At 52.1% G+C, this 118,439-nt stretch overlaps 11 protein-coding genes, 1 long non-coding RNA gene and 1 other non-coding gene across 25 annotated transcripts; 6 read left to right on the top strand and 7 right to left on the bottom strand.

Moving 5' to 3' along the window:
- The first annotated feature begins 2,568 nt into the window (after positions 1–2,568).
- Positions 2,569–14,747, top strand: Fbxl16 (F-box and leucine rich repeat protein 16). 3 transcript variants are annotated; one of them, XM_085832778.1, is made up of 7 exons: positions 2,569–2,884; positions 5,613–5,769; positions 9,910–10,556; positions 11,180–11,688; positions 11,997–12,081; positions 12,397–12,460; positions 12,875–14,747. In XM_085832778.1, exons 3-7 carry the CDS (start codon positions 9,924–9,926, stop codon positions 13,021–13,023), a joined length of 1,440 nt encoding a protein of 479 aa, XP_085688904.1. In that variant the 5' UTR covers positions 2,569–2,884; positions 5,613–5,769; positions 9,910–9,923; the 3' UTR covers positions 13,024–14,747. The 3 variants fall into 3 exon arrangements, with proteins under 3 accessions (XP_085688904.1, XP_021005628.2, XP_085688903.1); XM_021149969.2 differs by lacking the exon at positions 5,613–5,769 and having other exon boundaries at positions 2,569–2,889; XM_085832777.1 differs by lacking the exon at positions 5,613–5,769 and having other exon boundaries at positions 12,875–14,746.
- Positions 14,748–16,967: 2,220 nt separating this feature from the next.
- Wdr24 (WD repeat domain 24) lies at positions 16,968–22,055 on the top strand. Its single transcript, XM_021149444.3, has 9 exons — positions 16,968–18,019; positions 18,983–19,160; positions 19,281–19,953; positions 20,366–20,484; positions 20,566–20,687; positions 20,759–20,863; positions 20,984–21,324; positions 21,485–21,669; positions 21,746–22,055. The coding sequence occupies exons 1-9, from the start codon at positions 17,539–17,541 to the stop codon at positions 21,912–21,914; spliced, it is 2,373 nt and encodes a 790-aa protein (XP_021005103.1). The 5' UTR covers positions 16,968–17,538; the 3' UTR covers positions 21,915–22,055.
- A 98-nt stretch (positions 22,056–22,153) lies between these two features.
- Positions 22,154–25,083, top strand: Jmjd8 (jumonji domain containing 8). Of its 2 annotated transcripts, XM_021186204.3 has the most exons (9): positions 22,162–22,478; positions 22,555–22,653; positions 22,798–22,846; positions 22,920–23,016; positions 23,099–23,167; positions 23,256–23,375; positions 23,452–23,519; positions 23,609–23,743; positions 23,823–25,083. In XM_021186204.3, the coding sequence occupies exons 1-9, from the start codon at positions 22,210–22,212 to the stop codon at positions 23,901–23,903; spliced, it is 987 nt and encodes a 328-aa protein (XP_021041863.1). In that variant the 5' UTR covers positions 22,162–22,209; the 3' UTR covers positions 23,904–25,083. The 2 variants fall into 2 exon arrangements, with proteins under 2 accessions (XP_021041864.2, XP_021041863.1); XM_021186205.3 differs by lacking the exon at positions 22,555–22,653 and having other exon boundaries at positions 22,154–22,478.
- Stub1 (STIP1 homology and U-box containing protein 1) lies at positions 23,947–26,282 on the bottom strand. Its single transcript, XM_021186206.3, has 7 exons — positions 26,007–26,282; positions 25,362–25,560; positions 25,112–25,277; positions 24,860–24,947; positions 24,625–24,681; positions 24,418–24,534; positions 23,947–24,323 (listed from the first exon to the last, which is right to left on the bottom strand). Exons 1-7 carry the CDS (start codon positions 26,166–26,168, stop codon positions 24,198–24,200), a joined length of 915 nt encoding a protein of 304 aa, XP_021041865.1. The 5' UTR covers positions 26,169–26,282; the 3' UTR covers positions 23,947–24,197.
- A 111-nt stretch (positions 26,283–26,393) lies between these two features.
- Positions 26,394–30,636, bottom strand: Rhbdl1 (rhomboid like 1). 4 transcript variants are annotated; one of them, XM_029470937.2, is made up of 8 exons: positions 30,300–30,636; positions 29,711–29,884; positions 29,281–29,505; positions 29,057–29,205; positions 28,782–28,894; positions 28,589–28,665; positions 28,449–28,509; positions 26,394–28,368 (listed from the first exon to the last, which is right to left on the bottom strand). In XM_029470937.2, exons 1-8 carry the CDS (start codon positions 30,504–30,506, stop codon positions 28,097–28,099), a joined length of 1,278 nt encoding a protein of 425 aa, XP_029326797.1. In that variant the 5' UTR covers positions 30,507–30,636; the 3' UTR covers positions 26,394–28,096. The 4 variants fall into 4 exon arrangements, with proteins under 4 accessions (XP_029326797.1, XP_021005061.1, XP_029326796.1 ...); XM_021149402.3 differs by having other exon boundaries at positions 28,589–28,689; positions 29,723–29,884; positions 30,300–30,630; XM_029470936.2 differs by having other exon boundaries at positions 28,589–28,689; positions 30,300–30,541.
- Positions 30,637–32,087: 1,451 nt separating this feature from the next.
- Positions 32,088–37,697, bottom strand: Rhot2 (ras homolog family member T2). Its single transcript, XM_021149404.3, has 19 exons — positions 37,561–37,697; positions 37,416–37,474; positions 37,250–37,331; positions 37,107–37,150; positions 36,317–36,370; positions 35,593–35,645; positions 35,406–35,514; positions 35,213–35,314; positions 34,972–35,070; positions 34,774–34,882; positions 34,577–34,697; positions 34,294–34,378; positions 34,078–34,220; positions 33,895–33,995; positions 33,682–33,812; positions 33,498–33,578; positions 33,228–33,350; positions 32,936–33,138; positions 32,088–32,742 (listed from the first exon to the last, which is right to left on the bottom strand). Exons 1-19 carry the CDS (start codon positions 37,595–37,597, stop codon positions 32,616–32,618), a joined length of 1,863 nt encoding a protein of 620 aa, XP_021005063.1. The 5' UTR covers positions 37,598–37,697; the 3' UTR covers positions 32,088–32,615.
- A 656-nt stretch (positions 37,698–38,353) lies between these two features.
- Positions 38,354–55,375, bottom strand: Wdr90 (WD repeat domain 90). Of its 7 annotated transcripts, XM_021149713.3 has the most exons (41): positions 55,051–55,356; positions 54,773–54,949; positions 54,575–54,683; positions 54,236–54,406; positions 53,884–53,998; positions 53,723–53,790; positions 53,254–53,357; positions 52,966–53,184; positions 52,597–52,665; positions 51,211–51,321; positions 50,985–51,130; positions 50,847–50,904; positions 49,443–49,561; positions 49,192–49,353; positions 48,985–49,115; positions 48,802–48,918; positions 48,215–48,450; positions 47,704–47,843; positions 47,388–47,518; positions 46,514–46,644; positions 46,086–46,247; positions 45,844–45,972; positions 45,520–45,635; positions 45,406–45,446; positions 45,084–45,215; positions 44,432–44,623; positions 44,103–44,200; positions 43,593–43,695; positions 43,290–43,411; positions 42,982–43,141; positions 42,703–42,893; positions 42,256–42,424; positions 42,055–42,166; positions 41,528–41,699; positions 40,088–40,210; positions 39,813–39,987; positions 39,572–39,702; positions 39,344–39,487; positions 39,152–39,271; positions 38,948–39,032; positions 38,354–38,800 (listed from the first exon to the last, which is right to left on the bottom strand). In XM_021149713.3, exons 1-41 carry the CDS (start codon positions 55,315–55,317, stop codon positions 38,631–38,633), a joined length of 5,628 nt encoding a protein of 1,875 aa, XP_021005372.1. In that variant the 5' UTR covers positions 55,318–55,356; the 3' UTR covers positions 38,354–38,630. The 7 variants fall into 7 exon arrangements, with proteins under 7 accessions (XP_021005372.1, XP_029326790.1, XP_085688693.1 ...); XM_029470930.2 differs by having other exon boundaries at positions 52,966–53,357; positions 55,051–55,353; XM_085832567.1 differs by having other exon boundaries at positions 39,152–39,487; positions 55,051–55,353.
- A 2,346-nt stretch (positions 55,376–57,721) lies between these two features.
- Mcrip2 (MAPK regulated corepressor interacting protein 2) lies at positions 57,722–62,720 on the bottom strand. Its single transcript, XM_021149013.2, has 5 exons — positions 62,594–62,720; positions 62,383–62,512; positions 58,604–58,731; positions 58,275–58,376; positions 57,722–58,063 (listed from the first exon to the last, which is right to left on the bottom strand). The coding sequence occupies exons 1-5, from the start codon at positions 62,643–62,645 to the stop codon at positions 57,993–57,995; spliced, it is 483 nt and encodes a 160-aa protein (XP_021004672.1). The 5' UTR covers positions 62,646–62,720; the 3' UTR covers positions 57,722–57,992.
- A 6,039-nt stretch (positions 62,721–68,759) lies between these two features.
- On the top strand, positions 68,760–68,830 carry Trnag-ccc (transfer RNA glycine (anticodon CCC)). The gene has a single exon. It is a non-coding gene; the product is annotated as a tRNA-Gly (tRNA).
- A 74-nt stretch (positions 68,831–68,904) lies between these two features.
- On the top strand, positions 68,905–70,841 carry Mettl26 (methyltransferase like 26). Its single transcript, XM_021186082.3, has 6 exons — positions 68,905–69,421; positions 69,660–69,822; positions 69,920–69,979; positions 70,191–70,258; positions 70,357–70,435; positions 70,631–70,841. The coding sequence occupies exons 1-6, from the start codon at positions 69,225–69,227 to the stop codon at positions 70,676–70,678; spliced, it is 615 nt and encodes a 204-aa protein (XP_021041741.1). The 5' UTR covers positions 68,905–69,224; the 3' UTR covers positions 70,679–70,841.
- Positions 70,842–71,354: 513 nt separating this feature from the next.
- Wfikkn1 (WAP, follistatin/kazal, immunoglobulin, kunitz and netrin domain containing 1) lies at positions 71,355–73,723 on the bottom strand. The gene is made up of 2 exons (XM_021186078.3): positions 73,544–73,723; positions 71,355–72,852 (listed from the first exon to the last, which is right to left on the bottom strand). The coding sequence occupies exons 1-2, from the start codon at positions 73,721–73,723 to the stop codon at positions 71,374–71,376; spliced, it is 1,659 nt and encodes a 552-aa protein (XP_021041737.1). The 3' UTR covers positions 71,355–71,373.
- Positions 73,724–73,777: 54 nt separating this feature from the next.
- On the top strand, positions 73,778–76,860 carry LOC147000466 (uncharacterized). The gene is made up of 2 exons (XR_015045978.1): positions 73,778–76,170; positions 76,762–76,860. It is a non-coding gene; the product is annotated as an uncharacterized LOC147000466 (long non-coding RNA).
- On the bottom strand, positions 75,831–116,273 carry Rab40c (RAB40C, member RAS oncogene family). The gene is made up of 7 exons (XM_021186080.2): positions 116,161–116,273; positions 115,874–116,058; positions 86,815–86,875; positions 86,169–86,229; positions 78,784–78,861; positions 78,292–78,514; positions 75,831–77,626 (listed from the first exon to the last, which is right to left on the bottom strand). The coding sequence occupies exons 1-7, from the start codon at positions 116,271–116,273 to the stop codon at positions 77,346–77,348; spliced, it is 1,002 nt and encodes a 333-aa protein (XP_021041739.2). The 3' UTR covers positions 75,831–77,345.
- Between the last annotated feature and the right edge of the window lie 2,166 nt (positions 116,274–118,439).

Raw genomic sequence — 118,439 nt, 5'->3', positions numbered from 1 at the left:
CAGCTGGAAAGAGCAGCTGCGCACCTCATTCCACCGAAGGGGTAAGTTGTGTGTTTAACTTTTCCTGGATTCCCCAGTGGTTATTTGTGCGTGCAGAGGCTTTTTGTCCTCTGTAATTGCCCAAGGACCCATGCTACCACCGAGGACCAACTGCAAGGGCAATAAGTAGAGAAGGGGGAAGAGCATAGTCTGGTTACTCACATCTGCCCTAGTCCCTGCCCCATGCTGATCCATCATATCTGATCCATATCCAGGCAAGATAGTGACACTCCAGTTCCAGCCACACCCATGCCTGCCCCAGTCCTTGCTATGGCAAGCTAGACTCAAGGCCCTTGCTGTAAAAACAGTGACAGCCAGGGCCTTGGAGAGAGATCAATCTGCAAAGTGTATGTCTTGCAAGCACTAGGTCCTGAGTTCTGTCCTCAAATTGCATTCAAAAAAAAAAAAAAAAGCCAGGCAGTGGTGGCACATGTCTTTAATCCCAGCACTTGGGAGGTAGAGGCAGGTGGATTTCTGAGTTCGAGGCCAGCCTGGTCTATAGAGTGAGTTCCAGGACAGCCAGGGCTACACAGAAAAACCCTGTCTCAAAAAAATTAAGGCTGGATTGTGTGGCCTGTAGCTGTAACCTCAGTATGGGAAGTCAGCACAGGTGACCTCTGGGAGCAGCAGCCAGCCCAGCCCAGCCTACTCGGTCAGTTCCAAACCAGTGAGAGAATGCACACGAGAGGAAAAAGAGAAGAAAGAAAGAAAGAGAAAAAGGAAGTGGCGGGGGGGGGGGGGAGTGGGTGATATAGGCTAAGAGGTAGTTCTGTGGGTAAAGTGCCTGCCTGAGGATTAAGGGGCAGGACATTAGGGTCCTGGGGACCTGTGGGTCAGGCAGTCCAGTATAAATGTCTCAAAAAAGAAAAGAAAAAACAGGATAGTTCTTCAAGCTCTCACCCTTTCTTACTTTACTCTCTAGCCCTTCTTCCATCTCTCTTTCCCCCTCTCTTTATGTGGCCATGGCCGCCCTCTCTCCCTCTTTTTACCTCCTCTCTTTCTCCCTTCCTTTTAACGATAAAGCTCTAAAACCATTTAAAAAAAAAAAGAAAAGAAAAGAAAAGACAAAACAGGGTAAAGAGTGGTAGAAGATGGACTGGCAAGATGGCTCAGTGGTTAAGAGCACTGACTGCTTTTCCAAAGGTCCTGAGTTCAAATCCCAGCAATCACATGGTGGCTCACAACCATCTTAGTGTGATCTGATGCCCTCTTGTGGTGTGTCTGAAGGTAGCCACGGTATACTCACATACATAAAATATATAATTTTTAAAAGAGTGGTAGAAGAGGATTCTAATATCAGTCTCTCTCTCTCCTCTCTCCTCTCTCTCTCTCACACACACACACACACACACTGCCTAAAAGATACCTGAGACTGCCCTCTAACTTCTATTCGCACCTTCACATATATGATCATGCACCACACACACACACACACACACACACACACACACACACACACCAGCTAGGATACAGCTTACTTCCCTTTCTTATTGTCCCTAGGCCTCACATCATTCCCAGGAGACAGACCTCCCATCTCCACATCAGTTGGTCTCATCTGAGGACATTCCACCCTGAAGCTCCTTCTCTTCCAGGAAGCTACTCTGCTGTCCCAACATCTGCTGTTTCTGGTCTCAAGAGAGACCTCAGATTGGGGTCCCTTTAGCCTGCTGAGAGGTCTGGCTCTCCAGCAGCCCTTAATGGGTCCTTTTATACAAACCACCCTCCCTGGTCCATACAGGCTGCCACCACCTGACCTCTACTTCATCTCAGAGCGAACCTGTGGAACTCCTTAAGGCAGGTCGCTTCTCGAACCTTTCCTACCCAGTGCTATGGGGACGGAGGGGGCGTCTCAGATCATTTGTGACATTGTCAGAAGTAACCCCTCCCCACTATCACTCCACTGTCTTGTGTTTTCATTGACGCTTGCTTTAGTCACTTGCTTGCAAGTGTGTGACTATGTCACCCAGAACAGGGATTCTTCTGCCTGACTCGCAACAGGAACAGAAGGGATATGAATCCTAGGGTCCATGAGGAGGGTGTGTGTGTGTGGAGGTGCGACGATGTCGATGTCTCCACTGTGCTTCTCTTTCCTCGCCCTCACAGGTGGCAATCCAAGCAAGGGCACATAGGGCCAGTTGCATCTGCGCAAGATCCGGAACCCCACTGCCAACCGCTCGCGCCAAGGAGCGCAATTCTCCTCAGCTGGCAAGATTCCGGGTCGCCACCACTTCGTGCAGATGGGACACTCGAAGCTGCTCTTCGGCCGCGCGGCCTACGGGGTTTGTTATTGTGCGAACACCGGCCGCTGAGCGGGTGCTGCCGCCTGGCGCGTGCCCGTCGGTACCGCACCGGGAGCGCGCGGAGAGGAGCGGGGCGGGGCTGGGGATTCTCGACACCTCAGCCTGGCTCTAGAACCAGGATTGGTCCGGACGCCGGGAGCGCGCGAGGGCGCGGCTCTTAGGGCCGGGCGGGGGGCACGCGCGGCGCCGGCGGCGGCCGCGGAGGAGCGCGGGGAGGAGCGCGGAGGAGGAGCGCAGGGAGGAGGGCAAGGGGAGGGAGGAGGCGCCCGCCGGGTTCCCTGCAAAGCGGCCTTATTTATCTGGGCACAGCCTCAGCCTCCCCGGTGGGAGGCTCAGGGCGGCAGATCCTCTCCCACCGGGGAGCTCCGCTCGGGACTCTGCCGAGAGGGCCCTGGCGCGGGGCGCCGGGCGCGGGGCGCAGTCGGGCCCTGCTAGCCAGTCCAGCACCTCGGCCGCCTCCGCGCTAGGCGGCTCGGGTGCCGAGCTCCCCATGACGCGAGGTCGCCCGGCGGACAGCGTGGCATGAGCCAGAAGCCCTGGCCGAGGTAAGGTGTGTGTGCGCGCGCGGCCAGGCTGCGGGGAGGGGAGGGTCCAGGTCGAGCCACTGCCTCCGCGAAGGCTACAATGAGGAGGGGGCGGGGTGGGGACTTGGGACTGCGCCGCGGCCGCCGCCGCCTGAGCAGGGCTTACGTAATCGCAGCCCCTTCCCCACCTCACCCTTCGGCCGCTGAGCCAGCGGTTCCGCAGCCCCTAACCCTAGTGGCCGGCCTGATTGCGTCCCGCTCGCTACCGGCAGCGCGGTCAGGCTGTATCTCCGTACCGCGGAACTGCTGAGAGGAAGCACGGTGGCTGCGAGGACGCGGAATTGCAGGCCGTCAGCCCCCACTCCTTCTGGCTTGGCTCTGGGCTCTCGCCACTCCAGCCCTATGAGCCTCCGGCGGACTGGAGGACGTGACAGGTGTTGATACAATTAAAAGGGAGGAGCCATGTGGATATGTGGCCTAGGGGTCCTGGACGCCTTCTGGACATGAGCTGGTATAGAGCTGCCGCCCACAGATCTATACTAGGGAGTGGGCTGGCATGTCTTTGGTTCTAGAAAAAGAAAATGGGCCTTGGCCAAGATTGGAAGGCTTCAAAATGGGGAATGGGCATCCTGAGATTGCTGAGCAGGGCTTCCATGTCCTTCTGGGATGTTAGTCAGTGGGGGATCTTCCCAGGAGAGAAGGCTGCACTGTTGAGGCCTGGATCTGGCCTAGCAGCCCTCCTGCTAGCCCCTCCCAGCCCGAGCCAGCAGCTGACCTCCCAGGAGCAGATGGCAGATGCCACTTCACCTGCTCCCTCCTGGAGGCCCGACTTCCACTGCCATCTTGTCCCAGGGCCCACTGACCAGGGTCTTCTCAGGCCTCCCTGCTGCCTCTTCAGGACACGGGACCCTCTGTTCCAGCCCAACACTTTGATGAAGTGCTGGACAGCAGCCTCATCGCAGCAGAGGGGGTGCGGTGTTGGGACAGGAGCCTGGATGATTAGGGGCTGCCTAGATCAGGTCAGAGGCATGGTGGAGCCTCGATTTCCTGCCTAGACATGGCCTGAGTGCCGGGCTGGGAGCCATTGGGAGAAGAGAGGGAAAGTCAAGGTTGAAAACGTGGGTGATGTTGAGATAGCCCAAGATTCAGCAGCCTCATTTCTTGCCACCCTCACTATTTGCCTCCCCAGTCACCCATACTGTAAGTCCAGGACACATATGTACTCCCAAATACACCTGAACAGGTCCTGTCTCCCACTGATGAAGTTAAAACAAGTGTCTCTAGGTAGCCCTGAGAGATTGGGCTCTCTATTCCAGAGACACTGGAAGGGGCTTCTGGTGGGCATCACTCAACTTTCCTGACCATAAGTCTTCACCTCTGAGAGTCACTGATGAACCTTCAGAGACTGGCACGGGGGCGGGGGGGAGAGGCAGCAAAGCAAGGTCAGGAGGCCAGTGAGCAGCCCCGAACTGTCCCCATGAGTGGTCAGATGGCCAAACTGGATGCAGAGAGTGCAGGTGGGCCTCATTTGGCAGGTGTCTAAAGGAGCCTTGGGTTTTGAAGGTCTCATATTCTGCAGAACAGCGGGGGTGGGGGGGCATGATAAGATGAAGCCTATCGTGACTATTTGCCCTTAGTTTGGTCACAGAGCCTGTATCTTCTGGAGCATTGACCTGGGTTCAACCTGGGTCTATTTACCTCCTGAGCCAAGGGTCTCCCTATCCCCAAGTCCCTGTCACCCCCCCCCCGAGGCAGCTCCAGCAGGGGGTGGGAGAAGAGTGCTGTGGTTGACACATGCAAAGTGGCAGGGATGTGAATGTGCCTGAGTCACAGCACTGTCACAGAACATGTTGCCTGCACTGTGCCCCCAATCTCAGATACCCCGGTCGTCACCCCAGTCCGTGGGGCTGCCACTACAGACTGAACTGGAGATGGGTGTTTTGCTTGTCTTTTTCAAACCTGAGGAGCTGATGATCAGGGCAGGTGCTATGCAGGCCAGGAGCCAGCCTCCAAGGTGTCCTTAATCCTGACCTGTGCACAGACACAGGGAAAGAGTCCCTAGACTGAGAGAGATGACGGGTGAGACATTGGTGAGTGTGTAGTTGGCGGTCTTTAAGACTTCAGGGTAACAGCAGTGACCCTGCTGGAAGACAGCTGTGTGCAGAGGCCACTAGTCAAATCATAGGAAAACACAGGACCCAGTGAGGCAGAAGAAAAAGACACAAGATACAACAGATCTGTTCCTAGTCTGAGTGTTTTGTGGTCTTGGGACAAGTGGCAGTTCTCTGAGGCATCAGAAAGATCCATCCTTCTCTGAGCCTTGTTTTGAACAGTGGTGCTCTAGGAAGTCATGAGGCAGGGATGCTGGAGGGGGGCATCTCCTTGGTGACTCCTGTCTCTTTTTTCTAGGGTCAGGTCAGATTTTGGGGGTCAGCCAGCCAGATTCCTTAGCCATGAAACCCCAGAAGAGGGACTTAGCCAAAAGATCTCCTCTCCCTGAGTATCTGCACCTCAAGATCAGCGGGTCTGGGGAGCTAGGTGCTAACTCCAATCTATTTCTTTTGAACAAATGCTGACCACAAGCATACCTGGAGTTAAATTCTTGTGCTTCTCCTGCCCTGCCAACCAGCCAAGGCTCTCAGCCTCGGGCAGCTGCACCCCTGAACCTGAATGGTTCAGGTGACCATTTCTTGTCCATTCCTTCAGCAGTACCCAGAATTCACACACTCATGGTGCTATTTGTCTTCAGGGAGTTACCAGGCCACGGGGAGAAACAGTGATGACATCTCCAGGTGACACCTGGAGGTGCTTTTTCAGAGTACAGGGGATCCTATCTATGGAGGCAGGCAGCAAGCATCGGCACTGAGAAAGCCTATGGGACAAGCAGAGCACCACCACTTGTTCAGGTGAGGGGGAGGAAGAATGAAGAGCAGGGGTCTGGCTAGGGAAGGAGGAATGGATGGAGATGAGGCCAGGAGACTATTTTGACGACTGGATATACAAAAGAGGCAAGTCCTCGTGGTTCAGCATCAGAGTCTGTGGAATGCCAATCTGGAAATCACCAAGTACTGGAACTTTCCCAGGAGACCCATTGTACCCTCCATGTTCCTTATGTCCACAATGAGTCCTCTAGAGAGGGCAAAGGCTACAGTCAGCTCTCCCGGGGAGCACCTTGATGAGATGGGCTGATGAAGACCAGCAGCTGAGGAAGTTGTCACTGTCCCTTCCTAGCCCAGGATGGGCCTAGGGAGTCCCATCTCAAGCTCCTCTGTAGTCTAGAGATGACCCAGAATTCTACTCCAAACGAAGCACAGGACACACTGGGCCTGGGGCTGAGTGCTGTGCCAGTTCGGACATCATTCCAGAAGGCCTCTCCTCAGTATTAGCTCCTGAGGTGCTTGTCCGTGAAGGGAGAGACAACCTGGGTCACTTGGCCACTGACCTATCCCCCCCTCCTAGGAAGCAAGAGTTGCAGCATCATGAAGGAGCTCTAGCTAGGCATGGCAGTACATATTTGCAATCCCAGAGAGGTAGGATGGCTGTAAATACAAGGCCAGCCTGGGCTATAGAACGACACCTGGGAACAGACCTTATGTCATCATCTGGTGAGATGGCAGGGCCAGGTGGAGTGATCCTTGCCTAGAACCCCTCAATAGCCGCTTGCTCACCTGGCAAGAAAGTTCCAGTCTTCCAGTGTGTGCTTAGCTTTCTCTGAAAGCCTCAGCCCTTGAGTTCAGGTGTAACTATTTCCCTTTTTGGACGCCTGTGGGGTTCTCAGGCTTGGTTAATGTCACAGAGAAAGAATAAGTGAGAACCTCTCTCATCACAAAGCGAGGTTGACTCTGTGGAGATGAGGCTTCCACCAAGAACAGGGGCCTGGACCTGGATGGGGGAATTAGACACTGAATCTGGCCTGGATTCACCTATGTGACCCAAGTCTGGAAGGTGGGAAGGGGGTCGATCGTGTGCTTCTGAAAAATGTGAATCTCCAGAGCCGCAGAGAGGGGCAGAAAGGAGCCCTAAAGATGCCCGGGGCATCCACGTGCATCTCACCCCCAACCCCCAGCAACTCAGGCGCTCCACGTGCACACCCGCGGCTGGGAGCATTTTCAGCCTAAATCGGCACAGCTCTTGGATTATTTCTCCCCTGGCACCGCCTCCGCAGCCTCCTCCAGATCCTAGCCAAGCGGGCGGCTTCTCCCTCTGCCTCTTCCTGTGGAGCTGGGTTTGCCGGAGCCACCGATCATTCCTCCTCCGCTCCACTGTCTCTGGTGCAGAAAGCCGGGCTGACCACATTGAGCGCGGGAGCTGTCCGTGGTGCTGCTTGCGGGGTTCCGAGAGCGCTGATTCTGCGCCTAGTGGCTGAGGCTCCATGCAGTCTAGACGTAGACCAAGACTTAGTATATGGCTGGCACTCAGGCTGGGGCTGTCTCTCCACCCTCAGCACAGTTCCCAGGAATGCGGGTGGTGCTGGATAAGAATTGGGGCACATAAGGAAGAATCTCATCCTTTCCCATCATGGATGCTGCTGTCCCGCAACAGGCCAGCTTCCCTATATTGCTCCAGGGAATTGGGGTAACCACACTTTAGACTTCCCTTACAGTAGCATGCAAACTATAACCCTGCAGAGCCTCAGGTTCCTTATATAAATACTAGAATAACAATAGTGGCTACCCCTACACAGGGATGTCTGCTGTGAAGCTGAAATATGTGATTGAACCAGTGTGCATTTGGCAAGTGTTAGCATTGCTACTTGCTATACTGGATTTTTTTTGTGTGGCTACTATTGCCTGTTCTTGGGCACAAAGAGCAGCCAAGGTCTGAAACCTTTAGGGAATAGCTGGCCTACTCCCCAGGTCTTAAGAGTCATATTGAGAAGGGGAGTAATCAGGAGACAGTACTGAGGGCCTAGGGTGGACTGCCAATGACCATCCTTAGACACAGAACTAGGTTGTTCATCATGAGGACCATGTTCTGGGGAGAGCTTAACCCAGGGCTTTCCCTTCCCAGAGGTGGGAAACTAGCACAAAATGCATGTGCAATATAGGGAACCATAGAGACAGAATTGCAAAGTAAAGGCAAAAGGTAGTTCTTGTCTACTTCTTCTGTGTCAAGCCAGAGTATAAGGAAGAGTAGCCGGTTTCCTTGGCCCTGTAGCTCCAGAAAGGGGTCTCAACCTAAAGGGTAACATGAGTCCTTCTCTTCTGAGGGTTTGTGTATTTCCGTGCCCACCACTTGGGAAGCTTCTTCATGTAGCCCTTGGTATTGCTCCAGGCTCCCTGGCAAGGTTATGAGCCACCAAAGCCAGGTATGAAGGTATGACTGAGGGCTTGGGAGAGGCTTTTGTTGACTCCCTGGAGATTGTAGGGCCAAAACTGACAATTCATGTGTGCATCCTGCTCATCCTGGGACCACCTATACACACACAGAAAGGGAGACCCTGCCTTGCCCTTGGATCAGCTCTGGGACTCAGGATTTACTCTACCATAGACTGTAAATCCCTCCCACAGGCAGGAGTTTGTGGTGTCACCTCCCAGACTTCATGTTGAGGAAATGGAATCATCAGAGGCTAGCCAAGAGCACTCATTGATAGAAGGGGCCATCTGGAGTCCAGAGTATTGCCTTTGGATGTTTTGAGTGTTGCATTGAGCATTTCATCTGCAGGTGAAATCCATGGAAAACTCACATCCTCCTGGATGTTGGGTGGTGGTGGATGTGATGTCTGGAATGCAGAGCAGAGGCCTTGGCATTATGAGAGTCTCACTGCTCTTTCCCTCCATGCTGTCCACTCACAATGTCCTCTGCAACCCAGTCACAGGCCTGGGAGCCTGAGGGGGACAGGGAGGGGGTGATTCAGACATGTTGGTCATGCTGGCCTTCCACATGACCTTCCTCCTCCAGTTCTGGTCCAAATTTTAGCTCTATCACTTAACTATCGGCCATGAGCTTAGTCAGATATTCTCTTGGTCTTGGCCTCTACTTCCTTGGCTGTACAGAGACAGCACAGCACTGTCTGCGTTGACTTGGGTGGGCGATTAGAGCATGTGTCCAGCAGGCTGGAGAAGTGCCTCAGTGCTTGGGTGCCTGCTGCTTTTACGGAAGACCTAGAGGCCTGTAACTCCAGCTCCAGGAGATCTATGTCCTCTTCTGAACTCCACAGATGTGTATGTGGTACACATGCAAGGAAACAACCGTACACAGAAATTTTTAATTTTTTTTTAAATATGAAAAAGCATGTGTCCAAGTATCACTCTGCTGGTACCACAGTCAACTATACAGGGGATGCGACTGAGCCTCAGAGCCTTTTATAGGGATACAGATTTTTTTTTTCTCTTTCAAGATTGGGTTCCTCTGTGCAGTCCTGGCTGTCCTGGAACTCTCTCTGTACAAGGCTGCTCTTGAACTCAGAGATCCCTGCCTCTGCCTCCCAAGCACTGGCATGTGCCACCATTGACTAGGTGCACAGCTTTTGGAGAGCTGGTCTGTGACTCAGGGCTATTCAAGCACCTTTCTTCTCTGGGTTCCCCAATCCTAGTCCTCAAGAAAAACTCCAGGAAGGGGCATCAGAGGTGAAAGGAACAGTTAAGGATTCCATCTCCCACCCGGGCGTGGTGGCGCACGCCTTTAATCCCAGCACTCGGGAGGCAGAGGCAGGCGGATTTCTGAGTTCGAGGCCAGCCTGGTCTACAAAGTGAGTTCCAGGACAGCCAGGGCTACACAGAGAAACCCTGTCTTCTTGAAAAACCAAAAACAAAAACAAAGGATTCCATCTCCCCAAGCCTTGATGGGAATCAGAGCATCAGAAAGCACCTTTGAGCAAGGCAGGCTGAGCCAGTGAATAGGACAGAGGATGTGGACATTTGAGCTAGCTGTGAATATGGCCAGCTTGCCTCTTGTGCAGTCAGAAAAAGGCGCATACTAGGATCTGTTCTGTTAAGTGGTCCTGGAAATGCTTTGGATGAGGAGCCTCGAGGATGAGAAAAGGTTAGCTCTCCAGTTCCTCCAGAGCCTGGCACACTTATTTGTTCCTCCTGTCTCATCCACAGAGCGTGCAAGAAAAATGTCGAGCCCCGGTATCGATGGTGATCCCAAGCCTCCATGCTTGCCTCGAAACGGTCTGGTGAAGCTGCCTGGCCAGCCCAACGGCCTAGGTGCAGCCAGCATCACCAAGGGCACACCTGCTGCCAAGAACCGTCCTTGCCAGCCACCACCCCCACCCACCCTCCCACCTCCAAGCCTGGCTACACCACTATCCCGGGTTGCTCTGGCCGGGGGGCCATGCCCCCCAGCCAGTGGACCAGCCTCGGGTCCAGTGCCTGGACCCCCAGTGGAGCGGCCACCACTGGCCACAGATGAGAAGATCCTTAATGGGCTCTTCTGGTATTTCTCAGCATGTGAGAAGTGCATACTAGCCCAGGTGTGCAAGGCTTGGCGGCGTGTGCTCTACCAGCCCAAGTTCTGGGCGGGTCTCACGCCTGTGCTGCATGCCAAGGAGCTGTACAACGTGCTGCCTGGAGGCGAGAAGGAGTTTGTGAACCTACAGGGCTTTGCTGCTAGAGGTTTTGAGGGCTTCTGCCTAGTTGGTGTCTCTGACTTAGACATCTGCGAGTTCATCGACAACTATTCTCTCTCTAAGAAGGGAGTCAAGGCCATGAGTCTCAAGCGCTCCACCATCACTGACGCTGGTCTAGAGGTGTGTCCCAAAATTGGCTACGACCAGATGGGTCTGGGTCTGGGTGGGGGTGGGGGCGGGGACATGCAGAAGCAACCCTATGGACATGGGAGGTTGAGGGGCCTGGAAGATACTCAGGTGTATACAGGACAAAAAACAGCAAGGATGGTATTTCGGGGCCTAATGCAAAGTGAAAATGTGGGCTTGTTAAAAAGTGATTAAGATGTCAAGATTGGCGCAAGAGAGTAGTCAATTACATGTAGGTGTCTGCTTGCTTGTGAAGCTGCCTTGGTGAATAGGCTGCTGGGCTGGTGTGGGGGGGTTAGCTAAGAGTCTCCTACAAGCACCCTGCCCTGCCTCCCCACACCCCTGGACCTGGATTGTAATTTTAATATTCAAATCATCTGTTCTAAACACCTGCACTGGCCACACCTTGGCTTGTGTCCCCTGTGCCCTGCCTCCCCCTTTGGAATATTGGGGAAGTATAACAAGCAGTTTAAGTGCACTCCTTGGAGTTCAGCCTGATGCATGCTTGCACAAGCCCACGCCTGAGAGACCACCGCTTCCAGAATCCCAGAAGCTTCTTCAGGCAGGCGTGAGTCAGGGGGCTGACTTAGTCTGGTCTGATTTGTGCCTGCCTGTAGGTGATGCTGGAGCAGATGCAGGGAGTGGTGCGCCTGGAGCTGTCAGGCTGTAACGATTTCACCGAGGCTGGCCTGTGGTCCAGCCTCAGTGCCCGTATCACCTCCCTGAGCGTCAGTGACTGCATCAATGTGGCAGATGATGCAATCGCTGCCATCTCACAACTTCTACCCAACCTGGCAGAGCTAAGCCTTCAGGCCTATCACGTGACTGACACGGCCCTGGCCTACTTCACAGCACGCCAGGGCCACAGCACCCACACGCTGCGCCTGCTTTCCTGCTGGGAGATAACCAACCATGGGGTGGTCAATGTGGTGCACAGTCTGCCCAACCTCACCTCACTCAGCCTCTCAGGCTGCTCTAAGGTCACTGATGATGGAGTGGAGCTTGTAGCTGAGAACCTGCGCAAATTGCGCAGCCTTGACCTTTCCTGGTGCCCCCGGATCACCGATATGGCACTGGAGTATGTGGCCTGCGACTTGCACCGACTGGAGGAGCTCGTGCTGGACAGGTGCACACATCCCTACACTCCAGGCGGGTACTGGTGGGATCTCCAGGAACTGGAAGCCTAGAGTGGGTGGTGCCGGTCTACAGGCTTCGGGGATGGGGAAAACCACATAGAATAGAGTGCCCAAAGCTGGAGAAAAAGCCATATTCCAAAAGGAGAGGCCACAGGGTGGGACCAGGGGGAGAATAGGGCATTGGTGTGTGGGGCAGAGACTTGTTCTAGGGACATCTCTGAAAAGGGGGGAGGGACCTAGGTGGGGATGGGGTAAAGTGATTTAAAGGTGGGCAGTCCCCCTTCTGGTGCAACCACAGGTGTGTACGCATCACGGACACTGGTCTCAGCTATTTGTCCACCATGTCGTCTCTCCGCAGCCTCTACCTGCGATGGTGCTGCCAGGTACCTCCATGCCTCCAGGGATCTGGGAACTGTGCTGAGGGTGGCGGGACAGGACAGGGTGGAGGACCAGTACAGATTATCCTTGAACTTCACCGGGCCTCATTCAGAGTCCTCTAGAACCAGCAGCCAAACTAAGCAGAATCATTGGGTTCTAGATTCCCCAAGGCCCTCTTGGTGCTTCCAGTCTCCGGGGGTGTGTGTGGCGGGGGGGACTGAAAAATCTCCATTTTGAACCCCTACCTCCTGCCCCTCTAGTGGCTCCAGGTCCCAAGCAAGTGGAAATAGTTAACACGACCTCCTCTCACTCCCGCCCAGGTGCAGGACTTCGGGTTGAAGCACCTCTTAGCCATGAGAAATTTGCGACTCTTGTCTCTAGCAGGTGAGATACCCCCCACCCCCTCTTGCCTCGTGGGCAACGATGCCAACACACTCTGACCCCCGCCCCCATCAGGTCCTTTGTGCAGATAGATTCATTTCAGGTTTTGGCAAATCGCATCCCAGGTAGCGGGTTAGAGGGTGAATCCAAGCCCTGTCGGTGACGCCCTGCTCAGATCTACCCTGCATCAGGCCAAATCTGAACATATCCTTCCCTGGTGGAGGTCCCGCCCATCCTGTCAGATTCCCACCCCTCCACGCCCGGTACAGGTCCCGCCTCATTCAGCAAGCCCAGTAGAATCCACCCCTAGCAGGTCATTGTCCTCTTCAGCCTTTCCCTCCTGCCCAGCCCAGTCCAGTCCTCCCGCCAGGCGGAGCTGAACTGCTGAGCGGCTGTCCCGATGCCTCATGTTTGCAGGCTGCCCGCTCCTAACCACCACGGGGCTATCTGGCCTCGTGCAACTGCAAGAGCTGGAGGAGCTGGAGCTGACCAACTGCCCTGGAGCCACACCCGAGCTCTTCAAGTACTTCTCGCAGCACCTGCCGCGCTGCCTCGTCATTGAATAGCGCAGGCTTCCCCACCCGGCCGCGGGAACCGGCCACGCCCTGGGCAGTAGCCCTTCTTCCATCCCTGCGGGAGCATCTCTTCTCCGCCCTGCGCTGGAGGCGGGGCAAGCTGAGGGAAACCCCGCCCCGTGCCTCCCTTGCTCCTCTGCTCAACTGCTCCTTCCCTGTCTGGGGCAAGAGGCAGAGGGGCCAGCCCCACGCACGCACGCACACTCGGGGACTTTGTGCATGCCCCTCGTGCCCGCACTGCACGCCCGCCCTCCACCATGCCACAGCCGCCGCCATCACTCGCCCGCCTTCTGGGGGTCTAGGTCCTTTTGGGGATGCTTTGAGTGCATATGCCCTCACTGGCTTCCCCACTTCATTCTGCTCTCTGCCTCCCCTCGCTGTTCCCCCATCCCGGGCAGGGCCCAAGGGGATGGAGGGATTGGTCCCCCAGGACTTAGGGGCCTGGAAGAGCCCCCAAGGGCCTCCCACATCTTCCACTGCACCGCGCCTGGAGCCCTCCAAAGGGTATGAGGCACCACAGGCCACTGCCAAAGCCATGGCCCCCTGAGGAGCCCAACTCCCCCATGCCCACCTGACCTAGTGGCTTCCCTTCTTCCTTGTTGCCATATATAGGTCAGTTCTTGTCCTCTGTATCCTGCGCCCCTACCCCCGTATCTCCTTCTTCCCCCCTGGCCTACAGATCCTTGGGCCCTGGCCAGGTTGGGACAGCTTTAGGAGGACACAGACCTTGGAACAATCAACATTAGCCTAACTGGTGCCCATCCACCCAAGTGCAAGGGTGGAGTAGGCACCTGGCAGACCCCAATCTGGAGCCACCCACAGGGCTATCAGGCCTTGGGATCAGCCCACCCATTTGAGCCCCTACCCCAGCTGAGCTCAGGCCTCTCAGCACTGTGCTTCTCCCTGGATAGGTCTCCTCAGGTGGAATCTGCAGAGGGCCTGGCCATGAGTCAGGGTCAGTACTGACCAGCGATTCTGACCTCCCAGTGGCCAGCACCCCCTTCACACCCCAGGGAAGGAGGGCTCCTTCCCAGTCCTCCTTTAGTTCTCCCAGCTTCCAAAACCTTTGCCTGCCCAAAGGGTTTGTGAGCATGTTCTGTCAGGTCTCAAGACATTTGGAAGTCCTAGGGGATCCTGGCATTTAGGTGACAATACCGAGGAAGGGTCTGGGAGCCTTCCCTCCCAACCTTGAACCCCAGGAGACACAGCGCCCACAACTAATCTTGGGACACCCCTATCTGGTTGGAAGAGAGTAAACTAATTCCCAGAGAGCCAGAGGGAGAGAGAGAGAGAGAGAGAGAGAGAGAGAGAGAGAGAGAGAGAGAGAGAGAGGAGAGATGCTGTTGACGAAAAGTAAAGATTCAACAGCCCAAAGAGTTCCCTGCAGTGTTGGCCAGGGAGGCCCCAGGCTGAAGTGGTCAGGAGCCAGATTCGTCAGCCCCTCTTCCCACAGTCCCCCAACAGGGAGGGGGAAGCTGTCCATTTGCCCAAAGTATTAATGCAACTGAAGCTGTGATATTTCCAGTGACTGTAGGAGGAAAATTGAAGGGGAGAGAGGAACACAAACAAAACCAACCACCCCTAAAAGTCATTTTCTTATTGTACATAACGACCTCATTCTCCTGTATATGCGGAAGATATAACCTTATATTTGGTAAGTGTTTCTTGTGCTATTTTATCACGTGACCTGTTTATAAAAATATATATTAAAAAAAGTTGTAAAAACACAAGTGGGTTATTTTCTTTTTGGTCTCCTGACCAAGTTGTAAGGGTTAACTCTGCCCTGGATGGCCCAGGTCTCTGGGTCCTCCTGCCTCCTAACTCATCAGAGTTACTCCATAAACAGGAGAGGTTGGAGGCTCAGGGCTGGACTGGAACCTTAGCAACTGACCAACAGAAGTTCTCTAATGTCCTGAATGCACAAAAGGGAACAATGTGTTTGATGTCAAAATGTAAGTCTTCAAAGGGATCTAGGATCTTGCTATCCAAGAGCAGAAATGAGCCTTATCTTCTGCACTGGGTCACTAAGTGAGGGATTGTGATGTTCTAAAATAATCCAATGATGCTGAATAGATGGCTCGGTAGTGCAGAGGACCTCCTGTTCCTACAGAAGCCCCAGGGCCAGTTTCCCAGCACCCACATCAGATGCCTTTAAGCTGCCCAGTAACTCTAGCTTTAGTGATATGATGTTCTCTGGCCGCCTAGGGAACCTGAACACACATTGGTACACATAAAAACTCACACAGGCATATGTTTGCATTCGCATGTGCACACACTCAAAGATTAAATAATAAATAATCACAGACTGCTAGAAGATCAAGACTACTGTGTACACCTCAAGAGAAAGGGCAAGTGCTGAAGGGAGGACTGCTACCTAGCTTTGTCCTTCTCTGCAATCTTCTCTGCAATCTCTGTCCTTCTTGCTAAAAAACTTAAGATTATATTCCTAGATCTAGCCACCATGGTCTGTTCCCTTATTTGGCCACTTCTACTCCTGAGGCTGGCGATGAAGGCCCAGCTATCAAAGTATTGAGGTCCAGCAATCAAAAGCCCCCATGGGTTCACTTAATTAACCTGTCTAATCAAAATTAAATACCTCATTCTAACATGGTGTTTCTCCCTCTTACATTTATAAAGTCATAAAGTGTCATTTGTCTATAGGCCATGTCTGTCTCCTTTCTATCCAGAGGCAGTTCTTTGTCCCCTCTGGACAAATATCCCTACTCCCTCTCCTTTGTTCCCTTCCCCTTCTCCCTGGCCCTCTATCTGTCTGTCCCTATTGCCTAGCCTTTGTCCCTTTGGGGCAAACAATCTTTCTTTATGCTGAGAACTTGGTCTTGAGGCTCCTCAGCCAACCCTGATTTCTTACAATGGAGACTAAATCTACTAAGCCACTGACGACTGGTTGTCAGGCTCTGAAAGTACCAAAACAGGTGTAATCACACAAACCACAGAAGACAAAGGAGACATTAGACTGGGGTGGCAAGGATGGCCTAAGATGGTAGGCATTTGAGCTACGTGCCTACCTACATGTAAAGGAGACACCTTCTGCAGGGGTAGAAGCCATAGGTAGAAGACATGGTTTTATAACACAGCTGATGAACTGTGGAAGAAGGAAAATACGCAGAGGGAAGGAAGCTGGGATAGAAGCAAGCTGAGAAAGGAGGAGCCAAGAAAGGTAGAGCTGCAGATGAGCCAGGAAGGTCAGGGTCAGGTCTCTGAGACCTATTCACAGTGAAATAATGACCTAGAGTAGAAAAGGCACCAGGCTGCTTGTGCTTCCGCAGGGGAAGTGGCACTGTGGCAGAGTGGTGGAACTCAAGGTCTACTTAGAAAATTTCTCCTCGCCGGGCAGTGGCGGCACACGCCTTTAATCCCAGTATGGGTTTCTGAGTTTGAGGCCAGCCTGGTCTACAGAGTGAATTCCAGGACAGCCAGGGATGTACAGAGAAACCCTGCCTTTAATCCCAGTACGGATTTCTGAGTTTGGGGCCAGCCTGGTCTACAGAGTGAATTCCAGGACAGCCAGGGATGTACAGAGAAACCCTGTCTCGAAAAACAAAAAACAAAACAACAAAAGCAAACAAAAAAAAAAGGGAAAAGGAAAAGAAAGAAAGAAAGAAAAAAGAAAAAGAAAATTACTTCTCCAAGACCAGAGGAAAGGTTTAAGTACTGGTATTAAGATATTGAGAATAAAATAAACATAGCCTAGTCTCGGGCTCGATTTCCAGAACCATAAAACAAAACAAAACAAAACAGAAACCCTAACCAAACGATCAATAGCGGACATATATAACCAAATTAAAACCAGGGAGACTGCTGAGCCCAATTCTGGTCCGTTTGCTCTGCAGAAGCGCTGCTCGCAGACACGGAACCCTTATGGTGTGAAAGACGAATTGTCACTCACTTCCGGCGAAGTGAGAATAAGAAAGGACTACTTCCGGTAATGGGCGGGCAGTAGGTGAGTCTCTTCCGGTACTCTAGCTGAAGACCACTCTGTGCTTGCGGTAAATGACTGGCGTGCGACGGGGCAGAGGCTTTTCTAGCACCTGGTTCTGGTCCCTCAGTTGCCGCTGCACGGTGCAACTAGACACCTGCACTTATTGCTGTAACCTCTCTTCTGCATTCCAAGGTGTTTGAACTCAGTCCATACCCATCTAGCTTCTCTGCCCTTTCCACTCGATTGTTCCTTCCTCTTGGAAGCCCCACAATCCTCGGAGGTATGGGGCTGTGAAGTCAGGAACCACTCCCCGCCCCCAGGATCTCACTGATGGAGGATTAACCACATAGACTCGGGAGACGTCAGATATGGTGCTGACGAACCTCAGGTTAGCTCTGGAGCCTTCTGGAGAACTCCAATGAATGTGAACCTTCCTAAGATAACGACTGGCTGATGGACCATCTCAGGCCGAAGGTTCGAGAGGACTGAACCTGAACTGTTAAGACACCATGGCTGACCAGGTCAGCACACTTCACTGACCTCCTGCCTCTGACACCTGTGCAGACATGGAAAAGATGTCCCGAGTTAGCACAGCCCTGAGCGGCAGTGCTCTGACGGGCCGAACCATGCACTGCCATCTGGACGCGCCAGCTAATGCCATCAGCGTGTGCCGCGACGCTGCCCAGGTTGTTGTGGCAGGCCGAAGCATCTTCAAGATTTATGCCATTGAGGAGGAGCAGTTCGTAGAGAAGCTGAATTTACGTGTGGGTAGGAAGCCCTCGCTCAACCTGAGCTGTGCTGATGTGGTCTGGCACCAGATGGATGAGAATCTGCTGGCCACAGCAGCCACCAATGGTGTGGTGGTTACATGGAACCTAGGTCGGCCATCCCGCAACAAGCAGGATCAGCTGTTCACAGAACACAAGCGCACCGTGAACAAAGTCTGTTTCCATCCCACCGAGGCCCATGTGCTGCTCAGTGGCTCTCAAGATGGTTTCATGAAGTGCTTTGACCTCCGAAGGAAGGACTCTGTCAGCACCTTCTCTGGTGAGGCCTACAGAGGAAGTTGGGGTACATACGGATCTCTGTAGGTGTTAGACCTGACAGGCAGGCTGAAGTGTGTGTCTATCAGAGGCCCTCTGATGGACCCTCAGAGGTGGAACAGCCCAGAAAGAGTGGTGGAAATGGGAACGGTTGGCTCCCTGAGAAGGATAAGCCCAACACTGCTGGTGGGGGGGTGGGGGGGCGAGGCAGGAGGTCAGACCAGTGGAAATTGAGGCTGGGTGGTAGGTGTTGCTAATAGGGAAGGCAGAGCCTTCAGACACACTATAGTGAGTGGCGGAGCCTTGTGTCTTCAGGACTCAGACTGGGATTCAGAGTGAGGTGGGGAGCACACAGGGCCCCTTTCATGGCAGGCCAAGCTGTCTGCATTCAGCCCTCATCCCCCTCTCTCTGATCTTTAATGAGACCAAATGATGCGCAGGCAGAGCCTTGGGGCCTGGAGAATTTGGGGGTTACAACAGATCTTGGGCTGTCTGTGGCAGGGAAAAGCACTGGACACTGTACCTGCAGGCTCCTTGTTTGGCGATCTTTTAAGGTGGGTATGGTCGCTGAGCTCTTAGGTCCTTCGAGGCTAACTAGGCAGCTGGCAGGGTATTGAGCAGAGAACGAGGAGCCTCCTTCCATTCATTGGGTCTTCCACAAGCCTTGGCCTGGGAGATATAGACAGCCAACTAGGGTCGGCTCCTGTGCCTCCAGCGCTCACACATAGCCTCTGAGGCAGGTCTACAGCTTTGCCTGTGCAGAATCTAGGGAACTGAGGCTGGGAGTCTGCACTGAAACTACCTGGCATACTCTGGCCTAGGCAGATTTTGGTGGTGTTTCTCCAGTCCTGTGTTTCTGGGCTGGGCTACAGGCTGGTGAATGACATGGTTGGAGCCACTCCAAGGGCTCCCCCACCCCCTGGGGGCCAGCCCCCTCACTTATGTCTGTACTGCTGTGTGCCCACAGGCCAGTCTGAGAGCGTGCGGGATGTGCAGTTCAGTATCCGTGACTATTTTACCTTTGCTTCCACCTTTGAGAATGGCAACGTACAGCTCTGGGACATCCGCCGACCCGACCGCTGTGAGAGGATGTTCACAGCCCACAATGGGCCTGTCTTCTGCTGTGATTGGCACCCAGAGGACAGGTGTGGTGTGGGGAGAAGACGGGCCTTAAGGCTGGAGGCTAAAAGATGCCTTTGGGTGTGGCAGGGTCTCCTTTCCCATGGGAGAGGTCACTGACAGCTTGAGTGGGACCTTCTCTACAGGGGCTGGCTGGCCACGGGTGGACGTGACAAGATGGTAAAGGTCTGGGACATGACCACACATCGTGCCAAGGAGATACACTGTGTGCAGACAATCGCTTCAGTGGCCCGAGTCAAATGGCGGCCTGAATGCCGCCACCACCTGGCCACGTGTTCCATGATGGTGGACCACAACATCTATGTATGGGATGTACGCCGTCCCTTCGTGCCAGCTGCTATGTTTGAAGAGCATCGTGATGTCACAACAGGCATCGCCTGGCGTCATCCACATGACCCCTCTTTCCTGCTCTCTGGCTCCAAGGACAGCACGTTATGCCAGCACCTGTTTCGGGATGCCAGTCAGCCTGTTGAGCGTGCCAACCCTGAGGGTCTCTGCTATGGCCTCTTTGGAGACCTGGCCTTTGCTGTTAAGGAAAGCCTGGTGGCTGCTGAATCTGGACGTAAACCCTATGCTGGTGACCGACGCCACCCCATCTTCTTCAAGCGCAAGTTGGACCCTGCAGAACCTTTTTCTGGCCTCGCTTCCAGTGCACTGAGCGTCTTTGAGACGGAGTCTAGTGGTGGCAGCATGAGCTGGTTCGTGGATACAGCTGAACGTTATGCTCTGGCTGGCCGGCCACTAGCCGAGCTCTGTGATCACAATGCAAAAGTGGCTCGGGAGCTTGGCCGCAATCAGGTATGTGAAGCTGGAGACCCAGGGTCAGAGACTGCTGCTGTAGTTGGGACATCATACCCACAACCACCCTGAACTTGGTCACAGTGGCAGCCTTTGTCACAATATTTGACAGTGTAAAGATCATGGGAACCACCAGACTAGCCCAAACTCAGGGTGGAGGCCAAGGGAGTCCCGTGCCTACAGCCCGCTCTTCTGCCTCATTCTTGGTGTTGGAGCTGCCTTCTGCTCTCTCTTCCCCATATCTGTTCTATTGCTAATCTTAGCACCAGACACCTCACAGATGGGCTACTGTAGAGTGGACACTGCTCTTTCCAGGGGCCAGTTTCCTGGGTGGTAATGGATCAGGCCATGGGTTGGTATATGATTCTGCTTAGGAGATGGAGACCCCTGAGTGGTTGGTCCCTCCCCCTAGGTGGCACAGACATGGACCATGTTACGGATTATCTACTGTAGCCCTGGCTTGGTATCCTCTGCCAATCTCAACCATAGCGTCGGCAAAGGCAGCTCCTGCGGCCTACCGCTCATGAACAGGTAGATCCTTGGCTACTTCCTGCCCCCTCCCCAGAGTGGACTGCCAGGGCCTGGCCACCCACAAGCCTTCCCTTCCTATAGCTTCAATCTGAAGGATATGGGCACAGGGCTGGGCAGTGAGACACGGCTGGATCGCAGCAAAGGGGACACACGGAGTGATGCAGCGCTGCTTGATTCTTCAGCCACACTTGTCACCAATGAGGGTAGGCAGGGATGCTGATGGGAAAGGGCTGGGGTGCCACTCCCTGAATGACCTCCCTTCCCTGCTGGGCAGATAACGAGGAAACAGAGGGGAGTGATGTGCCTGCTGACTACCTGCTGGGTGACGTAGAAGGAGAGGACGATGAGCTGTACCCACTGGACACAGAACATGTGCACCGTGAGTAGGGGCTGGGTCGGCTATAGAGGGGTCCAACCCAGAACATGGCTCTGTGAGCAGGAGCTGAGTGGAGCGGGAAGCCTACACTCAGGTCCATCTTTCCTCACCCCTGCCTCCCAGCCGAGGAGCCTGAATATGTGCTGCCACAAGAGGCCTTCCCACTGCGCCATGAAATTGTAGACACACCATCTGGGCCCGAGCATCTGCAGGACAAGGCGGATTCTCCGCACGTGAGCGGCAATGAGGCAGACACAGCTTCATTAGCCCCAGTGGACTCCTCCTCCTCCCTCCTCTCTGTCTCACATGCGCTCTATGACAGCCGCCTGCCACCTGACTTCTTCAGTGTATTGGTACGGGACATGTTGCGCTTCTACGCTGAGCAGGGCGACGTGCAGATGGCTGTGTCTGTTCTCATCGTGCTGGGTGAGAGAGTGCGAAAAGACATCGATGAGCAGACCCAGGTGTGTGATGGATCGGGGCGGGGCAGGGGAGGGTCTCCCCAGACTGGCTGCTGGTTCCCTCATCTGAGCCTGTTTCTTTTCCACTGTACCCCCCCCCCCACACACACACACACCCCAGTGTTCCTGGAAACACTAACCTGAGCCTGTCCCTCCCCACCAGGAGCACTGGTACACATCCTACATAGATCTGCTGCAGCGCTTCTGCCTCTGGAATGTGTCCAATGAGGTGGTGAAGCTGAGCACTAGCAGGGCAGTTAGCTGCCTCAACCAAGCCTCCACCACGCTGCATGTCAACTGTAGTCACTGCAAGCGGCCCATGAGCAGCCGCGGCTGGGTCTGTGACAGGTGCGATGGTGCAGTTGGAGAGGTTGGAAGGGAGGCAGCCCAGAGCCCCCCAGCTGAACAGCCCTCCCATTCCCAGGTGCCACCGCTGTGCCAGCATGTGTGCTGTCTGCCATCATGTGGTTAAAGGCCTGTTCGTGTGGTGTCAGGGTTGCAGTCATGGTGGCCATCTTCAGCACATCATGAAATGGCTGGAAGGCAGCTCCCACTGCCCTGCAGGCTGTGGCCATCTCTGTGAATACTCCTGACCTGGCCTTCCCTAAGGCTGATGCAGCGTCCTCAGCTTGATCCCGATGTCCACCGGACTAGGCTCACAGCCCCTTACCCATCCTGTGTACCAGGATGGAAGGTGGCTGCAACTTTTTAACCCAATAAAAATCCAGAGCTGCTGTTTGGCCACTTGTCACTTTCATTGCGCCTTGGGTGGGAACTTTCTAGCTGGAGGGAACTTCCGGTAGGGGCGCTGTAGCCATGGTAACGCACGGTAGTCAATGGCTGCTCGATACAATTTTCACTCCGCCTTGAGGAAATGATTAAATAGGGATGTTGTGTGGATGTGTGTGTGTACAATGCGCGTGTATGAAGAAGGAGGAGATTCCCAAGGCCGGCTGGCTACTGTTTGCAGGTAGCTACAGCAGTCCGGACGGTAAGCCAATGGCTTGTGGTTACGCAAGTGTCGACGGAATTCCCAGCGTGCTGCGCGCCTGCACCCGTATGTTCATGGCGGCGGCTGGACGGCGCGGTCTGCTTTTGCTCTTTGTATTATGGATGATGGTGACTGTGGTTCTGCCTGCCTCTGGCGAAGGGGGATGGTGAGCCACAGGAAATGGGTGGCGGGAGGGAGCCTGAACTTAAAGCTTCGGCTGGCCTGACCTGTTGTCCCTGCAGGAAACAGAATGGGCTGGGAATTGCAGCAGCAGTAACGGAGGAGGAGCGTTGCACTGTGGAGCGTCGGGCACACATCACGTATTCCGAATTCATGCAGCAGTATGTGTGCCTGCCCCAGTCTCAGCATGATTCTAGGCATACTCCCAAGCATGGTCTTTGGCTGCGGAGGTCTCACTGCCTGGTGTGTAGAAGAGGCCCCTGCAGAGTTTAAACTCAGTGCAACATTCTCCTCTTTTCCCCCAGCTATGCCTTCCTCAAGCCCGTCATCTTGCAAGGACTCACGGACAACTCGGTGAGTATTCGTACCCTGTGGGCAACTGCTTCTGTTTGGCCAAGTGCTCAGTTACCTTATCCTCCATCCCCAGAAGTTCAGGGCCCTGTGTTCCCGGGAAAACCTGCTAGCCTCGTTCGGGGACAACGTTGTTCGCTTGAGTACAGCCAACACCTACTCCTACCAGAAAGGTGAGCTACACACCCTGCAAGGTTTGCCTTCACATCTCAAAGGCAGGACTGACCAGTTCCGACTGGCTCCCCCTTCTTGTAGTGGACCTGCCCTTCCAGGAATATGTGGAACAGCTGCTGCAGCCCCAGGATCCTGCATCCCTAGGCAATGGTGAGCCAGACCCAGGCAGCAGTGGGAGTGGGGTACTTGGGAGCCCACTGTTGCCAGTACTCCTGCCTATCACCCTCTCTGCTGGCAGACACCCTGTACTTTTTTGGAGACAACAACTTCACTGAGTGGGCATCCCTCTTCCAGCACTACTCTCCGCCACCATTCCGTCTCCTGGGAACCACCCCTGCTTACAGCTTTGGAATTGCAGGTAGGTGCACTTCAAAACAAACTTGGGGGAGCCCATATATATTTTGTTCATCAGCTATTCATAACTGACCCCACAGGAGCTGGATCTGGGGTACCCTTCCACTGGCATGGGCCTGGTTTCTCAGAGGTTATCTATGGTCGGAAGGTCAGTACAGTGTGTGTGTGTGTGTGTGTGAATCTGGTGTCTGTAGTCCATTGCACACATAGTGAGTGACCTTACACTCCTGCCTCCAGCGCTGGTTCCTCTACCCTCCTGAGAAGACACCTGAGTTCCACCCTAACAAGACCACATTGGCCTGGCTCCTGGAAATATACCCATCTCTAGCCCTGTCAGCACGGCCTCTAGAATGTACCATCCAGGCTGGTGAAGTCAGTAGCTGGTAGGTGGGGGTTGGGCTAGCTCAAACAGCCATGAATCAAACTTTTTTTTTGTCCTCCTTTCTCCCAGGTACTGTATTTTCCTGATCGGTGGTGGCATGCCACACTCAATCTGGACACCAGTGTCTTCATCTCTACCTTCCTCGGCTAGCCAGACAGGCAACTGGCAAGCCCACTGCACCAGCACATGCCAATGTAGTGCTCACAGACTTTATTACAGGACAGTGGCAGCAGCAGCAACCTCAGCCCACCCTCACCCACTCTCCAGCCCAGAAGGGGGACAAGGGAGGCTCATGGCCCAGCAAGGGGTATGCTGAGAAGGGGAGCAGTTCAGAACCCATCAGCAGGGCCGATGGGGGCAGGCCCAGGGACACAAACTATACAGGGACTGGAGCTTCCGTCTCCAGCTCCTCCTGGGCCAGGGTGCCAGGCAGAACATGGGGCCTCAATAGTCCTCTACCCAGCCGTTCTCAGAGATGAAAGCGTCAATGACTTCCTTCATAGCCAAGTTGGGGATGAGCTGTTCCTGGGTCAGAGGGCTCCGGGTCACAGGGTCAAAGTGGCCCACACGCTGCAACAACAGAGTCGAGTGTTCAATGGCCTGAGTATACCCTGATCCGGGTACCAAGGCTCTCCATGGCCCGGTCTCCATGGGCCCTCCTTACCTGCAGGTGCTCCTCAATGTCCTTGCGGTCATAGGTGATACCACTGGGTGTAATGCAGGGTTCCCGCATCAGCTCAAAGCTAATCTTGCCACACAAGTAGTCGGGGATATCTCGCTTCTATAGCACAAGGGGAAAATGTCTAGAACTGGAGAGGGGTGTGGGGGTCACCATACCAGCAGCAGCCCATGAGCTTCTGGGGGTCCTCACCTTTCTTTTCTCGTCCACCTGAGAGAAGAGCTCATCCATATCTGCCATGTATTTATCCTGCAGAGTTGAGTGCCATGTGTGGGCAACTCCTATCTCCACACAGACACACACACTCTGTCCACCAGGGCACTCATGTCATGCATGGGCCAACAGATCCACCAAAGGCTGGGGCACTTTTCATGCCACACACAAACACACACACAATGACCCACATGTGGACTAGGGGCACCCTCACGTGCTTGGCCTCAATGCAGGCCTGCTGGGCCCGGATGTGGCCATCATCTTCATGACCCTCGTGGTTCCGCTGGCACTCCTCCAGTTCCCTGAGGGTTAACCAGAAGCTAGTTGGTGATGGCCCTGACCAGGAAATCACAGAGCCCACCCCGTCTCAGGCCTCTTTCCTCCTGGGTTTCCCATGTACTGGTTGCTGTCCTTCAATAAAAACACTTGTGCTGGTGACTCAGTGTCTGCTGGGGGAGGGACCCACCTCTCTCGCTCAGCAGCAATGAGCCTGGTGAGATATGAATGCAGCTCACTCTCCTGGTGGATGCGCCGTTCCTCGATACTGTTCCAGCGCTTCTTCTTAGCAATGCGAAGGGCACTAGGAATATCATCCCCAAAGTTGAGTCGCTGCTCCTTGGCCAAACTATAGGCTAGGGGAGTGGACACTTTTGGTTACACTTGTCAACAATCCTGGTCCCCCAAGGTGCCCACAACCTTGCATCTTGTCAGCCCACCTCGCTGCAGATTGGCAATGGCCTCATCATAACTTTCCATCTCCAGCTGGCACTGCCCCAGGAAGAAGTGCGCCTTCACAGACTGCCCGTCCAGCTCCAGGGCTCGCCGGCAGTCAGCAAGTGCCTGTTCAGGCTGTTGCATCTTCAGATAGCACAGGGCCCGGTTGGTGTAGTACACTGCCACAAGTGGGTTCCGAGTCTGGGGACCAAGACCAGGCGACAAGGAGTGTGGGCTCAGTTGATCCCCTCTCTTCTAGCAAGCTGAAAGCCAATGATCTGGACAATGCTCCAGCTTTGGGGGCCCATGGCTGGAATAGAGGAACTGGAGATTTCCGAATTATCAAGAGCTCTGGATTCTGGCCATGCTTTCTTGCCTCCAACTGCTTTTGAGAAAAATCCCACAACCCCTCTACAAGCTTTGGGCTTGGGAGTCTCAAGGGGCAAGGGCTCCTGGTGTCATCCTTAGTCTTACTTAATCAAGCATCCCGCCCGCCAGTTCCCAGTCAAATCAGCCCTCGACTCGGGAACAGCAATCCGGGCACCAGGGGAGCGAGCGAGTCATCGAGTCCGGGCTGCCAGAAATCCTGTCCGGAATCACAAAACTGGGAGGCACATCGGGCCCCGCCCCCGCCCCCCCGCACTCACGATGGCGCGGCCGTAGCAGGCCGCCGCCTCCGGGTACTTGCGGCCCACGAAGAGCCGGTTTCCCTGCTCCTTGAGCTCTTGCGCACTCGGGCTCTTATCAGGGCTGCCGCCGCCACCAGTGCCCAGCCGCGCGCCGCCCTCCTTTTCCTCCTTGCCCTTCATGGCGCCGCGCGGCACGGCTTGGGCTCCGCGCCCGGCCACCTAGATCTCGCAGCCCGCGCAGCGATCAGCTCCGCCCGGTCGGCGATCCGCCACCGGAACTTCCGGTGTGGGGCGGAGCTGGCATGGGGACACGTGAGCAAAGGCGGAGCCTCGTGGATTGAGCCAGTTCCCTTAGCTCTGAGAAGCTTCCGCTGCGCTCTACAGGCCCCGCCCTACAGTAACCGGGACCTACCCTGCTCAGACCAAGGCTCCGCCCATCGGCGCTCAAGCCCCGCCCTCCGGCCCCACGCAGGGCGAACGTGGCTGCGGTCATTGAGAAGTGGCGTTCCGAGGGCCGGTCACTAGGCCCGGGTCCTAGCGCACCACTAGGGCACACACGGGCTCACGCGACAGCCTGGGAACGTCTGGACCGCCGGTAGGATGGCGGAATTGAGGGTAGAAGAGAGGCCCGCAGGTCAGACCGCTCTCGAGGGGCTTCCTCGGGAATCGGGAGGAGCTGCCTGCGGCCATTAATGGCTGAGAAACAAGCACGTGACACGCTGACACCAAAGGACCTTCTGCGGTTGCTGTAGAAGTAGCTGCGGGTGCGCGGCTGGACTCTTGCCCTTCTTGCGGTCATGGGGAGGAGCTTCTTCAAGGGCGGAGCCGGCAGGTTTCCTTGGAGAGCGCCTGCACCAAGACCCTTTGACCCCATGGTCTGTCGTTGAGGCATTTCTAGCCGCTGCTGCATCAGCTGTTGGCCGCTAACACCCCCCACCCCGGACTTGGAGAAGCAGAACTCGGCTTTCTGCTGATCTGGGCGCCGCAGTCAAACTTCGCTGCGTGGTTTCTGCCACTGCCTCGAGTGAGTAGGTAGCATCTTTGCCCAAGTTGGGTGGGGGCTCTAGGAGCTCAAAAAAAGCTATCCCCAGAACCTCCTTGTCACTCTTTGCAGTGGTCCTGGAGGCAGAGGTTTCTGGGGTTGCAGCTTTCATATACGAAGAGGCGGTGGCTACAGTTCCTAGCTTGCTAACCCTCCAGTACACACTCAAGCACTACTTGCTGTTTCTAGCCCAGGTGCAAGAGTTCACTGCCTTGCTGAGCAGGGCTGAGCGGGGCCTGAGAGGTCATCCAGGGCCCATCATGGTTCTGGTGGTTTGTAACTTGACCCCAGAACCTTTGTGGACCTCACTAGTAAATGTCTTAGAGTTGTAGACTCTTCGTCTTGTGCAAACTTGGGCTATGGGCAGATGTATGCCCAGACCTGCTGCCTGACCTTCACCCCGACGGGGCCTCCCACAAGGACCTGCCAAGAATTACAAGCCCCGGGCCAAGTGAACCTAGCTCTGTTGTGGGCTAGCGTTTGGAAGGGAGGCTGAAAGAACAGGAGATTGGAAGCTCTTGTAGCACAATAAACCATTGCTGAACTTGGACTGACCTGGAAGTCCACAGTTTCTTCCCAGGGGCCCCACCTCCTGTGGATTCCGGCCATGGCCAGGAGTAAAGCTACCACCTCAAGTCAGGTGCAGAGCTTGAAGGGGGAGAGGGAGCGCAGAGCCTCCTGGAGGGGAGGTGGCTCATACAGCTTGGGTGAGGGGCAGACAAGCCTGCAGAGCCCCAGGACAGCTACCTGGTGCTGTGTAAAATATTTATTCATTCTCCAAAAAGGCTCAGACTGCAAGTCCTGGGGTCAGTGGGGAGGGAAGGGGTCTCCTCTAGGGCCACACTCAAGGTCCTCCACCCAGCCCTGGCCCAGTAGCACCCCTCCCCCTGGAAAGGCCTGGGGGGGGCAGCAAGGGCTGCAGTAAGACTTGGCTTCAGCTGGGGGTGGGGGATCACAGGGCCCCCCTGCCCCTGTGGGGAAAAGCAGCCAAGAGGTCCATTCATAGAGGGCAGACATGCAGGCCCACCTGGTGCCTGGCTCTAGCCATATGGCCCTAGGGAGCAGGTCAAGGTGGAGGGGGGATATCGGCACCCAGCAGGTCATAGGCAAAGACGTTCCAGAAGATGGCGAAAAGCAGGAAGGTGCCATAGGCAAGTAGCACCACCCACCAGCCGCACTGGTCCCTCAGGCGCTCCTCATAGCTCCGAAGGATGGTAAGGCCCATGCTTACACCTACCACTGCACCAGCCAGGTGTGCCATGAAGCTGGGCTGTGGGCCTGAGGCAGGCAGTGGTGGGGAGAAGCGTAGCCACACAGCCCGGCCCACTTCGGAACTCACTGCAGAGGGAGCAACAGGTGGGAGGGGCCCTGTCTGCAGGTAAAGGGCCTCCCAGCGCCCCACCTGCCCCGCTACTCACTGCACACCAGAGCCAGCACCATCCTCAGCAGCTTGTATGGACACCGCATCCCAGCCCAGTTCTGATGGGGGCAGGCAGACAGGCTGTGAAGCATGTCCAATGGGCCCCTTCCCACCTCCCCAGAAAGGCAGTCCCATTACCATGACAACATTGGCCAGGTGTGCTGAGCACAGGGCATAGACCCCTCCAGAGCCCCCTACCACGGGGGCACGCATATCTGTGATAGAGACAGTCAGGGAGCCTGTGGGCAAAGGGAGAGGTGAGGGCACAGCTGGCCCTCCCCTCAACAGGTGAGGTAGGCAGGGGACCCACCCACCTATGTGCCAGTCTCACCTGCCAGCACTCCCGCCAGGTAGAGCAGGCTGATGCGAAGCACGCCATGTACCATCTCCAGGGGCACACCGATCATCAGCTGCAGGAGGGCATTGAACCCTAGCTGCTCCAGCCTGGCCACAGAGGAGCATGGCAGAGGTGGTCAGATGGGTACCCTGCCTACTCCAGACCACCACAGGCAGTGTAACTTAGCTGGGAGATAAGCCTTTGGAGTCAGTGGGCAGGTGCTGGGGGTAAGAGTGGAGAAGAGGCTCTGGAAGGCAAGGCTCACTTACCCGACATGCATGAACATGTAGGTGAGGAAGCGCCATGCCCGAGCACGGTGTCCTGGGTGATACACCAGAGGGCTCTTCATATATTCAGGGTGGTAGGTCTGGAGCACCCACTTGTTGAGACGTGCCCCGTAGCACAGGAACACGATGATCTGGGGACACTAGTGTTAGGGCTGGTCAAGACTAGGGACTCAGGAGGCCCCAGGGCAATGTGTAGGCAGGCCCACCTGGGCAAGAGTGACCGAGGCCATGAACACAGGGGGTGGGCAGGTGCGGTGCCTGTAGAAGTACCAGCGGCGGTCCACCTCACAGGGCAGGATCTCGTAGGCCACATAGCGCACAAACCGCTTATAGACACTCAGGCCTGGCTCATCTAGCAGTCCGTCTCGGGGCAGTGCCCGCTGTCCGTTAGCAATGGCTCTCTTGAAGCTGCTGGAACGCTTGCTGCTGATCTGAAGGGCAGGAACCTTAGTGTAGGTGACTGTATTGTTCCTGTGGAGCCCTACCTTACTTGGCTGTGTGGCTGCTAATGGTCTGAGGGTCTTCCACACTGCCCAGGTCTGTAAGCCCTACCCAGTAAAAAGCTGTGTGCCCACCCAGCTTTGGTCAGGGTGCTGCGCTTGACCAGGCCTGGGCCCTCCCCTGCTGCCCACACACCATGGCACTGACCAGGTCCACCAGCTCCTGGTAGCAGACCTGGCCCCGCTCGTTGCTCTGAGCCAGAGCCACCAACATGTCCAACTTGGTGGGGTCCAGGGGCAGCTCATGGCTGTGTACCAGACCAGCGAAGGTGTCCGCACCGATGAAGCCTGTGTTCTCAGGATCCAGCTGCTGTGGTGGGGGAGTAGAGGGTGGGCCAACTCCCAGCCACAGGGCTGAGCTAGGCTGGCTAGGAAGGCTGGACCTTTGTGCCAGTCAGTGCCTGTTTGCTAGAACCAGCTTGTTCCCAGGCCCTGGCAGGGCAAGGTGCCTGGTTTGGCTGTTCTACCACCTCATATTCGCTCTACCAGTCCTAGAAAGGGGAAGGACCTAGGTCCAAGGACCACCTCCCTCCATCCCCAGCTTTCCGTGGAAACCCGATGAAGCCAGACCTTTCTTGGGGTCGGGAGTCTCAGAGACCAAGGTCGTGCAGGGAGGGGGATTTGGGAGGCGGCTGCCCGGGCCTTCTGCGAGCATGGTCCCTCCCCCGAACCCCTCACCGGCTGGAAGGGCGCCAAGGCAGTGCCAGCTCCCACCCACCACGCACCTGCTCCTGAATGAGCTGCAGCAGCGAGCTCCTGTCCATAGAGCCGGGCCGAGGGCCGGGGTCGGCCGAGGCCGGGAGGGGCTGCTCTGCGGACCGCTCCGCTCCGCCCCGGCCGGCCCGCTCCGCCTGCTCTGCTCTGCGCTCCCCGAGCTCAGACAGCGTCACCGAGATGCCAGCCCAGCGCGCACACAGCCAGAGTACGCGCATATCCTGCACGCGCACGCGCGGCCCCAACTCGATGCACTGCCTGGGTAGAACCGTCCCCCACCGAACAGCTCGACCCAGAACCACTGCCTGCGTCCAGCTCTTGCACCACGTGCAGCAGAAGCTTCTCCCAGTAGGCCATAGCTGGCAGCCTGCAGCACCCAATACCCTCTTAGGCAGCCTCTCTGTTTTATTACCTTCCCTAGGATGCTTGCTTTCTACTAAAAATAAAGTCTGTGACCCATCCCAGAATGTCAAGGTCCATTTGCTCCCATCACACTTTCTCCTGAGCTGGAGCTGCTTTCAGTAGACACACTTGTCCTTATTTGCACTGTTCCAGCAACGAAGCCCCAGGTTCCCTATTCATGGCCAAGGCTGGGAGCTCTAAACCAAACATCCCTGAATTGGATTTGAGATAGCAGGGCCTCCAGTGCAGAAACACCAGTCAAGAAGGCACAGGGGATAGCCAGGAAGAGCCACAGATAGCCACGTGAAGGTAGAACTGACTGCAGCTTGGATAAGGGAGGGGGTGTGCTCCTGAGGACAGTGAAGGTGACAGACCAATAGGATGTGTAACCATGGCAACCCTTCCAAGTATCATTCAAAACAGAATCTGCTCCTGCAAAGATGGGATGGCAGTTATTCTTGCCCGATGGGCCTCTATAGGGAATACAGCTGCCTACAATAAGCAGCCTGCCTTAGATGCTCAGTGGGACGGCAGGCCAGTAGGCTGGGACTGGAGCAGGAGGCAAAGGCCTCATTTTTCAGGGATCCCCATTCCATGGACATTCTGGGGCAGAGAGAACCCACCTGACCCAACCCAAGTGACTCGTTGAGTGTATGGATTCCTGTTTGGGTGTCTTTGGTGGTAGGAGGTCATGTCCAACAGCCCATCCTTCACTCAGCTTCTGGCCAGGCTGAGATCTATGGCTGTCCCTTGCTTGTCACAGCCAGGCTACACATAAAACCCAGGCTCTCAGCAGAGCCAGGAAGGCTGCCTGGGCTGTGTGCAGTGTGGGGCAATGAAGAACCAACAGCAGAAGCCATGTTCCCAGAGAAGCAGCAGGAGCCCTCTCTCACACACCCCCACGACACTGATGGATGCTGGCATTACTGGACAGCAGACCCCTCAACTGGACCTTCCAGAGCCATTAATCAGCATGACTAGTGAGACCACAGAATGGGAACCAGGGCACGGGGGAGACAGACGGGTCAGGTGGCATTTCCAACTCACACAAAAACAGCAGTCACATTGCGATTGAAAAGCCATTTTTATGGGGCTGGAGAGGGCATGGTGGTTCAGAGCACTGGCTGCCTCTGCAGAGGACCTGGGTTTGTTTCCAACACCCACGGGATGGCTCACAATCATCAGTTAACTCCAGTTCCAGGGAACTCCGACATACTCATTTGGCTTCTGTCGGCACCAGACACACACACGGGGCACTTACATATATGCAGGCAAAACACTCAAACTCATAAAAATAAGCATATTTTTGAAAGAAAGAAAGAAAGAAAGAAAGAAAGAAAGAAAGAAAGAAAGAAAGAAAGAGAGAAAGTTGCATTGAGAGATCAAAATCCAAGAGATGGAAAAGACAAGTGAAATTTAATCAGGAAAGCCAGTTCTGCTCGCTCTGCAGCTGGCACAGTGTGAGTAAGGCTCCACACCTGACAAAAAGGTAGGACCTTTGTGACTATCGGGTCCCTCCCTGATTTGACCACTACCTCTTGCCCTCTACATGTCCACTGGCCATGCACAACCAGGAAGGGGGGGACACACCCTGAGAACTTCGGGTCCTGGTCACTGGCTTCCTTACCCACAGCCCAGCCCCTTACACACAATCCTCCCTCCCTCCAAGGCTAAGGCCTCACACCTGGCATCAGTACTCTCAGGCTCAGCAGGACAGGCCTGGAATAGGGCAACAGACTTTTGGAAGCCAAGATCTAGACACCAAGTCCCTGAGCAGGAACCCACATCAGTCCCAGGGACCCTGTAGCCAGCCACACAGACATTACTCCAACAGGCCGAAAGCCTATACATCTTTGCCGTGTGGGCCCACACAAGGCACCACAGTGTGCTGTGCCTGGGGGCAGGAGAGTTTCATGGGTCCTTTGTCATCGGCTCTTCACTAGGACCCTGTATAGTGAGAAGCTAAGGACAGCAGCCACCGCCGTGCCGACAGCCACCAGCACTCCTCGGAGCCAGAAGGAGGTGGGGTGCAGCTCTGTGTGCACCAGGTGTCTGTGGAAAGAATAATACTCAAGACGTGTGCTTGCGAAAAGCTCACTGCTGAAAACCCATCCCAGGCAGCCAGAGGCCAAGCCAGAGACCATCCAGCATAGCTCTCTGGGCCACAGGCCCCACCCTACAGCTCTGACACCTTTGTACCCAGACAGACTAAGCCCCACCCACACTGAGGCTGCGGTATACTCACGGGAAAGTGGCCATGGTAGCAAGTTGGGTAAAGACATCTGTGCTGAGCTGTGCGGGTCCCAAGCAGGAGAATGAGGCTGGGGCAGGCAGCCGGTGCCTCCGGCAGAACTCAGCTGGTGACAGCCCTGGGGGGACAACACCTTCAGGGAGATCAGCTTTGGAGGCGATAAAGAGGCAGGGGGTCTGCCCATCCATGTAATAACGCTGCCAGGAAAAAAGAATCGAGAGCTGAGCTTGCTGGCTAACTGGGCTATGGCTGGGATCCCCCTACAGGACCTCAAGTCAGGGCTTGCCTTGTATATGGTAGCACAGTGTACAAAGGTCTTGGGATCACTGCTGTCAAACATTAAGCAGGCAACATCACAGGTAGTGTCTAGAGAGGTGTCCAGGAGGCCGTCAGCATTCACTTCACACAGCTGGGACAAACAGTAGCTTTAGTGGCCTCCCCACAGCTGGGTCCCTCAAGGGCCACCCTGAGACAGCTCCATTAGGAGGAAGAATATATGGGTATAGGGGTATCACAGGTATACCCTTCAGGACATGGTGCACAGGCCCTCACTCACAATCAGGTACTTCTCCTGCCCGCTGACCCGCACTGTATTGATGGTATGCAGGGGGAATTTCTCAGGGGGGTCCCTGGCTTCCTGTGTGGACAGCAGGAAGAGTTTTTGGCCCCAGAGTTCTCTGTGGCACCCCTCTTGCCCCCTTGAGTTCCCAGGTAGGGGCTGGGGCCTCCATAATTCTCACCCCAAGGCTGTTGCCAAGGAAGGCTTGCAAGAAGGCTGACTTGCCCACTCCTTGGGCTCCCAGCACCTTACACATGAGAACGCTGCGCTGTGTCTGCCCTTTCTCCTGGTCCAGTTTCTTCTCACGGGTAACTGAAAAGGTGAGCTCACGTGAGGGTGTTGGCCATCAAGAAGGGCTTGGCTGGGCCCAGGGACCAAAAAAGTGTTCACCTACCTGTGATAGCCTGTGCCTGAGAGTCCTGTTCACAGAGGGTAGGGTAACCCAGGTAGCCAAGGTGTGCAAGGCATTGCTGGACATCCAAGTAGGTCATGAGGCTGGGAGTAGAGGAGGGTACAGGGCTAAGGAGAGTAAGATGGGATGGGTAGGGACAGATAGGTAGACAGGGACTGTACTTACGTCCACTGGCAGAGATAGCCATGCAAAGGCAGACAGCCAGCCTGAGTAGGGACTGTGTGTAAGAGTTCAGGGCCCCATGGAGCACCTGAGAACACACTGAAGAGATTCTGTAGTTCCGTGGGCGAGAGGACACCATCATGGTCCTACAGGCAAAGGGGCTATGGTGACAAGTTGCTGTGCGGGGAGGGGTGTCAAGGTGTGAGGTGATGTGCTCACCTGGTCATGCTTCTCGAACATCCGCTGCACAAACTGGTAGCCACGATGGTTGAGCTCTGTGCTGCAGCCAGGGGGGACATGGAGCCTGTGGGGATGCACTTTAACTGTCACAGTTCAAGTGCCTGGGCAGTCAGGCACTCCCAACAGAACCTCTGGTTACACGGTTGGGGCTAAGCAAGGGAGGAGCTAATGAGTGTGTGTTGAGAGACCAAGCTAAAGTCCCCAGGTCACAAGGATCGACCCCAAGAGGATAAGCACCACTGCCCACCAGCCTACAACTCACGGTGGATAGAGGTAGTCGGGCGTTAGCTCCAGTGAGTCACTGTAACCAAAGCGCCGCAGGATGGTCCATGTGGTCTCGTGCCGGCCACGCTGGATGAAGAGTGTGTTCAGGAAGAGGAAGCCTGTGGGAAGGTGGAAGGTTAGTACACCGCCTTGCCACTCCCCACACATCAGGGTATAAGGTGATGTCTGCCTCACCTTCCAGGGTCAGCCGGTCATTCTGCACACCACCTGACACGTTCTTGCACACCACCCTCTTCACATCCTCTAGGGCCTGTGGGGCCAGGGGATGGCCAAAGCAGGACTTCTGCCTCCGGTAAGAGAGTGCTTCAGATCAGTCAGCTATCCTGATGACCCTCTCACAAGGGCAGCTAGGGTGTCAGGGCAGGACCACACCTGGAAGGCATTGAGTTCCTCGTCGCTCAGCCCGTGGTCTCGGTCCTGGTCCGACAGCCTGAAGATGCGTGTGAGCGCCTGGGCGCATGCAGGCCTGAGCTGCAGGGACACAACACCAAGTGGCCCTTTTCCTGGCCACCCTGTCGGTGCGCTCATTTATTTGTACTCCTTATCCAAGGCACATGTGGGCCTTGGGATGGGACTTTGAGAAATAGGTGTGTGGCCCTCATCCACTACTTACCTGTTTGGCCTCAGGGTCATAAAGGGGGGCTGTGGGATGCAGAACAGCCTTCTGGGCATAGTAGAACAGCTCTGAGATATTCCTCAAGTGCTTGGCTGAACACTGGACAAGGGTAAGGAGGGCAGGCTCAGGAGGGACCCATGACAGATCTAGGGAGCTGCTTCAGGGTCTTACCACAGCCCTCCCTGCTCACCTCCACGCAGGTCTCTATCTCAGGAAACTGGCTCATAATGGGCAGCACAGCCTCCATGCTACTTCCCGGCCGCAGGTCAGACTTATTGCCCACCAGGATGATGGGCAACCTGGGAGAGAGGCCATGATCACCAGGGATGGGGAGCAGGTGGGCTCTAGTTCCCCCTAGCTGAGGCCCTGCTAGTCACCTGGGCCCTGTCGCCGTCCTGCCATTCACAAGCGGGATCCACTTGGTTCGGATCTGAAAGACCAAGTCCAAGTGTGAGGCGAGAGCATGCGCATGCTCACCAGCCCATGCTCTTCTTCCTGGGGCTACACAAGCTTTAAGAGTGCAGGAGCAAGCTGGTGGGAGACTGCAGACGACAGACAGGGACTTGTCTGATTCTCCCCCAGCAAGCTGGGGTATGAGGAGAACACTTCCTAGCTCAGAGCTGTGGGGGTTCCTGAAAGGCTCAACAGATGTGAGGCTAGGAGAAAGGGCTGAGCATCAAGAGCCATTGTGTACTGTCCAGGCCAACTGCCAACTAAGCCAGGCACGAGGACAAGGAGGGCTAGAGAGATAGCTCAGTGGTTAAGAGCACTGACTGCTCTGCAAGGGGTCCTGAGTTCAATTCCCAGCAACCACATGGTGGCTCACAACCATCCGAGGACCTCTTCTGGTGTGTCTGAAGACAGCTAAATGTATTCATATAAACAAATAAGGGTTTTGTTTGTTTGTTTGTTTGTTTTTTGAGACAGGGTTTCTCTTGTTAGTCCTGGCTGTCCTGGAACTCAGGCTGGCCTCGAACTCAGAAATCCGCCTGCCTCTGCCTTCCAAGTGCTGGGATTAAAGGCGTGCGCCACCACGCCTGGCTCAAATGAGTCTTAAAACAACAACAACAAAAATGGCCAAGGAGATCCCCTCTTGCTTACCTTCTCAATGGTGGTCTCCTCAGACACATCGTACACCACACACACTACATTTGCCTAAAGGAAAGCAAGGCACAGGGTAAGCATTGCCTGCCTGCTCGCTATGGACAGCATAGGCCACTCCCAGCATGTCCCGGGTGCTCACAGCAGGATGGGTAGGGCTCTGAGGCCAGGAAAGTCCACCTTTGCCAAGCAGGCCTCTCCCTGCCAACACTCCCTAAGAGACACCAGACCCTAGCACCAAGGCGCTAGACAGCACATCCTAGACTTATGACAGACCTATCACACGCAGGGTACAGTCCCAAGGCAGGTCTCTCTCACTTTCTATCTCAGTACAAGCAGCAAGGAGGCTGCAGATGCAAGCAAGGAGACACTGCATCCTGACCAAGTGACCTGAAGGACTGCATTCAGGGACATAGTAACTCTGGCATCAGGGAATGCCTAATTAAGATGGCATCCACTACAGCCTAGGGAGGATTAGTACTGGGGAACGGAAGTATGTTTAAGGAAAAGCAATGAAGAATGTGTGTGTGTGTGTGTGTGTGTGTGTCTGCTCCCCTCTGACCCTGGGAAGGATCAGTAATGGCAGTACTGGCGAGGTCCTAATTCCCAGAAAGCTGTGATCTGGAAAAGCCAACAATACTCAGCCGTGAAGGTCACAGCTGAATTATCAGGGTCAAGCAGAGTCACCTAATCCAGCCGCCAGTAGAGGAAGCCGATTAAGACTAGGTGGCAGCAAATTAGGACCAAGGAATTGGGCTCAGTACCCAAGGGCCTGCAAGATGCACCGCACCTTGTGGATCTCCTCCTGAAGTTCTTCCTCTGTCTGCTCCGCTTCTAAAAGGAAAAAGAATCCTATGTAGAATGGCTGTTGCGCTCGATTCAAACCGGCTGCAGGCTCAATACACACCGGCTGGGAGGCAGCATTGGAGATACCTGAGTAATCCACGATATGAGTGGGCACCTTTTCCGGGGTGACGTCGGCGGGGATGGTTATCTCCTCCGCGCGGGCAGGGACCTGCAACAGGTGGATCAGTATTGAATGCGGAGCGGCTGCCCAAAGCCTGGCATCCACCCTAAGTGCCCAGTCCGCCCCGCGCACCTCCTCGGGAAACTCCTCGCCGACCAGCGACAGGATCAGAGAAGTCTTCCCCACCTGGGCTGCGCGGGGAGAGGGAACAGTAGTCAGGAGCACCGCCGAGGTCACGGCGACCCCATCGGTCTTCCCGCGGCCCCAGCGCACCTACCCTCGCCCAGCAGCAGGATGCGCACATCGCGCCGCATGGCTGCTGCCCGCAGCAGCACCCCAAACCCACCCCTCCCGGCCCGGAACGGACTAAGTAAACCCAATCCCAACCCCAACCCTCTCCTTCAACCCGCTCAGGCCCCCGCACTTCCTGTCTTCAGTACCGCCCTCACCCAAGCTTCCGGTCCCGCCCACACAGCGCCAGCTAGTGGTTGGGCTAAGGCAAGGTGCCCGCGCCCGCCTGCCAGTTGAGTGTTCCTGACTCTGCAGGTGGTGCAAACATCTCAGACCCAACGGGCTCCTCAGGTGGACAGGCCACTGGCAGGTAGAAAGGGTGAGCTCAGGCCAGAAGTGATGCAGAGACACAATTTATGGAACAATAAAACAATGTATCGCTGGGGCCTAGCAAACACATAAGTGGATGCTCACAGGCAGCTATTGGATGGATCACAGGGCCCCCAATGGAGGAGCTAGAGAAAGTACCCAAGGAGCTAAAGGGATCTGCAACCCTATAGGTTTGGAACAACATTATGAAATAAACAGTACCCTGGAGCTCTTGACTCTAGCTGCATATGTATCAAAAGATGGCCTAGTCGGCCATCACTGGAAAGAGAGGCCCATTGGACTTGCAAACTTTATATACCCCAGTACAGGGGAACGCCAGAGCCAAAAAGTGGGAGTGGGTGAGTAGGGGAGTGGGGGGGGGGGAGGGTATGGGGGACTTTTGGGATAGCATTGGAAATGTAAATGAGGAAAATACCTAATAAAAAGCAAAGCAAACAAACAAAAAAGTATCGCTATAATAAATGCCAGTGTTTATTTCCTTAAACTGTACAAAATAAAAACAATAAAACAACCTTCATGTGAAAAACAACCCAGTATGCCAAGTTCTGTGTAGGAGGGAGTGGTTCTGAGGGTTAAATCCACACTTCACAGACTCTAAATCACTGCCACACCCTCAGCCTCCTTAAATCTTTTCAGATTTCACCCAAATTCCAAACAATGCAGTTCTGAAGCCTGTCCCAGCCATCCTGGCTTGGCATACAGCAATCCACAGTCTGGCTTTTCTGCCTATGTTCCTAGCTCAGGGCCGGTGACTTCCCACACCAGGATCTCGTTGTAAGCAGCTGTGAAGAGCAGTCTGCCAGATGGAGTGAACCTACACAGGTGGACCGAGTCATCGTGGCCTTCCAAGTCCTGGGCAGTCCCTGACGCACAGTCTAGGAGCCTCATCATGCACTCTGTGGGTAGATGACAGGGCGCTCTGAGTACTGACACCAGGGGACCTTGCTGAGGGGAGCAGGGCCATGATGTCTACGCCCCCCCAAACCTGATATGGCTGAGGACTGTCAAAGCTGCCCTCTCTCTGTGTGTCGACCAGCACTCACCAGCAAAACCAACCACCATGAGCTGAGCTCCTGGGGACAGGCTCAAGGACATGGCAAAGAATGGCAGAGGTGTCTTCTGTATCACCTGTAGGAAAACAGTATGACACTGAGGTCTCCTGCCAGGGACAAAGCCCAAGCTCCATGGCCTTCTAACCCTATGACACAGCCCTGGATGTCCACCTACAGAGCAGTGATCACACAAACCTGCTTCTCGCGGAGACTGTAGAAGATGACCTCCTCATGTGCACCCAGGCCCACACACACCAGTACCGCTTTATCCCAAGGGCAGAAGGCAGCAAGAGAGGGGGGCAGGAGGCCTGGAGCCTGTGGAAAGCAGTATGTTGTGCTGGGTTGTGCAGACTCCAATCCCCACCCACATGACTGTGGAACTCTTACCTCTGAGACGGCAGGTGCAGGAAAGCTCAACCATTCCAGGAGTTCACAGCGGTCCCGGAGCCAGTCAGAGACCCAGATGCTGACACGTTGGTCCCCACTCGCAGCCAGCCACAGTTCTACACCCTCTACCCCCAGGTCTCCATACTGGGAGAAATGAGGGATGTGAGAATCTGCTGCCTGCCCACAGCACCCCAAACCCCTCGCCACCATCACCTGAGCTTGCCTTACTTCTTTGCTCGTGCTCTGGATAGCAGAAATTGGGGCACCCCGGTGGTCACTGAGCACACGGAAGGTCATTCCTGTGCAGGGGTGGCTTATAGCCACAAGTCCGTCCTTATCTCCAGATAGGATGGTCTGACCTGTGGCAGATGGAGACTATGATGCCATTGTGTGAGCCCAACCCACAACCTGGAAGTGTGGTGCAGGCTAGCTGAGATGGGCACGTGACTCTCTGGCCGCGTCTGCTCACCGTCGGTGGAGAAGGCGATGGCTGTCAGAGCAGTCCGGTGGGGGTGCATCTTGAGTTCCATTGCTGTACGAGAGATACTGAAGACTCGAAGTGTGCCATCACTGTAGCCGGCCGCTACCTGCTGCTGCTCTGGGAGTTCACAGGACGGGGGCGTCCACGCAAGGCAGAGGCAGCTCTAGTGTTGCATGGAGAAGGAGAAATCAACATGGCCCCAGGAAGGGGACAGAGGGAGCAGAGCACATGACCGACCCCCAACCCCAGATCTCCCAACTTACCTGGTTCAGCACCTGAAACTGGATCACCAGCTCCATGCTGGCCAAAGACCACACCCTCACGCTCCCATCCTCACCACAGGTGGCACAGTGAGACTCACTGGGGCTGAAGACCACCTCGTTTACCTGTGGGACCCCAGTAGAGTTAAGGGGATGCCCATCTGGGCCTTTCCCACTCAGATCTCCAAGCCAGGCTGCCCACACAGGAACAACTGTCTTCTGCCCAAGCCCACTTGACCCAACCACCTCCATGTGAGGTACATACTGCTACCTAGACTTAGGGATGAACCCATCGTAGGTGGGATGTGGAAAACCACGGGAAACACTGACAGAACCTAGAGTATATACTGTGACCTGGTGTCTCCAGCAGGCTACAGATTGAAAAAGAAAGCACGAGCCACTTGGATGTCCCCACTGCTCAGAGCTCAAGTGGCTTTGTGGCTTTTTATTCAGACTCTTGAATGTCTTGATGGAGAAAATATGTGCATCTCGTGGGCACCACTGAGAATCAGGATTTTTGGAGGCAGGTGGCACAGATGCCATGAACCAGTAAAATTCCGTGTAAACTGATGCATAATATCTCTTGGAGAAAATCCAAGGTTAGGGTTGCTCAGGGGTCCTGGGTCCCATTGCCATCCTAGGCTCACGAGGTTCATATCACAGCCTATGGGCCTGGAATGCCTGTCCATCCTTAGTGCTGGGAAGCAGTCAGGACTGCCAGCACAGCTAAGGGCTCAAGACCCAAACCTCTGTGGGTGGGAGGGCATACTGGCTATTTGAACAACAGGAAACTGGCCATAGGAAAGACAGAAGAACTGAGACACAGCCTGGATGAACCTAGAAATCTGATGGACAATGAAGGAAGCCCATACAAGGCCATAGGCAAGATCCATCACATGGCAATCAGGCATGAATAAATCCAGATAGTCCTATCAAATGACAGGCCTGCCTAGACCTGACCACATCTGAAATACCCAGGCCAGTTCCAACTGCGTATGAACAGATACATTCAGAACCTGGTGGGACCGCCAGGATTCCACACTAGGATCCTGACAATGTCAGCAGAGCCAGCCTATGGGAAAGGCTAAGCAGGTGATGTGGGTTCTTTAACAAGTTACAAAAAGAAAAGACTACAGCTGGGCGTGGTGGCGCACGCCTTTAATCCCAGCACTCGGGAGGCAGAGGCAGGCGGATTTCTGAGTTCGAGGCCAGCCTGGTCTACAAAGTGAGTGCCAGGACAGCCAGGGCTACACAGAGAAACCCTGTCTCGAAAAAACCAAAAAAAAGAAAAGACTACAGTCTTTTGAGTCTCCGAGTGTTACTCATGAGCTGAAGACACGATGACTGTGGTGGAAGAGATGGAGGCAGTAAATGGGCTTGCTGCCCTAGCCTACCCTACCTGGGCTGGCAATCCTGTCTTCCTTCACAGCCCAGTGAGCTCACCTTGGTCCTGTGGCCACTGATGAGGCGGGTGCTAGTGCCCTCTGTCCAGCTGATGTACCAGATGGTGCCAGCTGTGGTACCCACTACACCCATGTCCATGCCACTGTCAAAACTGGCACTCACAACAGCCCCATCCAGGGTCAGCTCACGCTCCATGAAAACAGAACTGGATCTAAGAGAACAGGGAAAGGAGTCCTGAGGCTGGAGACACAAGCCAGCGGAGTCTGCCAGGTGACAGGGAAACTGGCAGCTATCAGTCTGGTCCTGTGCTCTCATGGGTAAAGGAACCAACTCGCCAGGCCAGAGATTCTAAGCTTCTTTATCCTTGGTCTGCAGTGTGCAAGGCCCATGCTATCTATGCCTGAGTGCACCCATAAAGAGGAGCCCAACTAAGACAGATATGTAGGGTAGCCCTAGACTAAGAGCTGTGCTACACCACTGCTGGCTTGCAGGATCCATCAAGGACTTGAGACTTTATAGCCAAAACCCAGGGGGATGATGCAGGCCAGAGGCCTATGGCAGCTCACCTGGCACTGGAACCTTTGCGCCTTAGCTCTGGCACAACCCCCACAGCCCAAAGGCGCAGCCTTTTTGTGTTGCTCCCACTGATCAGTCTAGAGCCTGAACACAGCAGCACCCCTAGGAGACAAAGTGGGTATAAAATACCCATTTCCCACACTGTGACAGCCAGCTCAGCTGGAGGGTGATAGAGACTGTAGAACACTCACCGATCTCCCCATCGTCAGCCTCCCAGGCCAGGAAGCAGTGGCCAGTGCCAGTGTCCCAGACACAGACCTGGCCAGAGCTGGAGCCACAGTAGAGCAGAGGGCTGGCCCCATAGCAGAGTGAGGTCAACTCGGACGCCCCCAGTTCCTCAGGGACTGGCTCTCGGTGTACCTGACAGAGCACCAGTGTGGCTGTGGGTCAATGAGGTCCTCAGGCAACCGTTTCCCATTCTCTCAAGTTAGTTGCCCATGGAACACCTCGGGGCTGGAGAGATGGCTCAGAGGTTAAGAGCACTGGCTGCTTTTCCAGAGGACCCAGAATCATTTCCCAGCATCCACATGGCAGCTCACAACTGTGTAACTGTTCAAGGGGATTCAGCACCCTCATACAGAGGCACATGCAAGTGAGACACCAATGCTAAAATAACACCTCAGTCAGCAGCCTGGTACCTGGAAGCAGGTGTCTGCCCCATGATGCTGCAGGAGCCAGAAGGTGATGGCATTTGTGCCCACACAGATGAGCTCACTGGCATCCCATGGGTTAAAGGCCACACCATGCACAGGCTCCAGGAGGCGAGTGGATGACAGGAGTTCATAGGTTGCCATGCTCCACAGGGCAAGGTTCCTGTCAGCATAGTCCCCTAGGGACATATAACAGGGATGTCAGGCATAGTCTAGCCACCATGGCTCCTAGAAATCTGCCCTCTCTGCTTACCCAAGCCTACCTACCCAGCGTTACAAGGAACTCATCATCTGGTGAGAAAGCCAGAGCTTGCACAGCTGTGTCATGGTGGGAAAGGAGGTGTCGACAAAGGCCCTTGGGAACATCCCAAATTCGGATCTGGCAACGGGCAGTTGTGTTGCCGCAGCAGGAGGCAGAGGCCAAGATCTGCAGGCCGGAAGGTGGTCAGTAGAGACGCTCCCATGCCTGCCCTTGCTGAATGGTGGGTACTCGGGGACGTATCCTGCATGCTAAACTAGAACCACAGCCACCCTCTACTGTACACTGTGCCCCTGGACGTGGACAAGGGATGCACCTGGCCATCCTGGTTGAGTGCCAGAGTAGAGATCTCCTGAGAATGGCCAAGCCAGTGCCTCTGGGTGCCAGAATGCAGGTCCTCCACTACCACCAGGCGACCACAAGTGTAGGCAAAGAAACCTGTATGTAGGCAAGGGAAATGACAAGATCCCAGCACCGCCACTGCCGGCAGTAAAACCTCATGGGGCTTTGGCATAACAAGGGCATGTGCCAGTGCCCTACACTCTAGAAGCTTCAACTGACATCCAGTTCACTGTGGAGGACCTACCCTAGAGGATGAGACTGGACACTGCAGTCCTACCTGTGTCGGGCCTCCAGACCATGTTGGCCCGCCCATTCCCATTGTAGCCCACAACGGCCTTCAGGCGCAGCCGCTCCCTGCCAATGGGAGGGAAGGAGACACTCTGCAAGGAAGCAGACCCAGAAAGCTGGTGACCAGCATAGCTGTCCCCAGACTACACAAGTCAGCTGGTGACCAGCATAGCTGTCCCCAGACTATACAGGTCAGCGCTAAGAGATATACATAGTGGTCAGGTAAGGGACCTGGGGTATAAATCGGGAGGTGGGATCCATGGGAGCCAGGAACTAGGAACTTGATGCTCCTGGAGTACTGAGGGGCAGAGAAGGGCAGCAGCACCAGTGAGAGACAGAGGTGGTGGGTGGTATCAGCAGAACCAGAAAGCTGAGAATCTACACTACCAGATGGAGGCTGTGTGTGGGCAGGATGGAGTGGAAGCTCCCCAGGGGAAGACTGAGAGGGTCCACGATGAGAGAAGACAATGTTTAAACCCTAGCATGGTGTGCTGCCAACCTTAACCCGTGGTGAGGTCTTATATCGAGCTGTGAAGTGCTTGTAGGAATCTGGGCGGGTTGGGAGCCCAGCCTTCCCGCTCCGCAGGCTCCATTCACCTGACAGAAGAGACCATGGGACACTCAACTGCCTACTATCACCAGAGATTCCTCCCCAGACACAAAGCACCCCCAACCCTGCTAGGCTAAGAGCTGTGTACCACCCACCACAGGTATATCAGGACCCCCAGAGTCCTGGAGGTGACCTCAAGCCATCTTTCAGGAAAGATTACTACAAGCCCCCAAAGTGGCCCGACAGAGGTCTCGGTCTCTGCCCGCAGCCAGGCTTACTCATGTGGCTGTGGGGACTGGGACGCTCAGCTTGTGTCCAGGAGCTCCCTGCAGCCTCCCGAGGGGCATCCCCAGCTCCACTGGCTTCCCTGTCCACGAGCACATGTGGGGTTGGGGCCTGGCCTTGGAGGAGCGCCTCAGAAACATGGTTCTCCTCACAGAGTCCTTCCTCATCAGACGTGGAGAAGGTGCCTAGGGTTAGGACCAGCAAGAGAAAGAGCAAAGTCAGAGTCGGTAGTGCACACCTTTAATCCCAGCATTCAGGAAGCGGAGACAAGGAGATCTCTGGAGTTTGAGGCCAGCCTGGTCTGTATGGTGAGTTTCAGGACAGCCAGAGCTGTCTTGAAAGTGAGACAAATGTATACACATATCTAGTATCTGCTCCAGATACTGCTCCTGCTGCTCCTTGGAGCTCACTGACCGGACCATTACAGTGTGCAGTTATCCAACACAGCCAAACCCCAGCTGCCAGGTACGTGCTGTGGGCAGCAACTGGCTGTGGCTCCCACAGAGGAGAGCACAGATAGAGTGAGAGTCGGTCTTGAAAGAAAAAAGGAAGAAAGGGAACAACAGCTACCTGGCCGGACACCACTGAGAACCAGCACACCATGTGACCATGTACACCCAGACCTGCCGAGGACCCCACCCTCACCAGTACTGCCTTCAAGGAGCCTGTCATGGGTACTCAGTGGAGGCGGTAATGCCTGAAACGGTATGGGCACTTGCTGCCGAGGGAGTCCACTGGCCCCAGATGCCAGGTCATCCAGCTGCCCTGAACTAGAGCCTAGAGATAGAAAGACCATGTCAGGGCTGGGCGTGCCAGATATGTCTCTCAGGGAGGAGGTCTCATCAGGCAGGCACAGGAGAGGAGACGGTGCCACTTGCCCAACATGACCACCAACCAACCCAGTGTCAGCTCCACACCAACTAACACGGTCATGCCCTCCTCTCCCAGCTAAGCCTGAATCACTCACCGGCCTCATGCACTGGGGGTGCTTCATGATCACCTCCATCTCTGAGAACAAGAGAAGGTGTCAGGGGCCAGCCAGCAAAGGCCCATGCAGATATGATGAAGGACAGACACTTGCCTCTCCGGGGTAGCCAGGATGTCCCAGAGGAAGATGGCATCCCCCACACTGATGACCTGCAGCTGATCAGGTGTGAAGGCTACAGCGTGCACAGGCTCTGAGTGGCCAATGTATACCTAGGGGCAGTAAGCACCACATATAGGGACCCAGAGCATGCCTAGGATTCTGTGCTCCCAGTCTCTAGGTATCTCCAGGTAGCATTTGGCCTCAGTAAGCAGAGAGTTCTACACATCACCTTCCATCCTTCCAATCCCTGCCTTCCCTCACTTGCTCCTCCAGGGTCCCCTCAGCCACCCATGGAGAGCCACAGCACACAGCACATACCTGGCAGCTGGGGTTCGCCTGTGTTGAATAATCCCACACTGTAATGGTCCGGTCAGTGGCTGCCAGCAGCAAATGAGCATCCTCACTAAGAGCCAGGGAGCAGCAGGCTCTGGAGCGGACACTAGATAACTAGAATAAAGCATTCTCAAGATGCCCCTTTGTGGTAGAGCAGCTGGCACTGGGGCAAGGCTGCAGGAACAGGGAAGGGTCGGCAGCCCACTGCCGGTAGTGCCCTGACTCACCTCCCGGAGCGTGTGTCCTGACACAGCATCCAGTACCACAACCTTGTTAGAGGATGTGGACACCAGCAAATGGCCTGAGTTCCCGGGGCTGAAGCAGATAGCCACAGCCCAGTCCAGGTGGTTGCTGGCCAGGTTGAGGGTGCTGACATCAACACGGAGTAGCTAGGGGGCAAGTGACCACTAGCCTCCAATCCAGGGTTAGTGGGCACCACCCAGGGCCAGGGAAGTGGCTTCAGGAGCCCCCACCTGGGTGCCCAGAAATAAGCCCCACTTAGGAAGCTGAGCTTCTAGAAAGCATGGCAAGGCCAAGACCTTCAGTATCGGGGATAGGCCCTGGACTGCTCCTGAGCAACTGTAGCCTCTTGCCTATTCCTGTATACTTTATACCTAGACAGGCAGAGCCCTGGCCTAGGGGGCCCCACACTCACCTCATCCAAGGAGGCCGACTCCACAATTGTCACCATGCACTTGGAGGGGCCCACAAAGGCCAGCCGGCAGCTGTCTCCACTGACTGCCAGAATATTGGGGTTGGGGCGACCATCCTGACAGACCATGTTGGCTGTAGTAGCATAGGGCAGGGGGTCAGTGGGTGTGGTGGGAGACTCTTAACCCCATCTCCCATGCAGCATACACTGGCCCTCTATAGTTTGCACGGAGCTCATACTTCAGGTCTCTCAGGCTGTCTCACATGACCACTTGGCAGGCTAAGTCAAGGAGAAGCACTGGAGGCACAGATGCCATCTGAATGGATCTCTCACAGATGCTTTCCCAGTGCCCAGGCTGCCCATCTTCTGAAGCAGAAGAGGCACAGACCCTTATTGACCCTTGGCTTGTAAGGAGGGCTCAGAGACCCCTCCTTGGTGGGAGGCACATGACAAAACACAGACCCTGAGCATGGAGGTAATGGCCGTGCCCTAATTAGACCAGAGACACCTAGAAAGAAAGTACCTCTATCAGATTGGCCATGTGAGCAAAATTATGGGAGCATTTTCTTGATTAATGAATGACTGATGTAGGTGGTCCTGCCCATTTGGCAGTGCCACTTCTGGGCCGGTGGTCCTGGGCTGTGTTAGGGAAGCAGGCAGAGCCAGCCATGGGGATCAAGTCAGTAAACGGTACCCCTCCAAGGCCTCTGCTTCAGTTCCTACCTTCAAGTTCCTGCCCTGACTTCCCTGGATGGACTGGAAACTGAAAGATGAAATAAACTCTCTCTTCCCCAGCTTGCTTTATCAGAGCATAGAAAGCTAACCAAGACAGAGCTCCCCAGTGCTTGGAACCAGCGTGAGTGGCTAGGAGCCTGACCTGCCACACGTAGGACGCAGCATTGAGAGACAGCACAGCTGTACTGGACCAGCGAGCCCTGAGAGCAGGAGCTGAACAGAAATCTGCCGTCAAGGGTGATGACCAGGCTGGTGATGGCCCCTCGGTGACGCCTGCAGCACACATGGGACACTCGCTGACCTTGGCCCTGGGAGCCAAGATGAGGTTTATGGTGGCACTGGCTTTCCTGCAAAGGGTCCTCCCCACATGGGATCCCACAGAGCTCCTGAGCTTCCATATTCACTGGTGGTGTCTGTGTAGCCCTGCCCCTCACCCGTCCCCGCCCCGAGACACTCACGTGTGTTCTACCAGGACTCCAGCGTTCTCCAAGCTGAAGGAACGCACTGCCCCACTGCTGAAGCCACAGAAGAAGTTTGGCAGTGTGGGGTGGAAAGCAACAGCACAAGGGGTGTCCTCAGAGGACGAGAAGTCATACAGCTGGAGGAAAGAGACCACCATGAAGGGTGGGTAGGGGCCAAGAAAACTCAAGGGGCTGGGCATGGTGGCGCACGCCTTTAATCCCAGCACTTGGGAGGCAGAGGCAGGCAGATTTCTGAGTTCAAGGCCAGCCTGGTCTACAAAGTGAGTTCCAGGACAGCCAGGGCTATACAGAGAAACCCTGTCTCAAGAAACCAAAAAAAAAAAAAAAAAAAAAAAAAACCCTCAAGGGACAATTGTGCCCCACGTGATTTTAACACTAAGTTCCAGAGACTGGGCTGGAAGGACCCAATTCCCTGTGGATCCCTTGCCCTCAGCCTCTGGGTGTGGTGTCTGGATCTATCCCCTGCTTGCCTTTTGCCACTCCCTACCTGCTGTAGGGTAGCCAGGTCCCAGATACGGACAGTGTGGTCAAGGGACACAGTGGCCATCTGTCCCCGGTTCTGTTCTGTAGAAAGCGCCAACACTGGGGCCATGTGGGAGCGTGCCAACACAGTATACTCCCGGGAGGGGACATCCAGGAAGCCCAGGTGGCCTGAAGTGGTGGTGGACAGCACACGCAGGCCATCGGGACTGAAGGAGACAGAACTGACAGGGCCGTCGTGTTCTGTGGGAAGGGTAGGTCGACAGCCGCTGGGGCTCCAGGAAAGCTCACACCACACTATGTGGGTACTGAAGTACCCAAGACACAGACCCCTTGCTCCTCTGCTGCCAAGGCTCCAAAGCTCTGAGAGTATCATGCCCACCAGCCACTGCCCCCAAAGCCACAGTGAAAGCGGCCTGCAGAGAGCAGCACTGGTACTGTGAGGCAGCCAGGTTCAGGGTAGCTCCCTCACCCCATAGCTCACTGTCCAGCCTGAGACGAGTACTCCCAAAACCAGAGCCAGAGGATCCCAACCTTCCCTGGGCCAGCTCTCCCCACACCCACACTAGGGTAGACAGATTTATGCAATCTCACCAGCCTCTAGGAGCACGGAGGAAAAGTCCAGGGGCCAGAGTCGCAAGTAGCCATCCTCGGAGCCCACAGCACATGTGGCAGTAGAGACACTGAGGCTACTGATAGCAATGCCGGACCCTGGAAAGGGTAGCCATCAGTACCTCAATGTGATGTCACTTCCCCGAGGAATGGGTCCCCACCTACCCACGCTAAAGTTCTGCTTCTCGGCGAGGGGAGCACCAGGGGACCGTGCAGGCAGCAAGCGGCGGACGTGCTGCACAGACATGCGCTGGTGGTCAATCTCCAGGATGTGACCACTATGGCTGCACACAAAGCTGCAGAGGGAGGGTGGAGTGAGGGAGGCACTCAAGGTAAAGGGAGGGCTGGGTAAGAACAAAGGTGGGGACTCACAGCGTGCCGGCCGAGGGGGCACAGTGGCCATCCTGTGCCTGTGCAAAAGCAAGGTCAGTGAGCTCCAGTGAACAGTACTCCCCCAGGTCCACAGCGCAGGACCGAAGGACACCACCCCGCAGCCGCCAGAGCCTCACGCTGCCCCGACCACATGATGCCATCCTGTAGGAATGGAAGAGTAAGCAACGTGGAGCAGAGAGGGGCTGGAGGCCCAAATCCTGTCCTGGTACCACAGAGCCTGGCCACGTCACCTGGTTTCATCAAAAAAGGCCACCTGGAAGGCCCGAATATCGAAGTCAGTGTGCACTTTTGCAAGAACCACGACCTCACCGCCAAGGCCCGTCTGCTCTGTACCCCAGGCCACCACCACCTGCAACCAAAGTAGATTGAACTCTCAGGGCAGACACCAAGCCCCGCGAGAGCTCTGCCTAGCCCTGCCCTGTAAGGACTAGCTGAGCCCTCAGCCCCTCAACAGGTAGGGAGGGACTTTTCCCTGACACAGAGACCAACCAGCCCCTGAGCATCAGGTCTGCAGAGTGCAGCTGTAGCTGTCTATAGAGATAAGCAAAACCTGACTGAGACTGGGGCGTAGATCAGTGGCAGGCAACTGGCTAACATAAGGCCCTAAATTGGATTCCCAACATTCTGGGAAGAACGAACATAGCTCACACTGAAACAATGGGTCAGTTCAGGGCAGCTAAATGCTTACAACTCTGAGAACCCTGACCATTTAAATACAGATTCAGTGTATGTAGCCCTGGCTGGCCTGGAGCTTGATATGTAGACCAGACTGGCCTAGCGAATGGCCCTGTTTCCTGGGGGGAAAAAAAACGAAGCAAAGCCAATCAAAACAAAGGAATGTGCCATCACATCTAGGTCATCTTGATATTCATTCTCTCTCTCTCTCGCCCCTCCCCAGATTTATTTATTTTATGTATATGAGTACACTGCAGCCATCAGACACACCAGAAAAGGGTATCAGATCCCATTACAGATGGTTGTGAGCCACCTTGTGGTTGCTGGGAATTGAACTCAGAACCTCTGGAAGAGCAGACAGTGCTCTTAACCATGCAGTCATCTCTCCAGCCCTCATTTTAAAGCAAGATAGACATACTATTTTTTTTTTTTTTAAATGGAAGTCTTTTTTTTTTTTTTTAAATCTTTTAGATTTATTTATTATATGTAAGTACACTGTAGCTGTCTTCAGACACTCCAGAAGAGGGAGTCAGATCTCATTACGGATGGTTGTGAGCCACCATGTGGTTGCTGGGATTTGAACTCCAGACCTTTGGAAGAGCAGTCGGGTGCTCTTACCTGCTGAGCCATCTCACCAGCCCCCGACATACTATTTTAATAAGCAGAAATAAACAAAGACAAGAGTTTTAGAAAACAAAAGCTGGGCCAGGGAGTGATGGCACACATTTTTAGTCCCAGCAATCAGGAAGCAGAGGTAGGCAGATCTGAGTTGAAGGCCAGCCTGGTCTTCAGAGTGAGTTCCAGGATAGCCAAGGTTATATAGAGAACCCTGTCTCAAAAAAACCAACAAAACCAAACAAATAATCAAACAGCAAACAAATAAACAAACAAAAAAGCAAGCAAAGGCTGGCTGGAGCGCACCACCCAAGCAACAGGTACCAGGCTCATTGACACATTACCGTCCTCCCGTGTCTGTCCTTGCCCACACCGCAGAGGAGTGCCCCACTGCCAGAGAAGCTGTAGGTGTGAAAGATGAGGTCAGCATCTGATGAGGCATCTCCCACTGCCCCTGCTGCCCTGATCCAAGGCTACTGCACCTGAGGGAGCAGATGGTGTGCAGTGGGCTTCTGAAGAGAGACAGGCAACCCCCAGTCTGGAAGTCCCAGAGACGCACCATGCTGGGAGGCTGCACCTGAGCTGAGGCTAGCAGTGTATCACTGCCATTGAGCGCCAGGGCAGAGACCTGGAGATGTAGAATAAGGAAGGGAATGTAATATGGCCTGCAGGTTCACCTCTCCCTCTCTAGGCCCAGCAGGCATGTACCTTGTCGGTGTGGCCAAGGAAAAATCTCTGCTGTCCAGTGTCAATCTGCAGGACAATTATGACTGCATGGCAGGGGTAAACAACAGCCACACCATCTTTGGTCCACAGGGCCTAGCATAGGAGGGCCAGGACCAAAGTCACCCACAGAAACCCAGCCAGGACCCTCTTGGTTGCTTAGAAGGGGAGTCTGACACACACATGTATGCACACAGCACACACAAGAGGCATTTGGCCACCCAAAGACACATCTCTCTCACACACACACACACACACACACATATACACATATACAAACACATATAGGCATATGTGCAGAAATCAACTAAAGCCTCTTCACCATAAAAAACTGGTGATCTTGCAGCAAAAGATCAAAGACTCAGAGAACACGCCCAGAAGGGCCTAGAGAGTACCCAGAAAGAAGAGAAACACCACTCCTTTCTAACTGAGGTCTTTCCGAGAGGCCCACTGCATATACTGGAGCTGACTTCCCACATCATACCCACTTCCAATACATCTGGTCTGGATCAGAGAGACCCACACTCATAGACATAACCGGGGCTGGAAAGACGGCTCAGCGGAAAAGGCAGTCTAGTACTCTTGGAGAAGACTCACGTTCTGCCCCAAGCTCCCCCACGGTGGCTCACAGCTGCCTGTGAGTCCTGCTCAAAGCATCTGATGCCCTTTCTGATCTCTGTGGGCTTCTGCACACAGGCAGTAAGGATACACATACACATAAAATAAACAAATCTTTATGGGACTGGAAAGATGGCTCAGCAGTATAAAGAACTTGGTTCCTTTTACAAAGGGCCCCAGGTTCAGTGTGTAGCTTTGGCTGTCCTGGAACTCTGTAGACCAGGCTGGCCTCAAACACACAGTTATCTGCCTGCCTCTGCCTCCGAATGTTAGGATCAAAGTGCTGCCACTGCCTGGCTACATAAAAAAAAAATTTTAAAGATGTATTTATTATATGTAAGTTTACTGTAGCTGTCTTCAGATACCCCAGAAGAGGGCATCAGATCTCATTACAGATGGTTGTGAACCACCATGTGGTTGCTGGGATTTGAACTCAGGACCACTGGAAGAACAGTCAGTACTCCCAACTGCTGAGACACCTCTCCAGCCCCATAAAAGAATTTAAAAAATTTTTACACACACACACATCCGTATCTCAGAGCTCTTGGGTCTTTGGGAGCCCTTTAGCCCAGCAGACCTTACCAAGTGAACAGAAGGCACCCATGACTTAAAGACTCACATTAGCCCTCAGGAATAAGAGGTAGGCAGGGCAGGGTTTCTTGAGGAAAGAAAGTGCCCACGACAGAACTAGAAACCTTTCCTTCCCTAAAACTCACTCATCCCATCCAATCAAAACTGGCCTGGGAACCTCACCCATTGGGTGCTGTGACCCCCAAAGCCGATGACGCCCTTGAGCCTCAGGACTGGGTCTGGGAGGAAAAGCTGAAATAGGAAAATGCAAAATGAGACTGGAGGAAGTCACTCTATCCCCTGCGAATGCCCCACCTGTGCTGCCTCTCAAATAAAAGGGGGGGGGGGGAGGTACAAGGAACTCCTGCTAGAAGCAGTCTTCTGGCTGCAGTGGTAAAGTCTTTAGAAACCCCAGGTCCTGTCCTTTGACAGAGTTGGCAACAGGAACAAACCCATCTCTAGAGGCCCATCCGCTCTGAACGCATCTCAGGAGGCTCCGGTTAGCCAGCCTGTCATCTCACTAATGCCCAATGCCTTCAGATGGGCACTCACCTTACAGGAACCAATGTCCTCAAGGGCCATGGGCACGCCAGATGATCTGTCAGCAAAAACGTGTCTCTCACCAGACACCGTGTGTGCATCGGGAACCTCATGGTGAACTGAAGGACGTTGGCTCTGGATGCTGGAGGCACTTACACTGGAGACTTCTCCATACCTGTAGTTCCGGCTGACCTCTGGAAGGCGACTGGATGCTGAAAGGACCTGGCATGGCTGTAATGGAACATGTGCCATCAGCACCCTAGGGGCACCGGTCCCCAGCCCTTTCCCAGGCACACTCACCAATGCAGAGCTACATGCCTGGGCCACAGGGGACTTACTGCTCAGCAAAGGTTTGCCCAAGACCACTGGATGAGGCAGGTGCCGTGACATACGACCTAGGAAGACTACAACGGAGCAAAGAGCCAGGGCAGAGCAGCAAGAGGACCCGTGAGGATGTCAGCCAAAGTGCAGGGAAGAACAGGAGGCTCCCCTCGCCATTCTACAGATGCTATACCATAAATGCTGCCACCATTCTATCCTAAACTCTGGCAGAGTCTCTCCAACACGAAAGCGTGGAGACCAGATGCCACTTGCATGGACCTTACGATTCTAGGACCTCAGAGGGCCACCAGCTCCGCCCTTCTCTGGGCCTACTTCCAGGCTGCCCCAGGCACATACCACCTGTAGTCTCCATGCTACCGATCCTCATTCAGGATGCCCCAATACTGTTCCCACCAAGCCCTGTGCACCCTGTCGAACCACAGCCCACCTGCTTCTGGGGGGGAACAGCTCTTCTCAACCTGCTCATCAGGCACCTTGGAAGAGTCACTTGGAAACCTTGTGGGTGGCAAACACAGGTAGAAGCAAAATCAGTATCTGGGGACTAAAGGCCACCTGGCCCCTCACCACCTGAGGTCCAGAGCTCCTCACCGAATGTGGATGTAATTGTCATGCCAGCTCTCCCCTTTTGGCACCGGGAAAGCCATTTCTCGAGGCATAGGGTTAACAGACAACTTTGCACGCCGGGCCTCAGTGACAGTGACAGCTACAATGAGCAGGACTGTTCTAGATCGAGGGACATTTGTCCTATCCCTTCCCACCCCAGGCAACATGCATTACGAAGTATCTGCCATTCCACCAACCAACCCACCCAATGCTCTTCCTGGAGCTGGGAGGCCTGGTGCATGGCTCTCCTCTGAAATTGGTAAGTGGTTCTTATCTGCCAGCTAGCGGGAGGGTTCTAGCCTTCTGATTGGGATGGGGTATGAAGTGTGGGCCTCACCAGGGTCAAAGCACAGGTCACTGGTGTAGAGGTTTCTGACTAGCAGGCTGGCACACAGCCTGATGCTCTTGAGATGGCTATAGTGCCTGCTGAGGTAGAGCATCAGGATGTCACACAGGTCCAGCTGTAGGCAGGTCCAGCGGGCACGAGGAAGAGCTACACCTGCCAGGTCTGCAGGACAGGTGTGAGGTCAGCACCTACCATTTTGTTGCAACCCTCTCAGCCCCATCATCCCCTAGCTGTCCTCAGGGCCACACAGAAGCACATGCCCAGTTGGGCCTGTACCATCCCGTTCTAGGCCTTCATTCAAGCCGTCCCTCTTGGACCAAATATCACCACCTCTCCTGGGTGTCTTAGTCTCGAAGACAAAGGGGAACTGAAGCCACGTTGCGGAGGACTTGAACTCCTTAAAGAGGTTGGAGAAAGACACACGGATGACCTGGCCGTCCTATGAGGCAGAGCGAGGCCATTAAAAGGAGATTATGGCATGGTGGGAAAGCAGCAACAAACACCCAGCCCTCCTTCCAAGCTGGGCACCTCGGTGGACACGTCCAGGTGGATGACAAAGTGCTTGGTAGGCACAGGCCGGAAAAGCACATACAGGTACCGCCCAGTCAGCCCCAGAGACTGGGTGCTAGTTCTGGGGAGCTGGATGTAGTTGCTGGCAGATACAGACCCACGGATGCGATACACAGCGCTCTTCAGGACCTTGTCCTAGAAAGAGAGGGGTGCTGCAAACAGGCGCAAAGCCGGAGGACAGTCACAGTGCCCACTGGGAGATTTCTCAGGAGCAGGAAGGACCCCGCGGCCAGTACCGTCACCACAGCCACATCTCCCTCTTTGCTGGACCGTTTCCACTCATCCACCCTGAAATGTCTGAATACATTGAGGAAAGGGTGCTGCCAGGCTGCAGAAGGGACGCCGCGATCTGGGGCAGCGCGGCGCGACCCTCCACCTCCGCCCGCGGGACGGGCTTCTGCACGAGGTCCAGTCACTGACGCAGCGGGGACCTCGGACCCGGGACTCCCGGGACGCGAGCCCTGACGACAGCGCGTCTCGCGCGCGCCACTACCTCCGGCCATGGCGCTACAGCTCGCGCTTCCCGCCTCAGCTGACGCTATCTTACGTAAAACACATAGCACGGCGCCTAGCAACAGCCGCCTGGCAACGCGCGTCACTTCCGTCGCCGCTGCAGCAACGCACAAAACTCCCGCGGCTGCGTGGCTCCTGGGCACCTAGCAAGCCCCTAGGTCTTGCGTGGGCTCGCCCTGCCCACTTCCTCCGCTGTTTCCTCCTGCTTGGGGCTCTGCGGCCTCGCCCAGCCGGGGCCTCAGCACTGTGCAGGGAACTGTGCTAAGTAGGCGTGGTCGCCGACCCTCTCTGAGGCCTCCAGTTTTGTTTTTTTTCTGTTTTTTTTTTTTTGTTTTTTAAAGATTTATTTATTGATTATATGTAAGTACACTGTAGCTGTTTTCAGACACTCCAGAAGAGGGAGTCAGATCTCGTTAGGGATGGTTGTGAGCCACCATGTGGTTGCTGGGATTTGAACTCCAGACCTTCGGAAGAGCAGTCGGGTGCTCTTACCCACTGAGCCATCTCACCAGCCCTCCAGTTTTGTTTTGAGAGCTGAACCTTTTTTTCTGTATGTGAGCCAGAAAGGTCATGCTGAGACCTGTCCACATCCACGGTCCACCCAGGCTGGGCCTCATCTCTGCTTTATAACTGTGTGGAGGTATCTGATCAGCATCCAGGGTACTCTGGGTCTCCCTGCTTCAGGAGAGTAAGGTCCCAGTGCCCACTGGGGTGCAGCTTTCAGATAACCCCATCACCACAGGTTCAACATATACCCAAAGACCCTTGAGACATTTTCCCAGTATTCTACAGCAGACCTCCAGCTTGAAAGAGAAGGTCCTGCAGTCTAGGGCTAGGATTCTATTCCAGCTAAGTCCTGGTAGAGAATGGACTCTGCCTCCCAGACATGCTCTGTCTCCTCCTAAGGGTTAATCCTGTTAACTAATGCACTGGGTTCCTTGCTCAACTTATTTTTTTTTTTCCCTTTTAGACCGAATCTGTGTAATTCTGGCTGTCCTAGAACTTGCTATGTAGACCAGGATAGCTTTGAACTCACAGCTCCAGCCTCTGTAGTTCAGGGATTAAAGGCCTGGACCAGCCATTCCCTTCAGAGGCCCTTCTGCAAGGTGGCTGACCTTATCTCTAAGAGCAAAGCTTTTGTTCTTCCTTCTCTTCCTTCCCCCACAGTAGTTTAGAACATTTATAGTTGCCTGCCCTGAGGTTTTCTCTTTAAAGGCTAATAAATTTCCAAACTTCTATTTCAGTCTGGTTTTGTCCTTGAGCTTGTTTGTGGCCATTCTCTTTCTTGTCTTTTTCTGTCTTTTTGAGACAGAATATCTCTGTGTAGTCCTGGCTTTCCCAGAACTCACTATGTGGGACCAGGCTGGCCTTGAACTCAGAGATCCTCCTGTCTGGCCGTTTAAAATCCGTATATTAATGAAACTTAAGAACCCCAAGAGGGGGACCTTGATTTCTCCGGCATCACCAAGATTTCTTCCTTTTAATTCTTTAATCGGCAGAGAAAACAAACTCTTTCCTATATCTCACTCCAGTAGCACCTGGGTCTTGGGTCTGACTTTGGCCATTGTCAACTGTCAAGAAAAAGAGTTAATGGATTCAGATGAGACAGCTTGAAACTACATATTTCCAAAATGAGCTGGTCAAGGACCTCATCACCCTGGTTATCGCAGCACGGTGGGGCATGCCTTTCATCCCAACACTCTGTGAGTTCCAGGCCAGCCAGCCACTTGTCTCAAAAATAAAAACAGAAAGAGCTGGACAAAGCTTAACTTCTTCTAGTCCAAGAGTAAAGAGGTTGTGACTAGGAGGGGATACTGCAAGCCAGTCTATAATCCCAGCTCCTGGGGAGGCAGGAGGATCAAAAGTTCCAGGCTAGTGGCACATGTCTTTATTCCAGCACTTAGGAGGCAGAGGAAGGCAGGTCTCTGTGGACTCAAGGCCAGACTAATCTACATAGCAAACTGCAGGTAAACCAGGATTACACACTGAGATGCTGTTTCAAAAGAAGAGGAGGGCTGGGCATGGTGGCGCATGCCTTTAATCCCAGCACTCGGGAGGCAGAGGCAGGCAGATTTCTGAGTTCGAAGCCAGCCTGGTCTACAGAGTGAGTTCCAGGACAGCCAGGGCTATACAGAGAAACCCTGTCTTGAAAAACAAAAAAACAAACAAACAAAAAAAAAAACAAAGAAGAAGAGGAAGAAGTAGTAGTAAACAGAAGGCAGAGGATATAGGTCAGTAGGTCAGTAGAACAGATACCTAGCCTGTGTGAGACCCTCAGTTCAATTCCGAGTATCACAACGTGTTAGGGGAGGCTAGAGGCTGAGACTGAGAACTAGTAGACTCGTGGCCCCAACACACACCCCCCACCATTCACCAATCACCAACACCCGAAAGGGCAGTTTCTCAACTTTATTAGCCTGAACTCCTCGCTGCCAGCCCCAGGGGCTGGTCCCTGGGCACAGTGGGCAGGACTGAGGTTAGACAGGTTTGGCCCCTGGCTCTGGCAGCTTGGGACAGCCAAGCCAAGGGAACAACAGGTGCAAAAGTCCAAATGTTGGCACTTCAGGTGTGGCCGGTACCCAGCCAGGCCACAAGGTGGATCGGGGCACCATGGTCCTCTTCTGGCAAAGGGTCCACTATGGCAATATTCCTTCCCGGACAGCTGCTAGGAACAGTTGGTGATTTTAGCCAGGAACTGCTGTGCCCACCACTCATCGAGGTCAATAGGTACAAAGTCTGTGGGTAGAATAAATGTTGGGCAGTGATGCTGCTTTTCAAGCTGGCTGGCACCTCTGCCCTCTAGCTGATCACACCCCCTCATCTGGACTCTAAGCACAGCACTCAATGGAAAACAGGAGACTCTGACCCAACATCTCCTTCCCCAACTACCTGAGGCTACCTGGTGTACAGGGTTCTTTAGGGATTTGGGGCATAGGGGAAGGCTTACTCTGTAGCCGGGGATCAGGAGTGCTCTCCACATACTGCACAGGCCGTGGGCCACTCTCATCGGCAGGGCCGCCATCCAGTTGTCGCTCTACCTGCTGCCAGGCTATGGGGGAAGGGACAGTTAGAATGAACCGGGCCCCTGGTGTCCCTCCCGCCCCGGCGCCTGGGGGCCACCTTGCACTCCAGCCCAGCTCAAGGAATGGACATGACCAGGCAGAGAGCCAAGGAAAAGTCTAGCCCGTGACCTGCTAGGAGTCAGGGTATAGTGGGGAAGGACAAGGCTGAGCCAGGGCCACACTACTGGAATTCTGTGGCCTGGTCCCTTACTACCTTCGGACACAAATCGGACGTTCTCCTCGTGGGCCACTGTGTAGGTCTCTTGGGTCCCCTCGAGGGATGGGGAGGTGGTGAGGGGTCGCCGGCCGTTTACTCGATTGAACACAAGCCTTGGTCCGGGACTGTGGGAGGGTAGGAGACCAGATACAGTTGGCACCAGCCATGTCCAGGAGCTACTTACTATGCAGGGTTCAAGAGCGGCCCTGGTATATACCCACTGCACCTGCACAGGCCCAGGCCCAAACTAGAGCCTTCCTTAACCAGAGCAGCTGCCCTTAGCTGCGTCAGGACAAGGCCTCTCTGCTTTCAGACCCTGAGCTGACTGCAGCTCAGCTCCGTAGCTCTGGGCCCAGGGAAGGTGAGTGATTACAAGTCAGAAAGAGTCCAGCTCTGTATCCAGACCTTCAGCAGGGGTCCCAGAGACCACTCCTCTGCACTCCCAATCCCCACCAGGCGGGCTTCCAGCAGTCTGGGTCAGACCTCAACATGATCAGAACCTTTTGCCATCTCCACCCATCAAGCATAGCCCCCTTCTTCTAGAGATGTCCTCAATGACACCCCCCACTGTTGAAAACAGACCAAACAAGGATGGATCGACATTTACTCGTCCCTGTCCCCAGCTGCCCCCAGACCCCAGGGAGAAGAACACAAAATGCTGGGCTGTCTCCATGAGAAAAAACATGACCTTAAGCCTGACCCACTCCTCAAGGCAAGAGAAAAGGGGCTACTTGAATGAGATGCCCCCCCCACCCCATAGCCCTGTGCTGTACTCTATATCAAGGGATGTAGGCCCAGGGGTGAGGCCAAGCAGGCCCAGGGCAGTGCAGTGCAGGGCAGTACAGGGCAGGAATGTGCCATCTCTGTTGACTGGTGGCAACTAACCAAGCCCTGTGCTCATGAAGCCTGGGGTGGGGCCACGGAGGGAATGGGGCCGCACCTACAGTAGGAGGTGGGAGTCCTGGGCTGCACCTGCCACTCCGCCAGGCACTCGCGGTCCCGGCAGGCCTGCTCGCCTTCCTGGGCTCAGGTGCCCCACGCCGCTCTGGGTTCCTCCTCAGGTGAGAGGGGCACTAAAATAAAGAGGAGGGTCTTGAGGGGTACAGGGTCCTGCCAGCCCCAGGGCTGGCCGGGTCTGGTGGCTACAGAAAATCTTAGATGTGCCAGTGGGGACCAGAGGAGGCAAGACTCCTCCCAAACCCATGGATACCTGTGTATTTGGTGAACTAGAGGGCATAAAGGCATTTTTTATTTATTTATTTATTTTTGTTTTTTTCTAGACAGGGTTTCTCTGTGTAGTCCTGGCTGTCCTGGAACTCACTCTGTAGACCAGGCTGGCCTCGAACTCAGAAATCCGCCTGCCTCTGCCTCCCAAGTGCTGGAATTAAAGGCGTGAGCCACCACGCAGTGGTGCATAAAGGCATTCCAAATGGAAATCCCCACCCCCTTGCCTGCAACCACCTCTGCCCCCAAAAGGGCTGAAGCTCAATGCAAGCGAGCGTTGGGATTGGACACTGAGTCTTTTTATGTCTTTTGTTTGGTTGAGGCGGGGTCTAGACTAACAGAAATCTCCCTAAGTACCAGGACATAGGTGGGTGTGTAGTAGCACACCTACCTGTGCCTTACATTGATTCTTTAAAAAACAAACAAAAGGAAATCCCAGCCAGGGGCAGTGGATTAAGGTGGTAGCCCTGGAGCTGGAAAGGGCCCCAGAGGGCAAGTGCTGCACAACCATGCTGAGCCCTGCCCAGCTTCTGCTTAGAGGCTGTGGTTATATAAGACCAGGCTCTGTAGGGAAAAGGGCACTAATCCCAGAGTGCACCTGTATCCACTTCTAGGCCCACTGCCTGCTGCAGCACCAGGCCATAGTGCCCCATAGACATCCTCTCATGTACTCTCCTACCCCCTCAAGGTGACTGGTCACTCATCTTTCAGGCTGGCATCTCCCTGCCTGTGCCACACAGTGAAGGGCATCAAGATTCAAAATCAATATTTCAAGATTTAGCAGTATTCTGACCCCAGTGCTCCCAACCCTGACTCTGTCCCAAGGCTCTTCTGCCCAGTGGTCCCTGAACATTTTCCCAATCTGCTCTTGGTGGGGCAGGTGGTAACATAGTCTCATCTCAAGTCTCCCCCATCTGTCTCTTGCCAGGAGAAAAGAATATGTCAGAGGCACAGGCCTGGCCACCATAACGGGCAGCACACATGCCTAGCCATTTAGTGGGCTGAAAGCTTCATGCTTTTGCCCCACAGCAGCAGGAGAATGACCAGTGCCTCCTGTGTTCCCTAATGCTGGTGGACATGGGTGACTGAAGGGTGGCCTTGAAAAGACAAAGGGCTAAAGGTAAAATTCCATGTGAAGGTCCTATTGGAGATGAGAGTTCCCAGCCCAGGAAAGGGCCACCTCAGAGGACATAGGGAAGACACCTTAGCCTATCTCCTCAGTTCCCAGAACTCAGAAGGACAGGAAATCAATCTCCCGGGCTGCAGGTGCTCTCCCTGGTTGCTGACAGATGAGTCCAGGCCTTCACATCAATTTATCTTACTGAAGCCTTTTTAGAGGCAGTGTGGTGTCTCTTGCAACTTGGCATTCCGGAGAATGTTACTACCTTCTCCTCTTCCTGGACACTGACCCAAATATTGCCACAAGCCTGTCCGTGTTGTCCCCCAATAATAAAGGACTTTTAAAAGGTGGTTTCCCGCCGGGTGTGGTGGCACACACCTTTAATCCCAGCACTCGGGAGGCAGAGGCAGGCAGATTTCTGAGTTCGAGGCCAGCCTGGTCTACAAAGTGAGTTCCAGGACAGCCCGGACTACACAGAGAAACCCTGTCTCGAAAAAACAAAAACAAACAAACAAAAAAGGTGGTTTCCCAGGTAGAGATAGGCCAGTCACCAAGGCAGCTCCAGCTCCAAGCTCCCTGTCTGGGTAACCACTTTGTGGTTATACATCTGCACCACAGAGTCCTCCCAGAGACATAAGGGCAATAAGGACATAAACCGATGTCATCCGGATGTCCCCTAGGACAAACACAGGCCACACAGGCATCTCCTACCTATAGCTTCCTAAGCCCAGTAGCTGAGAGCTAAGAGGGGTGGAGCCAGCCACACCTACGGCCCTTAACCAGTTCACTTGCCACCTCTACCAGAGTAGAGTGTACATGCCTGCAGAGTCCAGTCTATCGATACAGGAAACAGTAAATTGAGCCAAAGAAGTAAAAGGTTCAGCCTTGATAGAGTGGGATCACTTCCAGGTCACACTGGCTGAAATCCAAAGTAGCTAGGGCTGAACTTCCCTCGACACATTGCAGGTTAGGAAAATCAGAAAACTCTTGGAACCCACAGGCGCGGGCAACTGCTGGGGAGGAGGGCTCCAGTGTCCCAGGGTGTTAGTGAAGGGCAGGGACCTGATAAGACCAGCGGGAACACGTGCGCTTCTTCTGCTCTGCAAGGACAGGGCCTGAAGTCCTTGAGAGCCAGGGCCTTGAGCAACTTTCCCCAACTTTGACCTCGACCACTTCCCAAGGGGTCCAAGTTAGCGGCCCAAGGTCACCAGGTCCCTCGGTTTTGAGTACTTGCGATCCTTGACAGGCGGGATTGGTCGGAAGCCCTCAAGGCTCCACGTGGCCACCAGGGTCCACTCAAGCCAGCTGGGCCCAGAAGTAGCCGGCGAGCAGAAGTGCACGAGGTGCCTGCGCCCCGCCCCCTGCCCACCAGGACGCGTGGTCCCCATCAACCTTCTCCAAGGTCACCCTCGTGCCCTGCGGCCCGGCTCACCTTGCAAGGGGCCAGGGTCCCTGAGGCTGTGTCGAGGGCTGCTGGTGCGCGGGTAGCGCGGTCGGCGGCACCGGCTGCCGGCATTTCAGGAGCTCGCCAAGCCTGCTCTCCACCTGCTGCTGTGTGGGACCTGCGGGCCGGGGCGGAGGGCGCTGTCAGCCGCCGCGAGCCAGCGGTCAGGACGTCCCGCCTGCCCGCCCGCCCTGCGCACCTGTGCGGCGCTGCGCGACCAGCTTGCTGGGCCCCTTGGTGATAGTGTACATGGTGCGCCTTCCCGCCCGCCCCTGGCAGCGGCCAGATCAGGCACCCTCCACCAGCTTCACTTTGCGGTTCCAGAGGCTCGGCCCCTTTAAGGAGGGAGGACGAGCAAGGGGGCGGAGCGACCCACACACGCCCCCTGCCCTTAAAGGAGCTTCGCCTACTTGGTAGCCTTCCCAACCCTTTGGAAAATTGACCAAGTCACTAAATTTGAGCTAAGAACGGGTTGTACTCGCCAAAGGGGTATGCCATCTCTAGACTGGAGCGTGCATGTGCGAGCGTGCATGTGTGTGCGTGTGTGTCTGTCTGAGATTTCAGAGAGAGAGGCTCTTTCAATTGAGGAGGGCCCTTTGTGTACTATGGTAGTGCTAGGGACCCTGAACAATCTCTAAAAACACCAGTATTCCCGCTCATATTTGAGACCCCCACCCCCCCCAGCCAAGTGCCTGGACAAGCCTGGATTGATGGGGATCACTGTATCAGGAGTGAGTGCTCTAAGAGTGTTTAAGTAGATCTAAAGTACTGTGGAACCAGAAGAAGACCAGGAGAACACAGAGCCCTCAGGGGGTACCCCAATCCTAAAGTACTGTACTAACCTCTCTTCATGTCCTGAGCCTTTTCCCCAACTACTGGGGAAGCTGAAAATTAGGTCTGTGGGGAGAGTCTCAGGGTTTCCCAGTACAGCCTGGAAGGAGGAAGAACCCAGCAAGAGTGGAAGCAGCCTAATCCCCAGGTCTCCTTTTGTTGTTGTTGTTGTTGTTTTGTTTTCTGAGACAGGGTTTCTCTGTGTAGCCCTGACTGTCCTGGCACTCACTCTGTAGGCCAGGCTGGCCTCAAACTCAGAAATCCACCTGTCTCTCCCTCCCAAGTGCTGGGATTAAAGACATGGGCCACCACTGCCCTGCGTGATGTGAAGTCTTGAACTATATCTGCCAAGACCTGTGCTGCCCCTGCCCCCAACACCTGGCCTTAAGGTTCCTATTGTCATATTTGAGGAGGGTCAGTCTGCAGGCACTAGGGACTAGGGGAGGCAGGTCTGTCAGGTCTTGGACCACTTAAGCAAGATAAACAGTGAGGAAGGAGTGAGGGTGGGTAGCTAGTCCACCTGAATTCCAGGGTATGCTAGTGAAACTCCAGGGGACTTTTATCCCAGATGGCCAAGCATTCATTCCTTTGGCCCTGGGCCTTCCATTATGCAGAGCGAGCAGGGCTGGAGAGTGAAAGGCCTTCTCCAGCTCTGAGAAGACTGTTGAGTGTACGAGGGAGACATGAGAAACCCACTCACGTCTAGTTGATGAGCCAGTGAGTTTATTGCGGTTACATACTGGAGCATGGGTGACTCTCACTATGTCACCAAAAAGCCCACCACAGTATAGGTGACAGCTCATGAGTGCTGATCCTGGGAGCTTCTTTCCCAACCTTACTTAAGAGTCCCCTCTCGGGGCTGGAGATATGCCTCAGTGGTTAAGAGCACTGACTGCTCTTCCAGAGGTCCTGAGTTCAATTCCCAGCAACCACATGGTGGCTCACAACCATCCATAATGAGATCTGATGACCTCTTCTGGGGTGTCTGAAGACAGCTACAGTGTACTCATATTAAATAAATAAATAAATCTTAAAAAAAAAAAAAAGAGTCTCCTCTCAGCTGGGCTGGGTATGGTGGCGGTACACCACTTGGGAGGCAGAGGCAGGCAGATTTCTGAGTTCGATTTCTGAGTTTGAGGCCAGCCTGGTCTACAGCGTGAGTTCCAGACAGAGAAACCCTGTCTCACAAACAAACAAACAAAAATCTCTCTCCTAGCACTTGGTACCTGGTTATATAGCATGTGGGAAGAGCACATTTGAATCTTGAGGCTTTGCTGAGCTTCACAAGTTTCAAATCGCCTTCCTGAGTCTTAAGAGCTTCCCTCCTTCAGAAGGAAATGTATCTGCTGGTACCAGGCTTGTGGCCGCAAAGGTGAGTGCGGATCTGGGAAGAGAGTTAAGGCCTGGAGTTGTACAGAGAGAGAGAGAGAGAGAGAGAGAGAGAGAGTGTCTTGGAGCTGAGACAAAAGGATGGACCATCCAGAGACCTAACCAGTACCCCCAGAGCTCATGTCTCTAGCTGCAGATGTAGGAGAAGATGGCCTAGTCAGCCATCATTGGGAAGAGAGGCCCCTTGGTCTTGCAAACTTTATATGCCCCAGTACAGGGGAATGCCAGGGCCAAGAAGTGGGAGTGGGTGGGAAGGGGAGCAGGGCGGGGCGGGGGGGGGGGAGTATAGGGGACTTTCGGGATAGCATTTGAAATATAAATGAAGAAAATATCTAATAAAAAAATTGAGGGGCTGGTGAGCTGGCTCAGTGGTTAAGAGTGCCGACTGCTCTTCCAAAGGTCCTGAGTTCAAATCCCAGCAACCACATGGTGGCTCACAACCATCCATAACGAAATCTGATGCTCTCTTCTGGAGTGTCTGAAGACACACTACAGTGTACTTACATATAATAAATAAATAAATATTTTTTTAAAAATTGAAAAAAAATAGCTAATGTTGCCGGGCATGGTGGCACATGCCAGAGGCAGGCAGATTTCTGAGTTCGAGGCCAGCCTGGTCTACAAAGTGAGTTCCAGGACAGCCAGGGCTACACAGAGAAACCCTGTCTCGAAAAACCAAAACAAACAAACAAACCAACAAAAAGATAGCTAATGTTAAAGAAGGAAAGAAAGAAGGAAAGGAAGAAAGGGTTGCTTCCTAGCTAAACTTGTCCCTTCCCACTCACATAATGCCTGACCCACCCTTAGTGACCTTTCCCTCCAAGGCCACTGTGGCCTGACTCAGATGGCCTACAGCATACTGTTTAATCATTCATACATGGTAGGAAGGCAGGACAGGATCCTGGGAGCTCATGCTAGTTTGGTTGTTTTGTTTTGTTTTGTTTTGAGACAGGGTTTCTCATTGGAATCAACCCTGGCTGTCCTGGACTAGATTTGTAGATCAGGCTGGCCTTGAACTCACAGAAATCTGCCTCTGCCTCTGCCTCTTGAGTGCTGGGAGTAAAGGCGTGCGTGCGCCACCACTCCCCAGCAAGGGGCAGGAAGGATCAGTTGGGTCAGAATGAAGCACAGTAAGGGACGGAAGCATCTAAGGTCCTGTGTGGAAAGCATGCATACCACACACTGACAGGAGCTCCCTTGTGACAGGTCCCTTACAAATAATATGCAACCCTAGCTAGCTACTATTAAAGGCCTAAAGCCCAGTCTCATACAAACTCACCAATGGACAAACTCAGTCTTTGCTTAGATAATCATTGGCCAGAACTAGAGGGCAAGACATTCATTCAATAGCTGTAGCAGAAGCCCAGGGTTGGGTTCGGGAAGCCCTAAGAAGGGTTTTCAGGTGACCTTGTTCTGAGGTTGGGGCATGGGCAGGTGAGGCCAGGGGGATGGGGTGGGGACAGAGGTGGGAGTCTAGTGATCTCTATGGAGTAGGAAACTGAGGAGGTGGAAAGACGTGTTGGAGGGGCAGATAGCCTGTTGGGGGTTGGGCTCAACAGTGAAGTCTTCCCAGGTGGAGTGCTCCTGTGAGGATGGAGCCTTGGTAGAATGTCAGTTGGGCAGCCTGACGTCTGAGGGAGTGAGGGATATGGGAGATCACAGCTAGAACCATAAGAGAGATGTCCTGGGTGGAGCCTCCAGGCCCTGACTATGCCCTTTTCAGAGGAAGACACGGGGGATCTGAACACAGAGGAGTTGGTATGAAAATGAAGCAGAGATGGAGTCACAGTCAAGTGGCCAAGACAGTAATCCAACACCTTTGTTTTGGACTTCTGGTCTCCAGAAGTGTAACAAAACAAACTTGTTTTCTATTACCAAGCTTTGGGTTAATTTGTTACAGTAGCCACAGAAGGCACAGAGAGGCAACAAGGGCAACAGTAAGGACTGGGGAGAAATCTCAGGGGCACTGGACTCAGTGACCATAAACATGTGGGACTGGGCTAAGGAAAAGAATGTGAGTCTTGCTCAGTTCAGGCTGTGTGAGACAAAGACACCAGTGCCTCTAAGGGAGAAATATAGCGAGGCTGGACGCTCACTCATCAAGTATTGCCTCTAAGCTAACCCCAGAGAGAGAAGCCAGGACAGAGGCCAAAGCTAGGAGAGTGTGGAAGGACCAGAGTAACTTAGGTTTCTAACACAACACAAAATCTAAGACCTGGGGCTCTCAAGGGCCCTGATAATTTGGTAATAAAGATAAACTCATTTGGAAAAGCCAAAATCAGCTCCAGGAGCCTGCATTTCTGACTTTAACAGGAACCCAACCTCAACAACTGCTTGCCATGGCTGAAGAGTCCATCTTATAGGGTTCAGACAATGGCCAGCATCCAGCGCTCAGGATCTCCAGGAAGCAGGTGCTCACACAGGCCAACTGCAAGCAAAGCCTCCTCCATCTGATGGCCTCTGACCTCTGACCTCAGTACTTAGGGAAAGTGTTGGTACATCCAGAGCATACCCACAGGAGGGGATTAACCAGAGGCCAAGACCCCTTAAACGTTTTGTTGAGCACTGTTCTCTAATGCAGCCTCCCTGTGGGGAAGGGGAAGCAGGATCAATCTAGGGCTGTCATCAGTCTCCCTACTTCCTGTTTTTTTGTTTGTTTATTTTTCAGACAGGGTTTCTCCGTGTGCTGAGACTAAATGTGTGCATGCTACGAGATGCTTTAGGGATTAATTTCGGCCGGGGCATGGTGTCGCACACCTTTAATCCCAGCACTCAGGAGGCAGAGGCAGGCTGAGTTTGAGGCCAGCCTGGTCTACAAAGTGAGCTCCAGGACAGCGAGGGCTATACAGAGAAACCCTGTCTCAAAAAACCAAAAAAAAAGAATTAATTTTGATTCTTTGTTTTGTTTTGTTTGTTTTTGTTTTCCAGACAGTTTCTCTCACTGTGGACCAGCCTCTGACTCTCCAGTACCACTACCAACAGGACCCAGTTGAAATTTAAGTAGCTCCTTGGCTGTCCCAGGCCCTCTTCCAGGGGCTCTCCTTGAGACAGGGCGTGTTTAGAACAGTGTTGCACTTTGATGGAGAGGAAGAATCATCCACGACCTCTCCTGAACTTGGATATATGGAAGATGCTCACACCCCCAGCTCCTCTGCCCAAAATCCCACGAGTAATCTATGGGAAAAGCAAGCCAGGTATGCAGGGGCTGAGGCCGTAAAAGGGAGAGCCTGACTCAGGTCCAGTCAAGGTCACTACCAATGTCAGACATCCATAACCATCTGTCAGGGGCTCCTCAGAGTGGGTGAGGGGTTGGACTTCAGGACTCTTCCCGAGTCTGGACTGACAACTTTTTAGAGGCATTTCTAGAGTGGTCACCCTATATCTCATCCTTGGGCCATGTCACTCACATAGTTTAACAGTTTGACTACACTCACACCCCTGGTCACTCCGGCTGAAGAGACACCTCAAACACAGCCCCAAGCAGGAGCCATGTTTAACCCTGAGCTCCATGATGTAGTATGGGGCAGAGTAGCCCACAACCTTTGAACTGTTGGCAATCAAGCGTGAACGTCTCGGACATTTTCTAAAATCCAGCCCCTGTGAGAAATGAACTGCTTCAAACCACGCAAAGGTGAGAATCAGAGAAGTACCCTTGTCCGTGCACTTGTCGCTTCGAATTTCATTTCAATAGTCACTGACCGCCTCCTGCTATCTATCCGTGGACCTCGAGCTAATGCCAGCCGTCTCAGCGTCACACAAAGCTCATCTGAGCCCCAATTTTGCAAGACCCGAGGATTCCTGTATCTGGGTTCCCCAAGCTCCATTCGGTTACCGCCCACGCCCACAAGACTTGGCCTGTTGAACCTCAGGACCTGAGCGCGACCTCAGGCTTCCAAGAGATCGCGACCGTTATGGTTTCCATGGCGCAGAACCAAATCCTGTCTATAAATCTCACGGCACCCACATTTTCTCCTTTCCCTTGGACGACAGCAACAACACTTTGGGATCTGGTGGGATATGTTGTCCTGCAAACGCTTGCCAATAGAGAACCAGAGCGCAATAGAAAAGACACGGGCATAATGCTGTTACAGTAACATGTTTGCGTCACAATTCCTATGCCCTACGGACTGCAGCTTTGCTCAACAGCGCCGCTGGTGTAGTGGTATCATGCAAGATTCCCATTCTTGCGACCCGGGTTCGATTCCCGGGCGGCGCACGTTCTTTTTGTTTTCCCGTTCATCTCTGAACAGGAAGGATGTCTTGCAATTTTAAACACCATTCCTAAAAAGGTGAGGCGCAAACGCAACAAATGAACTTTTAAAGAGACAAACACGCTGAAAATAAGGTACTACAGCTGAAAGACTCCAGGAAACCACAGCCTCTACTCGAGCCTTGTTCCTTGTCCGAAGTCATCGCTAAATCCCGACCGCTGGAATCAGTTTCCCGCAGATGCAAACCCTTTTAGGAGTTGAGAGGCCTCCTAACAGTTATACTGCTGCAAGCGGCTGGCCCTTTCGACCACAACTCCCGTAGTGCCCCGCGCAGGAGCTGGTCCACAGCTCCCGTCGTGCCCCGCGCGCATTCTGGCTGGGGCTGGCCGCACCGCTGCGATGATGTTGGCTGCGGCTGCTGAGCGAAACAAGGAGCCCATCTTGTCCGTACTCCGCCAGTATGTGGATCCTGCCCAGCGCTGTGTTCGCGTGCTCGAGGTGGCCTCGGGCTCCGGACAGCACGCGGCACACTTTGCACAGGCCTTCCCGAATGCCGAGTGGCAGCCGTCGGACGTGGACCAACGCTGCCTGGACAGGTGCGGCGGCGCGGTGTCTTTCCCTTGCGGCCGCTTGGGGCTGAGTGGACGGCGGGGCTGGCAGACCGGAAATCAGGACAGGTCTAGGTCTGGGTGCCGGACTGAGGTAGTAGAAGCAATGGGCTGTAGGGTCGACAAAGCTACCCGCTTGCTGCTCCTCAGGACTTAGCTGTTCCCCTACAATCCCGATCACTGAGGGCCTCGTCGGCCCTTGCCCATGCGCTGCTGCTCTCCACAGCATTGCCGCCACTACCCAAGCCCAAGGGTTGTCCAATGTGAAGGCTCCGCTGTACCTGGACGTGACCTGGGAGTGGGAGCAATGGGGTGGCATCCCACCGCGATCGCTGGACCTGTTGCTCTGCATCAATATGATCCACATCAGCCCCCTGAACTGCACAGAGGTGGGGACCACTGTGAAGCCCAGCTTTCACGTTGCAAAGAGGAAAGCATGAGTCTCCAGCTCCCAGCTTACTGTGCCCTATTTGCCTTCCTCAACAGGGGCTCTTCAGAGCAGCAGGGCACCTGCTCAAAACCAAGGCTGTGCTGATCACCTACGGGGTGAGTGACCCTACCTTAAGACACCCCTATCAGCCTTGGGTGTTTCCCCACTCTTGAAGCCCAGGGCCCGGGACCTAGCCCTTTTCCTTCTTGAGTGCAGAAAAAAGTTATTCTTTCTATACTCCTATGGAAAGAACTCCATCCTATCCTGCAAACCAGCTGTGTGGGAACGACTGACTTTGGGCCTATGTATTGTGTCTTGTTCTCACAGCCCTATGCCGTCAATGGGAAGATCTCTCCCCAGAGCAACGTGGACTTTGACCTGACCCTCAGATGCAGGTCAGATCTGGCTAGGAGGTAGCTTGGCTCAGAGAGAGGGTAGGCGGGATCATACCCTCAAATATGCAATCGCCTTCTACCTTCCTCCCCAACTGCAGGAACCCAGAGTGGGGGCTTCGTGACACAGTCCTTCTGGAGGAACTAGGCCAGGCCAGTGGCTTGGTCCTGGAGAGGATGGTAGGCAGGGTGATGTGGGGGTGGGGAGCCTCCCTGTGATTAAGAGTCACTCACAGCAGCCGTCGCGTGGTGGTTGTTCCCAGCACTTTGGAGGCAGAGTGAGTTCCAGGACAGCCAAGGCTACACAGAGAAACCCTGTCTCAAAAAAAAACCAAAAAAAAAAAAAAAGAGTCACTCAGCAAAGTGTTTTTCCAGGTGGACATGCCAGCCAACAACAAGTGCCTGATTTTCCGGAAAGAATAGCATCTCTGTCAAAAGTTGTCACGGTACAAGCTGGACCTCAGCCCCTCCCTCAGTCCTTGGGATAAATTAGCCCCTCCTGGTCTGGTGGCCACAGGGTTATAGAGAACCTGGTCTGAATGGGCCTTAAAATAAAGCCTTTCCAGCCCACTGTGGGCTATCTATACCACATTGCTTGCTGGGAATACCTGGGAGAGGGCAAAACGGGTCCGGTCTGGGAGATGATTAGGGCTTGGGGTAGGTGTAGCTGAAGCAGGACTGAGCTGGCTTTCTCCTATGTGCCCGGGGAGAAGCTTGCATGTCTTTTTTTTTTTTTTTTTTTTTTTTTTGGTTTTTCGAGACAGGGTTTCTCTGTATAGCCCTGGCTGTCCTGGAACTCACTTTGTAGACCAGGCTGGCCTCGAACTCAGAAATCCGCCTGCCTCTGCCTCCCAAGTGCTGGGATTAAAGGCGTGCGCCATCACCGCCCGGCGCTTGCATGTCTATATGAGGGCTCCCAAGAGTGAGTTGGTGCTACTTGGTGACCTCAACTAAGAACTGGTGCTCCATCTACTCGCAGAATTCCAACTGAATAGATAGTGCTGGTGGGGGTGGGGGTGGGGGGCGCTGCAGCTAGAAGGGAAGCAGAGGCTATGACTCCCACAGGCAAGGACATTTATTCAGCAGGAAGGAGGGCAGGGATGGGATTGTGCATAAAGCTAGTCTTGGAAGCGGTTGAGCAGTTCACAAGCCTTCTTCTCAAGCAGTTCCACAATCTTCTTGACTCGCTTCTCGCTGGCGGCACGGACATAGCTGTTGGCGTCCAACACAGCCACACCTTCACGAACCTCACCCATGATGACCAGTGGCCCATCGACAGCTGTCACGTTGGGGCATGGGCAGGCCCAGTCCATGCCACTCAATGTCACCTCCAGGTATTTGGTGCCCAAGAACTTGAGGCCCATCTTGTCGTCCTTTAGCACATCATCCAAGGCCACACGAGCTATGCCGCCTGCAGCCTCAGGCTCCTCCAGGACCTCTGTGAGTCTCCCCACGATGGCAAAGTCACTGCGGCACAAGCTCAGAGCCAGCTTGCTCTTGAGGCGGCAGGCACGACAGGGTGGTGTGCGTGGTACAGGGCAAGCATCCTCACAGCTCTCCCGGGTCTCAAAGTTATTGCTATTTCCTTCACAGCCACTGTATACAAAGGGGTGGCACTGCTGTAGCAGTGGGCTGTAGGCCCAGCGTGGCTCCCAGCCCTGGCAGGGCCCCTGAACTGCAGGCAGTGCACAGACATCCCCGGGGCCACGAACGCAGGCCTGCTGGCATGCCTCATAGGTCTCAAAGCCCCGGGCAGCCCCATCACATCTGAGGGCTGGGAATGTCATGCAGCTGCCTCTCTCTGGGTCAAAGCGCCAAAGGACATGATGGGGAGTAGGTGGCCCAACACAGGCTTGTGTGTCGGCCTGGCACTCAGCCAAGGCTGGGATACCTGGGTCCCTGTCCTGAGTAGTTGCCCGCTGTAAAACGGAAAGGGGAAAGTCGGCCCGCAGCAGGCCAGCAGCATTTCGTGCAGTGCAGGTATACAAGCCTGCATCCTCCAGCTGAGCATTGTAGAGGACTAGCTGTCCAATACTGGTGACAACCACGTTGCCATACATTTGGTCAGGGCGCATGATCAGGTTCTCCCGCTGATGGCTCTGCTTCTCCCAGGTCACAGCAGGTAGTGGACGGCCACTAACATCACAGTGGAGGCTGGCTGTCCCCCCAACATGCACTGCCTGTGGTGAGGGGCTATTGTACAGGGCAGGTGGCATGGGAGCAGCCCCAGGGGTTGGGCGAGCAGTGGTCTCAGGTGGTCCTGGGCTGCTGGGTGGCCAGCTGAGAATGTGTTTACAGGGTACAACGTGCAGGTGGAGACCCCGCAGGCAGGCTTCTGCGTCCATGTAGCAGCGGTTGTAATAGGTAAGGCCATCAGAAGCACATGTGAAGCTGGGTTCTTTTTCACAGCGGTCACGGCAGCGACAAATTGGCTGCCCATCCCAGATGTCACAGTCAGAACCCTGTTGTGGGCATTGGAAGCCTTCACAGGAGGCTGCTGTCTCAGGTACAGCTGGGCCACCACTGGGAAAGCGGGCAGCCACGCAGCTCTGCAGCCCACACACATTGGTGCAGCACTTCTCGGATGCCGCACAGTCCTGAGGGACAGGGACAGTTTAGTGGAGCCCTGACCCCCTACCCAGCCTTGCCTATGCACAACCCTGCCTCTCTATCCTGGGAGAGGTAGCTGCCTCTTTCAAAGTTTCCTCCCCTGTGAAAAATTGTGGCTGTGCATTTTGAACAGTAGGAGTACTAAGGTCACACAGTCACCTTATTCAACCCCAGTCACCTTAGTCAACCCCGCTGAATCCTCAAGGCCCCGGTGCAGCCCTCATTAGCATTCCTACTGAGTAGGTGGAACAGTGTGCAGGCAGATGCTCTGCCATCAGAGGGCGCACCACCTTGGGAGCTCTTTGTCCCCTTCCCAGTCTGGGATATGAGGAAAGGACTACAGACAGGCAGGGCTGGGAAGGTGATGCCATTTGCAGGGGTAGGTCAGAGGCCTGGGCCCACATGACTTAAGAAAAAAAGTGGTGCTCAGGCAGGTGAGAGACAGGATTGGTGAGGTTGCAGTCAGTCCGGGAATTGGAGATGTTCTTGTTCTTCAGAGGACAAAAAGGTAGGGGTATCCTTTGAGCCCCATGTACATACAGGTCATGGCCACAAATCCAGGTAAATTGAGTGTGGAGGAACCCTGGAGGAAGCAGACTCCTAGGGGTGGGGTCTACTACCCCCACTGAGGAAAGAGCTAGGGTGGGGCCCAGGATCCCATGAGATGCCAGTGCTCACCTGGTCCCCGGTACACTCACGCTCACAGGTGCTCTGGGCGTCGACCCACAGGTGGGGGCTGAGCTCGTTGGGGCACATGCCAGGATGGCTTCCAGGCTCTGGCAGCAGGTTGGTCTCCGAGGTCAGATGGATGAGCACGAAGACAAAGAGCAGAGGCAGGAGTAGCTGTGGGGCAGGCATGGGGACCACAGGGCCAGGGAGTGGGAGTGTGTGGCCACCAGCTGAGACTCCCTATAGGCATCCACCCTATAGGGTCCTGGACCCAGGATCACTACCCCCTACCTCAAAGGACCCTCTCCTGGGACTCTTGGACCCCGCAAGGCTGGAGCTCACAGGTGACGATGCTCTTCTCTGAACCTGGGGCCTCTCAGAACCTGTCCACAAAATACTGGCTGGCCCTCTCCCAACCACTGTGGGTGGTTCCCAGGCTCTGGTCAGCATAGGACTGGGAATAGAAGAAGAGGAAGGGCTGGGGAGGGGCCAGAGGCCCTGAAGCCCAGAGCAACTGACCACTAGGGTCACCAAGGGGCGGAGAAGGGCCAGCTCAATCAGGGAGGGGGATGCTGTAACCTGAGCCCCTCCCTCTACAAGCTGGAGCCCAACAGGGATCAAAGTCTCCTTAAAGACCCTCCCACCCTCTATTCAGGGAGGAGGGGCAGGGCTGGTAAATTTCGGCTTTTGTCCTCTGCTCTTCAGTGTCTTATTCAGTGAGGTTGGATAGGGACCCAGTCCAGCCTCAGTAGGGACCCAGTCCAGCCTCAGCTATTAGACTAGATTTTATTCAAAGGCAGCCAGGGGCCACACTTGTCATAACTATAGGTAAGGCACATTTTCCACTGGCATGGAGTAAGAAACCCCTAGGGTACTTGGCATCTGTGGTACACACTTGTAACCCCAGCACTGGGTAGGCGGGACACAGGAGGATCCAGATTGAGGCCAGCCCATAGCTACACAGCAAATTTCAGGCCCGTTTGGCTACGTAAGAACATACTGTCTCAAAAAGAAAAAAAAAAAAAAAAGTTAGGTCTTGGCATCTCACCAGCTGAGGGCACAACTCGGCAGGGTTCATCCTCCCAGATGTACCAGTTTCTCTAAAACTGGGCTCCTGGCTTCTAGCTAGGGTCTGTGCCACTCAGTTCCTTCAAATGGGCAAGGCAGGTACAAAATAAATAAAAAGGCCATCTGGGTGGAAGCAGGTGACCCATGTGCACTGGCCATAGACAGTCTCATGTCAATGACTGATACATAGTGTAAACAAGAGCATAGAGAAGCCAGCCAGCTGGTCACACACAGGGTGAGACAGATGGGGCTCTCTGGGATGGCCAAGTGCACCTATCAAAGAGCAAGCATCCTAGATGTTGCTCAGGGAGGATCTAAGTACATTCAAGCCTTGCCCCAACCATCCACCATGAAGGCCAGCATCCATTCTTTAACTGAACTAGGGACTTCACTACTGTGGGGGAGGGTAGGGAGATCAAAGCTGGTGGCAAGACAAAGGCCCTGCCTGGAATCTGCTTTTCCAAACCCTTTCTGTGGCTCCAGAGGTCCCCAGGGAGTGGTTTTCTCAGAGACAGGAAGGAAAAAGTCTGTGTGACCCTCTGTCTGACCTCCTGACCCAGGAGGCAGGGTAATAAGAGCCTGGTCTGGTCAGGAGATCAAGAGATGGCTACCAGGCGCCAGTGTCTGCTGCCTTACAAAAGAGCCCTGGGTGAGGCAGCTCCTAGTGTCGAGGGGGCAGGGATCAGGGATCGCCAGGCCACAGGCTCAGGATGCAACTAAGGAAAAATGCAGGTGACACCTGAGCCAGAGGCCACTTTAAAGTGAACTGTCCAATCCCACTCAGTGGGATTTGCCTTCCAGTGTATGAGCTAGAACCCTGGGTGAGCATGGCTTGCAGAGGCCATGACCTGCTAGATGCTTTCCTGCTAAAGGCACCAACGCCAGGTCCCACTCGCAGATATCCTTCATGTTGTGGTAAGCTATGTGCCCTGGGCTATGTATGAGTAAAGGCTGTCTGTCTAACCTGGCCAAGATCTGACCTCCGGAAACAGTGTGGCTTGTAACCAGGCCTGGCTACTTTGTGGCTGGGAATGTGAACCCAGTGAATGGATGGCTGCAGGTCAGCAGGGTCAGCTGCGGGGACAGTTAACAAAGCCTGGGATCATTCTGTCAGGCACAAAGCCATGCTGGAGCCTGTGGCAGAACACACTGCCAGACATCCCTTACCACCCCCAACAAACCACAGTCAGATGAAGCCAGACTCATGTTCACAAAGAAAGACACAAGCTCACTGCTGAAGTACATTTACTGTACAAAGAAGTAAGAACAAAGAACCAGGAATAGTGGAGTCCACAGCAGCAAGTGTAGTGTTGATGGTGTGCACGCAGGCCAATCCAGGTCCTCAGAGTCTACACCATTCTATCGCGACTCCAGAGAAAAGGTCTCTGTCAGCAGCAACAGGACTGGTGGGGAAAGGTGATGCTTGATTGTACCCAGCCTCTGGGTCAGGCTGCTGCTTCTCAGGCAGTTCCCACAACCATAGCCCTGTCCCTCCCTACAGGCATTGACTCAATCTCCCAGAACAGCAAGCTGGCGCAGCGTCTACCAGTGCCCTAGTAACATCCATGGTAAGATGATCTTAGGAAACGTGCACTAAGAGGTCCCCAGTCAGGGGTCATGGCTCCTGTTATGGCCAGGGCCCTGAGGGCAGGAGGTAGAGTTAAGCACCAGCGTGCCTGAGGGCTGTGTCACCAGGCAAGGACAGGGAAGCAGTCACACAGGACATCCACTGGGGACAGCATCCCCACAGGGGAGAAGGCTGCCCAGCGCAGACTGGGAGAGGAGGAGCATTGTGGGGGAACAGTCCATGGCTTCACAAGTTGCTCAGGCCAGTGAGTCCCTAAGGAGGGGCTTGGTGTTCCAGAGAGTCACTAAGAAACAGGTCAGAGATTCCAGTGACATGAACTTAAAGGCAGAGGGGCCACAAGAGGCAAGGAGCAGCTATGAAACAGCCGAGGTTGATAAGTACAAGCTGCTAGACACTGGGGTCCTAGGCCTTGTGCCCATGCCCAGATGCTAGAGGCCATGAAGCACGAAGTCTGCCAGAAGCTCTGTAGCCTTGGCCTGGAGATGTGTATAGTAAACATCACTGAAAGTGCCAGGGCACAACAGGAGGGATTAGTGCGGTTTCCCAAGTGCACCAACGTCTCTTCTCCTAGGAGGTCTTAGGAGCTGAAACCTTGCCTATGCCCAGCATACTGATCACCTTTGTCAGATATGGAAGCTGGAGCCAAGCCTGCTGCTAGAAGCATCTGAAATACACTGTTCCCCAGTGGCCTCTGAGCAACACCCAGGCAGGGTATTTATAAATCTAAAGATCTGGCTTCAACACTGAAACCCTCCACCACTGCTTCATTCCTCCTTCCCTGACATCCTGAGCTTCCCCAACGGCTGATGTGGCTATGAGGGGCATCCAGGCTTCCCTGACAGCCCTTTAAAAATGTACAAAACAGGTAAAATGTTCTCCATATAAATAAAGGGGAGCCTGGCTCACTTCCAGCCTGGAGTCCAGGACTGGTTCACACCTGGTCCCGTAGCACCAGCAGCCCTGCTGCCTGGTTTGCGGAGCATGTTCTCTCCTGCATGCCCCTCCCCTCCACTAGCTCAGATGTGGAGGAAAGCCTGGAGAGACCCAGGCAGGGTTGGGTAGCCAAGTCTTCCTGCACGCAGCAGGGCCTAGCGCATGGTCAGGAGTGCTCCAGCGTAAGCCCCAAGTCTGAACAGGCGGAACCCACGTGTCCCGCTAGGAGATCTTGCAGTTGCTCCGAGAGCAGTTCTGAGGTGGGCTCTGAGGGGGCCGGATGGACTTGGACCTCTTAAGGCTGTTGCCCTTGCTGCCACTGCCCCCGGCCCCACTTGCCAGGGAGTAGGAGCGGCCGTGCATCATGACAGCGTTCATGCCGTTGGCCATGGAAAAGGACTTGAGGTGGCTTTTGATGGTGACAGGTAGTGGGAGCTTGTCGATGAGGTGCACAGGGGTACAGGAGACAATGGCACGGCAGCAGAGGTCCTGCAGGCTGAAAACTGTGAGGGGAAGGCAAGATGAAGGAGGGAACAGATAGGTTTTGTTAGGGGAGTTACATGGTCCTCAGACTACCTGTAAAACCTGGCTGCTGCATCTCACCAGCTCAGGGCTCCTGGATGCCCCACTATCTGACCACTGGGTGGCACCCATCTCCTGCCTTAGAGCAGAGCAGACCTCAAAGTGCTGCTGGTCTGCCCAGCGCTCTATGAGGCTGGGGGTGGGTGAGGAGGCAGACTGACTTTGGAATGCAGCCTTTACTATAGCTCTGCTTGGAGGTTAACTCAGATTTTTGGCCCAACAGAGGGACTTAGTTACCCCGCTCTCTTCTGACTTCACAGGGTGAAACTCTGACAAACAGTGAGCCCTATTAGAAAGTAACCCAAGTAAAGCCATCATTAGGGGTTTGGTGTGGACAATGGCCCAGACATTGCTGAGCTGCACATCCTGCCTCTGTGACCACTCAGCAGCAAAGGTGCACATGCAGAGCTCCGCGCTTAAAGCACGGCCAGGAAAGTGATCACTTCTTGTAGGTCTGAGCAGGCAGCCCAGATGACTGCAGCTCTCAAGAGACCACCTAGACTTCACTGTCAATGCCTGCAGTTCCACCATCTCGCCCCATCACTCCACTAGCTAGCATCCTATAGGAACTAAGCCTCAGTCCCACCTCGATTGGGTCTCCAGATCTTCTCCATGCCATGCCGCATGAGCACGATACGGGAGAGCTCAGTGAAGGACTCAATGACGTTGAAGTTGCACAGGGGGCTGACTTCAAAGAAGGTCATGCAGTTCTTCTCTGCGTAGGCTCTGGCCTGCTCCGTTGGAACTTGCCGCTTGAAGGCCAGGTGCAGCCGGTTCCCAACCAGGATCCGGGGAACACCAGGTGCATGCTTAAGAGGTAGGGGTTCAGAACTTAGCAGAGGCACAACCACATGCTACCCCACTTCTTGGCCATATGTGGGGCTCCCAGTGTCTGTACTCTGCAATGCAGCAAGTCTAGGAAGGCCTGGATGGAACCAGGTAAAGTGCAGAGTCCAGTTGTTTATTGCTGAACAACACTCCAGGGTCAGGAAAGACTATAATGGCAGCACTCCCAGGCATGCCCCAATCACAGCTTAGTCCCACAATCTCTTCCGGAGATGCACAGATCCATACTTACCTCATCGATCTCCTTGATCCACCGGTCAATGCCATCAAAGGACCAACGGTTGGTGATGTCGTATACCAGAAGGATTCCCTGTGAGTTCGAAGGAAGGAGATTATCCACAGGCATGTTTGGAGAAACCTGCTGCATGGGAGTGGTCACAATTCCTAGGCAGGGCTAGGAATACGGTCCAGAAGACTTTACAGATCACTAGTATGGCCAAGAACTGAAGGGGGAAATGCATCTGCCACCCAACAGGAGAGCAGCAGGAAAGGACCTTCTGCAGTCAAACTGGCCCAGCCCACAGATGCCATCCGATTCATCCCCTGAGAACATGGCTGGGGCAGAAATTACTTTTAACAATATTTTAAATCCAGGCCAGTTACAGACATTACTGTGAAATTACTCAAAAGTCACACAGGCTAAGCTTACGCACACAGGTCAAAGCTTTGGTCGGGGGAGGGGAATGAAGAGCCATAGAACTCACTAGAGGGGCAAGCATTCTGGAAGTCAGTCCATCAGCGAACTCTGCCCTGGGGGCACCTGGGGCTGAATGGAGGCAGCTCTGAGTTTTCCAACTCCAAACTTGTACCGCAGGATGTCAGTCACTCACAGAGCAGTAGTCAGTGAGAGCTGCTCAAGTCAGGCTAAGCAGGATTTGCTACGGGGCCTTTCCTGCCACATCCCTCAGAGACCAATTACTAGGAGCTCAGCTTTGGGCTATCTCCATCTGCCTCAAACATCCCAGTGGGGCCACTATCATGGACTTTCCAGCAGGGGCAATGTTGAGCACACTGCCAACCTGCCTTTCTCCTGTTCTGAGACGACTTAGAATGAGATTCAGCAACCAGAGTGCACCCATTGAATTGCCCACTCCTCTTTCCACAGGTTCTCAGACATGGAGGACAGAGAAGGAGGAATAGAAGGGGTTCGGTCAGAGCGGGGGGGAGGGAAGCAGAGTTGCCATTTCTAAAAACTCAGGATAGCCCAGGTCCTTCAGAGACCCTTACCCACAGGCAGGTAGCAGGCCTGGCTCCAGCAAGGGCAGCAGTTGGGGAGGAACTTCTCTATCCTGGAGGGCCCCATACAAACCTTGAGGCCAGTTACCATGGAGAGGAGCCAAACTGGAGTTTGCTTGACCTCGAGGAGCCAGGCTGGTGGGTAAAAAAAGGCTAATATTTACAATAACTAGACATGGCAGAGATGGAGGTCTACATTAATCAGGAGACTGAGGCAAGAGGATTGCTGCAAACTCAAGGCTACTCGAGGATCTAGATAGCTAGGTCTAGGCCAGCCTGAGCTACGTGGCAAGATCCTGCTTCAAAAACTGTGGTGGAGCTGGGCGGTGGTGGCACACACCTTTAATCCCAGCACTTAGGAGGCAGAGGCAGGCTGATTTCTGAGTTCAAGGCCAGCCTGGTCTACAGAGTGAGTTCCAGGAGAGCCAGGGCTATACAGAGAAACCCTGTCTCGAAAAACCAAAAAACAAACAAACTAACAAACTGTGGTGGTTTGTATGACAATGGTCCCCACAGGCTTCTAGCGGCATGCTTGTCCCCAGCTGGTGAGCTGACTGGAAAGGACTAGGAAGCATGTCCTTGTTAGAGGACCAGAGTTGCTGGGGTGGGGGTGGGGCTCTGAGGTTTCAAAAGTTCACGCCAGGCCCAATATTTGCCTGTCAGTCTCCCTTTGCCTGCCACTGCAGATCAGGTATATACAGCTCCTAGTTACTTCTCTAGAGCCATGCCTACCTGCACAGCACCATGCTCCCAGCCATGATGGACTAAGCCTCTGACACTATATTCAAGCTTTATAAGAAGTTGCCGTGTCATGGTGTCTCTTCACAACAATGGAACAGTAACCAAGTGACTAAGACAAAATCACCAACAGTGATAACAAAGTCCCAACTGCCTCCCCAATCAATAAACAAACACACCTCTGAACCAACAGTAATAACAAAGTCCCAACTGCCTCCCAAAATCACCAACAGTGATAACAAAGTCCCAACTGCCTCCCAAAATCAATAAACAAACACACCTCTGGACCTGTTGCCTGCGCACAGGGAAGCAAGCTCTCATCTGTTGCCAAGGGAAGGAGGCTGAGCTTCAGAGGCAATAGTACCACCATAGCATCACACTGTAGAGCATCCTGGCTCCTGAGGCTTATTCAATGGTATGCCAAAGACCACCCTCAGAGGTTGATCCCAGCATGTTCCAACAATGAGAGTTTTCTCTTTTTCTGGGGGGAGGGGTAGGGAGGCACGGGAGGGGCAGGGCTATGGTGGGGCGGAGAGAGTTCAGTGGCAGAGGGGGAGCCTCGAGTACATGGGGCCTGGATTCTAATCTTGGCACAACAGAAACAGGAGGGAGGGAGAAAATGTCCCGAGGCAAGGAAGGGGGCTGGGGATACAGCTAAGTGCACTGTACAATGTGTGACGTGTGATGCTCTGGATTCCATCCGGATGTCGGAAACCACAAAAGGCCAAAAGTTCTCAGTAAGTACAGTTGTCAATCACAGTGAACATGCACAGTAAGTTGTGAAGTGCAAGCTGCAGATTCCCTGAGTTATGTATGCTAACTCTGGGAAGAATGAAAGCATAAACAAATGGCGCACAGTACAGAAGTTTACACAAATGTAGCAGATGGTATGAGGCCAGGCGCCTCTAATTTCCTGTTTATGCTTTACTTTCGGCCATAACCAGCACTTGTGCTATATTTAATGACAAGTAAGCAGAACGCCAACCTGGAAGAGGCTCCTACTGAGGCTGCCGGGGCAAAGCCTGCCCAGCTTTGCTCTCACAGGCAGGCCCTTGTTGGCACAGGCTGAGTCACGGCTAGAATAGAGACCAAAGTGGCTGTGGATTTCCTAGAGAAAACCGCCGGGGATGAACTGCAGGCAAGAGAGCTGAGAACCAAAATGAAGTTTGTTCTTACTGTAACTAGCCCAAAACCACCAGCTGTGTCTCAGAGAGACATACAAAAGACAAAAAGACTCCTACCCAGTCTGCCGTGGCAATGATAAAGTTAGAGTATGCTGATATTTAGACCACTTATTTCCCAAGATATAAACACAGGCTCCTCTTTCCCAGTGACCTTCTCCATTCAGCAATGACTCCAGAGAGTACTCTTCTAATGTCTTCTATAGTTTCCTGTAATGTGAAGCCACATCAACATGGACAAGATTTTCTAAAGAACCAGGTGCTCCACACTTCAGAGTTCTATGAACCCCTGAACAGTAAGAGGTGCTCTACACCAGGTCTATTCACCAGTCTCAGCTACTTTCCCTTCTGGTAACAAACGCATGAGGTGACTGCACACACACACTGTTTTTGTTCAGCTTAATATATAAGATACATTTTGAAACCTGGAACTTGGCCTAAGAGTAGGTCCCTTACTGTTACAATTCTTTTTTTTTTTTTTTTTTGGTTTTTCGAGACAGGGTTTCTCTGTGTAGCCCTGGCTGTCCTGGCACTCACTTTGTAGACCAGGCTGGCCTCGAACTCAGAAATCCGCCTGCCTCTGCCTCCCGAGTGCTGGGATTAAAGGCATGCGCCACCACGCCCGGCTTACAATTCTTATTATTGTTTTGTTTTGTTGACAGGTCTCTCACTATGTAGTCCTGGCTGTCCTGGAACTCCCTATGACCAGATTGGCCTTGAACTTATAGAGATTGGCCTCTGCGTCCTGGGGGCTGGGACTGATCAGCCTGAATGTGATCTTTGCGATCCACATGGTGGAAGAAGAGGAATGACCTGTCCTCAGACCTCCACCCACTCTCCCTCAAATAAATAATAAATATAAATAGATAGATAGATAGATAGATAGATAGATAGATAGATATTTAGCACACACAACATATCTGTGTGGTTCAAACCCCCAAAGTTCAAAAAGCCAGAACAAAATCCTCTTGTCTGCCCACTTCACATACCCTGGTTGTACTAAACTGTTCCCTCTGCCTGCCAGATGCCAAGCGTCCTCAGCAGTGACCTATTAGTACGCACCCTCTCCTATCCCCATAGAAACAAATCCTCACCGGCCCTTAAAGGACACAGCACCTGACCACACACTTCCTGATCTAATGGCAGTGCCTGGAGGCCAGGTAGGCAGCACCTCCTGCTGGCAACTGCTGTGTCAGGCCCATCTTATCACTTCCTTATACCAAGCCAGAGGGCCACACTCACTTTCCCAGGAGTCAGCACAGGACTATAGGACTCCATACAAACAATGGAGCTTGGCCATTGGTAAGGCTTAAAGGGATTCAACAAGAGCCACAAAACAGTGCTAAATGTGACAAGCGACAAAAGCAAAGCCAGTGACTTGTGCTACATGCAGGACCCAAACCTTGAGGAACCCAGAAGGGCTGCAGAGCAGAAAAACCTGCTGTTAAGATGGCTTGTCCCACTGGAGGTAACTCAGGGAAGCACCATCTTGTTGCTATTGGCCCCACCCAGAATGCACAGGGGACAAGGCAGGAATGGAACCAAGGGCTTGTACCACAGATACAAACTAAGATGTGTGTGCAGGGAATACTCTCAGCTCTTCTCAGCCAGGATAGCCACCAGAGCTTCCAGAAATAACAGGTAGAACAGAGCCAGAACCAGTGGTGCTGGATGCTTCGAGAATGATTCAAAAATAATGACACAGACCCTGCTCTCTAAAGAATTTGGACTGGCAAGGACAGAGTGCTGAAATATACGTTTTTAAGTTCCCATGCACTGAGCAGGTCAGTCTCTTGTTATCTTCACCTCCATTCCTCATGGCTTCTTTTTTTTTTGTTTTTTTTTTTTTTTGGTTTTTCGAGACAGGGTTTCTCTGTGTAGTTCTGGCTGTCCTGGAACTCACTTTGTAGACCAAGCTGGCCTCGAACTCAGAAATCCGCCTGCCTCTGCCTCCCGAGTGCTGGGATTAAAGGCGTGCGCCACCACGCCCGGCTTCCTCATGGCTTCTTGATGCACAGCACCAAGCCCAGTAAGGCCGTCTCTGAGCCTCTGCTCTCATTTCTCCCAATAACGTTTAGTGTTGCCATCAAAGCTACTGCCCCTCACATCCTTTTTGTAAATTTATTTTTTGGTAACATTTTTAGATTTATTTTATGTGTATGACTATTTTATCTGGGTTTATGGCTGTGCATCAAGTTCATGCCTGGTGCTCATCAAAGTCATAAGGTGACCTTGGATCCCTTAAGAGTGTGAGTTTGGAAATGTAAATGAGGAAAATACCTAATAAAAAAAAAAGAAAAGAAAAAAGAGTGTGAGTTAAGGATGGTTGAGTATTCATATGGATGCTAGGAATCAAACCCAGGTCCCCTGCAAACAACAAGCACTTAACTACTGAAGCATCTCGCTAGCCCTTCTTTTTTGTTTTTAATTTCAAAATTATAAGTATTTACTGTTAAAAAATCTAAAAGCTGGGTAGTTGTGGTATGCACCCTAATCTACCCCTAGGAGGCAGAGGCAGGGAGATCTCTGTGAGTTCAAGGCCATTGTGGTTTACAGAGAGAGTTCCAGGACAGCCATGGCTTCACAGAGAAACCCTGTCTCAGAAACAACCACAAGAAATCTGAAAATGGCTGGGTGTGGTGGCGCACGCCTTTAATCCCAGCACTTGGGAGGCAGAGGCAGGACAGCCAGGGCTATACAGAGAAACCCTGTCTCAAAAAACCAAAAAAAAAAAAAAAAAAAAAAAAAAAAAGAAAAAACAAAAAAAGAAAGAAAGAAATCTGAAAATGCTGCTAAGCAAAGGGAAGGCAATAAGCTATGTCTACAAACGGAGGACTTGGGAGATGGCTTAGTGTGTAAGGGGACTTACTGCCAAGCCTGCAGATCTGAGTTTTGAAGGCTGGAGGAAGCCAACTCCCACAGCCTGTGCACTGAGCTCTATACTATTGCCTTGTTCGGTGCTTGTGCATGCTCTCTCTCTCTCTCACACACACACACACACACTCTACAAAAAGAAAAGAAAGGAAGGAAGGAAGGAAGGAAGGAAGGAAGGAAGGAAGGAAGGAAGGAAGGAAGAAAAAGAGGGAGAGAAAGAGAGAGAGAAAGAGAGAGAGAGAGAGAGAGAGAGAGAGAGAAGAGGGCAGAGAACGGTGGCTTGTGTGTATAATTACAGCTGTTGAGAGGCTGGAAAAGGTGGATCCTACAGAGTTTGAGGTCCACTTGGGCTATAATGTGAGATCCTGTTTCAAAAACCAAGGAGAGGAGTTGTAGAGATGGCTTAGTGACTAATAGCACTGACTGCTCTTTCAAAGGACCCAGATTTGATTCCCAGATCCACAAAGCAGCCCAGAACCACCTATAACTCCATTCCCATGGGATCTGAAGCCCTCTTCTCCATGGCTACCAAGCATACATGTGGTAAAGTCATACATGCAGGCAAAACACCCATCATATAAATACATCTTCAAAAGGAAAGAGAAGGGAGGAAGGGCCTGCAGAATCCATCCTTAGCCTAATGTTCTTCAATGCTTCATTGTGTCTGAAAGGAACCATACTTCAGACCATGCTTCTGCCTGCAGGGTCTGCCTCTTTGTTCCCAAGGCTGTCCCTGGCTGTCCAGAGGTAGGGTCTGAGTCAGGGGAGTTCTCTAGGCTCTTCAAAAATCTGGGGGATGCATCACAATGGAGATGGACTTCCACTCACACCACTCATGTGGCAGCAGCACAGGGTCTAAGGCAGTTCTATCCACACAGGTCTCGACTACTTCCTCATCTTCTGCTTCCAGAGTGATAAAAATCATCTGAAAACATGTGGGAGGCTAGGACCAGCTATCCACACCATGGGTGCCACAGTGCATGCATGATGCTCTTCTACAGGCAAGACAAGATCCCCTAGTCCATTCCTGTCCTGAGAATCATCTGCAGTCCATCGTTAGCATTTCCAATCTTAGAGTTCTAACATGTGATACAGCCCAGGTCACCTTCACATCCAGTCACACCCCTTAGGAGGTGTGTGTGAAGAAGATATAGGGAGACACCTTTGTTTTTTAGTGAAACAGATAGCTAAGCTGCATTTTAATGGCATGGAGAGTGACTATGCTCAGAGCTCATCCTGAGAACAGGAAGGGCTCATTCAGGAACACTAGAGACTCAGCTGCCTCCCACATAGGCAGTCCAGAAATGGAGGCTCCAAAGCTCTGGATTATTTTTCCTATTCAGATGGGCTCTGGGAGACCTGATGTCCAGATGTCAAAATACTTGGGAAAAAGGGCCAAGGATGTAGCTCAGCCATTGAACACTCATCTATTAAGCACGAGGCTCAGAGCTAATCCCCAGCGCTGTAAGAAAATAAAACACAAGAGAGTAAAGTACTCAGGGAACTGTCAGGACAGAAATCTAGGTTCAGAAAGAATCAGGAGAGGTACCTATTGGACAACAACATAAGATGGCGCTGCTGGTCTTACCTGTGCACCCCTTGAGTAGGACCTGAAGATGGTACAGAACCTTCCCTGGCCCGATGTGTCCCTGAAACACACAGAAGGGAGATCAGTCCCCATAGGAGAGGTCCCAGCCACAATTTTTTTTCCTTTTTCTTTTTTCCTGTTTTGGAGACTGAGGCTCACTGTATAGTTCTGACTAGAATTTGCTACATAGACCAGGCTGTCCTTGAACTCACAGAGTTTCTGGCCTGTCTCTGCCTCCTAAGCACTGGGATTAAAGGCATGTGCATGCCTAGCTCCTTTTTAAAATTTAGTTTTAAGTGTATGAGCAAACATGCATGCCTCATGCCCACGGCCAGAAAAAGGTGACAGATCCACTGGAGCTGGAATTAGCAACGGTTGGTTGTGAGCTGCCAGATGGGAACTGAACCTGGGTCCTCTGAAGGAGCAGCAGCAAGAGCTCTTAGTGACCTCTGAGCGCCTCTCTAGCCCCATGGAAACAAGCTGTTATGAGTAAAATTGGAGGAGGCTTTAAAACAAAACATCCTGAACCTTTTGTTATGTTCATTATGGAGAAAAGCCCCATTTGAGCAGGGTCTCTTTAAATGGTTATTACAAATAAAGGGCTTCCTGACTTGGCTTCCACACCGTCATTAGATCAGCGACTCACCATAGCTCCAGCTTGACACGCCGTCCATCCAGGAGGATGGTAGTAGTCTTATAGTCTATCCCTGGGAGGAAGCAGAGGGGTGAGAGTGTCCATCAGCAACTGCTTCACTCAGGTCCTCCTGCCCAGTACTCAAATCCCACAATGTCCCCTAGGGAGCAGAAGGATGGTGCTCACCACCCTCGGCTATGGCTTTCTCAGGCACCAGCCTACCTCATGCTGTATGGCAGCCATGGGCAAGGCAGAATTCTGCCCAGGTCAGACAGGGCATCAGATATGCTCAGACCACACCAGTCTCTCTAAAGGCTCTGGGCTCAGAATGCCTGGAGGGAAATGGCTCACTCTCACAGTGACATGTCCTTCCTAGATTCTAAGTTGAACTCTCACAGAATAACATACTTCCTAATTCTTGGATCATCAATGTATTTGCTTATTTACTTAGGGTTTTTTTGTTTGGTTGTTTTCGAGACAGGGTTTCTCTGTGTAGCCCTGGCTGTCCTGGAACTCACTCTGTAGACCAGGCTGGCCTCATACTCAGAAATCTGCCTGCCTCTGCCTCCCGAGTGCTGGGATTAAAGGCGTGCGCCACCACCACCTGGCAGCTTTGTCCATTTTTGAATTCAGTTTTATTATTGAGTTAAAGGAGTTTTTTTTTTTTTTTTTTAAAGATTTATTTATTTATTTATTATATGTAAGTACACTGTAGTTGTCTTCAGACACACCAGAAGAGAGCATCAGATCTCATTACAAATGGTTGTGAGCCACCATGTGGTTGCTGGGAATTGAACTCAGGACCTCTGGAAGAGCAGTCGGGTGCTCTTACCCACTGAGCCATCTCTCCAGCCCCCGAGTTTTTTTTTTTAATAGAACTCTGTCCTAATAAGATGTGCAATTTGCAAATATTTTCTATTATTCTGTATGTTGCAGTTTTTCACTCTATTGTAGTGTCCTTTAATTCATGAGGACCTAGTTTGGATGCAGTTACTAGTTTACTAGGCAGAAGAGGACTTAGAAGGAGCACCTGATGCCTGAAGAGGATGCTGTATTGTCTTCTTGTACAGGGACGTGGGCACACAGACATGAGCAGATACTCACCAGGATGTATACCTCACAAGTACCCCACATTCTGTGAGAATGAGACCGATGCATTCTAAAACACCCATTTCCAAGCTCTCTTGGACCACAATTTTATTCTATTTCAGACAAGGTTTCATGTAGATTAGGCAGGTTTGAATTTACTGTGCAGATAAAGATGACCTTGAGCTCTAAATCCTGATCCTGCTTCTACCTCTCAAGTGGTAGAATTACAGATGTGTATCACCACACCTGGATTGCAAGTAGCATCTATATGAAAGGTAAGAAGCTGATGCCTCGAAGGTGTTAATGGGACTTGAGAGAATAGAGTCATTGTTCAGGGTCAGTCTCTGCTACATAGTAAGATCCCTGCCCCTGCCTTCCCCTCAAAAGGCTTAATGCCACCAGCATCTGTTGGGGTGACTTTTTTTTTCATAAAAATGTGAAAATATAAAGCAAACAAACTTTGAAGTCAGAGAAAGCGTAAGTTAGTTCTCTAAGGACTGCTGTAGGGAGCAGCATTTAAAAGGTCCTTTAGTTCTGTGTAGAAGTGTGAAGTGTTCACTTGTCATCCTCGGGGGCTTAGGAGGAGATTTCATGAGCTTAAGGCCAGCCTGGACCCTGCCTCTAAAAGCTAAGTAGCCAGGCAGTGATGGCAGACACTTTTAATGTTAGCACTTGAGAGGCAGAGGCAGGCGGATCTCTTAGAGTTCTGGACCAGCCTGGTCTACAGAGGAAGTTCCAGGACAGCCAGGCCGCACAGAGAAACCTTATCTGGGAATAAAACAAAACAAATAAAAACCCCAAGTAAACCGGGCAGTGGTGGCACACACCTTTACTCCCAGCACTCGGGAAGCAGAGGCAGGCAGATTTCTGAGTTTGAGGCCAGCCTGGTGAGTTCCAGGACAGCCAGGACTACACAGAGAAACCCTGTCTCGATAAACCTAAATAAATAAATAAATATGGACAAAGCCATATCTCTGCAAAAGACATAGATATTAATGGTAACAAGCACAAGAAACTGTTCTGTTCTGTACTATTGGCAGCCCATCAGGAAAGGAAATCAGAACCCTGTGCTAAGCACCGCATGCTGGATTAGATGCTAGATTCAAAACAGACAGTGAGGTATAGAGACACAGGGACCCTTCTACTTTGCCAGGTGTGTGTGTGTGGGGGGACACACATAAAATAATGATTGCACAATGTACAAATAGATAGGTGCTTCTGAGCTGTGTATTTGATAAATAGGGTCAAGACATGCTTTTCTGAGACAGTTTCTTTCTTTTTCTTTTGTTCTTTGAGACAGTCCTGTAATTTGCTCTGTATACCTGGTGTCCTCAAACTCACAGAGATCCACCTGCTTCTGCCTCCCAAGCACTGAAATTAAAGGCACGCACCACTAATGCCCAGTTGAGACAGGGTTTTCTATGAAGTCTAGCTGGCCTGGATCTTGTTACATAGCTGTTTTGAATTTGTAGCAATCCTCCTGCCCCTGACTCCCCTATTTCCATGACATACAGTATGGGTACTGCACGCACACCCACAGGACTGACAGCAGCAGCTATACCTCTTTCCCTACACTCCCCTGGAAGGAGTTCAACTGCAACTTCCAAGCAGAGCTTGTGAGGACACTATTGCAGTGGTTTTGTTTTTTGGTTTTTTTTTTTTGGTTTTTCGGTTTTTCGAGACAGGGTTTCTCTGTATAGCCCTGGCTGTCCTGGAACTCACTTTGTAGACCAGGCTGGCCTCGAACTCAGAAATCCGCCTGCCTCTGCCTCCCAAGTGCTGGGATTAAAGGCGTGCGCCACCACCACCCGGCGGTTTTATTTTTATTTGATTGATTAATTAATTGATTGATTCATTCATTCATTCATTTTGAGGCAGGGCCTCACTATGTAGCTCTGGATGGAATTCACTATGTAGACCAGGTCGTGAACTAAAGAGATCTTTCATTAGAGATCTGCCTGCCTCTACTTCCCAAATGCTGGCATTAAAGATGTGTACCACCAGAATTTATACTGATTTTTCATTGGCTTCTCTGAGAAAAGATCAGCAGGACCTGCAGCATAGCCTTCCTTGACTGTGACCTGGACTCCCCAGTCCTATCCCTGAGGAAAGCAACTGCCTGTCTACCAAGCTACCCCTAGATGGTGCTGTGGCCCCAGGCCTGCAGAAGCTGCAACAGAACAATGGATGCCTGGGAAGAGCCTTCAGAGAGACCGCAGTCACTAACACCTGTCACCAACAGAAAGAACTATGTTGATGAGCCTGTCACTGTTCTCAGTTGGGTTCTGAGGTGGTCTCTGCCACTGACCCAGCAGACTGTGTGACACTCACAGGCTCCCCCAGCCAACATACCTGCCTTTTAGAATGAAGTACATTTATGAATCACCTACAGGAGTCCTAGCACCAGGAGGGCCAGGAGAGGAGCTGACCCTGAAGGTGGAGGGAGCAGGGCCTGCTCTGTGGCCACTGGCCTGCTCCATAAACAGCTAGCTGTTCCTTGTTCAGGCAGGAAATATAAGACACAGTCATGAGCTAGCCAGTGAATCAGCCTCTCCGTTAGGTTTAAACATTCAGCAGTGTTTTAAATAATGGGAGCCCAGTGCAGAGCACAGGAGTAACACGATTTGCATACACAAGGCCGGTTCCATTTCTAGTACCCCTCCCCACAAAAGGGTGGGAATTTTATTCAAAATAAATCAGTGAGCTGGGCATGGTGGCACACCCCTTTAATCCCAGCACTCTGGAAACAGAGGCAAGCAGAGCTCTAGGTTCATGACCAGCCTGGTCTATATAATTCCAGAACAACCAGGACTACACAGAGAGACCCTGTCTCAAAAAAGCAAAACAAACAAAACAGAAATCAGCTATCAAGAACCAGTGTGATGGGGCTGGGAGCTGGCTCAGTGGTTAAGAGCACTGACTGCTCCTCCAGAGGTACTGAGTTCAATTCCCAGCACCCACATGGTGGCTCACAACCATCTATTGTGAGATCTGATGCCTGTTCTGGCACATAGGCACACATGCAGATAGAGCACTCATATACATAAAGTGAATAAATCTTTTTAAAAAAACAAAACAAACAAACAAACAAAACAACAGTGTGATGGCACATGCTTGTACACAATCTCTGTGATTGTGAGTCCAAAGGCAGCCTGGGCTACAGTATGGGTCCAGCTATATATATGCCCAACTATGTCCAACTTTTTTCTCAAAAAGAAACAGTCACCGGGCGTGGTGGCACACGCCTTTAATCCCAGCACTGGGAAGGCAGAGGCAGGCGGATTTCTGAGTTCGAGGCCAGGTCTACAGAGTGAGTTCCAGGACAGCCAGGGCAATACAGAGAAACCCTGTCTCGAAAAACCAAAAGAAAGAAAGAAAGAAAGAGAGAGAGAGAGAGAGAGAGAGAGAGAGAGAGAGAGAGAGAGAGAGAGAGAGAGAGAGAGAAAGAAAGAAAGAAAGAAAGAGAGAGTCTAGCTATGTGGAGCTGCGTAACTACCAGGGAACCTGCATTACACCAACCCACAGACAGAGCTAGACTTTTAGCTCTCCCGCCAGAGAGCACAAGTACTGCCTGGCAGACATGGGCTCGAGGACACAGGGGTCACAGCAGTGGCTTCGCATCAGTGCCTTCCAGCAGTTCCCGTTCTTTTTTTAAGTTAGGAAGTGAAAGCTTCGTCTCCTCCTCACCCTGGAAAGCATCTTTACCTAGACTTCTAGTCTTCCAGCCCAAGGCCATTGGAGAAATGAAGAGTCCCCAGAGCTTCACCCAGAAGCTTCTGGGCCTTTCTCCCCAGCAGGCCTGGTTGCTTTTAGTGTCTTAGTGCTCAGTTCAGTGAGGAGGCCCTCACTAGGTCCACTGCTCATCACACAGCTCTGAAGGGGCTCTACACTAAGCAACCATAGCGAGCAAAGTCCAGAAGAAGTGAGTGCTCGGGGGTCTGATGACAGTCCTCATTAACGTGTTAAGCCAAGATACCAGAGAACGAGCCCTTGGCTTAGCAGGGTTCTAAAAGGAGCAATTATCCAAAGCTTGAGGGTAAGTAGGTCCTGAGAAGGAGCACAGATGCGGAGGAATGCGGTGGAAGAGGCAGAGCAGTGACCTGGAAGGGGTCTAAACCAGACCCAAGGGAGACAGCAGACATGTGGGGCTCAGTCTGGCAGAGCCACCGGCAAGCTCAGGTCTGAACATCACTCTCACGGGTCAGCGGTGTTGGCCGCCAGGACGCCATCCACACTAACTCTCTTCATTTTCCCTTCTGTCTAAAAATATTTTTCTTTTTTAATCAGCTAAGACAAGCCCCCAAAGAGGACCAGCTGTCCCCCTCAGGCCCCAGATCATCTGCTGAGCCAGCCACTACCCACTGGATCTGAAAGCCTCACCTAATAGCTTGGCTCCATCCTCACAGGCCTCTTGCCCATCTGAACGGAGCAAAGTGCTGCCCCTGGCAGATCTGAACACAATTCTTAATTTCATGGGATACATACTGAACAGGGAAACTTAGGCAAGGAGGTCAGAATACTTGCTCTACTCATGAGAATAAAACCATTGGCCAAGGTCCTGGCTCGGTCTACCATTCAAGTCAAGCATTTTGTTCAAGTTTATATGAGACCAGATCTCACAAAGCTATCCTTGACCCCTGCCCAGTGCCCTGCAACTCCCAATCTTTTCCTCTAACTGCGCTCAGGGTGTCTCCTCTGCTTAAGAGATGGCTGTGACCTCTGTCCTCCGTGCTTTCATCTGCTCGCCTTGCGCTACGTGCTCAGACCCTGTCCTTCCTGACCTGTGCTGGCCAGACTGACTGCTAAGGTCACTGTCCAGCTTTCTTACCTTTCCCCACCAGTCTTGCCTGTACATTCTATTTTCTGGGAGATTTGCTTCGTTTTATTTTCCAGCCTCTTCCACAATTTCCATTGCTCTGTAATTTTAGAAGCTCTTTGGGGTCTAAATGTACCACCCACAGGGCAGGCCTTTGTCCTCAGAGGTGTGGTGAGATGTCTGGAGCTCCCTGGAGCTTGCAGGGTCCTCTTCTATCTACTTACATCTTTTTTCACACATTGAGTTTGGTTGTCCCTCTGACCCCTATGAAAACCCCTGAGACACTGCGAAGGCTCTGTGACTCTGGCTTGAGAACTGGCTTGTGGAAGAGCTTCTGTACTGTGGGTGTCTCTGGAACTTTTCTTTTGTTTTCTTTTTTTTCCCTTGGTTTTCCGAGACAGGGTTTCTCTGTGTAGCCCTGGCTGTCCCGGAATTCACTCTGCAGACCAGGCTGGCCTCAAACTCAGAACTCCACCTGCCTCTGCCTCCCGAGTGCTGGGATTAAAGGTGTGTGCCACTACCACCCGGCTCTGGAACTTTTTTTTTTTTTTTTTTTTGGTTTTTCGAGACAGGGTTTCTCTGTATAGCCCTGGCTGTCCTGGAACTCACTCTGTAGACCAGGCTGGCCTCGAACTCAGAAATCCGCCTGCCTCTGCCTCCCGAGTGCTGGGATTAAAGGCGTGCGCCACCACGCCCGGCTGGAACTTTTTTTAAACTGACAGTTGCACAATGAAGACCAGACACTTGCTTCAGGATCCTGTCTGCCATTGCTGGAGCCAGGGGGTGCCAAGTCCCTCTATTCAGAATGAACTTCGGCTAAGAGAACTCTGTTATTAGTTCCTTGCTTCTCTCCACTCTCATGCACCCGGTGGTGTCTGGTGTCCATGACTCTATTCTCTAAGAGAATAAGCCTCCTGTGTCCCCTGGTAGAGAGGGACTTTGACATGCCACCCTCTGGGCACCTGCTCTGAGTTCAACAGTATCCTTGTGACCCACCCTCCTCACCCAATTACGGCTGCACATCCTGCTTCCTAAACCAGCAGCCTCTTGTCTTACAGATCTATGATTAATTTGGGGTATGAGGGATGGAGCATGAGCATGTCATAACATGCATATGGAGGTAAGAAGACAACGTGGGGGAGTCAGTTCTCTCTGCAAACCATATGAGTTCTACAGATCAAATTCAGGTTGTCAGGTTTAGTGGTACCCCCACTTGCTGAGCCATCTGGCTAGTCCCAGATTTATGTGTTTATTTCAAGACACTTTACTATTACTTAGGGGGCAATTCTCAGGAGAGTGGCAACTCATTTAACAGCAGCGTTCCTAAGGCACACCAGTCATTGTTCTCAGGTACTGAAGGAGCATAAGCCATCACCCAACTGCTGCCTGGACCATGCACTCCAGTGGTGACTGGAGGCCAGGAGGTAGGCTCAGTGGGGAGACGTGTCTGACAGCCTGTGTTAACATGGAAGGGGAGAACTGATTCCACAAAGCTGTTCTCTGACCTCCACATATGTGCTGTGTGGCATGTGTGCCCATACCCACAAATTAACAATAAGTAAAGCTTAAAAATTTTTAATTAAACACATCTTTAATCCCAGCACTTGGAGGCAGAGGCAGGTGCCTCTATGAGTTCAAGGCCAACCTGGTCTATACAGTAAGTTCTAGGATAGCCAGGGCTACATGGTGAGACCCTATCTCAAAACAAAACAGAAGAGGAAGGAGAACGAATGAATGAATGAGTAAATAAATGTATAGAGCAATCCAGGTAAGAATTGTTTTTGTTTTTGTTTTTTTTTGAGACAGGGTTTCTCTGTGTAGCCCTGGCTGCCCTGGAACTCACTCTGTAGACCAGGCTGGCTCAAACTCAGAAATCCGCCTGCCTCTGCCTCCTGAGTGCTGGGATTAAAGGTGTGCGCCACCACTGCCAGGCTCAGGTAAGACATTTGACGTCCACCTCTGGCATATACATATGAATGTACACATATGCACATATTACTAATACAAACACATACATTGCCCACAAAGATTCTAAACATTCCCTTGAGGGCATGTGGCCCAGCAATTTGGCTAGGTTGTCAAGCCAAGGAGCTTCAGGAATCCACCTATCTTGGCTGCCCTGACTCCCCTACCCCCAGTTCTGGAGTTAAAGGCCTATGCTGTCATACCTGTCTTTTTATGTGGATTTTCAAGATCCAAACTTAGGTCTTCATGCTTGTGTAGTAAGCCTTAGCCTACAGAGCCATCTCCCCAGTCCTTGGGGAGGACCTGGGGGCAAAGTCACCACTATCCTAACATGACTGTTCTGAAGCTTGGGGAATGTACTGATGCCCACAACCACACCATGCCTGGCTAGGCTGCCCTCCTCCTCCTCCTCCCTCCTCCCCCTTTCTGAGACAGGGTCTTACTATATAGCTCAGGTTAGCTTTAAACACTTCATCCTCCTACCTCAATGGCAGGCATGTGCCACCACACTTGACTCTAGCTGACTATTCACACAGCTAAGACTGCTACAATCTGAACCAAGGCAAAACTGCACGGAGGTCAGTCCTGTCTGTCATGACACTGCCTTACAGACACAGAAGAACAATCCTGTTTTCTTAGGATTTTAGCAAGAGTTGCTAGCCATGCTGGGAAAGGTCACACTGCCCCTGTAACCCTAGCACAGACCTGCTTCACCTGCTCCCCCTCAGGCCTGTAACAACTGGACCTTAGTACTTAATTTTAATAACTGCTTTCTTCACCAACTGCCTTTTTCTTTGTGAACTCTTTTGTTTGGTTGGTTTGGCTTTTCAAGACAGGTTTCTCTGTATATTCCTGGCTGTCCTGAAACTCACTTGAAGACCAGGCTGGCCTCAAACTCAGTGATCTGCCAGCCTCTGCCTCCCAGGTGCTGGGATTAAAAGTGTGCACCCCCACATGTGGCAATTCAGGAACTGTTCTGTACATCTGTATTTAGGAACAATTAAGCACAAGAGTGCACAATGCACTGCTTGAATATTGTTTCTTTTCAACACAATAAATGAGATACTACAAAGCACTGTTGAGGAGCAGCCCTGGGCCAGGTGGAACTGAGGGCCACATCTGTGTGTTCTAGCGTATAGCTGAGGTCCTGAGCCTCCCAAATCCCATTCCCCTACAGTTGGTCTATGTCCAGCCCTTCAGGATGGCTGAGGATAAATGGAAACAAGTGTCAGTTCTGGGCTTGGAGGTGTGAAGTCTGTTTCAGGAGGCCAGATAAACAGTAGACTGAATTACCTGGCTGCTGACCCAGTTGCTTCTCAAAGGGTTACTTCATATACTTCATATAAGAAAGCCATACAAGAGGAAGCAGGCACAACCAAGTCACCAATTGGACAAGTGATATATGCCTATACAGTAATCCTAGTAACAGCCCAGCCAGAAACTACTGGGAATTCTAGGCCAGCCTGGCTACACAGTGAGACACTATCTTGAAAAACAAAACAAAACAAAAAAGGGGCTGGAGACATGGCTCATGAGTTAAAAGCACTGGCTCTTCTTCTGGAGGACCTGGATTCTGCGCCCCAGCATAGCTCACAGCAGGGTGTAAACCCAGTTCCAGAGAGGCAGAACACCCTCTTTTGGCCTTTAAAGGAACTGCACACACATAGTACACATTCATTCGGGCAAAACATCTAGACACATGCAATTTTTTTTTTTAAATTTAAAGTCACTAAAGTGTCAAATATCTGTAATGAGACAATTTTAAATAGTGATGAGTAGGTTTGATCTTGTTCTTGGAGACCATTGCCCAGGACCTGTAAAACACTGAAGACTCACAGCAGAAGGAAGGTACTGTGAGCGGTTTCTGAGTGACACAGCTGCTGGCCATGGGATGGCCATCTGAGTATCGTTCCTCTGCTCACACAGCCAGTCTGTCAAGGACAACCTCCAGCAAGCAGCCACTGTCCTGCAGGGGGTAATCACCTGACACATCAGAGCAAACTGGAAGTCACATCGTTGACCCCCGTTTGCTTCCACTGCCATCAGTAAGAAAGGTAGGCTTGTGTGAACTGGATTCACCCCCAGGAAATCACAAAATGCTCAGGAGGAACAATGTACGGAAAAGAGAAAGCTAAGAACTCTGGTGCCTGTGTGGTTCTGACTGGGTCACACGGCTTCACTTCATTGTTCCACAGGAGCAGAGATCGGCCAGAGTGAAGAAGAGCCACTCCATTATGCACTGCTGGCTGGCAGCTCCAACCTGAGAGTCCCAGCTAGGGTGTGAGGTGGGTTACTCTCCCACACATCTGGGCCAGATTGAATGTAGTCCTATGAAGCGAGCATACCAGTGCACGGGCCCCGCAGGCAATGTATGTGTGCCGTCTTCTTCTGTCACAGCAGCAGAAGAATATGTATGCACACATATAAATATTTTATATATATTTAAATTTTTGAGTTGTGAAAATTAACAATTTCATTATATTTTCACACTCAATATTGTAATATTTCACTTTTCAGATTATAAAATTCAAATTCATATGGAGAAATGGTCACACTAAACTTGTAGTTATCTAGTTTCCAACTTGGCAAAAAGCCACAAGACCTACAAGACTCATGACAAGCTGCCACTGAGTGGTGGCGCACGCCTTTGATCCTCCCAGCGCTTGGGAGGCAGAGGCAGGCGGATTTCTGAGTTTAAGACCAGCCTGGTCTACAGAATGAGTTCCAGGACAGCCAGGACTACACAGAGAAACCCTGTCTGGCAAAACACATTCATTCTCATTCTCATTCATTCATTCATTCGTTCACATTCATTCTCTCTCCCCCCCCCCCAAAAAAAATCAGTCATTAAAATTATCACAAAAAAGACATTTGTTTTTTTAGCTGTTATTCGGTTGGTTGGGTTTTTGGTCCCCACCACCACCACCACCTGCCCCAATGGCACACAGATTTTTTTTTCCACTTAAAGCAAATTTAGCTAGAAATAGTGGCTCATGCATGTAAAATACCAGCACTTAGGAGGTTGAGGCCACAGGATGACAATTTTGAGGCCAGCCTAGGTTACACAGTAAGAACTTATAAAGCACACAAAAGCACAAAAGCAAATTCATCGGACAAGGACTAGGACTTATGAAAATATGTTGTCAGAAGAGTTCCCAAGGATTAAGCATCCTAACTACTGGTGTCTTCACGGGGCAAAAGGGACACAACAGCTGGGATTGAGGTCCAATATAGTACGGTCCTGAGACTGAAGACTGCCCTAGATCTCCTGAATGGGCTTCATTACACACAAGACTACCTAGAAGCCTTATATAGCTGATTTAGAGAGAAAAGGAGCAATCAAAACCTGAGAGGGGCTTGACCCATCCTCGCTAGCTCTGAAGATGGAGGAAGGGTGCCCTCTATAACTTAGAAATCGGGCTGGAGAGATGGCTTAGTGGTTAAGAGCATCGATTGCTCTTCCAAAGGTCCTGAGTTCAAATCCCAGCAACCACATGGGGAAAAAAAAAACAAAGCTAAAAAAGGGAAAAGTGGTTAATCAACCTCATATTAAAAAAGAAAAAAACAAAACTTAGAAATCAGAAAAAGACAGAAACTTTAGTCTTACAGCATAAAGAACCCAATTCTGCTAATAACCCAGTGAGCAATGTAATGAAACCTCCAGAACCTGCCCAGCAATGCTGGCTGCCAACAGCTTAGCTTTTGTTTTGGGGTGTGTGTGTGTGTGTGTGTGTGTGTGTGTGTGTACTTTCTTACCAAGGCACACTCCATTCCCCGACAACACACTGATTTCAGCTGATGGGGTAGCCCTGTTGTGACCCCAGCTGGGTAGGATAGTGTTACAGCAGAAAGAAGAGCTACAGCTGCATAACAATTAGTCATGGCATCTCAGCATCGTGCTTCATAGTCAAAGTAGATACAAACTAAAAACTACACACTCAGAGAAGGCTAGATAGCATAAGCTGCCTCCACAGGATAGGACCTGTTCTCTGGCAGCTGCACAGAAACAGGCCCCCAGCCGTTAGCAAGGCTGAACTGAAAGCAGGATGCAGAGGAGCCACCCCCTGGCACAACAGGCACTATGGGAAACTATTCAGTCTTCACTTTGCAGGTTAAGTCCACGCTTGGCCTGTAACCCAGCACTTCCCTAACAGAAACCCACACACATGGTCACCAAAACCACAAATGAACTCGACTTTATTTTTTAAAATTAAGTGTGTTCGTATATGGTGTGCACACTTGAGTGGGCACATTCAGAGGCCAGAGGCACTGGATCCCCTTGCAGTTTATAGATGGTTGTGAGACCTAACATGGCACTGAGAACTGAACTCGGGTCCTCTGGAAGAGCAGCACACATTGGTTGTTTTCTGAGACAGGGTTTCTCTGTGTAGCTCTGGCTGTCCTGGAACTTGCTTTGTAGACCAGGCTGGCACGGGACTCACAGAGATCCACCTGTCTCTGCCTCCTGAGTGCATGTCCCGCATGGTACACACTTTTAACAAGTGAGCTAACTCTCCAGCCACTTGTGAAAATTTTATAGGAGTACTCTTCAAAATTCAAATATGAGAACTATCCAAACACTTACTGTCTGCAGAAGAGACAGGCTTGCTGGGCGTGGTGGCGCACACCTTTAATCCCAGCACTGGGAGGCAGAGGCAGGCGGATTTCTGTGTTCGAGGCCAGCCTGGTCTACAAAGTGAGTTCCAGGACAGCCAGGGCTATACAGAGAAACCCTGTCTCGAAAAACCAAAAAAAAAAAAAAAAAAATAGAAGAGACAGGCTTGCTCCAGGGTTTACACATAGAATGGCACACAATAGAGAAAAAGGACACCACTAGAACAACATGGAAGAACCTTAATGAAACGGGAAAGGTAAAGCCTGACGGTGGCAGCACAGGCTTTTAATCCCAGCATTCAGGAGGCAGAGGCAGGCAGATTTCTGAGTTCAGACCAGCCTGGTCTACACAGCAAATTCCAGGATCCGGGCTACACAGAGAAACCCTGTCTTGAAAACCAGAGAGAGGCAGAGAGAATTCAGACACAATTATATATATATGTATGATTTAATTAATTTATGTATATGAGTACACTGTAGTTGTCTTCAGACACACCAGAAGAGGGCATCAGACTCTATTACAGATGGCTGTGAGCCACCATGTGGTTGCTGGGAATTGAACTCAGGACCTCTAGAAGAGCAATCAGTTGAGGAGCTAGAGAAAGTACCCAAGGAGCTAAAGGGATCTGCAACCCTATAGGTGGAACAACATTATGAACTAGCCAGTACCCCGGAGCTCTTGACTCTAGCTGCATATGTATCAAAAGATGGCCTAGTCGGCCATCACTGGAAAGAGAGGCCCATTGGACATGCAAACTTTATATGCCCCAGTACAGGGGAACGCCAAGGCCAAAAAAATGGGAATGGGTGGGTAGGGAAGTGGAGGGGAGGGTATGGGGGACTTTTGGGATAGTATTGGAAATGTAATTGAAGAAAATATGTAATAAAAAAATATTAAAAAAAAAAAAAAAAGAGCAATCAGTGTTCCTGACCGCTGAGCCATCTCTCCAGCCATATTTTTTTTTAATTAAAAACAAAACCAAAACCAAAAAACCCAACAGCAGCGTTGCTGGTGTAGTTCACACAAGATTTCCATTCTTGTGACCCGGGTTTGATTCCTGGACGGCCCATGTTCTTTGGCCAGGCAGTGGTGGCACACGCCTTTAATCTCAGCACTTGGAAGGCAGAGGCAGGTGGATTTCTGAGTTCGAGGTCTACAGAGGGAGTTCCAGGACAGCCAGGGCTACACAGAGAAACCCTGTCTCAAAAAACAAAACAAAACACCCAAAACCCACAAAAACAAAAACACAAAAACTAGTCCATAGTAATGTCAGGACTGACCAGCAATTGCTAGGGCTGGAGGCATGGGGCTGCACATGGTTCTGGTCCATCAACACTCAGCAAAAATCTAAATTTTTCTGTATGCAAATTTACCTCAGTGAAGTTGACTAGGAAATAAAGAAGCTGACATCGTCAAATGCTGGACCAGAACTTACATGTATTGGTAATGAGAACAGACTGCCAAGAACTGTCAGTTGCTTTAAAATGACCTACCTGCAACCCCAAATAAAGACAATATTCACTTCTAGGCATTTATCCAAGGGAACCAAAACATTCTCACAAAAGGATCTGTGTGTTGTGGTTGTATTTAATACCTTTAAATTCAGAATGAAAGACAGCTCAGAATGAAAGATGCATATAGCAGAAAAATAGATAAACAAATCGGGGTTTCTCACATAACACACTACTACTCAGGGGCAGAAGCTCCTCTGAAGGGATCTGAAGAGCAAGCAAGCATGGTGGAGTCTGAGACAGAAGCACTGGAAGTTTGAGGCCAGCCTAACTACAAAATGGAATGCTGTTGGTTTTTGTTTGTGGCATTCCGGAGCAGGAAAAGAAAGCTGCCGTGGCCCGCAGACTGGTAGGAGCAGTAACTAACCTCTCATGGACAGGAGATGACTTTCTGAATACAGACACCGTGTCTTGACACAGGGAATGGCTACCCTGATGTCAACATCCACCATAGCTCCTAGAGCAGTAGCTCTCAACCTTCCTAATGTGTGGTGGCCCTCAGCCATAAAATTATCTCATTGCCATTTCATAACAGTAATTTTACTGCTGTTATGAATTGTAATGTAAATATTTTTGGAGATAGAGTTTTGTCAAAGGGATCTTAACCCACAGGTTGTGAGCCACTGTCCTAGAGTCAGACACCCAAGATTAGTACATTTTATTAAATGTAAACTCAACTATCTCAGTAAAATCAAATTAAGAGCTGGCCTAGTGGGCAAGTCTTTAATTTCACAACTCAAGAGATCTCAATGGATCTCGGTGAGTTTGAACTACCTACAGAGTGAGTTCCAGGCCAGCCAGGACTACACAGTGAGAGACTCTGGCTCAAACAGACAAACAAAAGAAAAGAGAGAGGGAGAGGGAGGGGAGGCAGAGAGGAGAAAGAAAAACCAAATTAAAAAAAAAATTAACCCAGCCAGGCAGTGGTGACACTCGCCTTTAATCTCAGCACTTGGGAGGCAGAGGCAGGCAGATTTCTGAGTTCGAGGCCAGCCTGGTCTACACAGTGAGTTCCAGGACAGCCAGGGTTACACAGAGAAACCCTGCCTTGAAAAACCAGAAAGAAAGAAAGAAAGAAAGAAAGAAAGAAAGAAAGAAAGAAAGAAAGAAAGAAAGGAAGGAAGGGAGAGAGAGAGAGAGAGAGAGAGAGAGAGAGAAAGAAAGAAAGAAAGAAAGAAAGAAAGAAAGAAAGAAAGAAAGAAAGAAAGAAAGAAGGAAGTTAAACCCAAAGCTGGGTGTGGTAGCGCACACCTTCAATCCCAGCACTCAGGAGGCAGAGGCAGGAAAACCTCTGTGGGTTCAATGCCAGCCTGATCTATAAAGCAAGTTTTAGGACAGCTGGGACTGTTACACAGAGAAACCTTGCCTGGGGAGGGCGGGGGCAGGGAATTAAACCCATATAGGATATCAATTTGCCTTTAAATTAGTAGGTCTCCTTTCAAATGAGAGGACTGAATTGTCTGCCAAGATGGGCCAGAATGCAAAGCAGAAACAGACAGAGCAGCTAGCGTACAAAGCCTAACTACAGAGGAAGGAACCTGCTGTACCGAGGAAAGGGGACACTCAGCACATGCAACACCTCAGAAACAGGGACATCCGCATCTGCTGTCACAGGCAGACCAATGCCTGCAGAAGTACAGGACAGGGGGAAGATGCTAATAGGCACAGAGATGCTACACCAACGCCAACGCCAGACAGCAGAAGTCATGTCAGGGGAGTTGTATACAGGGATTCCTTGGTGTCAAAACTTTTACTGACTGTTCTAGAACCAACAGCAAACCATATTTCTTCTGTGTACTGAGAGCAAGCACACTCAGCATGGAAGCTCGGTGAGATCCTGAACACTCAGAGCCCAGGGAGTCACCATTAACTTTTCATTAAATGTGCTTTTTCATTTCACATCTGCATACTATAGTCATAATTAGCTCACTACATCTCTGATCTCTAAGTTCCACATCCACAGATTTAACAATGCAAAAAAGTACTAAAAGAAAATTTTCCAGGACAGCCAGAACTCTACACAGAAACCATGTCTCAAAAAAACAAAACAGAAAAAAATTCATTTGTACTGAACACATGTAGCTCTTTTTTTTTTTTAAAGAATTATTTATTACATGTAAGTACACTGTAGCTGTCTTCAGACACACCAGAAGAGGGCGTCAGATCTCGTTACAGATGGTTGTGAGCCACCATATGGTTGCTGGGATTTGAACTCTGGACCTTCGGAAGAACAGTCGGGTGCTCTTACCCACTGAGCCATCTCACCAGCCCCCTTTTGTTTTCTTAAAAATAGTTTTTGTTTTGTTTTTTTTGTTATTTTGTTGTTATTTTTTAAACAGTCTCACTGGGTAGTTCTGGAACTTGATGTGTAGACCAGGCTGGCCTCAAACTCATGAGAAGAGATCCACCAGCATCTGCCTCCTGAGTGCTGGCATTAAAGCTGCGTGCCACGGTAGTTGGGTCAGACTTTTTTCTAAAAATATTTATTTATTTATTACATGTAAGTACACTGTAGCTGTCTTCAGACACTCCAGAAGAGGGCATCAGATTTCGTTGTGGTTGTGAAACCACGATGAGGTTTGCTGAGATTTGAACTCAGGACCTTTGGAAGAGCAGTCGGGGCTCTTAACCACTGAGCCAGCTCACCAGCCCCTGGGTCAGACTTTTAAAGATTTATCTGTGATACCTGCATGTCTGTCTGTGTGCTGGGTGTGGGCAGGCCTGTCGAAGTCAGAAAAGTGCTGGATCTTCTGAAGTATAGCTACAGATGGTGTGAGCCACCATGTGAACCTTGTGCAAGAGCGACAAGTGCTGCTAACTGCTTAGCCATCTCCTCAACCCTCATATTTGGACTTAAAAAAACATTATTATGTTATATGTGAGTGTGTATATGATTATCTGTGGCAGAGGGAGGGAGGCAAGAGAGCCAGAGCATGTGACCTGGAGGCCAGTCAGAAAACAACTCTATGGAGTCAGTTATCTTATTCCACTTTTAAGTGGGTTTGAGGGACTGCACCCAGGTCACCAGGCTTGCAAAACAAGCACCATTACCTGCTGAGCTGTCTTGCCAGCCCATGACTTTATTTTTAGTATCACTATTTCTTCAGCAATATAGATTTTATCATTATTTTTTCAGCAATATAGATTTTATCATTATTTTTTCAGCAATATGAATTGTTTACTACTTTTTGAGACAGGGTTTCTCTGTGAAACCTTGGCTGTGCTGGAACTAACTCTGTAGAACAGGTTGACCTTAAACTCAGAGATCTGCCTGCCTCCACCTCCTAAGTACAGGATAAAGGCATTCACCACTATGCTTGGCTTCTTTCTTTTTTGTTTTTGACAGAGTCTTTCTATGTAGCCCTAGCTATCCTGGAACTTTCTATGTAGACCAAGCTGGCCTACAACTCGCAGAGCTTGCCTCTGCCTCCTGAGTGCTGGGATGAAGGGTGTGGGCCATTTTATATAAGGGATTTGAGCATCTATGGATCTGCACATCTGACAGGCTCCTGATAGTACTCTCTGATGGACACCCACAGGTGACTGCATCCCCGTCCACTTAAGCAGGCATTAGGGACCACGCACGACGTTGCAGTGAGTGTCCATTAGCTCCTCTGAGGAGGAGCATGCACAGGCGGCACAGTTTAAGTACATGCAAGTATAAGTGCATCATGTTGCCTATGTTGGCTATTTATTCCACTTTTATTTAAAAATGAAAAGTCTTGGTTCCCTTTATTGTATCTATCGTCTCTGTAGGACAGAATCCTAATTGCTTGGTGAAGAAGGAGGATTTCTAGGATGCTGATACACAGCTGCCTTTAAAAGGCGTACACCCACATACCTCTGCTCTGTGAGTCACTGCTTTAGGCTCTGACAAGTCTTATGGGTAAGTGCACCCTTTCAGCTGAGTTCCACCTCTTCTACCCCTTCTATTCTTCTCTGTACAACGGACATGTGGACCTGAACAGCTGACCTGGAACAGGAAAATACTTCCTATGACCAAACTGTTCTATCCAGGAAGCTGCTGTGGGGGCTAACACAGATCTGACATATACCTGAGTGCAAGTACACTCTCATTTTGGCTCCTAGGAGTTCCAAGACCTTTCCCAGTGTGTGGGAGCCTGTGTAAGAAAGCTGTGAACTTACTGTGAACTAGAATGGGGAAAGATGCAGATGTTGTACCTCAAGGTGGCCTTCCAGAGAGAATGGCATCAACTATGACAAGTGAATACAGTTGAGAACAGGGACATGAAGGGGATGCCACGGAGCACTGAGGAGCCCGGGCAAGGACACATCGTCTCTGTGGGAAAGGCAGAGGCCTGACGATGAATATTCGTGGCTCTTTTCACATGAGCAAAGATGAGGACATACAACACCAGGTGTATTCCCTCGCTATACTTGTGCTTGCTTAAGCTAACTGTAAATGTCACTCATGCTTTACTTGCTTTAGTAATACAAATGAGAAGAAGTACTTTGTTGGGCCGGGCGGGCGGTGGTGGCACACGCTTTTAATCCCAGCACTCGGGAGGCAGAGGCAGGTGGATTTCTGAGTTCGAGGCCAGCCTGGTCTACAGAGTGAGTTCCAGGACAGCCAGGGAGAAGGAGAAGGAGAAGGAGAAGGAGAAGGAGAAGGAGAAGGAGAAGGAGAAGGAGAAGGAGAAGGAGAAGGAGAAGGAGAAGGAGAAGGAGAAGGAGAAGGAGAAGGAGAAGGAGAAGGAGAAGGAGAAGGAGAAGGAGAAGGAGAAGGAGAAGGAGAAGGAGAAGGAGAAGAAGAACAACAACTTTGTTTAATATACTCTTGAGCTCAAATGCCTAGTGTCCCCTGGTCCCCCACACAAGTCTTTAGAATATATCCTCTGATCCTTGAGATTTAGCCTCACTGACCACAGGGCAGGTTGATAACTGAGTTCTGAACAGTTTTGCTACTGAGCAGATTTATTTTTGCCTATTTGTAACTAATTTGATGTCTTTAATAAAAGCCTAGGCAGACAAAGTTGTCAAATTTTTTTCATGTCACATCAGAAAGGATGGATATATATATTTTTGGTTTTTTTCGAGACAGGGTTTCTCTGTGTAGCCCTGGCTGTCCTCGAAATCAGAAATCCATCTGCCTCTGCCTTCCCAGTGCTGGGATTAAAGGCGTGCGCCACCACCACCGGGCAGGATGGATAACTTCTAAAGCGAGCTGTTTTCTAGGACAGGTTGCTTTTGTTTGTTTGGCTTTGTATTTTGTTGTGGTTTTTCTCTGTGAGCCCTGGCTGTCCTGGAACTCGCTCACAGACCAGGCTGGTCTCAAACTCACAAAGATCTACCTGCCTCTGCCTCTTGAGTGCTGTGCTACCACTACCCAGCTTTTTTATTTTATTTTATTTTGAGCAGGGTAACCTGACTAGCCTGGGACTTACTATTTAGGGACCAGGCTAGCCCCAAAATGCCTCTGTCCTAGAAGTGCTACAGGTATGTGCTAGTTGAGCATGGTGGTGCACACCTTTAATCTTAGCACTTGAGAGACAGAGGCAAGCGGAGGAGTTTCAGGCTAGTTAGGGCAACAGAATGAGACCTTGTCTCAAAAACAAAGCAAAACAACAACAACAACAACAACAACAACAGGCAAAGCAAACAGCTTCAGAGGTTAAGAGCACTGAAGGTTGCTTTTCTAAATGAGCCAGGTTCAATTCCCAGCACCTACACAGTGTTGTTCACAACCGTCTATAATTTCAGTTGTAGGGGATCCAACACCCTTTTCTGGCCTTCACAGATACTACATGGGTGTGGTGAATAGACATACATGCAGACAAAACACACATACACATGAGATATCAATAAAGACAAGAATTTTTTTTTAATTTTTTTATTTTTTTCAAGACAGAGTTTTTCTATGTAAACCTGGCTGGCTGTCCTGATCACTAACACTCTGGCCTCGAACTCAGAGATCTGCCTGCCTCTGCCTCCTCAGTGCTGGGACTAAAGGCATGAGCCGCCACCACCAGTTTTTAAAGACATGTAACAATGGTGCAAGCCTTTAATTCTGCCTCTGGAGGCAGAGGTAGGCAGATCTTAATGAGTTTAAAGCCAGCTCTAGGACAGCCAGGGCTCCAGAGCTACATAATGAGACTGTGTCTTGGAAAAAAAAGAAAGGCATATGTACCATACCTGGTGAATGTGTCCATATATCATCATGCAACGTGTAAATATGAAAAGAACGAACGATCAGGTTTTATGTTAGGCCTACCACACAACTCTAACCCCAGTACCAGGGACACTGAGGAAGGAGCACTGTGATTTCGAGGCCAACCTAGGCTACATACTGAATCTAAGGCCAGCCTGGGCTACATATCAAGATCCAGTCTCTAAAACCACAAAGTTTCCAATGCTGAGAGTTGGGTTTTATTGTTTGTGTGTGTTGGTGCTGGTACACAAGGCTGGAAGTACTGGATGCCGCAGAGTTGGAGCACACGCACTTGTGAGCTACCTGATTTGCACACTGAGAACTGAACTTGGCTTTTCTAGGGATGAACACTCCTAACCACTGAGCCATCTCTGAGTTCTAAATGCCAATCCAGCCCCCCCCACACACGTGGAAGGTGCTGTCTCCCGTATAAGCAGTAAGTAAATGTTTATTAACACTGAGAATTGTAAAGAAAGACACCTTCCCACAAAGCCTCAACTCAAAAGAAATACTACAAGCTACAGGCGCTGGAGAGATGGCTCAGGGTTAAGGGCATTGACTGCTCTTCCAGAGGTCATGAGTTTAATTCCCAGCAACCACATGGTAGCTCACAACCATGCATAACTGTAATCCCACAGGGTCCCATGCTCTCTTCTGGTGTGTAAACATATATGAAAGCAAAATACACATATACATAACATAAACAAATATTTTTAAAAAAATGCTACAGGCTTCTGCCTGGGGTTATAGCCCTTATGTTCACACAGGCAACACCCTCAGTATTACGCACTTGCTTATGGTGAACTATGTGTTTAACTACCTGCAATAAACGTAGGCACCAAAGTCCTTCCAGAAGGTTCAATGGAACAAGGTCTTCAAAGGGACATTAGATTTTACCTTGCCATTTCTATGCTTTGTACTGTATTTGCTGTTACAAACATGTAGTATTTTTTTCTAAGTATTCTCTACTTAATAAAGTTCATCTAGGAAAGTAGCATAGTAAAGCTAGCTGTAGTTGCACAAGCCCATAACCCCAGCATTTGGGATGTGGAAGTCATACCAACTGGGAACCAAGAGCTCAAGGCCAAACACGGTAGCACAGGCTTTTAATCCCCAGCACTTAGGAGGCAGAGGCAACATCTCTGTGAGTTCGAGGCCAGCCTGGTCTATAAAGCTAGTTCCAGGACTTCCAGGCTGTTACATAGAGAAACCCTGACTGGAAAAAAACAACAAAAAGCGTTCAAGGCCACTTTTACCTGGGCTACATGAACCTCTGTAAAAGGCATACTACCTGTCCCCACAGAAGAAAACCCAGGCTCTCTGAAGAAACTAGCCAGTTCCAGACTAAGCAAGGTCAGCACATATCTTAAACATCAACTGCTAAAGCAGAAGATGGTCAGCCACTCAGGATATGGCGCAGAACTGCCTGAAGAGGCTCCACATGCAGCACGATATGTGAGCACCACCAGCAAGACAGCAGTGAGGGATACAGGGTGGGAATCAGTGGATGCGGGAGACACTGACGAATCCAGAATGGACCACCATTCAATGTCTTCCCTTCTGCAGGGTTCTACTGTTCCCAGGGCCTTGGGCCCTGCTCAGCCAGAAGGATGCTTCAGGGACACAAAGACTCGTAGCCTAGGCAAGACTGCTGACTCACCCTCTTTGAACAAAGTGCTGGCATGGGGCAGGGCAGGGCAGCCAGGCAGCCTTGGCAGTGACCTAGTTCCCTTGGTCGCGCTTCACTCTTAGGCAGGGATTTTCTGAACCTAAAGAAGAGACCCTCAGCAACCCTGGTAAGAGTCACTGCACCTGTTCAGTACCTCCCAGGGGCTTCAAGCACCTTGGACCCTGACCCATTTACCCTAATAACTAGGTCTTATGCAGATTCAAATGGTCAATAGTGTGCACAGCTGAAAGGCACCAGGTCCACTTCAGCTACAGCTCCTAAGCTAACCCGCATACCCTCACCTCACTGGCTCAGAGCTTCTGGCACTTGGCTGTCAACTCTTCGAAATGCTTCACAAATTATGAGATTACCTGTGCCTGTCCAGTACTCAGTTCTTCTATCCTCTGCTTTTCCTAGATGCTGGCATGGATAGCCCTCTCAGGACAGAGATGTCCTTCCCCGAAGTTGTTCAAGCACTTGTTATAAACCCCTCCTGAAAGCCCTGTCTATCTCTCCTGCCTCTATGCCCTCTGCAGGCCTGGACCCTTTGAGTACTTCGCATCTTGCCTCCTCTTCCCAGCGGACAGTTATTTCATGTGTCTGCACCACTGTGCCTGCATGTGTGTATGTGCACCACTTGCATACTTAGTGTCCTCAGACATCAAAAGGAGGACATCGGAACTGGAGTTACAGATGACTGAGCCACCTTGTGGGTGCTGGAAAGTAAACTAGGGTTCTCTGCAAGAACAAGTGTTCTTAACTGCTAAGCCATTTCTCCAGCGCTGTCCCCATCCCCAGCTTCCATTTTTTTTTTTTTAAAGATTTATTTATTATTATATGTAAGTACACTGTTGCTGTCTTCAGACACTCCAGAAGAGGGCGCCAGATCTCATTGCGGATGGTTGTGAGCCACCATGTGGTTGCTGGGATTTGAACTCTGGACCTTGGAAGAGCAGTCGGGTGCTCTTACCCACTGAGCCATCTCACCAGCCCCCCAGCTTCCATATTTAAATGTCTGGCTCCTTGACAGGCAGGTAGTGTTCTGCTTCAGCTCATCTGGTGTGTGCCCCACTGCTTGTCAGGCTCGCCTTGCTCTACTATTCCCATCCTTCTACTTTCTGAAGGACAAATGTGGAAAGATAAATGCTGGGTTCGAGATCCTGGTTTTAGCAAAAGAGCCACGGACATGAGAATCACCTGTCACTACACGGACTCAGAGGGACTACTTTTCCACCTACTTCCCACGGAAGCACAGTCTCCTCGACACGGGCCTTGGCTCAGGCAGCCCCTCTCTGTGGATGCCCTGCTTCCCGCCAACCTCATACTGCTGGTCCCCAACACCTGCTTTATTGGCATGTAGCTAATCAGCCTGGCCACCTTGTCTTCTTCCCTTCCTTGTCTTCTTCAGGTTTCTCTCAACCAGCATGCTAAATGCTATCATCAACCAGCATGCTAAATGCTAAAGGCTGTTTGTTCCCTGCATTCTTAGATAGCAGAGATGTTCTGGTCAATGTACAACTCCACAGCTTCCTGTTAAATGTGTCCTAGTTTCAGGCTCCACACCTGAGTGAGGCAGCTTTGTAGGGATCAAGCAATTTCATACCTTTCCAGTTATAATCTTCAAAAAGAACAGGCAGCAAAAGGACCTGCCAAGGGCCAGTTCCCTCCCTTCATGTCCTTCCCACCCCCTGCTCAGCTCCTGATACTGCTTCCTTCCTGAAACGCTGCTGTTAAATTTAGATCACCCCCAAGCCACAAACAATCACGCTGATGGAAAAGATGACATTATCTATGCAACTTAACAATCCCCAGTGTGACCACACAATCCTCCCAGAAAGCTGACGGTCTTGCTGGGCTTGCCATTTGAGCCTTTGCTATGTCACTTGGTATTGTTTATACTACCAAAAACAAATATTCTAGTCAAATGTGGTAATCTTACCACTTGGGGGGCAGAGGCAGAAGCAGGAGGATCACTTTAAGGTCATGGCCAGCCTGGTCTAAATATTGAGTTCTAGGCCAGTCAGAGTTATATAATGAGACCTTGTTGTCCCAAAAAGTCTATAAAAGCAAACTGTTCTCTAATCGGCTCTGGCTCGTACCCTGCATTTCTGGCCGACAGGTGGGTTGCACTTAAGACATCCACAAATATATGACTGAACAGATGAATGCAATGCTGAGGATGAGGTGCAGGGCTGTGAGAAAGAGGGACCTTGTCACAGCAAAGAAACAGAAGGGAGCCAACCCCCAGAGGGTGGCTTACACACCCAGGCACAATAGGAACCAATGTCTAGGTGAATGCTTCTCTGGAAATGGAGCAGACAAGTCAGCATTTGCAGGGCCTGTGTCAAACTATAATGGCCTGTCAAGAAGTAACAAGGATGATAATGGCCAGAAAATAGCTGGGTCAGGTAGGAGCTGGGACAGATCTCCTAAGGTGCGGATAGCGAATCAAGTGTACAGAAGCAGCGAGTGTCTAGCAACCCTACACCTACTGAGCGTTAAGAGAGGAAAACCAGGAAGTGCCATTGCTGCACTGTTTGAAGTCTGCCTAGCTCCCTCTCAATGAAGGCTAGACAGAGCCACCCAGGACCCCAGTGACCATACCACCCAGGCTCTCTGAGCCTCTTCCATGATAGGAATCATGGGTACTGGTGAAGATTAAATGACGAATAGATACACACTCAGCAACATGCCTGGAACAAACCACACACTGGAGGAATTAGCTGTTACCACAGTGACCATTCCTGTTCCTCCTGGAGCCAACAATTTGCCAGAAAACCTGGCATCTAACATAGGAAAAGCCAGAGTCCTCCAATAAATTACCCCAAAGTATATATAGTAAAATTGAGACCTAAGTGCCTGGCTTCAGATAGAGAAGAGAAAGGAATGTGAGGAGTTACCATAGTGATCATGTGGACTAGCACCAAGGGAAGCTGTATAGAGGCCTTTCATTCACTCAGAAATATACATTTAGATCAGGCACAGTGGATCTGGAGTTCTAGACTAGGGAGGCCAAGGCAGGAGGATAACAAGTACAGTTTAGGTACACAGCAAGACCCTGTCTCAAAAACGTATGACTAAAAAAAGGGGGTCTAGGCAAGACTCATGATAGTGCTGGAGATAAAGCAATGACTGAGACATATGGAATGTATGATTTAAAGACAGGTCCAATAATGGAAAATACATGCAAAAGTGGGTTTTAAATTTCCCTTGAGCCAGGTGGTGGTGGCGGCGCACACCTTTAATCCCAGCACTCGGGAGGCAGAGGCAGGCAGATTTCTGAGTTGGAGGACAGCCTGGTCTACAGAGTGAGTTCCAAAAGAGCCAGGGCTACACAGAAAAACCCTGTCTTGAAAAAAAAAATTCCCTTGAGTGGGGCTGGAAAGTTTGCTCAGCAATCAAGAGTACCGTTGCTCTTGAGGAAGACCTCGGTTTGAGCCCCAGCACCCACATGGTACCTCACAACTGTCTATTATAACTGCATAAGGACATCTGATGCCCTTGTTGGTACCAGGTCTGGCACATGGTACAGAGACATACACTTAGGCAAAATACCAATGTGGTACCTGCACCTTAGACCTCTTCTGAGTTCAATCCCTAAATGCTCCACAAAGGTGAGAGAGAAAACCAACTCCCAAAACTGTTTATTTAGGTTTTTTTTTTCTTTTTTTCTTTCTTTTTTTTTTTTTTTGGTTTTTCGAGAGCCCTGGCTTTCTTGGAATTCACTTTGTAGACCAGGCTGGCCTCGAACTCAGAAATTCGCCTTCCTCTGCCTCCCGAGTGCTGGGATCAAAGGCGTGCGCCACCACGCCCAGCTCTATTTAGGTATTTTTGAGACAGAGAATCACTATGTAACTCTGGCTATCCTAAAACTCACTGTGTAGACCAGGCTGGCCTAGAACTCAAGAGATCCACCTGCCTCTGCCTCCTAAGTACTGGGATTAAAGATGTGTGCCACCATGCCTGGTAAAAAGCTGTCTTTTGACCTCTGTATGAGGACATACACACACCATTAATAAATAAGGTACTTAAAAACTCCCCCTGGGGGCTGGTGAGATGGCTCAGTGGGTAAGAGCACCCGACTGCTCTTCCGAAGGTCCAGAGTTCAAATCCCAGCCAACCACATGGTGGCTCACAACCACCTGAAATGAGATCTGTCACCCTCTTCTGGTGTGTCTGAAGACAGCTACAGTGTACTTACATATAATAAATAAATCTTTAAAAAAAAAAAAAACTCCCCCTGGATGGGCAGTGGTGGCGCACGCCTTTAATACCAGCACTTGGGAGGCAGAGTCAGGCAGATTTCTGAGTTCAAAGCCAGCCTGGTCTACAGAGTGAGTTCCAGGACAACCAGGGCTACACACAGAGAAACCCTGTCTTAAAAAGCCAAAACATAAATAAAAAAAGAAAAATAAAAAAACTCCCCCTGACTCTGTCGCTTAGAGAAATGGAATTCAACCCCACTGAGAGGCAGCATGGAGTAAGATTCCCATAAATGGCATTGAGCACTGGGTCTCTAATCTGACACCACAGCCCTGCCTGCAGCAGGGTCTTCACAGCATGCTGGGACACAGGCACATTATCCTCACTCTCTCAGGGTAAACGCATCATCTGATGCCACAGACATCTCTGTAACCATCAAATCCCAACATTCTTGGCAGTGCCCATCATCAGCATCACTCCACAGCTTCCTTCATAAACACTAAATCCCGAAGGAACAGCGAAATGAAGGAGCACCCATGGACCCATTAACAGGCCATGAGCATATAAACCACAATGGATTTTCCTGAAGGATCCAACACTTAGGAGTCTTTGTATGAGCTAGGACGAGATATAACTGTCTTACAATGCCCATATCACAAACAAGGACAGTCTTGTGTACTGTAGTAATAATGTTTCCTGGGTTCAAGGGTAACTACCCAGTTGGCTGACTTGAGGCCAACAGGGACCTATCATCCCAAGGCCGCATATCAGAACCAGAGGCAAATTTATTTGTTTTATGCTTGTGTGTAAAAGCTGTTCCCCACCCCCGCCACACCCCGCCCTGTCCTCTCCCACAGCTGAGACTCCACAACGCCTTTTCTCTGGAGCATAATTCCACCATGCACGCCCAGATGAAGCTCTCTGAAAATGTCCTGTTCCATCCAGAGAGGAGACTGTCACTGCTGCTGGGCACAATCACTGTTGTGTCTTCAATGCCCTGATGTTTCTAACTCCACAGAGACCCTAAGCGCAAGTATCTAAAGCACCGGACCTGAGGGCTCCTGCAGACGCTGAGCATGTGGTCACAGCACCACAGACCTGAGGGCTCCTGCAGACGCTGGGCATGTGGTCACAGTACCACACTGTCACTGTTTCAGGTGTCAGTGCTAATCAAAAAAAAAAAAAAAAGTCGTTTTGATGACTCACATGTTTGTAAAGTCAGAGAGAGCGATGTTCACACCGGAGGAACAAGCTAGACCAGACGTTGAGACAGGTAAATAACCCAGCTGGGATCAAGAAGGAGATCAGGGGCCAATATGGAGCAGCAGGCTCCTTCCCCGGTGGGGACTACCCTGCTCAGAGGAGCCCTGCACCTTGCAAAAACCTAAAAGTGAAAATGAAGGCTCTCTTTCTGTTTTCCAGACATGGTTTCTCTGGGTAGTCATGGCTGTCATGGAACTTGCTCTATAGAACAGACTGGCCTCCAACTCAGAGGTCTGCCTGCCTCTGCTCCCCAGCACAGGGACTAAAAGAGTATACCACCAGCACTTGGCTGACATGCAGTGGATGTTTAATAATGGTGAGAGAAAGGAATCATGCACTTATTTACTTAGAGAAGGAGAAGTCGAGCTCTTTCAAACAGTAAATACACACTGTGTGCACACTCCAGAACCAGCTGCTTTACCACTGCTAATCTCTTCTCTGAGGAGGCCCAATGCTCTGACCCAAAGGCCTGATATCTGTGCTGTATGCATGTCAACCCAGCATGAGAACCATGCTGTTGAGGCTGTTTGCCTCTGTGCTTCACACTGCAGGACCCACATGGGCCGTACAGCTTGTGCAGTGTGAAAGCACTTGGTGAACGGTGCCCATGGTAAGTCTCACACCTCTGTGCTCTTTATGTGCTAGTGGCCCCACTTCGGGTAGCACATCATAGGAAATCTGGCAAGACTCAGTTGACAGAGGAGAGGAGGAAAGAGGATCCAGCTGGAGGCTGTGTGTATATGCAGTTGAAGCTGATGGTGAAAGGAAGAGTGGAGCAGGGACAAGCAGTCTCTCCAAAGCACAAGTTAACACTTAGCACTTCTGAAGCCAAGCCCAGCCCTTCCCACACTCCCTCATTGGAAAGGTAACCCCCAAAGCCTTTCTGAGCAGGGCTGTCACCCTGGGATGCCCAGTCAAATACCAGTCTAGGCTGCCTGGCTGTGCAGAGGTCTTTTCACATACCCCACAAAGTAAAACTGTGACTCTTCCACTCCTTCGCTGGAAGATGCCTGCTGGGAACTGAAGCTGAGAGGTGCGTGGGGAGGACTTACAGACAAGACCCAGCGCTACTGTTCAGAAGGAAGGGTCCTCCACTGACGTCCTGGTGGCCATCACCCTTCACAAGTCCTAACTGCTAAGAGTGGTAGATGTCTTACCTACACACTCAGCTGTTATTTACCAGACCGCCAGTGCTCAGAGCAGTAAGACAGGGCTAACTAGACCCCAGAGAATGAAGAGGCAGAGTAAAAGGGACCCAGGAAGCGACCAGGTAGGTAGAATTAGTCCAGTGATATAAGATGACAGGCCCACTGCACATTAATTCCTCCGGAGTCAGCAGCCCCTGTGATCCAATCCCACCCACTGTTAGCTATGATTTTACCTTAAATTAAGAGGCAAGCTCAGGCAAGTGCCAATGATGCAATCTACCTTGTGTATTTTTTGCCATGCACCCGGAAGTTAACGAGAATCACATCGCAGCAGACCTATTTTCTCCCTGCACAGGGTGCGGTGTCCCTGAGCAAACCCCTCCGGCAGCAGTGCGGTGAGCACCCAGCCCGTCGTGCAGTATCTGCCGCGCGGCCCAGTCCAGGCCCTAAAGGACTCCAAAGACCTGCTGCTGTGACTTCTTAGTAGCCACCAGGACCCGCGCCCGCTTGCCGACGGCTCCTCAAGGCAGGGCCAGAGGATACCGCAGCGACACGCGCAGAGGCCGCCCGCTCCCGCGACAGGCCGCTCCCACCTCGCGCGCCCACCGCCAACCCCGGCCTACCGTTGCTGTAGGCGTACGGGGATTCAGCTGCGCCGTCCTGAAGGCTCTCCAGGATCTCGCCTTTGCCCACGTCGCTGTCGCCCACCAGCAGGAACTTGAGCAGGTAATCGTAGCTCTTCACTGGACTGCCCTGGGTGCCCATCCTCCCGCACGCCGCACCGCGGCCCACGGCACCGCCGCCAGACCTGCGGGCGAAGGCTGGTGAGTGGCCGTGCGGTCAGGACGCTGATGCTCCCGCCCGCTGGCCACCGCCCCCAGTGCACCCGCCCCGCTGCCGCCAGCTTCACCTCAGCCTCCTAGCCGCCGCCGCTGCCGCTGCCGCCGCCGCCGCCGCCACCCGCCGCTTCCCGCACGGCACCGCGCAGCCCCGCAGCCCCGCCCCCGGATGCGCCGCCGCCATTGGCCACCCTCCGCCGGCCCTCTCCGGGCCATTGGCCTGGGAGCCTGGCCGTCACGGTCGCCCCGCCCCCACGTCGCCCCACACACGGTGCCGCCCAGCCCACGGTCGCCCCGCCCTGCCGACTCGCCACTGCTACTGGCCCGCTGCCACCCTCGTTCTCACTTCTGTTGGTCTACATGCTTGTCTATCACTGAAGTCCCGTCCCCGCTATTTCGTACACAGTGTTGCTGAGGCTGGCGTTTTTCCCCGCCTCCTCGCTGTGACCATTGGCTACTTCCCACTGATTTTTCCGAAATCATTGGTTGCTCTTGCAAGTCCATCCCAACCCCTACTGCTTCCTGCAGGATGCCTCAGAGCCATAGTAGCCGGGCACCGACCTGCAACATCCTGGCCTCCCGCCCCCTTGGCATCACCATTGGCTACTACTGCTAAGGCATTTGTGCCATCTAACATCGATCATAACCTTCTAGGCCCACCCCTTTCCTAATTCGGGCCAATCAAGAGTCAAACATTACACAAGCCTACCCCTCCCCCCTCGTGGACAAGCGGAAGGATAGAGATAACTCCTGCTTCAGGCGACATGGCTGAGTCCCCGGAGGGGGGTGTTGGAAGGGAGCAGGATATCTATCAAGCAGCGTTGGCCGCTCTCACAGAGACCCAGAAGGGAAGTAACAAAGTTTTTTGTACACGGTGGGGCTTGCCTTCCCTGAGGGCAGGGCGGGGACAGCCAATTAGTGTTCGCCCTGGTGGGGCAAGGCTCTCTCCCTGATGGGCTGTTCCGAGGGGTGGGACTTCCTCCTGGTTGCGGAGTGGGCGGGGCCGCTACTGAGTGTTTTGGCACAAGGATGGCGGCTGAAGTCCTCCTCTGAGCTGTCTCTTGTGGGGGACATCCTTCCCAAAGGGGATCCTGAGGGCTTGGACCAGCGACCGAGCAGCGTTGGCCCGGTGAACTCCAGGATGGGCAACGCATTGCATGTGCACACTCGGTCGGCCAGCTCCAAGGCTGGAGGGCCACGGACGGCGTTCTTCGTAAGAGTGCATTCACAAGTCACGTGAATAGCAAGAAATTAAAAACGTAAAACATAAACCGAGCGTGGTGGCGCTCGCCTTTAATCCCAGCACTTGGGAGGCAGAGGCAGGCGAATTTCTGAGTTCGAAACCAGCCTGGTCTACAGAGTGAGTTCCAGGACATCCAGGGCTATACAGAGAAACCCTGTCTCAAAAACCCAAAACCAAACCAAACAAAACAAAAAACAAAAAAAAAAAAACCCGTAAACATAGATTGGGAGCAACGCTCTTGCAGTGTAAGCCTGACAGTAAGAGTTCGATCTCCCTCCGGTGACTGGCCATCTGTAATCTCCATCCACCTAGCTCCCGCTCCTATAGTAAGAGAGGAAGTAAAGATAGGAGAATTTGTCCAGCAGTTCAAGAGCTACCTGGCCTGGTGTAAGCCCGCTTTAACAGGGGAGAAGGCTGAAATGACTTCTGCAAGTTATCCTCTGACCTCCACATACCGTACCGTATATGCTGCAGTCACACATATACTGTACCTTGGAACCGTTTTTACACAAACTTCCTGAACATTGTCAGATAATAGATAAAGTGTGTGTGCGCGCGCGCACATGGTGTGGTGAGGTGCTGTGGAGATGGCTCAGAGGTTAAGATCCCTGGATCCATGGCTGTTCTTTCAGAGGACCCGGGTTCAATTCACACATGGCAACTCACAACTGAATTCACACATGGCAGCTCACAACTGTCTGTAACTAGTTCCAGGAGATCTGACACCCTCACACAGACAAATGTGCAGGCAAAACACCAATGCACATTTAAAAACAAGTATAAGAAATTGATAAAATGAGGGATCGGATCAAGAGTTGGTTCAGAAGTTCAGAGCACTTGTTGCTCTAGTAGAGGATCAGGGTTCAGTTGCCAGCACCAACTTGTTGGCTCACAGTCATGACTCCAGTTCCAGGAAGGGATCTGATGCCTAGTTCTAACCTCTCCAGGACCAGGCACATTCTTGGCACACTTACATACATGCAGGCATAACAATGAGACACATATATCATTAGAAAACAGATGACAAACAGGTGTGTTGATATGGTAGAAAGTATTACCCATAAAAAGGTATAAAGACTGGGACAAGAATGATTTTTTTTTTTAAGG

The sequence above is a fragment of the Mus caroli genome, unplaced genomic scaffold (assembly GCF_978045245.1).
Source record: "Mus caroli unplaced genomic scaffold, Mus_caroli_1 scaffold_18, whole genome shotgun sequence".
Classification (NCBI taxonomy): domain Eukaryota; kingdom Metazoa; phylum Chordata; class Mammalia; order Rodentia; family Muridae; genus Mus; species Mus caroli.
Note: the sequence above shows the minus strand (reverse complement) of the source record. Positions and strands in the feature narration are given on the sequence as shown.

Excerpts from the sequence above, each read along its gene's own strand:
- Fbxl16 (XM_085832778.1), top strand. The coding sequence starts at position 9,924 with ATGTCGAGCCCCGGTATCGATGGTGATCCCAAGCCTCCATGCTTGCCT. Across the intron at positions 11,689-11,996 it reads GAGGAGCTCGTGCTGGACAG|GTGTGTACGCATCACGGACA; the intron begins GTGCACACATCC and ends GTGCAACCACAG. Across the intron at positions 12,461-12,874 it reads GCGACTCTTGTCTCTAGCAG|GCTGCCCGCTCCTAACCACC; the intron begins GTGAGATACCCC and ends TCATGTTTGCAG.
- Wdr24 (XM_021149444.3), top strand. The coding sequence starts at position 17,539 with ATGGAAAAGATGTCCCGAGTTAGCACAGCCCTGAGCGGCAGTGCTCTG. Across the intron at positions 20,485-20,565 it reads GGCCTACCGCTCATGAACAG|CTTCAATCTGAAGGATATGG; the intron begins GTAGATCCTTGG and ends CCCTTCCTATAG. Across the intron at positions 20,864-20,983 it reads GGACACAGAACATGTGCACC|CCGAGGAGCCTGAATATGTG; the intron begins GTGAGTAGGGGC and ends CCTGCCTCCCAG.
- Jmjd8 (XM_021186204.3), top strand. The coding sequence starts at position 22,210 with ATGTTGTGTGGATGTGTGTGTGTACAATGCGCGTGTATGAAGAAGGAG. Across the intron at positions 22,847-22,919 it reads AAGGACTCACGGACAACTCG|AAGTTCAGGGCCCTGTGTTC; the intron begins GTGAGTATTCGT and ends CTCCATCCCCAG. Across the intron at positions 23,017-23,098 it reads CACCTACTCCTACCAGAAAG|TGGACCTGCCCTTCCAGGAA; the intron begins GTGAGCTACACA and ends CCCTTCTTGTAG.
- Stub1 (XM_021186206.3), bottom strand. The coding sequence starts at position 26,168 with ATGAAGGGCAAGGAGGAAAAGGAGGGCGGCGCGCGGCTGGGCACTGGT. Across the intron at positions 24,682-24,859 it reads CCTGCATTGAGGCCAAGCAC|GATAAATACATGGCAGATAT; the intron begins GTGAGGGTGCCC and ends TCAACTCTGCAG. Across the intron at positions 24,324-24,417 it reads ACATTGAGGAGCACCTGCAG|CGTGTGGGCCACTTTGACCC; the intron begins GTAAGGAGGGCC and ends CTGTTGTTGCAG.
- Rhbdl1 (XM_029470936.2), bottom strand. The coding sequence starts at position 30,506 with ATGCGCGTACTCTGGCTGTGTGCGCGCTGGGCTGGCATCTCGGTGACG. Across the intron at positions 29,885-30,299 it reads TGCAGCTCATTCAGGAGCAG|CAGCTGGATCCTGAGAACAC; the intron begins GTGCGTGGTGGG and ends CCCCCACCACAG. Across the intron at positions 28,369-28,448 it reads GGTGCTGGCTCTGGTGTGCA|TGAGTTCCGAAGTGGGCCGG; the intron begins GTGAGTAGCGGG and ends CTCCCTCTGCAG.
- Rhot2 (XM_021149404.3), bottom strand. The coding sequence starts at position 37,597 with ATGCGGCGCGATGTGCGCATCCTGCTGCTGGGCGAGG. Across the intron at positions 34,221-34,293 it reads TGTTCGAGAAGCATGACCAG|GACCATGATGGTGTCCTCTC; the intron begins GTGAGCACATCA and ends CTTTGCCTGTAG. Across the intron at positions 33,351-33,497 it reads GGCAGGAGAAGTACCTGATT|CTGTGTGAAGTGAATGCTGA; the intron begins GTGAGTGAGGGC and ends TGTTTGTCCCAG.
- Wdr90 (XM_085832566.1), bottom strand. The coding sequence starts at position 55,317 with ATGGCCGGAGGTAGTGGCGCGCGCGAGACGCGCTGTCGTCAGGGCTCG. Across the intron at positions 48,451-48,801 it reads CTCCGTGCTCCTAGAGGCTG|AACACGACGGCCCTGTCAGT; the intron begins GTGAGATTGCAT and ends CCCTTCCCACAG. Across the intron at positions 43,142-43,289 it reads CACTCAACCAGGATGGCCAG|ATCTTGGCCTCTGCCTCCTG; the intron begins GTGCATCCCTTG and ends TCCGGCCTGCAG.
- Mcrip2 (XM_021149013.2), bottom strand. The coding sequence starts at position 62,645 with ATGTACACTATCACCAAGGGGCCCAGCAAGCTGGTCGCGCAGCGCCGC. Across the intron at positions 58,377-58,603 it reads CGTCCGATTTGTGTCCGAAG|CCTGGCAGCAGGTAGAGCGA; the intron begins GTAGTAAGGGAC and ends CTTCCCCCATAG. Across the intron at positions 58,064-58,274 it reads TCCTGATCCCCGGCTACAGA|ACTTTGTACCTATTGACCTC; the intron begins GTAAGCCTTCCC and ends TTCTACCCACAG.
- Mettl26 (XM_021186082.3), top strand. The coding sequence starts at position 69,225 with ATGATGTTGGCTGCGGCTGCTGAGCGAAACAAGGAGCCCATCTTGTCC. Across the intron at positions 69,422-69,659 it reads GACCAACGCTGCCTGGACAG|CATTGCCGCCACTACCCAAG; the intron begins GTGCGGCGGCGC and ends TGCTCTCCACAG. Across the intron at positions 70,259-70,356 it reads GACCTGACCCTCAGATGCAG|GAACCCAGAGTGGGGGCTTC; the intron begins GTCAGATCTGGC and ends CCCCAACTGCAG.
- Wfikkn1 (XM_021186078.3), bottom strand. The coding sequence starts at position 73,723 with ATGCCTGCCCCACAGCTACTCCTGCCTCTGCTCTTTGTCTTCGTGCTC. Across the intron at positions 72,853-73,543 it reads GTGAGTGTACCGGGGACCAG|GACTGTGCGGCATCCGAGAA; the intron begins GTGAGCACTGGC and ends CCTGTCCCTCAG.
- Rab40c (XM_021186080.2), bottom strand. The coding sequence starts at position 116,273 with ATGGCGGCGGCGCATCCGGGGGCGGGGCTGCGGGGCTGCGCGGTGCCG. Across the intron at positions 116,059-116,160 it reads GCGGCGGCTAGGAGGCTGAG|GTCTGGCGGCGGTGCCGTGG; the intron begins GTGAAGCTGGCG and ends CTTCGCCCGCAG. Across the intron at positions 77,627-78,291 it reads GATCTGGAGACCCAATCGAG|TTTTCAGCCTGCAGGACCTC; the intron begins GTGGGACTGAGG and ends TTCCCCTCACAG.